The following is a 121896-nucleotide window of genomic DNA, read 5'->3' as shown; positions in this document are numbered from 1 at the left end:
TAAACATACACAAGTCTTTCATATACAACTTTTAAAGCCTTTTTAAATTAAATAATTTATTGTTTTTTGAGGCAAATTGCAACATTTTGATGGGGGACTTTATTTCCCTTATTTCATGAATCAGTGAAGTAATAGCGCTACTAAGGACTACTATATACAGGTTAATTATTACTATTAATAATGTATAATGTACAATATAATGGTAACCCATTGGTAATGAATCAAGTGTTAATACATCCTTCTAAATGAGTTACTAATTATTTGGATCAGTTTTCTAAAGTGAAGATCATGTAAACACACTAGTAATGAAGTGTTACCAAATCCATCAGAAGGAATTACTATATAATATCTTATGAAAATCTCAAAAGCTTACCATGACTTCAGTCAATATTAGGAAGTTATCAAGCTTTTCACTTTACAATACTGATCCAAATAATTACTAGTTCCTTTAGAAGGATGTAGTAACACTAACAAGTCATTACTAGTGGGTTACAGTTACATTTTATTATAAATTCTGCATTATTTATGTTAATTATGAACCTGTATATATTATCTGGGAGGTATGAAAATCTGAGTTTCTTGTTAGTTAGTAATAGTTACTAGAATGTTAATAGTGCATTACTCATTTGTTCCTGTTTAGTTATTCATTAATGGAGGAACAGTATTCTAAAGTGTTACCATAAAAACGATTTATGTATTTATGTTTCACTACAATAAAACTAAATTAATGTGATTTTCATCAAAACAACAACACACACACACTCTCTCTCTCTTTCTCACACACACACACACACACACACACACACACACACACACACACACACACACACACACACTCACACACACACACACACACACACACACACTCTCTCTCTCTCTCTCTCTCTCTCTCTCTCTCTCTTTCTCACACACACACACTCACACACACTAACACACAGACACACACACACACACACACACACACACACACACACACACACACACACTGTTCTTACTGACTACATGAGGATTTAGAGGGTTTTTTTCAATTGCTAACAAGCATTGTTCAAAACTGAAGCCACATTTTCAAAACTCTTCACACATTCTGCATTATCAAGATGAATCTTGGCCAAACAGTGAATCTCACCTCCAAAACTCACTCAGAACAACAAAACACTTCGTATATGTCTCAAAATAAACGTGTTAGTGATGGGCGATACTGCAAATTTCGGTATCGATCCGATACCAAGTAAATACAGGGCCAGTATCGCCGATATTGATACCGATACCAATAATTTTTCATTTTAAAAGCATGCACTTGAACTTGTATGCACTTTCCTGTGCTAGAGCAGTGTGTCATGATTTATGAGGTGAATGCATCATTAATATGCTAAATCTGAATACGTTTTCATGACTACTAAATATTTTGTGATTTGTGCCCTCAACTCGCCTGTAATTAGTCAGTGACTTTTACAAAACTACCCTAATTATAGTACTAGCCTACTACTAGCCTACTAGTACTAGCCTACTGTTCAAAAGTTTGGGGTCTGTAAGATTTTTAATTCTCTTCTGCATTTATCTGATCAAAAATACAGTAAAAACTGTAATATTACAAATTAACAAAGGCTATCTGTTTTCTATGCCATAGTAATCTGTAATTTATTCATGTGATCAAAGCTGAATTTTCGCCATCATTACTCCAGTCATGATGATATTTCATTTTAATATGCTGATTTGCTGCTCAGGAAACATTTCTTATTATTATCAATGTTGAAAACAGTTTCATATATTTGTGGAAACCATGATACATTTTATGCTGAATTATTTGATGAACAAAGTTGAAAGAACAATTTAGATTAACAGTGTAAAACCCTTGACTGTCACTTTTGATCAATTTAATGCATCGATCCTTGTTGAATAAAAATATTAATTTCATTAAAAAAATCTTACTGACGTCAACATTTTGAACCGTTACACTTTTGGTTTGTTTATTGTGAAATAACTCTGGATTGTTTCTCTGTCATCTAAGCAAGGCTTCGTTTCCCAAACGCACAGGGTCTGTGAGCTCAGCGAAGCACCAGCATCCAACGCTCTCTGTGATTGATTGGTTTCATCTTGTATCCAGATGACTAGGAGAAAAAGTTGTAACAATTATTCGCTAACATTCGCTTATTTTTCCACTTAGAAGCTTATTTTACGCACTGAATTGCGTGCTAAATTAATAAAAAATTACTGGTAAAAAAACACACATTTGGATCGATATTTTTATGTGAGGATCGATCCTTTTCGGTACCACGTCAGTATCAATTGGAAAAAAACTAATGCACACATTTATTCTGATGTGTTATTTCAGCAGCAGAAGTTCAGCTATATTAAAGAAAATTAAAATAAGAGTCTCTGTAACATCTCACTGTTACTGATTTATCAGCTCAAAGTATTCTGGGTAAAATCTCTCTACAGTCTATTCTGAAACATCAACACAGTTTCACTGATGATTTATAACAAACATAAAACCCAGGATAGAGCGTCTGAGTGAATGTGGTCTGGACTGTGTGGATGAGGCTCATTGTGTCAGAGACGCTGTAGAAGGACAGAGTTCCTGCACTGTGATCCACATACACTCCTATTCTTCTGCTGATGGACTTTACAGGGAGATCAGTCTCTATGCTATTGTGCCAGAATGTGTAACTGGAGGAAGAGCAGAACAAACTCCAGGACTGATCATTACGTCCAAATCCACACTTATTACCCCCTCCCTTCCTGCTGATGCTCTTATATGACACTGATATATACACACATCCACTGCACTCAATCTCCCAGTAACAGCGTCCACACACACTCTCTCTACACAACACCTGATGCCACTGATCAAATCTGTCTGGATGATCAGGATACGGCTGTTGTGTGTTAGTGTGAGTAATCACTCTGTTCCTCTCAGACAGACTGAGGTATTCATTCACTGTGTTCAGATCCAGAGTCAGCTGATGGGAATCTGATGGAGAGAAAACACATCAGAATCAGGAATTATGAATCTGTCTGATCTTTTAATGTATCTGAACAATGTATCATCAGTGTCTCAGTGCAGCTGATCAGATATCCTGTGCAAATCATCATTTACATGATCAATTATAAAACTCTTCTATCATGTTTATTTCTCCTTCTACAGGAAGAACATGAACACATTCAGTGAGTTTTTCTGCTTGTTTCTCAGTGACTTACATTGTAGGAAGTCGTTCCTGGTCTTGGGATTCATGTTGGTGAATGTGACTGTGGAAATAAACAGACATGAACAGTGTGAAGAGAAATGACAAGATAAAATACATCCATTTCTAAGACGTTTCTAATCTGATATTAGATGATGCAGGACTCATTTCTGAGAACAGAAGAATCTCCAGATGCCTCATATATAAAACACACGTATCAGATTCAATCCTAAATTTCAATGGATTTCAATTTAAATTCAAAGTATTTATTACTTCTAAACCATCAAGGGATGTTTGTGGCTGTTCTGTAGAGTTGATGCACTTGAATTAAAGATGAACTGTGATTTATAAAGTGGGATTTTATTTGTGCGCATGTTTTATAAATCATAGGAACATTTCAGAAACTGTTGTACGTTCATATTTCGGATCATTCTCCGCACGTCTGTATAAACGAGGCGCAGGACTTTACCTCTATCAGAGATCTTCTTGAGCTCCTCTTTGCAGAAATCCTCCAGTTTGTCTCTCAGCTGACGGACAGATTCTCTCACGCCATCAAAAGAGGAGAGAGAACTGAAGGAAACGTCGGGTTCGTCTGTAGATTCAGGAGGTGCTGAGAGAGACTGGAAACTCTACAGAAAACAGAAATCAAAACTCATCATCTCCACACTTCAGCCAATAACCTGCACTATATCAGATCTGAGCGGCTCTTGTTGACTTCACTTCTCTTCAGTGACTCGCTTCAATCCAGCACTTTCACACAATCAGCACATTCTTCTCATATTCATCATTTAATGCTACAAACTCTAGTATTTCACACTTACACTCCTTGTGAAACAGAAAGTACCGTACTTGTAACAGAAATAATATACTTTAAAAATATATAAGTGCAGATTGGCTGTAATGTTTTCAGAAACTTGATTGCATGTTATTTGCAGTTAAATGAATGTGGAATAGTTTGATGTTTTTATTAAATGCAAATAGCTGAGCTTTAGAGTGTTTTTTTGCCCTGCTTAAGTTAGTCTCATTCTGCTCTCATGAAATGTTTCTCTGTGAGTCTCTTGCTCAAGTCCACTATGATCCAGTTCTTCTAGATCTCTGTTACCTGCAGGAACTGGATGTGATGGTGTGTGTGTGAAAGCTGCTCCAGCTCAGCGTCTCTCCTCCTCAGATCATTGATCTCCTGCTCCAGTCGCTCCAGTCGTCCTTCAGCTCGACTCACTGCAGTCTTTTCCTGATCTCTGATCCGCTGTGTCGCCTCAGAGCGGCTTCTCTCAATGGAGCGGATGATCTCAGTGAAGATCTTCTCACTGTCCTCCACTGCTGTGTGTGCAGAGCGCTGTTACACACACACATCACAATCACACAGTGAGTTCAGTGAGTCCAAACTGAGACGTCTCACACTTCTCTTCTTCTCCAGACTCACCTTATGAGACTCCACAGCCTCTCTCAGCTGATGAAGATCTTTCTGTCTCTGCTGGATTCTCTGACGGATCTTCATCTGCGTCTCCTTCAGCTGTTTCTGGAGGACAAACCAATGACAGGAAATGGCACACAAAACTACTATCACACAATAAGGGTTAAAGATCTAGCATGGCAAGTTTATACTGTAGATTCAAACCACTGATTCATACTTTCATGAAATGAGATTATGAATGAATATGAAACTGAAATGTCAGCAGTATTTCATCAGTTTTATATGAATAATTCTGTCATAATTTACTCTCTCTCATGTCGTTCTAAACCTGTATGACTTTCTGTCTATTGTAAGGCACAACAGAAGATATTTAGAAGAATGTCTCAGCTGTTTACAGAGGCCAAATAAAATATGACGACACAATCTCATTGGTTCTTTCATGTCACATGACTAAACATCATGAAGTCATCACACAAGCATCAGTGAAGTTTGATGTTATTGACGTCATCATCTTCGATTTGGGCTCTGCCTACATGAGCTGATCAATGATTTGATTTGTGAATCAAAATTGGTCCTTTAAAAAATAAGTCATTTTAAAAGTAGCATTCCTTTAAAAAAGTGCATGTAAATAATATACTTTAAAAGAATATACTTCAGTGTGAACTGAATGTAATGTTCACAGACATGTAGTTGCATGTTAATTGCCATTATATGAAAATGTATTATAGTTTAAATGTATATTTAAAGCAATTAGCTGAACTCAACAGTGATTTTTAAGTACTTCTTCTTATGTAATTTCATAATAACTTATATTGTTTTTAAAACATAGTTAAAGTGTACTGTCATTTGTATCGACTAAAATATACTGTAATAATGTTGTACATTAAAAAAAATATTAACTTTAAATATATTGAACAACACACTACAGTTGTAATTATAATCAAGTACTTTGGTATGTCAGTCAGTACATCAAAATAAGTGCACTTCTTTAAAGCTGACAAAAGTACGGAAGCCCTAAGAGGCCATGGATTGTTATAATTTTCTATCTTGTTTTCTCGTGATCACGACTTAATTTTTTCAATGTATGATCTCGACATAAAACCGTTTTCTCACGACGTCACGTGTATCGCGATTCGCTATAAAATCTCGCTCCTCTGAATGTTGTGTATATCATGGTGTAGCCATGTGTGAGCTGGCGTCTTTAATTTTTAAATCGCCTTCATAAAAGCCCGCAGAAGAGATGGATTTTATCTCTGCGTTGAGAGAGAGGTGTGTCAGTGTCACACCTCTCTGTGTCACACCTCTCTGACCATTTCTCGGGTCAGCCGCAAACCATTTAATCTGCATCTTTCAAACATCATTCTGTAGCCATGCAGACGTCCCGGTCCCTGAAGTTGGCTGGCAATGAAACTGACTACACGTTCAGGGTCGCTATATTGTCTTCTACAATAAAGTTGCAGACCTGACAGCCTCCTTTTCAAGTGTCGGACACTAATGTGGAAGTCGTCAATCACTGACAGAGGGCTATTTCATTTTGAGCCTGTTATTCAAAGTAAAAGCGAATGCGATCATCCATGATGCTGCTTTATTCTGCTTTTGGTGCTTATACTGTTCTTGCCGACTACGCAGAAAAAAACAAGTCGTGATCACGAGAAAACAACTTTTGTTATCTCGAGATCATGAGAAAATTAAGTCGTGATCACGAGAAAACAACTTTTGTTATCTCGAGATCACGAGAAAATTAAATTGTTATCACGAGAAAACAACATAGAAAAAAATTATAATCCATGGCCTCTTAGGGCTTTCGTACAAAAGAGTCAAATTGAAATATTAAATATTATTAAAATGCACTTTAAAGTAAAACTTTTAATTTGACATTTTTACAAATTATATTAAGTTAAACAGTTGAAAATTTACTCTCTTTAAGTGCACTTAAATGGCCTTTCATTTTATTAAAATTATGTTATCTGCAAGTACAGTTTTTATTTTAAATATACTTTTAATTTGAAGTACACTACAAGTGCAGGTTAATACAATTAGTCGCACTTCTTTTTTAAACCACTAGTGGTTAAGATTAATTTTATGTTTTTTCTCCTTTATGGAGCTTTAAACTTTTGTACCCCATTGACTTTCAATGTATAGAGTAAAATAGAAGAGACATTCTTCAAAATAGCATTTTTACAATCTACAGAAGAAAGTGAGTCAAACCGGTTTGGGACAACATGAGTAAATGAGTGAGTAAATGAAGACACTTTCATTTCTGCGTGATCAATCCTTCTCAGTTCATACCTGTGTCTCTGTCCTCTGTGCTGCAGTTGATACAGTGTTGTGGTTTTTATGTTCATACTCTTTACACAGAACACAAATGCATTCTTGATCAGTGACACAGAACATTTCTAGCTCTTTATCATGTTTACGGCAGATCATGTCCTGCAGTCGTCCAGTGGCATCAATCACTTTGTGTGGTTTACGAGAGTGATATTCCTCATGACAGTCTAAATGAGTTTGACAGTAAGATTCCTGACACACCAGACAGGACTTGACGGCTTTGTATTTTCTTCCGGTACAGATGTCACACTCCATGTCTCCAGCTCCAGCGTAACAGTCAGCAGGAAGTTTAGTCTTCTTCAGTTTCTCCACCAGTTCAGCCAGAATGGTGTTTTTAGCTAAAGCAGGTCTTGGACTGAAGGTCTGTCTGCACTGAGGGCAGCTGTAGACTCTCTTCTCATCCTCCTGATCCCAGCAGTCTGTAATACAGATCTTACAGTAACTGTGTCCACAGGGAATAGCCACTGGTTCCTTCAGGAGATCCAGACACACTGGACACATGAACTCATCCTGAGAAATTCTGGCTTCTGCCATTTTACTGCATGAATACAGAGAGACACAAACACACAACAGCTCAACAATACTCCAGTTTCTGTTTCTCTGAACTGAGGAGTTGAAATAGTTTCCTGGTTCTGTGTTTGAGTGACGTGTGTAAAACAGGCGTGTCTGTAAAGTAGTTTAATTCCTCATTCCTGATCAAGGAGAGTCACTTTACTGTGTTTACTGTATGTGTCCTTCAAGTGGAGTTGAAAATATCATAATTACGAGTTCTGAGCTCATGAATGACAGAGCGAAGATTTAGGCTACTCACGAATGCATGTGTCTATATACTGTGTCAAAGTAATGTCAATATGTCAAAATGTACAGTTCTAAGATAATACAGATCATGCTAGCTAACATCATGTATTCATTTAGACAGAAACAATGAGCTCATTAACCCTTTCCCTGTCTTTAAAAAACTGCCAGCGTTTTTTTTTTTTTTTTTTTAATTTTCACAAAACTTTCATGGCCCGCAGAATATTTTGTTGAATGAATATCTGAACATACAATATATCAAAATAAATAACAGATCCTCTCTAGCTTTAGGCATTATTATTTTTATCCACACTTAAATGTCTGTAAGTTTCATAAAAACAACAACATTTTAAACAAAAGCTTAGAAAATTGTGTTTGTTTTCAAAGACTACAACGTGCATAAGTAATGCTTTTATCACTTGTTTTTGCTTCTTGTTTTGCCTGTGTTTTGATCATAGACAGTAAATAAAGGTTTTGATCAGGAGATTCTGTACTCTTTCAGAAGATGTGATAGCGCCCCCTACCGTATAACAGTGAAAACACGGAAAACTGGAAAATTCCATCAAATGCAGGGAAAGAGTTAAAGCAATTATTACAAGTTGTGATCATAATGATTACAATATACAGAAAATTTAGCAGTTTTGTATGTTGATTCAAAGTTGGCATCATCTGATGTCCTCGCAGGGGTTGGCGTCCTCTCTTCACAAGTGTTGGATCATCTGAAATCTTCATAAGAGGCTGGAACTGGAGCTGGCGTACTCAGGATCCCGAGGTAAAAACAGAAAAGCAAATGTAAAATAATCAGCGTAGCTGCTGTTCATAATATTTCAAGTAATAGATAATCATGTGCATTTGATCTGATATAACTGGAGTATAAGGTTATGAGGTCCATTATGTGAATGATTGGATAAAGAGAAGTGTCTTTAATCTAGACTTAAACTGGGAGAGAGAGTCTGAGCCCTGAACATTATCAGGAAGGCTATTCCAGAGTTTAGGAGCCAAATGTGAAAACGCTTTAGTGGACTTAGATAGGTACTACCAGAAGCCCTGAGTTTTGTGATCTTAAAGGGGCCGTTTACACCTGGCCACTTCATGCGTTTTCTCAGATCGGATAACTATCCGATCGTGAAAAGACCAGGTGTAAATGCCCTCCGAAACTCATTCGAGACGGATTTGAATCCGATCGCTCAAACCACTTCAGGAGGAGGTCTGGGCCGCATTCCAGACGAAACTGGACAAGTGTAAATGCATCTGGTTGTTGAAACCACATATGTAAATTGTACTCCTCCCAAAAATGCTAAAAAAAATAAACGTGTGAGAGCGTGTTATAGGCTATATGTAATGTTATAGCCACATATGACGACGCTACTGGAACACGCATCACCACAGATGAGCAGATGAGCAGCTGAGCTATTCATGCCAACGTGCAAACTATCGCAAATCAAAGTAAAATTAAGTCCCAGACGCTTATCACACAATCATCATCATTAAAAGTAAAGAAACGAAATGATCTTACCAGGGCTGTTGCTGCTCTCTCTTATTGCGGTCTTTGAAATTTTAGCTGATGATCAATAAAATGCAGCTCATATCTGTTGCTTTCGGTGACATGCACTCCATTAAATCTGCATATAGCGCGGGATTTGAAGATCGGATTTAAATCCGTTTCGCAAAAACACATTTATGTGACCAGGTGTAAATTGAATCGTTTTGATAAATCAGAAATCCGATCTGAGAAAACGCATGAAGTGGCCAGGTGTAAACAGCCCCAAAGAAAGTGATGGATTGTAGGGTGATAGAAGATCAGTTAAATACACAGGAGCTAAACCACTTAGGGCCTTATAGTTCAGTAGCAATACTTTTAATCTATACAAAACTTAATAGGTAACCAGTGTAGAGATGATTAAAAAAAAACAGATTACATGTTTCATAGCTTAGCAATGTTTCTGAGGTGGAAGAAGGCTGATTTTCGAAAGACAAGTTATCTAATATACAGTTGTGGTCAGAATTATTGGCACCCCTGGCAAATATGATCAAAGATGGCTGTAAAAATGAATCTGCATTGTTTATCCTTTTGATCTTTAGTTATTATTTTTTTGCAAAAATCTAACCTAAAATAATTAATATTAGGGGTAAAATCACATTATGAAATAAATGTTTTTCTCCAAAACAAGTTGGCCACAATTATTGGCACCCCTAGATTGTTTTAGGAGTAAAATGTCTCTGAAGTATATTCCCATTAATATTTTCATTTTTAGCACACCAGGGTGATGAGGAACATGAAATTGTCCACAATTGTAACACCCAGAACTTTAACTGTTGAGGATGAAGTAACAGTACATCCTTCTATATGCAAATTTTATTTATTTTATTTTAAGAGATTCTGTGTACAAAATTTTGGTCCAATAAGTAATACAGAATTTATTAGAAGAAAATTACTGGTATTCCAATATTTTGGATATCTTTAACACAGATCTGTCAAATTGGATAATTTATAGAGATTTCACCTGGTCGTGATGAAATATATAACTAAGTATCATCAGCATAACAGTGGAAACTAATTCCATGTTTTCTTATAATATTACAGAGTGTATTGAAAATAGTGTATTGAAAATAGCAGAGGGCCTAAAACAGACCCTTGTGGGCTGCGGCACTCCATATTTTACTGATGTTAACTTGGATATTTCCCCGTTTCAATAAACAAAATGGTAACATTCAGACAGGTACGATCTAAACCACTTTAATGCCTGTCCCTGAATACCAGTGTAATTTTGTTATCCATTGAAGAGTATGTCATGATCTAGTGTCGAACACAGCACTAAGATCAAGTAAAACTAGTATTGAGATGCAGCCTTGGTCAGAAGCTGAAAGTCAGTCATGATGGGGCCTGAATCCTGAATTAGATTTTTCATACAGATACATTTTTTAGCAAGAAGGATTTGACAATTCTTTTATGGTCCTCTGCCCTCCACAGATGATATACAGTAGGCTATACAATATTATACAGACATATATTTAGACTACTTAACTTAGTGATTGCTATCAGGATGTGAAGAGACTTCACAGAGAGGGAACAAATCACCTACCCTGCTTTCACATGATCGCTTTATGCAAATCTTTATATTTATTCACTAACATGAAGAATCTCGGGACAAATAATATATTGTATTATAGATGAAAGGATAAAACATGACTTCGATAAATGAATGTTGATAAATTAAACTCATTGTAAGCCTACTATTGAAATTGATTTCAGGACTCCTGTCCCACACACTTTTTAAAACGAACTTACGCCACAATTCACTATGAAACCTCTTAAGGGCCGAAATCGCTGCTGAACGGTGCTCTCACACACACACACACACACACACAGCTGCATCTCAGCCACCGCAAACACTGTTCATTCTCTTTTTAAATCACATCTTGCACATTTCAAGCAACGCATGTTTTCATCTGGTATCTAAATTTTACTGTCGATTAATAATTTGTTCTGTTTATCATTTTGAACGTTTGCTACATATTTCCACAAATATGTTAGTGAAAATGAAGTCACATACTCACCTGTTCACCTACTGTGATCCTTCGGAAAAGCCTTGGTTAATCATCCACCATGAACATTCTGACTGTGCTATTGCTTACCTGCATTGTCTTTTTCTGCTGCATGTCAAAAAAATAAATAAAATTAAATATTTTAAAAATGTTTTAACATTTGTTTCTTTAAAGGCGGGCGAATGGTTTGGGAATAAAGAGGGGGAAAAGAGCTGTAAACCTGACTTATGGGAAGATCTGTGTCATGATCCTGGCAAATTAAAATCAATCAACATGGGTAAGAAATGTAAATTATAAATGGATAACATCAATATCCTATACACATTAGTGAGCATAATTTCTGTGATGATGAAGACATTTCATGAAGATGTAATAATATTGGCTCATAGGGGAAATATTAATAATAATCCATAATTACCAATTATGATTAATTATTAATATTTGGGTCAGTTAATTAGATTAACTTTGAGGTAAGCCAAATTAATATTACAATCAATTAATCAGTTCCAACGAACTCTTTGATTATTCATTTATTCTAAGGAAAATGTATTGTTCATGGTCGCTGAAAAATAATTGCTGGGGTGCAGATTGTGGCCTGCACGCTCTGGTCCGGCAGGACACGAAGAGCACATGGTGAGAGTTGCGAGGGACTTCGTCCATGTTGAATGTAGTCACTGAACTCCTGAAGTTGTCCTTGATGCTGGAGTGAGCACATGTCCTGGATGCTTCAAAGCCTCCTGCCCTGGACTTTTGAGGCCACGCTGTACCGCACGGCATCCTTAAGGCAAGAGTTGTCCGTTTCCTTCTTGGTTGGCTTTAAGAAAGGCAGTCTGACTCTGCCTGCAGAGGCCTGCAGGGCCCAGTGGGGGGGGGGGGGGGGGAACAGGATTCACTTGGAGCTGCAGATTGTGGTCCGAGGACAAGAGCTAAGAGGGACGGATCTTGTGGTCAGTGACTTTTAAAGCTGGACAAAGGACAGCCCTATGCAGGCTGGTTCACCCAATGAGAAGGGTAGAATTTCTGGCGGGAGTTTCTTCTGTCACCAGGATTTACAAGCCTTTGTCTTAAGCGTGCTCACTCGGACTGGCATGCTGGATTGGTGTTTAATGACACTACTAAGGAAGATTCTTAGTAATTCTAATGTGTTGCACAGCTATTGGCATATCATGTACACAATCATTTCGATCTTCAAAGTACCAATTTATCGAGACCAAACATGGTATAAGTGGGGTTACATTGACAGTTGGTCCTGTAATAACTACATAGTATCAAAGAGATCATAGTATCAACAGAATTATTAAAAGACAAAACACACAACAGTAAATCATTCTCAAAATGTTCTGGAATGCCTGTTCATTTCATGTTAGTCAGTTCATCAATAAATTAATGCAGGAGAGTTTGTTCTGATATCTGTGGCAGAGTTAGTTACTTGTTAGCATTCCTGAGAGTCATAAAAACATCCTATCTGATCGCGGCCATGGCAACCAGGCCCCTTTCGCCCCGCCTGGGGGGTTGGGACCCTGCTCTCGGATGGAAGTTTTTAAAGATTTGTGTGGGCATATGGCAAATAATTGTGTCTGATTTGTCTCAGTCGCTACAGATTCCCCCCTTTCGGTCGTTGTTGTCCCTCTCAAGGACAACCACGAACGATGTTGAAAGTGCAGAAAGATCAGACACTGTCATACAAGGCTGGAAGGCCATGGTGGCCTCTGGTTGCTGGTGTTTCCTGGAGCGGTGGTCGTTCCACCAGGTGTTGTAGACAGTAGCCAAGTTCAGGTCTTTGAGTTGGTGCAGCAGGTGCCTTGACAGGGTGTCACCGGTCATTCTGAAGTCAATTAGTTTCGGGGCAGGTGTTTGCCTGTGGTTGCAGGAAGGGGTTAGGGCTGTATGTAGCATAGAGAGGTTTTCAGGCCGACCTAGTGCTGGTGGCAGGAGGTCAGAAGGTAGTCTGAAGAATTGACGTGTTGCTCCGTCCTTATGGCGGTGCTGATGTGAGCTTGCCTAAGCTGGGGTAGGCAAGGAGTCAGATGCTTGTACTTTACAGGACTCCTAGGGTGAGTCCTGTTCAGGGAGCTGGTTTGCGTGTGTCAGCAGCTCCTGTAGCTCTGAGTCAGGTGTATCCAGCTGTCGTTGTGGAGCCTCCGATTGACACCTGTGTGAATGGTGTGGAGGAGGATGTTGTCGTTGACAGCCTATGGTCATCCTGTGGTGTTTGCAGGTGGAGGGTGCTGTCCTCCATGGCTTCTCCAAGAGCTTGACTGTTACCTGGGTTGTTTCCATGGTGACAGTTCTGCGCTGGTGCTGGGCATGCTCAGTCCAGCTGCGTTGAATCTGGTTTGAAACTCAGTCTCTAGCTGGTGTGTGAGGCTTTGAGCACAGGTCCGCTCCTTGTGGGACGCTGTGATCTTTATAGAAGGTTGTGTACCTTCTGTTTCACACCCAAAAGGTGGGGTAAGGAGATGATACTCTTGATCAGCCTGGTGAGGCTATAACTCTGGCTTGGGTCATGGATCGTTGGTCCTCTTCTCTCAAGGTTCAGTCACGTTTGGCTCTGGTGCTGTAGGATGTCAGCCGCCTGGGTGGAACAGTGTTCCTTGTGAGGGCTTGTCAGTTCTTTCGTTCTCCTGTCTGGTTAGGGTCAGATTAAACAGAGGATCTGCGACATTTTTGACACCCTAGGGGTGAGAGGCTAATGCATGACCCTAAAGAGTTCAGAGCTAAGGTTTGATAGGTTAGCTAGGTATGTAGCATAAAGCTAGGTGTTTATGTGTAGCTTGTCAAGTGTGTCTTGTATCCTTATCATCTTAGCTGTGGGTGTTAGTAGGCTAAGACCTTTTTTTTGAAAAGGGCATAAGCCAAGAGGAAATAAATGACTTAAGATGGTTCTTATGGCTAAATTATTTCTCTGGACTTAACTGGTGGTTCACTACGGGCTTGACGACGTGAATGATAGGAGGAAAAGGACAGTTTTCCTATTCTGATTATGCTTATTATCAATCCTCAGGACTATAGTTATGCCCTAGTAATCGTTGAGATTACTTGTTTTGCAGGGTCATAAAAATGAGTGCACTTGTAAAGGTGCCACCACAAATAAAGGTGTCTCTGGTTCCTTTCTGGGCCCTATGGGGACTGGAACCACATTAGAACAAGAGTGGAAATGTAAATAAATCAAATAAATGAAAGAATAGACAAGTGAATAGCTGACGGCTATTATCAAAGTAAAATAAAATAAAAAGGGCTTAAATAAGTGATCAAAACAGCAGGAATGATCTGAAATTGGAAATAATCAATAGCATGAGTGGCTAAACCTTTGATGTGTTTGGACCAGACTCCATAGTGGGTCATAGCTGCTGTGTGTTCAAGACACACGATCCCTGTGTATGTGTCCTTACAAAAGTTTAGTCAACATGCTGGTGAAAATCCTCATGACTATAAGAATTCTTCTCTAGATACACAGTTTAAGTGTAATTAAATTTAGATTTAATTTACAAGGTAACTGCAAATTTAGCCGACAGCACTCAGCAAGGACTACTCCTAAACTAGTGGCGGTAAAATTCAGCTGGGAAGAATTGAAAGTAAGGAAAGAGAAAGTGAGAGATCAGAACCCTAACTGGGCTAGAGGCAAAGTATGTTAGATCACTTTGCACTGCGCACAGCACAAGCTGTAGTTAAAGGCTTCAAGTGAATGATGCTAACCGCTAACTATAGCAGTTATTATTTAGCTTGGTCTAAGCTGAACGGACGCTAGTTAGGTTAGCTTAGCCATCTAGACTGGTTTGTTTACAATATGACGTTACGCGTTTGCACTTCCTGTGACACGTCGTTGTCAAGGGAACCATGTCAGAGCAATTCAACGGTCTATGAAGAATGTCTGCACATTTTAAATGAGTTATACATGTTTAAACAAGTTAAAATGTGACAAGTCAAACAGACTTACGCTTTTAATGCTGGAATTACCGATACTAGTTAAAAATCTAAGACTTTTTCACTTTTAGTAGAGATGTCAATTTCAGCTATCATTTTATCTGCATTTAAACAAGCCAGTAACCAGTGATCAAGATGCGTATCGCATGTTGCGTCCTATTTGGATCGGAATGATCAAATGCGCACTTTAGGATAACAGTAGTTAAACGAAGGGACGCTAGGTTAGTTTATGCAGCTCATGTGGTTTGATTACTTTCTGGCGTCGGGGTGACGCATGCCCTATTTGAGGTTAGGATTTCCTGTAACGAGTCATTGTCATGTAAACTAATATGCAGCAGGGCCAATTTCAACCAGATGGTGGCAAATGTCTGTATGGTTCAAAAGCAGTGCATAGTCTGTTGGCGCGTTGGGCTTACGTATGCATTCAAGATTTTCTTTAAGTCAGTAAAATTCTAATTTTACTAATGCCGCTTCCTGCTTCTTTTGAGCACACATTTTCATCTACTTTAAAAGTCCTATGTCCTATGCTGACTATGAACTTTGTAGCAGCGGTTTGCATTATGGTCGGGCTGTGTGTCTTCTGGTTTTTGCAGTTCAGAGTCAGTGGGGTTTAGGAACCCTTTCTGAGGAGGCCTTGTGTGTTAAAGGCATTCTGCGTCAAGTCACACATCGTTGAGTGGGCATTGCATGAAGCTGCCAGAGATGGTGACTAACTGGTTTTGGAGGAAAAGGTTCTTGGAGCTGTTGTTTGACTCGGTCACAGGTTCGTTGCAAGTTCCAAGTTAAGCTCGTTCGGAGTCTGTGGTAGTAGCACAGGCACTTTTAGGTCTGTTTGGTGTCTGGGCAGTGCCCAGTCTGCATTCAGACTCTTAAGTCTGAGAATCCTTTTATGATGGCTTGTTCCGGATGTGATCCAGAGCAGATGGAGTCTGTCTTGGTGTGTCACACCGGTTGAAGACTGCAGGTGAAAATCAATGTCTCATAGATTGGCAGGGGTGTTTCTGACCATTCGCTTGAGATCTTGGAGTATCACTTCATGTGTCGTTTCAGGGTTTGTCTGAATTAAACCTTTTCCTCTGCGCCTGCAGAGGCTCTCAGGACACTGGCGGGTGACTGTCGAGCCAAGGGTTTGACTCCTCCCCCCTTTGTGCAGGGCTGGGGGAGCTTACGTGACTGATGTGAAGTTTAGCAGGATACATCATCCTTGCGGGGTCCGTTTGCAGGTGGTTGGACTGTTTCAGTTCTGTTCAGGACCACATTGCGTTTGTCTATAATGTTGCAGCATTGCTGAGTCAGTGTTTGGACTTCAGCTCTGGATGGACACTGATGGCTTTAGTGTCTCTCGTTGAGCTTGACCAGTTTTTTAAGTTCATTTACCTCCTGTTTGAGGCCTGAGGGAGTGTGGCCAAGGAGAAGATGATGCTGGTCAGCTCTTGGTGGCTCAGGCTGGGTGTCAGACGTCCGCTTTCGTTGTCGTCTAACGGTTCCCTTCTCTGCCTCGGCAGGTCGTTGTCTGCTTCAGGCTGGAGGATGTTGAGGACTTTGCTCTGCCGGTTTCCAGGTGGTTCTGGTGGGTGGCAGGGCTGGAAGTCTGAGGCCTGCTGGCATACTTGTGGGAACACAAGAGAGGAGTGACAAAGGCCAATGCAAGTTTCTAAAGAGGTGGTGAGCTCTGTGGGAGAACAGCTATGTGGGCCATTAAATTTAGTGTTGGTGAGCACACAACCAAAGGGGTTTGAGTATTCAAGTTGATGTGCTTTAAGCAGCATCGACCGATGACTGGCCTTTTACATGTCCTAGAACTATTACTCAAAACTGATGGTTCTTACATGGTTTACTACGAGAGTAGCAAATAGAGAGAAAAAAACAAAACAAAAACAAAATAGAAACAATAGAAATCCAAAAGGAAATGTAAGGAAAGGAGTGTTTTACCTATTTAAGTTTAGCTAGGAGACATAGGTAAACAGGTGTCACGTATGGGTTAAGCTGCTGTTAGACGAAGCTAGCAGGGACACATCAAACATCAGACAAAAAGGTCAAAAGAAGAAGAAACAGAGGAAAGTGTCTCCCGTTCTGTCTTGGGCCTACTGTGCGTTTACGTTAACTGTACTTCCTTAGGGGTTAGGATTCTAATGACCTGGGTCGTTACAGAAACAACAGTTACTAAAACTACTGTAATCCTATAGAGAGAGAGGGAAGATGTCGATAGGAAGTACCTAAGATAAGGTATAAGTAAAGGTAGAATATCCTTATAGCTCAAAACTAAAGGAAAGGAAAAAACAATTGATTTAGTTAAACTTCAAATTTAGTTAAACTTTATTTAGCTGAATATGGAAATTCAGGCTGAAATAAGGTAAGTAAATAAATTGAAATAAAATCAAAATCAAAAGTGAACAGGGATTGTCATCATAGCCCCGGTAACTAAAAGAGGGAAATTGAATAAGCAAATTGATTTAATTAAATTTCAAATTTAATTAAGTTCAACTTAACTGAATAGGAATATTCAGGCTCAACAGGTGTGAATACACAAAATAAAATAAGGGTAGAATTAAGTCGCAATAAATGAACCACCAAATAAAAAAAACAAACAAGGTATGGATTTCAATTAAAAGTGAAACCAAAAGAGAGGGGGTCGAGAGAGAAAGAGAGAGACAGAGAGAGAGAAGACGGAGTTTAAACCGCCTCTGAGACATGCTCCATGAAGCTCTGACACCAGTGTAAATCATTTGTCTCAAATCAGTGATTCTGATCGTGTATCAGACTGCTAAAGTCACGGGATTTCAGTAAACGGGCTTTGTTGCGTGTCATAGCTGTTGCGAAATCATTATAAATTTCAACGGTTCGTGAACCAGTGTGTATTTGATCTCTATGTGATTTTGTATCACTTTATAGATTCGTACACATTTAATGACGCATTTGATAAAAGGAAGAGGCGAATTTAATAGTCTCTTATTGGTCTGATTGACCAAGTTTTCATAAACAAGCCCTACAGTTTATTAAATTATTGTGCCTTGAAAGACACCTCAAAGTATTAGATAGTTTGTGCGTTGCTATAACATGCTTACACCTTTGATCAAACCTTTGCGATTGGTTTGTTAAAGGTGTTTCATTACGCTGAGTTCTCTACACTTACACTGTTCTGACCAACAGGGGTCGCCAAAGAGGGCGCTTCAAAACAAAGAATCATTTGTGACGCAATTGACTCCTTTGATTCAAAGCCTCGAGGAGCTTTGACTCTTCTGTTCAAATCACTACCCCTTTGTTTCAAGGGCCAAGGTTCAAAGTCTATAGTCTTTGGTTTAAAGGTTACACTTTACGCTCGCACGTGTCTAAGTTTTAGTCTGTGCTAAAACTACCACTCGAGGTAAAGGGGCTTTACTTGTATGCGCGTAGGGTTGCTAGCGAGCTGGCTTTGGCTACATGCATTCACTTGTTTACACAAGGGTCTGTGAGATTGGTGCTGTTCTCAGGTAAACCGAAGTGTCTGCTCACACTTCAGACCCACTGCCAACCAGCAACACAAGTCGAACGGAGCAGCGTTCGCATTGTGCTGAAGGTTTGCACTGAGTCAGAGATTGTCTAGTTTAGACACATGACGTTGCATGTAAGTGATTCTTTCACAAATCAAACAGCACCGTTCTTTCACAGACAATGGCAAATTCCTAGTTAGCTAGGCTAGAATTTATACCACTAAATCGACGCGATTGTTTCATATGTGCGGTTTAGCAGTTTAATATGAATACAATGACGTGACGAATAATAATAAGGCCTTAAATCGGTGAGGAGGAACATCGCTCAAACACCTTAAAAATTGCTGAAAATGGGGATTTCTTCGCCCATCTCAGACTAATTTGTTCTGGTACCATCTATACGTGCGGCTAATTTGAGATTTCTTCGTCAGAGAAGGCTTACGATCACTTTAGAACTGAAATTAGGGTTGCTTCGCTAATATCAGGAACCATTTATACGCACGGCTAATCTGAGATTTCTTCGTCAGAGAAGGCGTACGCACGATTTATATCTGAAATTAGGATTTCTTCGCTAAAATCAGAACTTTCTTTTTGTACGATTTAAACATGCATAATAGCATTGAGAAACTTTCTGCCATTCGTAGGAAGGCATATTCAAGATATAGTTTTGCTGATTTTATCAGAAACTTGTACGTGCATGTATGAGATGTTAATAAAAACTTATGGGACAACATATGATTGATTAATGTCTGCTTGCATACAATGTTTAATACAATGCCCGCATTCTCCACCATATGTAATAATATTGGCTCATAGGGGAAATATTAATAATAATCCATAATTACCAATTATGATTAATTATTAATATTTGGGTCAGTTAATTAGATTAACTTTGAGGTAAGCCAAATTAATATTACAATCAATTAATCAGTTCCAACGAACTCTTTGATTATTCATTTATTCTAAGGAAAATGTATTGTTCATGGTCGCTGAAAAATAATTATTCCTTATGTACAGCAATTAGCATGTAGCAAGATCAAAATCGTAAAAGGGACTTTGTATGCAAACAGAGGATCAGAAACCAAATTCATAATTGTGCACAAGTTTTATTAACTAAATCACAAACATAACTAACACTAAACAAACATAAATACATTCATACATCCATACATGCATAGGTAAAGGGGTGAGTTATGTGGAACCGGAAACAGGAAATAGAACTATGGAATAAGATCTATTTCAGTATGAAAAGAAATGAAAGAACCATCAGCTTATTTCAGAGCACCTCATTAAATGTATACCTTGCATGGTCAATTCTTGAAGTGGTTGAAGATTGAATTCGTCGCTGGGTCCTTGAGTGTCAAATGTCACTGTATGAGTTGATTGTATTGTCGTTGTTCTCATGGCTGGGGTGCAGATTGTGGCCTGCACGCTCTGGTCCGGCAGGACACGAAGAGCACATGGTGAGAGTTGCGAGGGACTTCGTTTCCCCTCCCCCCCCACAGGATTCACTTGGAGCTGCAGATTGTGGTCCGAGGACAAGAGCTAAGAGGGACGGATCTTGTGGTCAGTGACTTTTAAAGCTTGACAAAGGACAGCCCTATGCAGGCTGGTTCACCCAATGAGAAGGGTAGAATTTCTGGCGGGAGTTTCTTCTGTCACCAGGATTTACAAGCCTTTGTCTTAAGCGTGCTCACTTGGACTGGCATGCTGGATTGGTGTTTAATGACACTACTAAGGAAGATTCTTAGTAATTCTAATGTGTTGCACAGCTATTGGCATATCATGTACACAATCATTTCGATCTTCAAAGTACCAATTTATCGAGACCAAACATGGTATAAGTGGGGTTACATTGACAGTTGGTCCTGTAATAACTACATAGTATCAAAGAGATCATAGTATCAACAGAATTATTAAAAGACAAAACACAACAGTAAATCATTCTCAAAATGTTCTGGAATGCCTGTTCATTTCATGTTAGTCAGTTCATCAATAAATGAATGCAGGAGAGTTTGTTCTGATATCTGTGGCAGAGTTAGTTACTTGTTAGCATTCCTGAGAGTCATAAAAACATCCTATCTGATCGCGGCCATGGCAACCAGGCCCCTTTCGCCCCGCCTGGGGGGTTGGGACCCTGCTCTCGGATGGAAGTTTTTAAAGATTTGTGTGGGCATATGGCAAATAATTGTGTCTGATTTGTCTCAGTCGCTACAAAGACAATTCTTCTTTAATATTGCAGTGCCAGGAGAAGAAGCAGGAGAACAAAGTGCAACTCTGCAATCACCGCTAACAGTAATAATAGCACTGACAGTTGCCACAGTTGCAGTAATAGGTAGTTCAGTAACATCAGCAATAGTTGCAGCAGTAGTAGGGGCAGCAGCTGGAATAAGCATTTTACAATCACTATGAAGCAGAAGCCAGAAAAAGAACAGCATATATAGCAGTAGCAGGAGGCCTAGCAGGAACAGCAACAGCAATATTGCACTTATTGTTAGGAACACAATCACTGACAGGATCAGCAGTATCTGGAGCGCTGGCAGGAGCTGCAATGGTTGCAGCAGGAAGAACACAATTACAGTCTGCAATAAATACAATAGATTGGGTGATAGATAGCTTACAATGGGTGGTAGACCTAGTAAAAAGAGTAAAAGCAGCGGAAACATTAATTGGAGGATCAGGAATATAGCAACAATATTTAAAGAAGTATCACAGGCAAGAGCAGCAGCATCAGAATCACTAGCACCAGGAGCAGGATCATCAGCATCAGGAACAGGAGGAGCAGCAGGAGTAATCAGAGAATTACTGGGAGGTGGACTTGTGGCAGGAGCAGGAACAGGACTTAAAGGATCACAACAGAATGGAAAATCACAGACACAATCAGCTGTGAAGGTAAGAGTGCAGATTGGTGTGGCATCCTGTGCAATTTATGCCTAGGAGCCCAACTAATGGACACACTAATCACTGTTATGGTGACTTCAAATGAAACAGATTAGAGTTAAACCCCTGTTAATTCTCAATAAAAACTTCTGTAGACGTCTGACAGAAATAAAGTCAGTCTGGTTAGTAATAAGTGAAGCTGGTAATGCTGTTTGTGGAGTTATTTAATCCTCCTCTGCTGAGATCTTCACAGATTTAATGTCTTCTTTTATCTTCAGTTGATTTCATCTTAGACTGTGTCTGAAGTCAGTTGTAATTCTTGTGTTTCTGCTCGTCTCTTTTTCTGTTCTCTTCTTTCCTTCAGTGATTCTGCTTGTTAACAGGTTTATTAAGGCTGAGATGACTCCATATTGAATATACACAGACTTTGTGACTCAGATAAGGCCCAGTTGTGGTTTATTTCTTTGCTCTTGGCTGACATGTGGCATCACTATGGCCTGCTTGTGGCCCAGATCTGGCAAACAGGAGTGGTCCGGCCAAGTGCCATCCTTCCACGCTGCATGTGGGCCAGATCCGCATTCCACAAGTGCCAGATGTGGGCCGGCTCTGGGCCGAAACAATGTTGCTATCTGGGTTTCCTATTGATTTAGAGAGGGTCATGCTATTCATGTGAGGTGACAAATGAGTAAGAGGTTAGTGATGTAGGCCTATGTGAATATTAGCCATACAGAATATCAGTATATATTTGTAATAATTCGTCATCACTATATCAAATGTTCTGCTTATTTCAGTAATAAGATTTGTGGTTGCCACTGTTTTTCAAAGGACTTTAATCACTAAAGACAAAGTGTTCTCTACATGTCCAATACAAGACATTAGATGCACAACATTCAAGTTCATGTTCCTACTGAGCATAATTGTCATGATTCCTGTCTTGTGTTCCCCTTGTCTTGTGTGGACTTGTTATTTCCTGTTCTGTGCCATGTTTTGTATTTCTTGTTTATTAGTCTTCCCAGGTGTTTCTAATTAGCCACACCCCCTTGTTATCTTGTTTAGCTTGTTTGTCCCTGTGTATTTATAGCCCTTGTGTTTCACTTGTTACTTTGTCAGTTGTTGTATGTGTAATGGTTGCCTCTGTGATTCCCCTGGTTTTGTTCCTTTGATCTTTGAGTTCTGTGTTCCGTGTTTCTTGTTACTTTATAAAATAACCCTGCGTTTAGATCCTCGTCTTCGCCTGTCTTCCTCAGCATACAGAACAACTGACCACTATGGATCTAGCAGGTATTATCCGGAACCCAATGAGCAAAATTTGTTCAATTTATCAGCATGATCGCAGCATTGAAAATTATGTGGAGGAGTTCCTTTTTTATAGTCACCTCATTCCTGCTGACAATGCTATGCTAAAGGACTGTTTCTGGAGTGGACTAGAACAGGACATTAGCTTAAATTTACCAGAGGAAGACCCCAGCTGGACCCTGGCACAGTACATTGACTTTGTCCTGCAGTTTTGTGGGTCCCCCTTCCCTGTAGGAGAGATGGAGAAGGGTGTTATCACGTCTGCCGATCCAGGGACTGTTCATGTCACGTCTGCCAATCCAGAGACTAGTCACGTCACGTCTGCCGATCCAGAGACTGATTACGTCTCATCTGTTCCAGTGTCTCCGGACAAGATGGCCGCCGCCGAGCCAGTGTCTCCGGACAAGATGGCCGCCGAGCCAGTGTCTCCGGACAAGATGGCCGCCGAGCCAGTGTCTCCGGACAAGATGGCCGCCGCCGAGCCAGTGTCTCCGGACAAGATGGCCGGTAGGTCCCACGATGGGACCATGGAGGCCGCGCCGCCATGGTCTCCTGAACTGCCGGCTCCACCGTGGCCACCCGAAGGGTCTTCTCCGCCAGGGCCACTCAAGAGGTCGTCTCCGCCCTGGCCGCCTGCACTGCCTGCTCCGCCCTGGCCGCCTGCACTGCCTGCTCCGCCCTGGCCGCCTGCACTGCCTGCTCCGCCCTGGCCGCCTGCACTGCCTGCTCCGCCCTGGCCGCCTGCACTGCCTGCTCCGCCCTGGTCGCCTGCACTGCCTGCTCTGCCCTGGCCTCCCGTCTTGCCGCAGTCTGCAGGCCCTCTTCCATTCCACGGACCTGGCCCTCCATCCCTCCCCCGTTCCACCTCTGCTCCACCACCCTCCTTGAGCTTTTTTTTTTTTGTGTGTGGAGCGTCTGGAATCTGCTCCTTAAAGGGGGGGCTCTGTCATGATTCCTGTCTTGTGTTCCCCTTGTTTTATGTGGACTTATTTCCTGTTCTGTGCCATGTTTTGTAGTTCTTGTTTATTAGTCTTCCCAGGTGTTTCTAATTAGCCACACCCCCTTGTTATCTTGTTTAGCTTGTTTGTCCCTGTGTATTTATAGCCCTTGTGTTTCACTTGTTACTTTGTCAGTTGTTGTATGTGTAATGGTTGCCTCTGTGATTCCCCTGGTTTTGTTCCTTTGAGTTCTATGTTCCCTGTTTCTTGTTACTTTATAAAATAACCCTGCGTTTAGATCCTTGTCTTCGCCTGTCTTCCTCAGCATCGTTACAATAATGTACATTTACATTTGGCAGACGCTTTTATCCAAAGCGACTTACATTGCTTTTCAAGGTACACATTTCAAATTCTTATCAGTTCTTGCTTTCCCTGGGAATCGAACCCATGACCTTGGTGTTGCAAGCACCAACGCTCTACTGTTTGAGCTCTTTTGTTCTGAAAGAAGAGTCAAAATGAGTTTTTTTTTTTTTTATATATAAATCTGTTGAAAATGTTACAAGTTCATGAGATAATTAATTTCATGACCCTATATAGCTGCTTTATGTCCAGGGAAAAGGATACAGAGGTGTCAGAGCTAGTTGTACAAACGAAAAAATGATCTTAATATAATCAGTAGAGTAAAATAAGCTGATAAGTGTTTATATAAATTAATAGATCCATTATAAAATTAGGCTATATATGCAGATCTATAAATGCAACTTGTTGAAAAAATGTAAATTACTTTGCAATGTATGTTTCTTTTAGGTAGCCTAGCTAAAACTTAATGTACATCTGTTGTTATTTGTGATTAGAGCTCATGACAACACACTTAAGAAAATATGATACACTAATGTTGAGAAGAAAGTTCTTACATGTCTTCTGAAGTGCACGGACAAGTCTGTTCATCCAATGAAACCGAATGCCCCATATTAATGGTTTCTGAGTTTGACAAAGTATGTTAAACTTCTTTGAAATTGCGTCAAATACGCAGGAATATAGCCTACACTGCAAAAATAAAGCGCTTTATTCGCATACCAGTGTATACAACTGGTGAAATATTCGTTTTTAATCGGTGGTAAACCAAAAAAAGGGGCACTAAGGGGGTGGTTGCTTGTTAACACAAATTATCCAATTATTACAAAATATACAATTAAAAGAGAAGACAGAACACACTCAAATACATTTTAGACTTTATTGTAAATGTTTTGATAGAACATCACAATTACACATTAACATAAACTATTTGCTGTTTTACATTTTGGTATTTACCTGTTCCATTTACAGCAACACTTTTTTTATTTGGTACCATGTCCTGAAAGATCTTGATAACCTAATTTTTTATAATTCACAATTATACATTGGTGATAATAACAGAAGCTATGTACCGTTTTACATTTTGGTATTTACCTTTTCCTTTTACAGCAAAACCTTTCTCTTTGGTACCATGTCCTAAAATATCTTAAAGGTCCCATTGCATGGATTATTTTATTATTTTATAATGTTTCCTGGGGTGCCCTTATAATATTAGTATGTTTTTTAGATCAAAAGTTGTTATAATTTAGAAATAAAAGGCATATTTCCTAGCCTGATGTTAGCCTCTGATTTGAACGCTCTATTTGAAGGGGCGTGTCTGCTGTGAGACTTCAGTGTAAACGCTCACTGCTGTGATTGGCTGTGAGACTTCAGTGTAAACACCCACTGCTATGATTGACTGTAAGACTTCAGTGTAAACGCCCACTGCTGTGATTGGCTGTAAGACTTCAGTGTAAACGCTCACTGCTGTGATTGGCTGCTGTGAGACTTCAGTGTAAACGCTCACTGCTGTGATTGGCTGTGAGACTTCAGTGTAAACGCCCACTGCTGTGATTGACTGTAAGACTTCAGTGTAAACGCCCACTGCTGTGATTGGCTGTAAGACTTCAGTGTAAACGCCCACTGCTGTGATTGGCTGTAAGACTTCAGTGTAAATGCCCACTGCTGTGATTGGCTGTAAGACTTCAGTGTAAACGCCCACTGCTGTGATTGGCTGACATGCTTGCATATGAAATAGCTAGCATTACATGTGGAACTCTCTCGAATACTTTTACTATTACAGCTATTATACGTTTTTACTATTACAGCTATCGAGATTAACGAATCGTGAGAAGTTTTTTAAGTATTTAGATCTATTCCCAACACATAAAAGGTTGCAGGGATGAGCATTGAGCAGATGAAAGCCTGTTGATTGCGTGAATGAAGATCTTATCATTGCAACAGTTTCTGCACTCTCACTAATGATTTCACCAATGCAAACATGAGGTAAGTCCAGTAAGAGCTTCGTTGTGCAGCGTAATAGCGCCATTGATTTCATAACGAGTTTTGGCAAGTGTCCAGATAAACTTGCGCTGTGTGATTGACAGCTTGGGCGATTGGAAAGGTATTGTTCTTTGATCGCTTTCTGTTTATATATATTAATCACAGTTTAAGTAAGATTATTTTCATCCTACTAAGAGAAACGACATGAAGTTTATCGTTTAGTCACTGGCTTGATTTACTGATGCATAAGCAGTATTGAACGACTTTGAAAGTAAGATTATCTGTCTGAACTAAACATCAGAAATTCACATAACCCACTGGTTCTTCAGAGGCTCGGATGAAGGAACTAAAAAAATACTTTTGTGTATTACATTTGTACATCCAAACACTGATCAACTGCCATGCTTCGCTCGTTTGCAAGCCATGATGTCTCTCGAGGAAAAAACAATATTGCGCTCGCATAACTCATTTTCTCATGGGCTGGCCAAGACATAGAAGAGAAAGGGGAGGTGACCTTTCCCCTTATGACGACATAAGGGGAAGATTTCTAGATTCGCCCATCTGAGCTTTCATTTTCTCAAAAATACCCAGAGCTTGGTTTACCCAGTTTACCTTGTCTACAAAGTGTGCCAACAACAGAACTTTTTGTTATTAGTATTAGATCTGATCGAGAGTACAATAATTTGATTAGACAAGCAGCTAATTCTAAGAACATGGATATGTTGAACAAGTTGTTAGCACTAGTAGAAGACCAAGAGCAAAACATTACCGACATAAATACAAAAAAAAAAAAAAAAAAGACTAATTTTGCAGATTCAACCACTGTCTTGCATAGCCTACCTTTTACAGTTTTTCTCGATTGTTTACACACATTTTCTGGTACTTGAGACACAATGACCACAACATGTAACTCATTCACCAACCCCCTGAACCAATTCTGCTAAACTACAAGCACAATTCCTGTTTTACACTCAAATTACAGTTCTAAAACATACCTTTTTCAAAACACTACACACAATTCTCTGCTTTTGGCACAATTTTCATGCAGAAATTCTCTTGTTTTCACAAGGAACACACTGCCATTCAAATATGCACACTGACTCATCACATGGGCAAACACCCATCACACAGTTTTACAATTAGCAATCAGAGCTTTAACATAAAAGGGCAACAGGTGAGCTCTTCAATGGAGCAATGGATGGCAACATTGGATTTTTTTTTTTTTTTTTTTACTGTAACTGTATACAGTAAATTCTTCTGTTGTTTTGTATGTAGACCACTGTATGTACAACTTTGTGTTGGTTGGGATGTACACTGTGTACATTGTTTTTGTGGGAAAAATAAAATATATTTGTTACCATGTATTTGTGTGTTCTGAGTATAAAAACAATACTCTCAAATATTTTACAACACACTTATGTATGTACTGTCAGTAGTAAGTGTAACACTGAACAAAAAAAGGCCTAAGTCATTATGATGAATGGAGAAGAAGTGTTTTCCATTCATCATAGTGTTTTACATTGAGCACATCAGTGTTCAACTGGTTCTTATAAATGTATATTCATATGGTTTGTGTGTGTCATTTGAAAACAAAATACCATTTTGAGAAGAAATAACATTGTTTTGAATGTAAAGTTTCATTTTGCAGGAGAATTGAGGGGTTTTGCCCATTGTGTGTGTTTTTTTGGATTTGTGTGTAGAGTTCTGAGAATATGAGGCATGCTATCAGAAAATGTGTGTAAACAATCGAGAAAAACTGTAATGCGTAAGAGTGATGCTGCGGAGCGAGCGGGAAAACCTGGAGCGGATTAACGGAATCAGTGGAATGCTTAGAGCGGAGCGGCACCTCAGTCGATGAGGGCAGAGGGGCAGTGGCTCTACCACCGGGCCACCCCCCTGTGCACGGCTCTGATCCTGAACACTTAGAGTGACAGGGCAGGGGCACTTCAGGGGCCAATCAGGTTTCAAATGAGGCCAATGCCCCTCTGGCCCCAACCATTGGATCCGCCAATGTTTTTAAATCATGCTGAGTGTTTGTTGCCGCTGTTATCAGTGGCGAAGGGCAACAGTGTGTTCTTGGTGCTCGTGCTCTTCACACAGACTTCACTTAAATCTGTCGCTCAACCCCGTGGCAGAGACTCTCTATTCGTTCGGGGGAAATCTCAAAACAAATTACGTGTCCATGCTTTTGACAAACAATCACTGATGAACATCTTTGGTTTTAATGGGAAAAAAATATATATATGATCTATATATCTATAAATATGACTATATGATCTGACACCCTAGTCAACAAAAGATCTACCACCAGACCATTAAAGGTAGTGAAGGCAATTATCAGAGAGCTAGCAATAGCAAGTATAGCTTTGAAAGCATAAGATCCCATCCTCCCTTCAGAGCGTCTCCAAAGCCACGTCTCCTTCAAAACACACGAACTCACACAGCAGAGTCTGCAAAGCGTCACGAGATGAGAGACGGTGTTAAACTACCTGATGTCTCAAAGCACATAACATCACAGTAATAATGAACATAAACAACTTAAAGAGCTCTGACCTGTACCACTTGACTGCTGCAGATTCATTTCGCCGTTGATAGTCTTGCCATTGAAACAAACCACTCTGAGTATAACGTCACAGGTTTCCATCTCTTCCAAATTACAGTAGTTATGGCGTGAACGCAGAATAATCTCGCTGTTTTGGTTCAGGAGGAACTGTAAAAGGTGGCTGATGTTTGCGCGTGCAGGTGCACGGAGGTATGAAAATACACATGTTGACAGGCAGGTAGGACATTGTACAATCGTATGAAGAGCAACAAAATCTTGTGAATTTGTTAACATTAGAAAGAAATAGCCTACCAAAATATCAAAGCACTGAGTACTGGATCAGTTTTGCAAACAATGTTTGAGTTTCTGTTATTAACAGAGGTGGAAATGCCTGTATGAATGTTATGGTAGGTCAGCCAGAATACCCTAGCAACCAATACTGTAGCAACACCCCGGCAACTGCTTAATAAGAGCCTAGCAACCACCCAGCATATCCTAGCAACCATCTTGCAACACTTTAGCAAACACCCAGAACATCCATCTATTATGAACTAACTTCAAACTATTTTCCCTCATCCATCCATCATCCATCCATCATTCATCCATCATCCATCCATCATTCATCCATCATCCATCCATCATTCATCCATCATCCATCCATCCATCCATCCACCACATTTCAAAAGTTAAAACTTACAGATAATCAGATATACAGTAGTATATATTATAATGTGTCTTAAACAATAGTCAGTCAGCAAGTGTGTGAGAGATGTGCCGTGTTTGTGTTTCAATCATCATCTCATCACGTTTTTCTACAGTCTTGTAATTCAAGTGTGCAAAACCAAACTTTGCCCTCAGACATCACACACAAGCCCTCAAAATCACACACACTACAACATAGTCTAACACACTGGTGCAATAAATTCAAAACAACATTTCCAAAACTGGTAAGTTATGTTGCTTGTGGTTCCCCCCTCACAAACCTTTTCACATGATGAACACAAAAGACACAACCAATGGATACATTGGCACATTTTTATTCATTCATGTACTACACAGTACAACACACACACAACAAAACAAACATTTTTTTCCTGTTTTACTTTTTTTTTATTGTCTGCTCTAAAAAAATGTGTATATTTACTTACAGTAAGATGTGTGTGACCATCATATGACAGTAAAAGAGCACACACAAACCTTATTCTGATATGGAATTGTATTGGAATGGTAAAGAGTGTTGGGACGTGACAGGAGGGTCTCCACTCAAGGAGACAATATGATGAACACGTCTAAGAATGTTCCACATATGGCTGAAATACCATAATTTGCCTAGAAAGATAACATTCTGGGAGTCGAGACTATAAAGGAGAAAGGATGCCCTACCTTCACTGTCATACTCTGCAGCCACTCTGTGTGACTGTACGACTGCTGGCCTTTTCTTGCAAGAAAATAAACCTCATCAAATACTATTGGAAATGTTTGTCTCTTATTCAGTGATAGAATTTTGTTTGCCACCACACCTCCCTGAAGGTTCTCGAGGCGACGGTAAAGCGACTCAAATTTGGCCTTACTCGTAGCCCAGCCTCCCTCATAGTCACACCATTGACAAAGACATGGACAACTAGAGTGGCTTGAATTTCATCTGAGACCTTCTTGCCCTTTGTCTTCTTGCCCTTCCTCCTCCTCCTCCTTATCCCTCCTCAATCTCTTCCTTCATGTCTTTCTGGATCCATTGTTCCAAAACTCAATAAACTGATTTGGGCCCTTTTATCTATCTATTGAAGGATCTGATTGATGTGTGTTCAGTTTTGACTCTTAGTGTTTCCACTTGGGTAATTGTGTGCTAACTGAGCTGAAGCTGTGCTGACTTGAGTGAACAATATTGAGTGCTAGTGCTTTCTAAATGACAACATGGTCTAAGCAATGAGAAATGAAGGGATTTGTGTGTAGAGTTTTGCAGTGACAGTTCAGCGAATCTGACTCATGTGTCAAAACAGGGGAAAAGTGTTTATAGTTTAGGGAAATGGGTGCGCTTTTTGATAAATGGCATTATGGTTTTGAAATTTTAGTTCAAAAGCCTGGTTATAGTGTTTAAGCAAGCGAGAAAAACTGTGACCCGGCTCTCCACACACCCATTTAGAATCTTTCTGGAATCTGCTGGAATCTTTTCTTTTTATCCAGAACTTCAGAGCTCACTATATATTTTTATATATATATATTTCAACACAGATGCGCTGCACTATTACACTACGTGAACTAACTCGAGGCCAAGAGAGAAGGAAATGAATAGTGGAATAAAGTCGTTTTTTTTGTTGTTTTTTTTGCACACAAAAAGTATTCTCGTCGCTTGATAAACTTAAGATTGAGCCACTGTAGTCACTTGGACTATATTAACGATGTCTTTAATAACTTTTCTGGGCCAGCAAGTTTCAATCCCTTAGAAGCCTATGGAGCAGTGATCCAGCTCTCAGATTTAATCAAAAATATCTTAATATGTGTTCCGAAGATGAACGAAGGTCTTACGGGGTTGGAACAACATGAGGGTGAGTAATTACTGACAGAATTTTCATTTTTGGGTGAACTAACCCTTTAACTAGGGAGAAAATAGTTGCTTGATGCGTAAGTTTACATTTTAATTACTGTTATACAGTGATGAGTGTAATTAATTACCAAGTAATCTAAATACTGTAATTTAATTAAAGGGATTACTCTTAATTCTTCTGTAATTTAAAGTAAAATCTGATGAAATTGCATTAAATACTGCATACTACATTTTTAAAAGGTATATTTTAATGTAACCTTCTCCCTCTACACACTTTGGTCAATTCAATAATAATTCATGCAATTGTATATTGTTTATTTGAAAGCATTAAAAGTGCAGTTTCTTGTCTCTCCTTGTATTGTTCAAGTGGTTGAGGTCGATATGGGATTTAGTAATAAGTAGACCAATACTTTCTAAAGATAGTCATTATTACATTAATCTAATTACACTGTTGAAGATGTCATTTGTAGTTAGTAATTAATAACTATTTTAGAGTAACTTACCCATCTGTTATAATATCAGAGGTGAAACTGGAAGAACAGTATGTTATTCAACCTAATTTTAATTTTCATGTAGGTGCAATCCTGCAGGTATTACAAGAACATGGCAGCCGCTGAAAATGAAATATAAAAACATAATTCAATCAAGTAAGGCTTGAGCATATCATGGGTGTAGGCTACCTGACTTTACAAACATTTGACATAAGCATAGCAGTCACTCCCGAAGGTCCAAGGGCCTTCATAAAATGTAAGAGATTTAGATATATGTTATTTTTTTATATAGGCTATTTTTGATATTTCCATTTATTTTACTTTGGGTTGAGTTTTTTGTTGGTCCCAACAGATTCTGATGATAATATCTGTCTTTTGGAGCCTCCTGTCCCAACAGAACCCCAGGCATTAAGTCGCCTACTCAATACAATTATGACAAATAGTGTTATAAAGTGTACTCAGCCAAATGCTCATCTTCAAAGGACGATGGGGATAAAGAGTTTCTGCTGCCACAGAGAGGCCTACAGAGGTAATGTTAATATTATGTGTCTACACATCAAACAGTCTGTGTACACATTCTGATTATTTCACATTTTTATGTGGAGTAGCCTATAGAATCTAAGTTTAAATCTAAGTATAAATGGGTATTCTTATCTCTCCCCTGCGCCCCCAGAGTGTGGAAGAACAGCAGTAGGATGGTACATCAACTTCTGTCGCACAGATGAACAGTTCAGTGATTTTCAGTAAATGCCACAGTTTAATTCTGTAGAATTTGTTCAGAACTACATTATGTAACTCTAATCTACTACTGTATTTTCAGTGTTAAGGAGTTATATAGACTTCATCTTTGTAAAAAAATAGAAAAAAACAGCAGTAAAAATAACCTTATTTTATTTATTAATAAAAGATTAATTTTATTAATAAAAATGTACTGAATGAATGAATGAGGTGTTTAAACACTGCTTCCTCTTTAAAAAAAGGGGAGGAGATAGAAAGAAACTCTGGGTTTACTGAAGAAAACGTACTCGGTTACTAACGTAACCTCGGTTCTCTCTAGAAGAGGGAACGAGTACTGCGTTTTTACTAAAACGCTACGGGAAAAGTCTCTTTTCACGAAACACTGAAGCAAAAAATTATCCTTTAATTTTCATATATGTAAAACGCGTTGCAGCAGCAGTCAGCTATGGCGAGACGGCTTGCTCGCTCATTGGCTGCTCTGCGGCAACTGCATAAGCCTATCGAGCGAGGCCTGGGGTGACGTCAGGCCAATGAGGGCGCTTCGCGCCCTCCTCGCCACTTCCCGCCGAGACGGGCGTGGCTTACCTCTATAAAAGGAGCTCGAGAAGGCTGAATCACTTGATTTTGATCGCCGAAGCGAACCAGAGTGAACCATACGCACAGCAGAGAACGCAGTACTCGTTCCCTCTTCTAGAGAGAACCGAGGTTACGTTAGTAACCGAGTACGTTCTCTTACGAGAGTTCTCTCGTACTGCGTTTTTACTAAAACGCTACGGGAACCCCTTGTAAAACGCTGTGCGTGCTGGGATAAAAACACCGATCACCGGAAGCTATTTCAGGCATACAGTGCATAATCACCAGATAGACTCACACAGAGTCAGGGAATAAGGGAGGGGAGCCTTAATTCCCTATACTGTAGCGTCCGCAGGCTTAACGCGACCTCACAGGGAGAGTCTAAAGACAAGAGGGGATTCCCTCCGTCCTTATATAGACATGTCCACAGACGCGAATATGACATCACATAGACAGGGTAGGGAGCCTGAACTAATGTGGGAAATGTGGGTCTTACACAGTTCTGCCCAAGATAGTCGGTAGCGCATTGCGCCTGCGATTTCAGAGGTCTAGCTAGACAGCTGAATCGACTACACCGACAAAAGCTTAGCCTGTAAGGCGGGAACCTCTAGGTTATAAAACCTGATAAATGTAGACGGAGAGGCCCAGCCTGCCGCCGTACATATATCCTGTAGGGAAATCCCGCTAGACCAAGCCCACGAGGAGGCAACGCCTCTCGTAGAGTGCGCTCTAACTCCCAACGGGCATTGAATGCCCTTGACAGTATAAGCCAGCGCTATGGCGTCAACTATCCATCTGGATAGACTTTGTTTCGAAACAGCCATTCCTTTGGAACGTCCGCTGAACGAGACAAAGAGCTGCTCTGTCTGTCTGAAGACAGCAGAGCGGGACATATAAGCTCTTAAAGCCCTAACAGGGCAAAGAAAACTCGAGTCCCCCTCCTCACTCGATGCCGGCAGGGCAGACAGGGAAATAACCTGAGCCCGAAAAGGCGTGTTGAGGGATTTCGGCACATAGCCGTGCTTAGGTTTGAGTATGACTTTAGAGTCATTAGGACCAAACTCCAAGCATGCCGGGCTCACGGAGAGCGCGTGCAGATCGCCTATGCGCTTCACTGAAGCGAGAGCCATCAAAAACACTGTTTTGAAAGACAAATGTTTGAGGCTAATAGACTGGATAGGCTCGAAAGGGGCACCTTTCATGGCCGCCAAGACCGTAGAAAGGTCCCACATAGGGACTGAAGGAGGTCTGGGTGGATTCAGTCTCCTAGCTCCCCTGAGGAAGCGGATGACTAAATCGTTCCTTCCCAGTGACTGACCCAGCGTTGAACCGGAGAACGCTGAAATAGCCGCCACATATACTTTGAGCGTGGAAGGGGATCTGCCCTTATCCAACAGCTCTTGTAGGAAGGAGAGAACCTCCGTTACCTCACATTCGAGGGGTGATAGGCTCCGAGCTGTACACCAGCCGGAGAAAACCGACCACTTCGAAGCATAAAGCCGCCGAGTCGACGGTGCTCTAGCCTGAGTGATGGTATTCATGACTCCCTCTGCGAGACCAACGGATATCCGTTGAGCGCCCACACATGAAGGGACCACAGCTCCGGGTGTGGGTGCCAAATCGAGCCCCCGGCCTGCGAGAGGAGATCTCTCCTCAACGGCACTGGCCATGGAGCGATGTCTGCTAACTGCATCAGGACTGGGAACCATGCTTGGTTCTTCCAGAACGGTGCTACAAGCAGCACTGGGCATTTTGTTTCCCTGACCCGTTCCAACACCTGTGGCAGGAGGGAGACGGGGGGAAAAACGTATAGCGGGCAGCGTGGCCACCTTCGGGACAGCGCGCTATCGCTCTTTGAAAAGAACGCAGGGCAGTAGGCGTTTTCGTGGGACGCGAATAGGTCCACCTCCGCTCTGCCGAATCTCTCCCACAACAGCCGGACTGTTTGTGGGTGTAGAGACCACTCGCCCGGGGGAACGTTGTTCCTGGACAGTCTGTCTGGGCCCACATTCTGAAGCCCAGGTACATGCACTGCTCTCAGCGAGCGTAAGTTGTGCTGAGCCCATATTAGGAGGCGTTTCGCCAACCTGTACAGGGATGTGGATTTCAGACCGCCCTGGCGATTTATGTAGGACACCACAGCCATGATGTCCGAACGGACTATGACGTGTTGGTCCTTGATGTGGGGACAAAAACGCGTCAGCGCGTTGTGCACTGTCAGCATTTCTAAGTTTTTGTGTTGGAGCTTTTCTCGTTCCGACCATAGGCCGAAGAACGGTCTGCCCTCGAGCAGCGCTCCCCATCTCGAGGTGGATGCGTCTGTCGACACCATCCTCACTCCCGAGGAAGTCCCCAGGCTTACACCTGATCGGTACCAGTCGTCCGCCATCCAAGGCACCAGGGCTGTAACACAGTTCTGATCGACCTTGAGGCATAATCGACCGGACACCCGCGCTTTCAACCAGAACTGCAGCGGGCGCATGCGGAGCAAGCCCAGCCGGAGAACTGACGATGCTGAGGCCATAAGACCCAGCATCCTTTGAAACTTCCTGAGCGGGGTGAAAGCGCCGCGGCGGAAAGACTTCGCCGCGCGCTGAATGTGCAGCACGCGCTGTGGCAACAGCCGCGCTGTCATAGACTGCGAGTCCAGAACGATACCCAGAAACGAAATCGTTTGACTGGGGTTCAGTGAACTCTTCGCCCAATTGACCGTGATACCAAGATTCTCGAGGTGATCGAGTAAAATGGTTCTGTGCTCCACGAGCTGAGATCGTGATTGGGCTAGGATCAACCAGTCATCCAAATAGTTCAGCACTCGCATGCCTCTGAGTCTGAGAGGAGCGAGCGCTGCGTCCATGCATTTCGTAAATGTACGAGGTGCCAGGGACAAACCGAACGGCAGGACTGTATACTGGTATGTCTGACCCTCGAAGGCGAATCTCAAGTATCGCCTGTGATGTGACGCTATCTGTATTTGAAAATACGCGTCCTTCAGATCTATTGACATAAACCAGTCTCCTCGGCAAACATGCGCGAGGATTTTCCTGGTCGTGAGCATTTTGAAACTGCGTTTCACTAATGCTTTGTTCAGCCGTCTTAGATCCAGTATGGGTCTGATACCATCGTCCTTTTTGGGGACTAGAAAGTATCTGTTGTATAGCCCCCCTTCGCTTTGAGCTTGGGGCACACGCTCTATCGCCCCTTTGCTTATCAGTTTTGATATTTCGGCGCGAAGTAGGTGTGCTACTTCTGAAACCACCGTAGTTGGACGCGCGCTGTGAAGCGGGGAGGGCGTCGACAAAACTGTAGCGAGAAGCCTCTCTTTATAATGCCTAGCACCCAGTCCGAAACCCCTGGAAGCGCTGCCCATGCTTCTGCATGGTTGGCTAAGGGCTGGATGCGAAGCGCGCTCTGTTCGCCGTGCGACAGAGGCGCTTCGGGGCGCAATAACGTAGGCGTTATGCCTGTGGCATTCGAGGCGGGGGGCGCGCTTATTACAGCGGGCAGAGCGCTCGTCCTCGACCTTACTACAGCGCTTGACTGAGTGAGGGAGGGCTGAGCGGGTCCCGCGGGACTCATGTCTGCGAGTAAATGTGGGCGGGAAGCGGGCACATTCACTGCTTTGGGCGCGCTGTCTGACTGAGCAGAGCGAGCGCGCACAGGTCTCGTTTTTACAGAGAGCCTGTGGTCTGTGAGACATAGTGTTTGTGCGGGCACTTTCACTATGTTGGAAGCGCAATCGACCAGAGTCGATTTTATGTGCGCGAGCCCTAAGTGTAGGGCTGTGCTTGTGTGTAGAGATGGGCACTGAGGAGTGGGCATCGACACTACACTTATAGCACCATCAGCCGTGGCCGGGACACCAGAAAATACCGTGAGTAAGTGTGGGCTTCGGTAGAAGTCCGGCCATGTACCACGTGCTCGTGGGCTGCAAAAAACACGTCTGCAGTTGCCTCTCGGGAAACAAACAGAGTGATTGCATTCGGCGGCATAATATTTTCTGTTGGCAGGCCTGGGATTCGAACCTCGGATCCCCCGCGCGAAAGTCTAAGAATCTACCACTGGACCACAGTGAAGATACATAGACAAAGTCAGCGCGAGTATTATCCACACTGGCGTTTGCTTGCAGGCATATACCACGTGCTCGTGGGCAGCAAAAAACACGTCTGCAGTTGCCTCTCGGGGAACAAACAGAGTGATTTGCATTCGGCGGCATAAATATTTTCTGCCGGCAGGCCTGGGGTTCGAACCTCGGATCCCCCGCGCGCAAGTCTAAGAATCTACCACTGGACCACAGTGAAGATACAAAGATATAGTCAGCGCGAGTATTATCCACACTGGCGTTTGCTTGCAGGCATGTACCACGTGCTCGTGGGCAGCAAAAAACACGTCTGCAGTTGCCTCTCGGGGAACAGACAGAGTGATTTGCATTTTCAGACGCCTGCAAAATGCCAGAATGTGAGAAGAGTGGATATCGCCCAGTTTCAGCGGGGCTGAAAACACTCCATTCTCCTTTCGCCAGTGACGCACGGGAACCGTAGAAACGGTGTTCGGTTGCAGGCAAGCGGGTACTACGCGCTCGCTGGCTGCAAAATGCATCTCTGCAGTCGCCTTCAGGGGACTGACAGAGCAAAGCATTGGCGGCATAAATATATATGCCGCTAGACCGGGATACGAACCCCGGTCCCCCGTGTGGAAAACGTATAATTCCACCACTGAGCCACAGGGGGATACAGGCTTTTGAAAGCGTGTATACAGGCTTTTGAAACAACATGTATTCTTCGGCTTTTGCTGGCAGGCAAGCGTGTAACAGACTCACTTGCTGCAATAATATTTCCAGTTGCCGAACAGGGAACTGAGAAATGTGAGAGAAAAGAGGTCAGACCGACCAACGGTGGGACTAAGAACACTCTTTTCTCCTTCGCCGGTGAATGACGCGTGCAGAGGCAGGGTAGCTTTTCTTGTAACGTAAAGAAAAACTAATCCCGCCATCCGCTTCCAGGAAGGGCAGCCTCGGAAAGGATGCCCGGCGAGTCCTCAGAGTCACCGTAGGCAATTGGCTCGGAGTGAAGGCGTTTCGCCGTCAGCGAGCGCGAGCGCTGCATGAGAAAGCATCTTGAAAAAGACGCAGCTCTTTTAGAGGTGCGTGTTGCAAAGCGAACACACACACACATACACAAGAACAAAGAATGTAAAGGATATGGCGTCGGAAAGCGCAGCAGGTACGGCGGTAGAAGGCGGCGTTGGCCAGCGGCTTCAAGGGCTCGTCCCGCTGAAGTGCTTGCATCAGACGACGCGTGCTTCCTCGTGATCCAGCGATGCGTGCGCTTCGCTGAAGAGATTAAAATCAAGTGATTCAGCCTTCTCGAGCTCCTTTTATAGAGGTAAGCCACGCCCGTCTCGGCGGGAAATGGCGAGGAGGGCGCGAAGCGCCCTCATTGGCCTGACGTCACCCCAGGCCTCGCTCGATAGGCTTATGCAGTTGCCGCAGAGCAGCCAATGAGCGAGCAAGCCGTCTCGCCATAGCTGACTGCTGCTGCAACGCGTTTTACATATATGAAAATTAAAGGATAATTTTTTGCTTCAGTGTTTCGTGAAAAGAGACTTTTCCCGTAGCGTTTTAGTAAAAACGCAGTACGTGAGAACTCTCGTAAGAGAACCTGCTCCCGACCAGGTTAGGTTCACAGAGTAAGTTACCATGGTAACTGACTCTGAGTATAAGTTACCTCTATTTCAGAAACAGGCTTGACTTACTCTTTCTCAGGTTTGACATACCTCCCATTCTGAAACAGAAAACCGAGAGTTTCCCTCATTTCAGGGTTAACATACTCAGAGTTTTCACTTAACCTCCTTTCTGAAACAGGCCCCGGGTGAGATCTGGATTCCGTTTGCTGCTGTCGGGGAAGAAGATGGTGAGCTGATGGATCACGTAAGAGCCAGTGTGTTCGTATGTGCTCGCGGAGGATGAAGAGCTGCTGACCGTGGGGGTTGCTGACTGAGGAATTTTAGGTGATCTTGTTTTATTTTATTTGCTCAATAGAGTGAAGAGGCCATTTGTTGTTTCTAGGTCACAGCGAACTCTAGCAACGGTACAGGCCTGCAACGAGGGGTTGGGTGGTGACTTTTACATTGTGTGTGTGTGCGCGCATATACGAGTGATCACTCAAAAGGTACTTTTGTTTCACGTTTCATTTTTTGAAAAAGACAAAAATTGAGTGTTAAGAAGTGTTATTGCTGATTTATGTGAGGTAACTGAAAAGGTTATTCTGTTATTTGAACTTTTACTATACAGTGATTTAATTCACTTAAAGTGAAAGTAAATTGAGTGTTTAGTTACTTTCTGAAAGGTAAAACAATTAAAAAGAGACAAGTGTTGATTTACATTTGAAGTTTATTGATCATTTAATATTCAATACAAGTGTTTTCATTTATTTAATATTTACTTTATTGTGGTTGTAAATAAATATTATTGTTTTGGATATATTGTGTTGCTTGAAGTCAATTAGTAGAGACATATTTCTTGACTAGAAAGGGAAAGAATAGCAGTATTGCATAGTTGCAAGTAAAGAGAGACAAATTTTAAGAATCCGGAGCGTCGCTTGGGTTACACTCAGAGCATAGGGGGCGCTGCATTTACATATAGTCATTAACATGCAAAAAAATAAAAGTTGAAACAACAACAAAATCCTGAAGCAAAAACATAAAAAAGCATGTCTAGCACACTGTAATGGCGTATGTGCAGTATTGGAGTCCAGCTGTGTCCGGAGGCCTTTCTGTGTGGAGTTTGTGTGTTCTCTCTGTGTTGACGTTGGTTTCCTCTGGGATTCCCACACAATCCAAAGACATACAGGACAGGTGAAGTGGAGACTGTAAGTTTGCCCACAGGTGTGTGTGTGTGTGTGTGTGTGTGTGTGTGTGTGAGTGAATATGAATGTGTGTGTCTCATCCTGTGATGGACCGGCCATTCTGTCCAGGGTGTTTTCCTGCCTACGACCCGAGACGCTGGGAAAGACTCCAGCTTCTCCACGACCCTACAGGACAAGCTTCACTTCTGGAAAATGTATGGAATAGTCGGATGAATGTATGGATGTACAGTACAGTGAGGATTCTAGTCCTCCCTCTCTCTGCCACTCTTCTTTCCTCACCAATGTGTCTCCTTGATCCAAGTTTCCATGATCCAGACTAAAAATAGAACTGAAATTGCAATTAGTTGTGTTTGTAATAATTATTATTTAATTTCATTGTAAATATTCTGCTAATATTTTATATTTCAATATAATCCCTGCAGAAATGCACAGTTTGCCATAATTCTGATTTGAATGAGCTTTGATCAGTTTTGAAAGCAGTGGAAAAATCTTCTCCAAATATATAGTGTTTTGCAGAAGGTGAAATATGAATGACAAAAGTGTTCATAGATTTTGGGAAATGTGGTCATTGAATGCATTTTGTGTGAAAGCAATGAAAAAATATTCATAGTTTGGCATAGACTTCTGTTTCACTGAATGTGTGAAGAGTTTTGAAGATGCTTGTTAACAATTGAAAAAAAATAATGCACACATTTATTCTGATGTGTTATTTCAGTAGCAGAAGTTCAGCTATATTAATGAAAATTATAATAAGAGTCTCTGTAACATCTCACTGTTACTGATTTATCAGCTCAAAGTATTATGGGTAAAATCTCTCTACAGTCTATTCTGAAACATCAACACAGTTTCACTGATGAGTTATAACAAACATTAAACCCAGGATAGAGCGGCTGAGTGAATGTGGTCTGGACTGTGTGGATGAGGCTCATTGTGTCAGAGACGCTGTAGAAGGACAGAGTTCCTGCACTGTGATCCACATACACTCCTATTCTTCTGCTGATGGACTTTACAGGGAGAACAGTCTGTTTGTTATTGTGTATGAATGTGTAACTGGAGGAAGAGCAGAACAAACTCCAGGACTGATCATTAAATCCAAACACACACTCATCACCCGATCCCTTCCTGCTGATGCTCTTATATGACACTGATATAAACACACCACTATTCTCACTGCACTCAATCTCCCAATAACAGCGTCCACACACACTCTCTCTACACAACACCTGCAAATTGTTATCAAATCTGTCTGGATGATCAGGATACAACTGTTGTGTGTCAGTGACAGTAATCACTCTGTTCCTCTCAGACAGACTGAGGTATTCATTCACTGTGTTCAGATCCAGAGTCAGCTGATGGGAATCTGACGGAGAGAAAACACATCAGAATCAGGAATTATGAATCTGTCTGATCTTTTAATATATCTGAACAATGTATCATCAGTGTCTCAGTGCAGCTGATCAGACATCCTGTGCAAATCATCATTTACATGATCAATTATAAAACTCTTCTATCATGTTTATTTCTCCTTCTACAGGAAGAACATGAACACATTCAGTGAGTTTTTCTGCTTGTTTCTCAGTGACTTACATTGTAGGAAGTCGTTCCTGGTCTTGGGATTCATGTTGGTGAATGTGACTGTGGAAATAAACAGACATGAACAGTGTGAAGAGAAATGACAAGATAAAATACATCCATTTCTAAGACGTTTCTAATCTGATATTAGATGATCCAGGACTCATTTCTGAGAACAGAAGAATCTCCAGATGCCTCATATATAAAACACGCGTATCGGATTCAATCCTAAATTTCAATGGATTTCAATTTTAATATATACATAAGTATTTATTACTTCTAAACCATCAAGGGATGTTTGTGGCTGTTCTGTAGAGTTGATGCACTTGAATTAAAGATGAACTGTGATTTATAAAGTGGGATTTTATTTGTGCGCATGTTTTATAAATCATAGGAACATTTCAGAAACTGTTGTACGTTCACATTTCGGATCGTTCTCCGCACGTCTGTATAAACGAGGCGCAGGACTTTACCTCTATCAGAGATCTTCTCGAGCTCCTCTTTGCAGAAATCCTCCAGTTTGTCTCTCAGCTGATGGACAGATTCTCTCACGCCATCAAAAGAGGAGAGAGAACTGAAGGAAACGTCGGGTTCGTCTGTAGATTCAGGAGGTGCTGAGAGAGACTGGAAACTCTACAGAAAACAGAAATCAAAACTCATCATCTCCACACTTCAGCCAATAACCTGCACTATATCAGATCTGAGCGGCTCTTGTTGACTTCACTTCTCTTCAGTGACTCGCTTCAATCCAGCACTTTCACACAATCAGCACATTCTTCTCATATTCATCATTTAATGCTACAAACTCTAGTATTTCACACTTACACTCCTTGTGAAAAAGAAAGTAGCGTACTTGTAACAGAAATAATATACTTTAAAAATATATAAGTGCAGATTGGCTGTAATGTTTTCAGAAACTTGATTGCATGTTTTTTGCAGTTAAATAAATGTGGAATAGTTTAATGTTTTTATTAAATGCAAATAGCTGAGCTTTAGAGTGTTTTTTTGCCCTGCTTAAGTTAGTCTCATTCTGCTCTCATGAAATGTTTCTCTGTGAGTCTCTTGCTCAAGTCCACTATGATCCAGTTCTTCTAGATCTCTGTTACCTGCAGGAACTGGATGTGATGGTGTGTGTGTGAAAGCTGCTCCAGATCAGCGTCTCTCCTCCTCAGATCATTGATCTCCTGCTCCAGTCGCTCCAGTCGTCCTTCAGCTCGACTCACTGCAGTCTTTTCCTGATCTCTGATCCGCTGTGTCGCCTCAGAGCGGCTTCTCTCAATGGAGCGGATGATCTCAGTGAAGATCTTCTCACTGTCCTCCACTGCTGTGTGTGCAGAGCGCTGTTACACACACATCACAATCACACAGTGAGTTCAGTGAGTCCAAACTGAGACGTCTCACACTTCTCTTCTTCTCCAGACTCACCTTATGAGACTCCACAGCCTCTCTCAGCTGATGAAGATCTTTCTGTCTCTGCTGGATTCTCTGACGGATCTTCATCTGCGTCTCCTTCAGCTGTTTCTGGAGGACAAACCAATAACAGCAAATGACACATAAAACTACTGTCACACAATAAGGGTTAAAGATCTAGCATGGCAAGTTTATACTGAAGGTTCAAACCACAGATCAGTGAAGTTTGATGTTATTGACGTCATCATCTTTGATTTGGGCTCTGCGTACATGAGTTGATCAATGATTTGATTTTATTTGTGAATCAAAATTGGTCCTTAAAAAAAAAAACTTTTAAAAGTAGCATTCCTTTAAAAAAGTATATGTGAATAATATACTTTAAAAGAATATACTTAAGTGTGAACTGAATGTAATGTTTACAGACACGTAGTTGCATGTTAATTGCCATTAAATGAAAATGTATTATAGTTTAAATTTATATTTAAAGCAATTAGCTGAACTTGACAGTGATTTCTTAGTACTTCTTCAAATGTTATTTCATAATTCTATTCTTTTTAAAATACAGTTAAAGTGTACTGTCATCTGTACAGACAAGCATTTATGATAAACTAAAATATACTGTAATAATGAAGTTGTACATTACAAATAAATTAACATTAAATATATTGAATAACACACTACAGTTGTAATTATAATCAAGTACTTTACATGTGCTTTAGTATGTCAACACATCAAAATAAGTGCAGTTCTTTAAAGCACGGAGAAAAAGAGTCACATTGAAATATTAAAAATTATTTAAAGGTGCTTTGTTTTAACCTTTAATTTGACATTAGTGTATTTATTAAGTGAAACAGTCATGAACATTTACTCTCTTTAAATGTACACTATGTAATTTTTTTCGCCGCTAGGGGTCGCTAACCTCTTACAATAACAAAGGCGTAGTTTGATGACGTAACATTTGCTAAGAACTATGGATCTTGTCGTCAACGTCAAGCCGGCCTAGGGTTGCCAACCGTTCCGTATAATACGGAATCGTTCCGTATTTGACACATAAAAGTCTTGTTCTATATTGAACTGATACGGAACGCACTTTGTTCCGTAATTTTTGAGAATACATTCAGTGCAAATCCATGACAGACACATTATAGCTTCTAATATAGTCTATGTCAGACAGACTATATGAACGAAGACATTTGTATGCTAGGAAAAAAAAAAACCTACGGTGCGGTAACAGATAGGCTACTAATTTCTCCCCGTTTGTCTATGATCAGCGTAGTGTTTTTAACATCTTGGAACATCATCAGAGAATCCCCTTTTAATTGGTCGTTTCAGTCATTGTGAGTCACGTATCGTAGCAACGATGACGACAAGTGACAACAGCGGGAAATGTAAAAATGATAGCCTTTATATTTCACATCTATGTGGTTCAGTCTTGTATATTGATTAGGCCTACTTTGCTTTTCTATAAATATATAGGCCTAATAAGTTGTATTATAATATGCTATAATGTATGAAATATATTTATATAAATGTATCAATTAGTTTCCACAATATTCACCAGAAGTCATCATTTCAGGGGTTATTTTTCAAAATTTTCTTCCGTGGGGGCCAGGCACGGCGTTAGTTTTCGGCGCACCCAAAACTAAAAAAAAAAAAAAAAAAAAATCTTAATATATTCTAATTTTGTCAAGAATTATAAAAAATCGTCAATAAGCTCATCATTTGTACTAAAATAGTCTAAATGTTTAGTTTTTAAAAAGCTGGCTGTCTATTTTGATGTTTCTGCGCAAGTTCAGCAGACGGTGGTTCGGGTTCGATCAGAGCTCGTGAGTGGAGAGCGCATTTCTGAATATTCCGCTCCGCTCACTCATTCCGCAGGGTCGCTCGCTCAACCCAGAATGGCCTGCTGGATCGAAAATATGTGGAGGGCTGCCTCCGACTAATTTTTTTTTTTTTCTAGTGGACTAGTAGTTGTTCATTTAAGCCATTTGTGGACAAATCGCCCCTTTATATTAATTTAATTACTTAAATAGGCTGGTACAGGATAATAAGCGTTATGACCGCACGCATAAAGCTTGCCAACAAAGAACCTGTTAAAGTAATGATTATGAATGTGTCTAAATTAGCAAGGAGACATTTATTTGTTTAGTAATAAACTGGTGTTTTCTGTGTCGCTGCAGAGAGAAATGCACATTTCATATGGATAATCAGAGAGTAGCCTATTTATTTTGGTTTGAATATTTTCGTTTAAAAGTAGACATTTCAAGCTTTCTGTAATAGATAGCCTATATTTCTCAAATCTGTGAGGCACAAGCTGAGTTTCGGCACCCTCCAGTTCACGTGCAATGCAAGTTGTGCTGCTTGGCGCCTTATTACATTGCCTGCTATATATTTGCTTCTTATTTAATAAATACAGGCAATTTGTTGATAAAACATTGATAAAAATTAAGATACAATTTATACAAAACGAAAATCTTTTAAAAAGAGTTTTCTACAAAACAAAACTTAATGAAGTCGTCAAAATCATGTTTTACCAAAAACAGCGCCGTTGCTAGGAGGGCGCCAGCGCCTCTGCCTTTCAGCGCCTCTGCCTCGCGAGTGGATGATAGCCCTGAAGACGCCTAGCAATGGTATACCTTTAGTGGTAGTATACCTTCAGTTAAGTTATACCTACCTTAAGAGTCTTCGTAGTGCGCTTAAGAGACAACGTTATCGGAAACGCAGCCCAGGTATGATGCGTAATGGAGATTCCAAAGCGCTCTTCTTTGGTCAGAACCATGGAGAGCGATCGTGGATATAGGTCTGTCCTATGCACCGAAACTTTTAACAATGCAACAAAAATTTTAAAGCGCATCAAGCTATTAAAATCTATATTATGTATACGCACAGATAATATAACAGTAGGCTTTATTAGTCAATATTTTTTTATTAGGTTAAACAGTGATTGGATAACGTTTTTAATTTAACGTTTTTAATTTAAGGCCCACCCACTATTGGTCTGACCCATCCAAAACTGGAATCCTGGCGCCGTGCCAGGTGGTGGTGGTGGTGGTGGTGGTGGTTCACCCAACCCAAACCCCGCTCACTGTTCCGTATTTCTATTTCAGAAAGTTGGCAACCCTACGCCGGCCGATCTAATAATGTTTATGGATGACTGAATACATCGATGCTTTTATCATGACTGTGATATGAAGCAGTTCGGGATTGCTAAGAGACAGCTATCAGCTCCACACGCGACGTGACTCCCGCGGATATATGTAACCCTTTTCTCAACTAATTTAATTTGAAATTTCCCTAAATCAAGAAAACCCTGGATTACCGGCAGTTGAATGTTGAATTGGCCGGAGTTTTTTTCTCTTCTCAAACTAATAATAATGCACAGTGCCTCCACCAGGGAATAATAAAGCAAAAATAAATTTACTTATAATTTACTTCCCCAGAATTTTAAATTCTTGTTAGTTTTTCCCCCAATTAATTGAAATAATAAATCAATACAGCAATTCCAAATAAGGGAAAAAGAATAACAATGATTTATTATTTAAACACTAATATGAAACACTTTTTGTTGGAAAAAAATAAAATTAAAATAAAATAACAACTGGTGTTTCAAAGCGTAAAATAAGAAATGGAAAAAAAAAATTTGGTTTGTTCAGTTGTATAAAAGTTTTGCACTCCTTACACCATTAGGTACTCAATAGCCTCAATCTCTCTGAGTATTCTAAATTATCACCCTAAAAAAAACAATACACTCTCCCTTCTTATTTTAAGTGAAAAATAAAATACACCAGATAATTATTGAAAACTCACAATTACTCCTTTGAATCGATTTACACACTTCACAGAATTAACAAAATTAACTCCGTAACAACACAGTAGATTTAGTTTGGTCACAGTCTCTTATGGAAAAAAACACTATTTTGGCTAGCCGTTGGGGCCCAATCGTTGGTGCACTTTCAAGGGAAATGAATTAGAGTAAAACTCAGTACATCCAGAGAATTTGTCGAAACGATTTCACTTACATTCCATCCAGGGAAATGACGAAGCAATGAAAAGTGATCACTTACAGCACGAGCCGCGAATATAACACTCACGCAGTCACGCAGCCTCGGAGCGGGGTGAAAGTCCAGTCCAACCGCAACGACAAAGCAACGACAAAACGCGATGAATCTCGTCCCCCAGACACTATTACGAGTCGTCTGGAAGTGCTTCTTGTGACACCGATGATTCAGTTACCGTCCTTTTTATGTGAATTTCTCCGTCTCAATATCTCACAGTTAATGCACCAAGCAGATGACGCAACCCAACGGCAGAATGGGTTGAAATTATACTACAGTAAAATAAAAAATAACACTTGAAACAAACAAAATCGAGTAGATGAAAGTCCTATCTGTCACTTTGGGCCTGTACTATCAGTAATGAAGTCTCCAAGAATGACGCTCACTTTCAGTAACACGAGGACATGTGCTGCCGTTTCTTCGCCATGTGCAGTCTCTTCGCCATGTCGTCTCTATAACGTAACTTAACGCAACGTGCGTCCGTAAACTTTAAACAATCTCAATGCTGATTGGTCAACATTAATACACTTCAGTTCAACAGAACACCTCATTTGAGTAAAGGAAACAGTACAAATGATAAAGAAACAAAGAATGTTGGTACATTTTGTTACATCACATTATCAAATAAACAAAATATCAAAAGTATATATTTTAATACTCTGAAATTTTCAAAATAAGGCGTATTTTTAAGGCATATTTTAAGGGGTCCCTACACACTCCCCCCACCAAAAGTCCAGTATGCCCCCATGCTGGTCATAGACCATCTTAAGGGTGACCATGTTTTTAGACAGGGCTAAGACTAATTGGTACAAGTGTGGGCATATTTTTACACACATTGCATAATGCATCTGCATTGCACCACCAAGCATGTGAACTTTTATAGCCACTAGAAAAATACGACGCATTGATAGCTGATACATTAACACTACATCGCTTGGATGCAAAAGTCTCAATATGTGGCTCTCCTAATGTATCATATGTAAATCGGGTATTAAGCTTCCTCTCCCTACAGGATCTTCGTACTACAGGAGGTACCACATCTGACTGAACTTCAGTACCTTCACCACTAGTAGCTGGAGTCTGCATAGCATTGTCATGACCTACAGCCATTACATCGTCAGTCACATCAACCCTTTCAACATCAGGCTCATGCTGAACAGCAGAAGTTTCACTTTGACATGGAGCTATAAGTGCTTCGGAACTACTATGAGAATCACAAGACTCTGAGCATTCTACATCTCGTACAGGGGTTTCAATCTGGATCTCTGCCATTGGAGAAATATCTGTCATATCCTCAACATAAACCCAAACTCAGACTCTGAATCAGAAGAATGGCGTTCTTTTGGAACGGAATCAACTACAAAAGGAGAGTTTGCTAACTCAGCAGTTTTCCGCTTCTCCTTTGCTCTCCTACGCCTCAAAGCTCTAGGTGGTGGAGTAGGCATGATGTCTGCCTGTGTACGTAGCCTGACTTCCTGTCCCAAAGGCAGGATATGATTTCGATGCAGGACTTTGACTGGCCCCTTACCATCAACAGGCTTCAAACGATACACAGGAATGCCAGAGAATTGACCCTCCACTACATAAGGATTAGCACTCCACCTGTCTGCAAGCTTTTGTTTTCCCTTTAGGCCAAGGTTTCGAATCAGAACTCTGTCTCCAGCATTCAGACTATGGTAACGGACTTTCTGATCATACCGCTCTTTGTTACTCTGATTCATCTTTTGAGCAGTAGCTTGAGCTAACTGATGAGCTGCCTGTAATTCCTGCTTCATTTTGGCCACATACTTCAAATATGACACAGGCGAGGTGTTGTCAGGGGAAACTCCAAAGCATACATCAACGGGTAATCGGGCCTCCCTGCCGAACATAAGAAAATATGGTGAGAAACCAGTGGCCTCGTTGACAGTATAATTGTATGCATGGACAAGATGAGCTATATGCTGACTCCACTGGCACTTCTGACTAGGCTCAAGGGTACCCAGCATGTCCAACAAGGTCCGGTTGAACCTCTCCGGCTGAGGGTCACCTTGTGGATGATAAGGTGAAGTTCTTGACTTCTTCACACTCAGCATTGTAAACATGTCAGACACCAACCGGCTCTCAAAATCCCTGCCCTGGTCTGAGTGTATTTGAGTTGGAAGGCCATAATGGATGAAATACTTTTCCCAAAGAGTCTTTGCCACAGTAGAAGCTTTTTGGTCCCTAGTGGGAAAGGCTTGCGCATAACGGGTGCAATGGTCTGTGACCACCAAAACATTACACACATTGCGAGAATCTGCTTCGATGGTAAGAAAATCAATGCATACAAGATCCATAGGCCCTGAACTCTGCATGTGGGACAATGGAGCAGCTCTCTGAGGCAGCGTTTTCCTCTTTATGCAGCGGTCACATGTTTTACAGTAGGCCTCTACATCACGCTTCATGTGTGGCCAATAAAATCGGTCACGGACCAGACTGTAAGACTTATCAAAGCCTAGATGTCCTATCTCGTCATGCAAAGATTTCAACACCATGCTGTGGTACTGCTTGGGAAGAACAAGCTGTCGCTTTACTCTTTGGTCACTCAGCCTAATGGTTCTGTACAACAAGCCATTATCTATTGACAACTTCTCCCATTCTCGTTTCAGCAACTTCATCTCAGGTTGATTTTGATGGACACTACTTGCAGGTTTCTTATGACAGACAGCTTCCCACACCTCTCCCAGGCATGCATCATTTCTTTGGGCAGCTTGGAGCTCACTTGGACTAAGCTCAGGTAAGTGATCAGCAACCAATGTAGTAGCTTGACAATAAGCCTTAGGAACAGCAGACATATGGGCCCCTATCTGTTGCACAACACATGGATAAGATACACAACCTGCTCTTCTCTCCAGAGACATTTCCTGACAAAGAGCTCGGACACCCGCTGCTGGAATTTCCTGCCACTCATCATCAACACTTGGGTGAGTATGTGGACGTCTGGACAAGGCATCAGCGTCGACGTTCTTTCGGCCTGGCCTGTATTTCAGACTGAAATTGTAGGTGGTGAGGGCTGACAACCAACGATGACCAGTCGCATCAAGTTTTGCTGACTTCAGGATATAGGTTAGAGGGTTGTTGTCAGTTCTAACCTCAAACTGGACACCATAAAGATAGTCGGTCTACAATTGCCCACTTAAGAGCTAGAAATTCCAGTTTGTGCGCAGGATAATTTCTGTCTGAAGGAGAAAGACTTCGACTGATGAAAGCAACCGGGCGGAGACCTTTATCATGCTCCTGATACAACACCCCTCCAAGTCCATCCAGACTTGCGTCCACATGCAAGACGTAAGGCTTTTGTACATCAGCAAAGGCTAGCACTGGAGCTTGGGTCAGACAATTTTTGAGTGTTTGAAAGGCAGTGTCACACTGAGCAGTCCATCGGGAGCCAAAAGGTTCAGAGAATTTGTAGCACGGCTTGGCATTACAAACAGGTGAGTTATGTTTCTTTTTAGAAGATGGGTACCCCTGCAGCAGTTCATTTAGGGGCCGACACAACTTTGAGAAATCCTTCACGAAACGGCGGTAATATCCACAGAATCCCAAAAACGCTCGAAGCTCTGTCACTGTTTGTGGTTTGGGCCAAGATACCACAGCCTCGATCTTTGAAGGGTCAGTAGATATTCCATCCTGTGAAACGATATGTCCCACGTAGTTCACAGATGTCCTGCCGAATTGACACTTATCAAGGGAGATCTTCAACCCTTCATCCCTCAACCTATCCAGAACCTTCAACAGCCGCTGTTGGTGCTCTTCAAGAGTCCGCCCAAAAACAATTAGGTCATCTAAGTACACAAGCACCTCCAAGAAGTTCATGTCTCCTACTGTTCTCTCCATGACCCTCTGGAAAGTGGCAGGTGCTCCACAGATACCCTGGGGCATACGCTCAAATTCATAAAAACCCAAAGGGCAGATGAATGCGGTCTTTTCCTTGTCGGAGTCACTCATTGGTATTTGATAATATCCACTTCTCAGATCTAAAACAGTAAACCACTTACTCCCAGAAAGACTGTGAAGAGCATCTTCAATTCGGGGTACAGTATATTGATCTGGTATGGTCCGTTGGTTGAGCGTCCGATAGTCCACACACATTCTGACCTTCCCTGACTTTTTACGTACCACTACAATGGGCAGGGGCAGTAGGGGCTTCGGGACTCTGAAATGATGCCAGCATTCTTAAGTTCTTGTAGATGCTGCCTCACATCCTCCCAATCAGCTGGGGCGAGACGTCTAGATCTTTCTCTGAAAGGACGCGAATCATTCAGCCTAATCTCATGCATAGTACTTTTTGCACAGCCCACGTCCCACTCATGAAGGGAAAACACTTCTTTTCTCTTCATCATCTCCTCACACAAACTCCGTTTGGCTTCTTCCGGCATCGGAGAATCTCCAAAATCAAAGCATGTAGGTGACAAGTTACTTTGTTCCGACTGTTGGTTGGAGGAAAGTTGTGGCACCATGGTCACAGGAAATACATGAGCAAGAGGAGTTCCTCGCTTTATCCATACTTCTCTTGTAGACGTGTTCCTGACAGTCACCATGACCCGTCGGCTGGACACAATGGATGCAGAATGAACTTCAGGTCTCACTTGCAAGTCAACAGTAAAGGTATCATCAACTTCCGCTTTATCTACTAACAACAAAGATTCTGTCATCCGACTCGGTAATTTAGGTAGACCTGGGAGTTGCATAACCTGACCTGGCTTCAAGACAACAGGGGAATTCTTCACAAACCAAACTGTTCCGTGTTTGTTTGGATCACCCTGACACACGTCCGTCTGCTGAATAGACTCAAATGCTTCTCGTATTACAGGATGCATAGTCAACACGTTCAGGAACTTCTCTCCAGCCTGTTCACGACAAGACTCAAGCAGCTTCCTCACTAAGCTAGTGTTGGTCCCAACCAAAATGGCTATCCCCTCTCTTTTCAAAGGGTCTGGACACACGATTGCGAGAGTGTCAACCACCTGATGCACCCCAGCCACATTTTCAGTAAATTCAAGTCTGAGGGGTAAGTATCCATCATACGGATATTTATGCGAGCTAAGACCCCAGATCTCAAGATTTTCCACAGGTTGAAGAGGCAAGTGCTTCAGGTACGTGTCATAGAAACTCTGATACAATAGAGTGACCTGAGAGCCACTATCAAGAAGAGCTTTTGCGTAAATCCCTTCAATTTGAACAGGCACCTCAGAGACAGGCCCTACTAAACCTATAGGCAATTGTGGCTGGCCAACATCAAGCAGAAATGAAACATGAGTGGAACGTAGGTTATCTGGAACTCCGTGCCGTTCTGTCACTGAGCTCCACTGAAGTTTCCCTGTAAGCGGTGCATTTTCATCAGCTTCTGATTTACCTTCCTGAGATCCTCAGGTCCTTTGCACTCCCACTTCTTATGACCATCTTCACCACAGTTATAACAGAAGATAGCAGGCAGAGTTAACTTGGAAGTTTTGGGCTTGTAGGCACTGTCTCGGTTCATAGCTTCCTTTGTCTGACTGGGCATTTTCTGTGGGGCACAGTCAGAGGCAGGGGTCACAGTGGCCATGCTCAACAGTTGACTCACCTGAGTAGACAATTCTTTAACCTCCTTCTTCAGGCTTTGTAATTCAGGCGGCACAGGCACGTGGGGAGAGGCAACATTAGCAACAGAAGCTTTAACTTTCTCTCATGCAGCTACCCAGTGTTCTTCCTCTCGAACTTCCTTCATCAACTGTGAGAAAGAAGGGGGATCATGCAGAGTGTGAGTCATTCTCATTCGCAAAGCAACCATATCATTGGTCAGAGCCCCCTTAATCAGCTGCTCCATTCTGGCTCTATTTATACTGGCTGCCTCAATCCCACCCTTCAACAAGGCTCTGTGGAGAAGTTTATCTAGGCGGTACAAGAAAGCTGAAAGTTTCTCTCCACTTTCCTGGTAGGTATGGCGAAATCTAGCCATAAGGTCAGGCCCACTCTCAGTAGTTCCATATACAGTCTCAAGGGCAGCTAAGTACTCATTTGCAGTCGCTGATGGGCTACTCACTTTAAGAAACCCGACAATATCAGCCGCGGGACCTCGCAAACTCTCAACGATGCGTTGCTTCTTTGCAGATTCGGTGCATTGCTATTCACTTATCATTTGAGCGGCCTGCTCCATCCAGACTTCATACTCTTCCTCACCTGGAGGGACAGGTTTCAACCCTGAGAACAATCTCAATTTTCTGTAACTAGGACCATCACTAGACACCTGATTACACCGATCTACTAATTTGCCTATGGCATCAACTAGATCCACACTGATGTCAGATTTAGGAGGCTGATTTTCCACAATCATGGCCTTCACTTCATCCATAGACTTGCCCTCCTGCTGTAACAAGGCTTGCAGCTTGAACTGGAACGTATCACCTTCGGAGGCAGGACCATGGGCTACTAGACTACCCACTAAGTTCACACTCCAGGGTCTAGCTTCATTTTCTATACCTATCTCAGGAGGTATAACATCAGGATCTAAATCAGCACTGGTCTCCACTAAAATAAACAACCATCTGCCAGTTACATCACCACGGCGACCACGTATTCTAGTGCGACCAAAAACTTTTACTGTGTTTAACACTTTTCCAATAGTGTCATTACTGGCATCCAAAGGAACACTGCTCAAAACAATAGCACGTGAGACATCAACACTCTCTTCTCTGCTCCACTCGACAGTCTGCGACAGATCCATAATTTTGAAAGTAAATGCAAGTCACTAGTATTATGGCAAAAATTAAACAAATTGTTTTTCAGATCAGCCGTTACCACTACACTAAATTCTAGAAGAAAATATAGACGCGGGTAAAAAGGGAAAAAAAAATGATCCCAGCGGGGCCTCCAAAAATGTAACCCTTTTCTCAACTAATTTAATTTGAAATTTCCCTAATCAAGAAAACCCTGTATTCCCGGCAGTTGAATGTTGAATTGGCCGGAGTTTTTTTCTCTTCTCAAACTAATAATAATGCACGGTGCCTCCACCAGGGAATAATAAAGCAAAAATAAATTTACTTATAATTTACTTATAATTTACTTCCCCAGAATTTTAAATTCTTGTTAGTTTTTCCCCCAATTAATTGAAATAATAAATCAATACAGCAATTCCAAATAAGGGAAAAAGAATAACAATGATTTATTATTTAAACACTAATATGAAACACTTTTTGTTGGAAAAAAATAAATAAAATTAAAATAAAATAAAATAAAATAACAACTGGTGTTTCAAAGCGTAAAATAAGAAATGGAAAAAAAAAAAATTGGTTTGTTCAGTTGTATAAAAGTTTTTCACTCCTTACACCATTAGGTACTCAATAGCCTCAATCTCTCTGAGTATTCTAAATTATCACCCTCAAAAAAACAATACACTCTCCCTTCTTATTTTAAGTAAAAAATAAAATACACCAGATAATTATTGAAAACTCACAATTACTCCTTTGAATCGATTTACACACTTCACAGAATTAACACAAAATTAACTCCGTAACAACACAATAGATTTAGTTTGGTCACAGCCTCTTATGGAAAAAAAACACTATTTTGGCTAGCCGTTGGGGCCCAATCGTTGGTGCACTTTCAAGGGAAATGAATTAGAGTAAAACTCAGTACATCCAGAGAATTTGTCGAAACGATTTCACTTACATTCCATCCAGGGAAATGACGAAGCAATGAAAAGTGATCACTTACAGCACGAGCCGCGAATATAACACTCACGCAGTCACGCAGCCTCGGAGCGGGGTGAAAGTCCAGTCCAACCGCAACGACAAAGCAGCTCGCGATGAATCTCGTCCCCCAGACACTATTACGAGTCGTCTGGAAGTGCTTCTTGTGACACCGATGATTCAGTTACCGTTCTTGATGCGAATTTCTCCGTCTCAATATCTCACAGTTAATGCACCAAGCAGATGACGCAACCCAACGGCAGAATGGGTTGAAATTATACTACAGTAAAATAAAAAATAACACTTGAAACAAACAAAATCGAGTAGATGAAAGTCCTATCTGTCACTTTGGGCCTGTACTATAAGTAATGAAGTCTCCAAGAATGACGCTCACTTTCAGTAACACGAGGACATGTGCTGCCGTTTCTTCGCCATGTGCAGTCTCTTCGCCATGTCGTCTCTATAACGTAACTTAACGCAACGTGCGTCCGTAAACTTTAAACAATCTCAATGCTGATTGGTCAACATTAATACACTTCAGTTCAACAGAACACCTAATTTGAGTAAAGGAAAAACAGTACAAATGATAAAGAAACAAAGAATGTTGGTACATTTTGTTACATCACATTATCAAATAAACAAAAAACAAAATATCAAAAGTATATATTTTAATACTCTGAAATTTTCAAAATAAGGCGTATTTTAAAGGCATATTTTAAGGGGTCCCTACACATAAAAGGAATATGACATCTCATTCTACCGAACTACACGCAAAGCAGAATTACAACTCACAGCTCAGTTTATTAGACAAATTAAACTTGTGAGGTAACGCAGCGCTGTTTCACTTGGTCTAACGTTACACTATCACACTAAACTGCATTTAAATGTGTTGAAATGTAGGCCTGTGTTAGTTTGTCTGTATGAGACTAGCAGTAAGCTAGATCAACATTAGAATAACATACAGATCATATTATAACATTTTATCATTGTTGAACTATATAACATTGATTAGTTTTATGTAAATGTGCTCACCTGTTTAATAAAGTACATGTAGGAGCGGTCGAAGTCTCGGACGTGGAGCTCTCTGGATATAACTTACTGTCTATGGGAGCTCTTGGCATCTCGAAAACACCGCGCTGGTATTGATTCTCGTTTTAGTTCTCCTTTTTTATCCAAAGTCTGCTTGCCATGGTCCATAATGTTTGAACGAAACAAAGCTCATTATCATTTAAAGACACATGCACTCAAACAGCGTGCTGAAAACAGAGCTGTTTTTGACCAGGTAAAATTAGTGTTTTCTTACAATACTAATGAGAATTTTAATTAAAGTATATTACAAACTTTTAATTTAGACCCTAAAGAATCATATTAGCTTGTACAAAAATTACATTATATGACCCCTTTAAATAATCACTCGTTATTCAAATTTAGATATGTCGATAATACCTCAAGTGTATGGAACGTATGCTTATTTTGTGAAAATTTCTGTCACTGTCCATCTTTATTATGTGGGTTTAGGGGGCGCATAGATCTAGGATATGTACGGAACGTTTTTTTTAAGCTGAAAATGTATTACTTTCAAATATATGCATTTCTAGTGTGTATAGAAACAATTTATATGTTTTAAATACAATTATGATTAGGCCTACTGTAGGCTAATATATGTAGCAGGGCATTCAGTTACCTTTGAAAGGACAAAAATAAGGTGTCCGTGTATTTCATTAGACTTTAACTTTGCCAGCTATAAAAAAAATCTAGCATTTCCTCGCGTTTTACCACTGATATTTAGTGACAGTCGATATGCATGGGCCACTGGCGATGACAGTCCCCCTCCCCCTCCCCCTCCCCCTCCCCCTCCCCCTCCCCCTCCCTCTCCCTCTCCCTCCCTCTCCCTCCCTCTCCCTCCCTCTCCCTCCCTCTCCCTCTCCCTCCCCTCTCCCCTGCTGTGCCATACCACACCCACTCCCCCTCCCTTCTTATCACAGCCATCCACGCCCAATTAAGTTGCATTTTTCAAAAAGATTGTGAGCTAGACTTGAGCTGAAAGAGGGGGGTTTCATGACCCTTTAAGTGCACTTAAATGGCCTTTCATTTCAGTAATATTATATTATCAGTACAGTTTTATCTTTTAAATATACTTTTACTACAAGTGCACGTCAATACAATTAATCACACTTCGTTTTTAAACCTAGTGGTTAAGATTACTTCTATGTTTTTTATCCTTTTTAGAGCTTGAAACTTTTGAACCTCTTTGACTTTCAATGTATAGAGTAAAATAGACATTCTTCAAAATATCATCTTTACAATCTACAGAAGAAAGTGAGTCAAACCGGTTTGGGACAACATGAGTAAATGAGTGAGTAAATGAAGACACTTTCATTTCTGCGTGATCAATCCCTCTCAGTTCATACCTGTGTCTCTGTCCTCTGTGCTGCAGTTGATACAGTTTTGTGGGTTTTATGTTCACACTCTTTACACCGCAAACAAATGCATTCTTGATCAGTGACACAGAACATTTCTAGCTCTTTATCATGTTTACGGCAGATCATGTCCTGCAGTCGTCCAGTGGCATCAATCACTTTGTGTCGTTTACGAGAGTGAAATTCCTCATGACGGTCTAAATGAGTTTGACAGTAAGATTCCTGACACACCAGACAGGACTTGACGGCTTTGTATTTTCTTCCAGTACAGACGTCACACTGCACGTCTCCAGATCCAGCGTAACAGTCAGAAGGAAGTTTAGTCTTCTTCAGTTTCTCCACCAGTTCAGCCAGAATGGTGTTTTTAGCTAAAGCAGGTCTTGGACTGAAGGTCTGTCTGCACTGAGGGCAACTGTAGACTCTCTTCTCATCCTCCTGATCCCAGCAGTCTGTAATACAGATCTTACAGTAACTGTGTCCACAGGGAATAGCCACTGGTTCCTTCAGGAGATCCAGACACACTGCACACGTGAACTCATCCTGATCCACTGAAATTCTGGCTTCTGCCATTTTACTGCATGAATACAGAGAGACACAAACACACAACAGCTCAACAACACTTCAGTTTCTGTTTCTCTGAACTGAGGAGCTGTGTGTTCTGAGCTGTTCACGTGTGTGAAATAGGCGTGTCTGTAAAGCAGCTTCCTCATTCACACACACACTTTACTGCTGTGTTTACTGTATGTGTCCTTCAAGTGGAGTCGAAAATATCATAATTACGAGTCCCGAGCTCATGAATGACAGAGCAATGTTTACTTGATGAATAACATCAAGTCAAACTAGTATTGAGGAGCAGGTCAGAAGCTAGAAGCAAGTAATTTGTAATTATAACAAGCGAGTTTCGTTTTATTTTAAAGGGTTAGTTCACCCAAAAATGAAAATGCTGTCAGTAATTACTCACCCTCATGTTGTTCCAACCCCGTAAGACCTTCGTTCATCTTCGGAACACAAATTAAGATATTTTTGATTAAATCTGAGCGCTGTCTCACTCCTCCGTAGGCTTCTAAGGGATTGAAACTTGCTGGCCCAGAAAAGTTATTAAAGAGATCGTTAATATAGTCCAAGTGACTACAGTGGCTTAATCTTAAGTTTATCAAGCGACGAGAATACTTTTTGTGCGCAAAAAAACCCCAAAATAACGACTTTATTCCACTTTTAATTTCCTTCTCTCTGGGCCTCGAGTCTTTTCACGTAGTGTTTAAGTGTTTTAGTGGCCAATAGTGAGCCTACGTGGTGACGTGCAACACAGACGCGCCAATGTTTTTAAATCATGCTGAGTGTTTGTTGCCGCTGTTGTCAGTGGCGAAGGGCAACAGTGTTTTCTTGGCGCTCGTGCTCTTCACACAGACTTCACTTCAATCTGTCGCTCAACATCGTGGCGCAGACTCTCTATTCGTTCCAGTGAAATCTCAAAACAAATTACGTGTCCATGCTTTTGACAAGCAATCACTGATGAACATCTTTGGTTTTAATGGGAAAAAACAACAACTATATGATATGACACCCTTGTCAACAAAAGATCTACCACCAGACCATTAAAGGTAGTGAAGGCAATTATCAGAGAGCTAGCAATAGCAAGTATAGCTTTGAAAGCATAAGATCCCACCCTCCCTTCAGAGCGTCTCCAAAGCCACGTCTCCTTCAAAACACACAAACTCACACAGCAGAGTCTGCAAAGTGTCACAAGATGAGAGACGACGTTAAACTACCTGATGTCTCAAAGCACATAACATCACATTAATAATGAACATAAACACCTTAAAGAGCTCTGACCTGTACCACTTGACGCTGCAGATTCATTTCGCCGTTGATAGTCTTGCCATTGAAACGAACCACTCTGAGTATAACGTCACAGGTTTCTATCTCTTCAAAATTACAGTAGTTATGGCGTGAACGCAGAATAATCTCGCTGTTTTGGTTCAGGAGTAACTGTAAAAGGTGGCTGATGTTTGCGCGAGCAGGTGCGCGGAGGTATGAAAATACACATGTTGACAGACAGGTAGGACATTGTACAATCGTATAAAGAGCAACAAAATCTTGTGAATTTGTTAACATTAGAAAGAAATAGCCTACCAAAATATCAAAGCACTGAGTACTGGATCAGTTTTGCAAATGATGTTTGGGTTTCTTTTATTAACATAAGTGGAAATACCTGTATGAATGTTATGGAAGGTCAGCCAGAACACCCTAGCAACCATATACTGTAGCAACACCCCGGCAACTGCTTAACAAGAGCCTAGCAACCACCCAGCATATCCTAGCAACCATCTTGCAACACTTTAGCAAACACCCAGAACATCCATCTATTATGAACTAACTTCAAACTATTTTCCTCCATCCATCCATCCATCCATCCATCCATCCATCCATCCATCCATCCATCCACATTTCAAAAGTTCACACTTACAGATAATCAGATATAGTATATATTATAATGTGTCCTAAAGAATAGTCTGTCAGTGTAAGGAAGATGTAGGCTGAGTGGAATCCATAAGCGGATCTTTATTAAAGGATCTGAGCATAAAATCCAAACAATAGTCACAACTCGTAGTCAGGTCACAGGCCTTGGTCGAAGCACAGGTAAAACAATCAAATGGCAGACAAATCCAAAAAACAGCAATCCAAAAGCATGAGTCAAAAGGCAAAACAATGGTCATAACGGTAGTCATCAATAGAGAATGGTAGAACGCTTAGTAAGGCAGAGAACTGGCAATACTTCGCAATAAGGCAGTGATAGCACATGGCTTAAATACAGGGTGACAGAAAATGACAAGACATGAAATGATGTGGGAGGAACAGGAAGTAACAGAGTTCAATATTCAGGTGATGGCTCCCTCTGATGGACTGGTGCCTGATCAAACGTTACAGTCAGCAAGTGTGTGAGAGATGTGCCGTGTTTGTGTTTCAATCATCATCTCATCACGTTTGTCTACGGTCTCGTAATTCAAGTGTGCAAAACTAATTTATTCAATCAAATCATTTATTTCTTCTAGAGTTCATGTTTTTCATCCCTTGTGACCCAATATCTGAAACCTCAGGAAGTTCATCTTCATCACTCATCTTCTGCATCACAATTTTCCTCACATTTTGAACACTATTTTCTCCACTACTAATGTAGTTTTCTACATTTTCACTCCTTACATTGTTCACAACTGTTTTATTTCATTATTCAAAACCACACTATCCTCAATCTGTTCATTTTGTAATGAACCCTGTGTTTGATCATTTCATCTGAAAGGTACTTTTGATAGTATAAAAACGGTAACACTTTAGAATACTGTTCCTTCATTAATGAATAACTACACAGGAACAAATGAGTAATGCACTATTAGCATTCTAGTAACTACTATTTACTAACAAGAAACTCGGATTAATGAATTAGTAAGTCACTGATTCTTGAGATAAGGGACAAAAGTACTTTTGAAAAGTGACAAACAAAAAATCGATACTACATTAATTTGAATTGGATATCTTCATAAACACGGGTCTCATCTATCATACCATGAAAAGGAACAGGGTTTTTTATTTAACCACTTTTTATAAAAATTTACATTTACTCACTTAGTAACTAGACATTTGTCAACTCTCTGACACATGAAAATATGTTTTTTTTTTGTGTGTGTGTGTGTGTGTGTGTGTGTGTGTGTTTGATCAGTTCAACAACACTGTAAAATCTTTAAGTGTGTAGAAATGGTGTGCCTTAGCAAGGCTAACTGATAAATTGCATTATATACACTTTTAATATTATTTTACATTGTTTTGGAATTAGCCATTTTAAAGAGATAGTTCACCCAAAAATGAAAATTATGTCATCATTTACTCTCCCTCAAGTTGTTCCAAACCTGTATGATTTCCTTTCTTCTGCTAAACACAAAAGAAGATATTTTAAAGAAGGTTGGTAATTAAACAGTTGCTGGTCCCCACTGACATCCATAGTATTTTTTTTTCCTACTATGGAAGTCAATGGGGTCCATCAGTCGTTTGGTTACCGACTTTCTTCAAAATATCTGCTTTTGTGTATCCCTTTAAATTACCTTAATTTAGTTTACTAATTTTTTCATTTTTAATATATACAATCAGTGGTTTTGTGCACACAAGACACTGATGCATGTAGATAAGTTGGTGTTTTAAAGGACAAATCCAGTGAAAAATGAACCTGGGGTTAATTAACACATGGTTACCGAGTCGATCGTTCCCTGCGATGCGTTTTCATGAAAACCGAATGTAAAGAGTTTTATCTTTAAAAACATTTTAGCTCATAACACTAGTATATGGGGCACAGAGTAAGTAAAAATAAATCGCTAGTTAATACCACTAACAAGGCTCAAAATAGCCTCACACTAACACGGTAACATAATGAGGGTCCCTACATGCAAACCGAAGCATTGAGAACTTTGTAAGTGTACAGACAGTTTAATAAGAAGATACTTTATAAAGACAGTACATTACGCGTTGACATGCAGGATCCATCTTGGAAAACAGTCTCGACTAATCGAGCCACGAACGCCGTGCTACGTTAGATTTCACAAACGTAATTCCTATCGACCAGCTATCCTATCGACGGCGTTCGTGGCTTTTCCAAGATGGATCCTGCATGTAAACCCGTCAAAGGGGGTCCTCAGGGTTAAAGCTGACCAAAATATGTCTGATTTATTTCAAATTTGAAAAATATCTGACGGAGTTGACGTGAATTGATGACAGATTTTGAAAGGCTGTTGTTAATGTAAAAAATAATGCAATGTTCACTGTAAGTATTTTGTGATATTTTAATAAGCCATCCAATTAACCTCATATTCATATTTGTGCATTCTGGGCTTTTTTTTTTTTTTTTTTTTTTTTTTTTAGTTTGATACTGTTACCTCTACGGAGGACGAGTTCATTTGCATTGGCTTTCATAGTACAGTGCCGTTTTTTTAAATTAAATTACTATGAAATAATATAAATATATACAAAACTAAGGGTCTAAACATACACAAGTCTTTCACATCCAACTTTTAAAGCCTTTTTAAATGAAATAATTTATTGTTTTTAAGGCAAATTGCAACATTTTGATGGGGGGCATTATTATTTCCCTTATTTCAAGAATCAGTGAAGTAATAGCGCTCAGTTTAATGTGGTAGTTCACTATTAGCTAATCAATATTTTTCATACTCACTGAGGACTACTAAGAACTACTATATACAGGTTAATTATTACTATTAATAATGCATAATGTACAATATAATGGTAACCCATTAGTAATGAATCAAGTGTTAATACATCCTTCTAAATGAACTAGTAATTATTTGGATCAGTAATCTAAAGTGAAGATCATGGAAACACACTAGTAATGACTAAAGTGTTACCAAATACTTCAGAAGTAATTACTATTCAATATCTTATGAAAATCTCAAAAGCTTACCGTGACTTCAGTCAATATTAGGGAGTTATCAAGCTTTTCACTTTACAATACTGATCCAAATAATTACTAGTTCATTTAGAAGGACGTAGTAACACTAACAAGTCATTACTAGTGGGTTACAGTTACATTTTATTATAAATGATGCATTATTCATGTTAATTATGAACCTGTGTATAGTAGTTATCTGGGAGGTATGAAAATCAGAGTTTCTTGTTAGTTAATAATAGTTACTAGAATGTTAATAGTGCATTACTCATTTGTTCCTGTGTAGTTATTCATTAATGAAGGAACAGTATTCTAAAGTGTTTCCATAAAAACGATTTATGTATTTATGTTTCACTACAATAAAACTAAATTAATGTAATTTTCATCAAAACAAAGTGTTACATCTTTGGTTGAAGCAGAGGAGGAAGCAGGATCCACGTGCAGTAGTCTTTTATTAAATAACCTCAAAATTTAACATATACAAGCACAAACTCAGGACTAAGACTCGGGGAACAGAACAACCGCAATGGTGCAACAATAAACAAGAACTGACAAAGACTGAACTAAACACAGGGCTTAAATACACAGACAGACAAGCTAAACAAGATAACAAGGGGGCGTGGCTAATCAGAAACACCTGGGGAGACTAATCAACATATCAGGGAACTGATGAACACGGGACAGGACAGAGGAACACAGATATAAATCATTACATAACCCCCCCTCTATGGGCGGCTCCCGACGCCCATCAAAACAAAAACAATAGTTCAGGAGGGTGGTGGAGAGGAGGCGGACCTGGGGGCGGGATGGAGGGCCCGGCCCGTGGAGCGGCAGAAGACCTGGAGTCTGTGGCAGGACGGGAGGCCAGGACGGATCCGGCTGTGCAGGCGGCCAGGGCGGATCCGGCTGTGCAGGCAGCCAGGGCGGATCCGGCTGTGCAGGCGGCCAGGGCGGATCCGGCTGTGCAGGCGGCCAGGGCGGATCCGGCTGTGCAGGCGGCCAGGGCGGATCAGGCTGTGGAGGTGACCACGGCGGAGAGGACCCTTCGGGTGGCCACGGCGGAGAAGACCCTTCGGGTGGCCACGGCGGAGAGGACCCTTCGGGTGGCCACGGCGGTGAGGACCCTTCGGGTGGCCACGGCGGTGAGGACCCTTCGGGTGGCCATGGCGGTGAAGGCTTATTGCCCCCCCCAAAATTTTCTTGGGGAGGTTAACGGACTTGGGCTCCGGGTAGGAGGAGTCCAGTGGCGAAGGCGTGTCAGGGCTGGATGAGACAGGCGGTGAAGGCAGGTCAGGGCTGGACGAGGTCTGCGACGAGGGCAGGTCAGGACTGGACAGGACCAGCGATGAAGAGGGCTTTGAGCTGGGCAGGACCAGCGGCGAAGAGGGCTCTGAGCTGGGCAGGACCAGCGGCGAAGAGGGCTCTGAGCTGGACATGACCAGCGGCGAAGAGGGCTCTGAGCTGGACGGGACCAGCGGCGAAGAGGGCTCTGAGCGGGACAGGACCAGCGGCGAAGAGGGCTCTGAGCTGGGCAGGACCAGCGGCGAAGAGGGCTCTGAGCTGGGCGGGACCAGCGGCGAAGAGGGCTCTGAGCTGGACGGGACCAGCGGCGAAGGAAACTCTGGGATGGACGGGATCAGCGACGAAGGAAACTCTGGGCTGGACGGAACTAGCGGCGAAGGAAACTCTGGGCTGGACGGAACTAGCGGCGAAGGAAGCTCTGGCTCGGGGGGCATGACGCTCTCAGTCTCAGCGGGCATGACGCTCTCAGTCGCAGGCTCGGCGGGCATGACGCTCTCAGTCGCAGGCACGGCAGGCATGACACTCTCAGTCGCAGGCTCGGCGGGCATGACACTCTCAGTCGCAGGCTCGGCAGGACTGGCGTGAAGTGCAGGTTCGGCAGGACTGGCGTGAAGCTCTGGCTCTGGCTCTGGCTCGGCAGGACTGACGTGAAGCTCTGGCTCTGGCTCTGGCTCGGCAGGACTGACGTGAAGCTCTGGCTCTGGCTCGGCAGGACTGACGTGAAGCTCTGGCTCTGGCTCGGCAGGACTGACGTGAAGCTCTGGCTCTGGCTCGGCAGGACTGACGTGAAGCTCTGGCTCTGGCTCGGCAGAAGTGTTGTGAACCGTCTCTGGATCGGCAGAAGTGACGTGAACCATCTCTGGATCAGCAGAAATGACGTGAACCATCTCTGGATCGGCAGAAGTGTTGTGAACCGTCTCTGGATCGGCAGAAGTGACGTGAACCATCTCTGGATCAGCAGAAATGACGTGAAGAGGCTCAGGTTCGGCAGCGGCCATGACAGGATCTGGCGTGGATGCACTGGCGAGCGATGTGAGCACTGGAGTAGCCAATATTAACGTGGGCATGATGTGAATTGGCTCAGTGTTAGGTAATACTGTGAGCTTGCGTGGCTCCTCATTTGTAAAGCCCACAGTAACTGATGAACCGCTCCAAAAAAGGGCAAAGTTAATAAATCCAGCAAGCGAGCCTCGAGGACCATCATTAACAAGTTTTGACTGGTAATGTTTATTGAGCCCATAACAATAAAAGTCAATGAGTGCGTAATCTGGAAAGTCAATGAGGTGTAAAAGGTCTAGGAAATCTCGGGTGTGGTCCTCGAGTGGTCGGTTACCTTGACGGAGCTGAAGGATGCGTACTGCTGGATCCATTGTGTTGGTCAGTTCTTCTGTTACATCTTTGGTTGAAGCAGAGGAGGAAGCAGGATCCACATGCAGTAGTCTTTTATTAAATAACCTCAAAATTTAACATATACAAGCACAAACTCAGGACTAAGACTCGGGGAACAGAACAACCGCAATGGTGCAACAATAAACAAGAACTGACAAAGACTGAACTAAACACAGGGCTTAAATACACAGACAGACAAGCTAAACAAGATAACAAGGGGGCGTGGCTAATCAGAAACACCTGGGGAGACTAATCAACATAACAGGGAACTGATGAACACGGGACAGGACAGAGGAACACAGATATAAATCATTACACAAAGAGCTTGAGAAAAGAACAGATACACATTGTTACTTAACGAACACACACGCGCGCACTCTCTCTCTCTCTCACACACACACACACACACACACTGTTCTTACTGACTACATGAGGATTTAGAGGGTTTTTTTCAATTGCTAACAAGCATTGTTCAAAACTGAAGCCACATTTTCAAAACTCTTCACACATTCTGCATTATCAAGATGAATCTTGGCCAAACAGTGAATCTCACCTCCAAAACTCACTTCATATATGTCTCAAAATAAACTCGTTCCACCATAACACTGAACAATTCTGTAGCATAAACGACTCTGGGTAAATGCGAATTAGCTCAAGGATATAGGGAATTTTGGAAATATTAATAATCATAACTCATGGTCATAATTCATAAGTCGCATGTACATTTACTTTATCAATTATCGAGATTACCTTGTTCTGTAACTGGTCTGGTCATCAGTCATTCGTCCAGCGAATAAATGTAAGATTATTACAGTTAGGAAGGGGTATCTCTATTTACAAACTCCAAGAAAGTTTTATCTTCTGGCCACGAACATCAAACTTTCTGAGTTTATTAATTAAAACTACTCAGTGTAGTCTATAATATCGAGCTTGTAGCTTAATTAGATCTTTTAATTTCATTGACTTTATAAGGTGGGTTTTCAAACACAGAGACAGTGAAAAGTATAAATGGATTTTAATAAATGCAAAACTAGAGAGATTATATGAGCTACAAATATAAACGTACGTAAAAATGCAAACAATAAAAACAAACAAACATTTAACCAAACAAGAACATACGTGATCAGGATGAATGAATGAAAGAAAGAAAGGAAGAAGGATATAGAGAGAAGGGAAAAGCTAGTAATTATTACATACAGAAACCTAAGAGCCAGACACCTGAAATCAGCTTTAGAGAGATCAAAAGATACTTGCAAGTCTGTTCTCTGTTCGGGTGAGGCTGAGACAGGAAGGAAGCGCGGACGGTGTCCTGTTTCTGCTGCGTCTTCCGGTGTCACGGGAAGCTTAAAAGGCTCACTGAATGTAACGTTTACCGGAAAATAAGATTCATCTCCCGTGAAGGAAGAGGTAAAATATAACTTAGTTGCAAAGAACGGCAGCTTCTACATGACGCGAGGGTATGCGTCCCAGAGGAGAAGCCAAGGCAAGGCCTGGTCCAGCTGGTTCCGTTGGGAGGAGAAGCTTGGCGCGTGGAGAAGAGGAGGTCAGAGCAAGAGCAAGAGATGAGAGAGAGCGATAAGAGGAGGTCTCTTCTTTTTAAAAGACATCTGTTTACGCCCTCTTTTTGGACAACAGCAAATCAGGTCTTCTGATCTGAAGCGGGAAAAAGTTTCTTTGTGTGAAGAAGACACGCCTACTTTGACCATATGTCTTATGAGAGAAAGAATTCATATTTCCTCTTAAGATTGTACACACAGAACAATACATCTTACTGTAATCTCCTATGTGTGACTGGTTGAATTAAAACAGGACGGTCAGACAGATACCAATTATGACAGGTAAATATAGGGGAAACATAACGTTACATTTATATGCATAATTACACACAAATAAAGTTTGATTAAACACACAATAAAATTGTCAGTGTTTCCGTTATGGCAAGTGACGACACTTGAGAAACACAGGAATACATATCAACATTTAGTGGCTTGTTATGTGGGGATATCTGTTTCAAAGTCCAAAGTGTGTTTTGTGTGTGTGGTCTGGAATGTCACGAGGCTATAAAGTCACTAGGAGTTCACGCTGAGCTGGGGGGGAGTCCAGCCACACGGGCGCTGGTAAACTGCCCCGTGGGGAATAACTAACCAGCGCTGTCTTCCTAAGGACAAAGACGATGTGTTCGACACCCACATGATTCACTTAATGTGAAAAGCAGATGTCATTGTTGCTACAATTCTCATTCAGAAAACATACATTTCACTCATAACAGACTGACCTAAAATCACTAACAACAGGGAGCATTTCATAAATGTTGAACTTTTATTCATTTTCATTTCATTATATTCATTATATGATAAGAATAAGACCTTTTCATTTGATTGACTGTATTACAGCATAAAGAATGAATGAGAAATGCAGAAGTTTTTTTTTCCCTATATCTTTAAATATAGTCATTAACATGCAAAAAAATAAAAGTTGAAACAACAACAAAATCCTGAAGCAAAACAATCAAAAAGCATGTCTAGCACACTGTAATGGCGTATGTGCAGTATTGGAGTCCAGCTGTGTCCGGAGGCCTTTCTGTGTGGAGTTTGTGTGTTCTCTCCATGATGATGTTGGTTTCCTCTGGGATTCCCACACAATCCAAAGACATACAGGACAGGTGAAGTGGAGACTGTAAGTTTGCCCGCAGGTGTGTGTGTGTGTGTGTGTGTGTGTGTGTGTGTGTTGGTATATGTGGTTTACATGGACAACACGCCAGACATTTCACCTGGGCTCCACGGACCTAAGGGTAATACGGGGACTATGCCAAGGTCCTCGTAAATCAAAGAGTGTAACTGCATTTGTTAGTGTCTGAACAACATATATTGGCTGCGTTCGAAACCGCATACTCAATGAGTAGGTACTTAATTTCAATAAGTACTTACTTAACGAGCGCTAAAAGAGTAGGTACTTTATAGCCAGATCTCGTTGAGTATGAATGAGAACCGGACATCTGCCATGTTTACGTTATCATGTGACCTACGACGCGTTATCACAAGCGCAACAACTTAAAAGATTTGAACGACACGTTTAATTAATCTGTCTGTAAATATCATAATATTGATTAAACTTGCTCCTTTTGTGGACTTTTTGAAGAAACTGCTGCCCATTTATTTTGTGAGTACATTTAGGGTTGATTTAAGTTCTTATACCCTACAAATGTGACCCACCGTTTTATCCTTAACGATATTTATTTTTATTACGAAATCCCAAAATTGTCATCTCTTAAATGTTGTTAATTTCTTTATTTTATATCCATAAGCAAAAATGGGGCTTACTGCTTTATGTTTTCCTCTTTTTCTTGTTAAATTTAACTCTCGTTTCATCCCTCAGGCCTATAAATAACAGAAAATGCATTTTTTAAATGTATTATATAATTAATTATTTAAGAAAATATATATTTAGATATTCAACCTTATAGGTTTTTTCCTGTGTATAAAATCTCATGTTTGCAAACCCATGAATGATATATATATATATATACATATATATAGGCCTATAGATAGATAGATATATATACACATATACCTCATAACATCAGTAACTCGACAGCCCTACCTAGAACGGTTTTCCTCAGCGTTTGTAATGTCTGCACAAAGGGCTGCTGTGCGAAGATTGGAGAAAACTGTTGATTTTATACTCGAAAAATTTAAGTATCATTATTAAAAATTAATATTACCCCAGAACGAATTGCATTGCTATCCCACCCTAAAACATACAATAATAACAACGATAAATGCTGACCAATTAATTATATTACTTTTTACTGAAAATGATATAATTCAATAAAACAAACAAAATGTAATGTATGTCATTTGAAATAGCTATGCATGAATACACTCTAGATGTGTATATAGCGAACATACCTACATTTTCATTCAAACAATAAATAAAGCATGAATTAATTGTATTTTATTTACTGACAACAATGAGAAATATTAATAAATTAGTTAAAGAATGAATCAAAGTCACCATCACACAATAAACAAATGCATATACAAGTCAACACATGAAACAAAGCTTTATTCAAACTACAATCATGTATGTAGGCTACAGGCGCTGAACCCCACATCCTTCTCCCGTCTCAACACAGTGGTTCCCATTCTGCGGCTTTATTCTGATGAATCAGCTGACCGCCCGAGGTGAGCCGTTCCCTCGTGCCGGAGGTTGTTGCGTGATGTGTTGTGCTTCACAATCTGAGGCAATAAGGGCAGGTGGAGTGATGGAGGGTCTCATGAGGGCAGGTGGAGGGTCTCATGAGGGCAGGTGGAGGGTCTCGTAAGGGCAGGTGGAGGGTCTCATGAGGGCAGGTGGAGTGATGGAGGGTCTCATCCATGGCACCATCTCCAGGATTCAGCTCTGGGCTCCTCATCCTCAGTACTCACACCAGTCTGCTGACATTTCAGATGCTGCAAAAATGCACAAACATAACACAAAAGCAGTCATTATTTTTAGAAGACAAAAATGCTTTTTTTCCACAAATGCCGCCATCATCTTTCCTTGCAGGTCCTGCTCCACCACAACAGCTGTGCAGCAAATGCACAGAAATCAAGAATCAGAAAAGTGCTGTAGTAGCTCAGTTTGAAATTACAATAATTTAAATAAACTACAACTTAATATTTAAATAGTTGTGGTTATTCATTTCTGTAATGTCACAAAGCCTTTGATGGCAGCATTCAGCTTCATGAGACTCACATACCTCTGTGATTTATGAGCTCAACACTACATTTACATGTTGAGGTTGTTTTAACCTTTTATCCTACATAAATGTTCCTTAATTTATCAACAGTACTAATGGACAAATAAAATAGATAACTTATGTTTAGTTACTTTATAGATTGGTTCTACATAATAGCACACATCACTCAGATGCCTATTTCATGTCTATTAGACGTAGTAATCTGCAATTCTTATAGAAGAGTTTCTTGCCAGATATTAAATAGACATTTAGTAATTGTATTTAAGATGTATACGGTTTAAAATGTATGCAAATCCACTTTGGAGACGTATGTGTCCTTACTGGAGCTTCTCTGTTAGCTATATGTAAGCTGCTCATCCTATCCCATAATAAAATGTGATTTACAGCAAAATCACAAATATATAGCGTCTTTACACCTTCAACAATTCAACAGTTTACTGTACAGTAGTTCAACACATGCGATCATTTGATTTGTGAAACTCACATTTGAAAACAGTCTCGTCCGTCATCCTTTCCGTCACGTTCGAGTATGACCTATCCTTCTTCTTCTTTTTTATGACGTATCCTCTCGCGTGGCCTCCTGGGATAGAAGAGTATCCATCGGTTGAGCACTCAAAAATCTGTCCAGAATCAGTAAGCCATCCGGGAACTTCTCGCCTACTCTTTTATGAATATCGATGTTTCGAACGTACTGCTTCCTTCACGTACTGTTTTCGCCTACTATATAGTAGGAAAGTAGGCATATTCGAACGCACTTAAGTCCGAATCTCGCGATAATTAGTACGTCGCCCAGGTAATTCTCGCCTACTCTTTTGGATTCGTACATACTTTTTCGCTCGCCTACTCTTTTTCCCATACTAAATAGTAGGGAAGTATGCGGTTTCGAACGCAGCCATTCTCTTTTTCTTTGAAAGTCCTCATTTACCACTTGACCTGATTTTGAGTGTATCCCAGTGTATAGAACAGCGACCCCACAGCTGGGTTTTATATTGCAGTTTCATACACATTTCTGATACACACGGTGCATTTTGGCGGGCCGTCTTGTGATTGGCTGGTTTGCGCATGTGGGCGGTAACAAACGGAAGTCGACGGGAAGCTCCGCCCACAGCACATGGCCCAGCTGTCGCTAATTAAATACCTAATGGACCACACCTCGGAAGTGTCAGCTCGACGTCGTTGGATTTACTGGATTAAATACATACAGGTAATAATTATATTTATAAATATAGTTGCATTTTTGCATTAAGTGTTTCTTATTTGCAAGAAATTGTAACTTGTAACTTACAATTACTGTAAAATGCTATATATTTACCACAATGTTAGCTGAGCTAGCTTGAGTGGCTATCAACATATCCTGCTCATTAAGCCTCAGGCTAAAGAGGTGGAGGACAGCAGGTAGAGATGAGGACAGAAGTAACATTGCCAGCAAGTCAAATTTGGTAGTTTTGTTTTTAAAATGAAAGCTAGCTAGGTTAAGTTGAGCTTGTGGCTACCGCATGGCTTAATGAGCAAGGCGTAGCTAGTTAAAGCCTTAACTTTTATTACAGACATTGTGTTTGTTTTATAGAATTAAATACTTTCTTAGTAGCCCACATTATTTTTTTTAAATATGAAGTTGCAGTGACACAGGAAGGCTGTTATATCATTAATATGAGTACTTTCAGGCCATTAAATAAATGTAATGTGTTTATGATGTTCTGTTAGTGTACTAAACCTGTAAGATAAATTAATTGGTACCTAGTAACCAACCACAATGATCAATATACAAAACATGAGGGGCAACAGACCTGACAAGTATCTTGTGCAGTGTGTAGAGTGTTATATATATATATATATATATATAAGTTAAAAACAGTGTTTTTATCTTCTTGACTTCATTTAACTAACTTTGTGAAATTGTTAGTTCTCATATAAGAAATGCTTTAACCATAGAACATTTCACATACCAAAATACTGTACATTTTCCATCTAGCTTCAGGTGGAACATGATTTTTATAGCTTTTGTTAGCACCACCTAACCACACCATAGATGATACTGACCATTACAGAATGTTAGAACAAAAACAATGAAGTCATCAAATGCTGTGTTCATCAGAGTGTAGTTTTCATAATCCACAGTCTACTATAAATATATATATAATGTATAATATTATTATTATTATTATTATTATATATTTTTTCCTTTTTACAGGGCCTTGATGATGAAATGGCCCCAAAGATGTGTGGCACCACAAATCCCCCTTCCACAACTGAAGAGGTATGTCCTCACAAAAGATAGATTTTTATTAATATCTTGCACTTGATTGTTAATATCAAAGACGTTGTCAGTGAGTTTTAAAGCAAGGTTTTCCTCCGTCTTTCTGTCAACAGTAGAATGGTTTATTTTTTTACTCAGACGTCAAATGTCCTCTCTAGTATCACGCTCCCAGGACTTTCTCTTTATTGTCCTTTGTCTCTGTTTCATCTTCTACAGCTGACCACTGAGAGCAAGTGCACCCATACAGCCGCCAGCCACCCGAATCAGACTAGTCCAGAGCTCAGCCCACTCACCAAGGTTGGAGAGGTAAATTAAATCTCATGTACAACTTATTTGTGGCAAAATGTTAAATCTGCCAACCTATTTCAATGTGTGTGTGTGTGTGTGTGTGTGTGTGTGTGTGGTCGCCTGAGCAGAACATGCTTTATGTGGACAGTCGCCTGAGCAGAACATGCTTTATGTGGACAGAACATGCTTTATGTGGACAGTCGCCTGAGTAGAACATGCTTTATGTGGACAATGGAATGGAAGGACATTTGTCTAAATGTGCCTTTTCAAACTTCAGTCAGTATAATATCTGAGTGTATGTGTATCAAACACTGAACCCCACCCAAACATGACTTGGGAGGTCCATACAGTTTAGAGGGTCCCGTCCCCAGAGGCATCACTTTGGTTTTTAAGAACACTTGGACTGCCTGCATTGGATCTTTATGTTGGTTTAATGTGAATGCTAAGTCGTTTGGTTACATGTAATGGAAAGGCACCCATTCAACAGCACTGACGAAAATTCATGACAAGATGTCATTTAAAAGAATCATAGCAAATCTAAGAACTATAAAAGACTAACCCCTCACTCCATGTAAAAGCTTAGTCAATTATTCTAGAATTGCAATCATTCTACGAAGTTGGCTGACAATAGATAAACAACAAAGTAATCAAATGCTGTATTCATCAGAGTGTAGTTTTCATAGTCTACAGACTGTAGTCATGTGGCCTGTTCAGTGTCTAAAGAACCGTTTCAGAGACTACATGTTTTCCACAAAACACTCACTGAAATACAGCCATGATATCTTTTCACTGAATGCTACACAGGGAACATCTTGTCTTGAAGATATTTATTATAATTTATCTTTTTTTGTTGTTTTTTCCTTTTTACAGGGCCTTGATGATGAAATGGCCCCAAAGATGTGTGGCACCACAAATCCCCCATCCACAACTGATGACACTGAAGAGGTATGTCCTCACAAAAGATAGATTTTTATTAATATCTTGCTCTTGATTGTTAATATCAAAGACGTTGTCAGTGAGTTTTAAAGCAAGGTTTTCCTCCGTCTTTCTGTCAACAGTAGAATGGTTTATTTTTTTACTCAGACGTCAAATGTCCTCTCTAGTATCACGCTCCCAGGACTTTCTCTTTATTGTCCTTTGTCTCTGTTTCATCTTCTACAGCTGACCACTGAGAGCAAGTGCACCCATACAGCCGCCAGCCACCCGAATCAGACTAGTCCAGAGCTCAGCCCATGCACCAAGGTTGGAGAGGTAAATTAAATCTCATGTACAACTTATTTGTGGCAAAATGTTAAATCTGCCAACCTATTTCAATGTGTGTGTGTGTGTATGTGTGTGTGTAGTCGCCTGAGTAGAACATGCTTTACGTGGACAATCGCCTGAGTAGAACATGCTTTACGTGGACAATCGCCTGAGTAGAACATGCTTTATGTGGACAGTCGCCTGAGTAGAACGTGCTTTATGTGGACAATGGAATGGAAGGACATTTGTATAAATGTGCCTTTTCAAGCTTCAGTCAGTATAATATCTGAGTGTATGTGTATCAAACACTGAACCCCACCCAAACATGACTTGGGAGGTCCATGCAGTTTAGAGGGTCCCGTCCCCAGAGGCATCACTTTGGTTTTTAAGAACACTTGGACTGCCTGCATTGGATCTTTATGTTGGTTTAATGTGAATGCTAAGTCGTTTGGTTACATGTAATGGAAAGGCACCCTATTAGTTATACTGGGCTAGAAGAAGTCAGCTCCTGACACTGAGGCTAACCACAAATTCCCCATCTACAATTTAAAAATATGAAGAAGGTATATCTTCATATAGGATATGCTTTAAATAAGCTGCATTCAAACATTCAAAGGAAAAAAACAAAAACTCAGATAATATCTACAAGGGCTAATTTCTGTACAAACCTTCAATTTCAATCTCATCCAGTGACTTCCCCTGGATGCTACAAAGGTTTCCTTTCTCCATTTGACAAAAGCAGTTTGGAAATCTTAGCAAGTTGTGTTGTGGGAACTGGTAATCTGTAGAAGTCGCGGTGAACATGAATGTGTTCATCAGAGTGTAGTTTTCATAGTCTGTGGTCTACAATATTTTGTTTATTTGTTTTTTTCCTTTTTACAGGGCCTTGATCATGAAATGGCCCCAAAGATGTGTGGTACCACAAATCCCCCTCCCACAACTGATGACACTGAAGAGGTATGTCCTCACAAAAGATAGATTTTTATTAATATCTTGCACTTGATTGTTAATATCAAAGACGTTGTCATTGAGTTTTAAAGCAAGGTTTTCCTCCGTCTTTCTGTCAACAGTAGAATGGTTTATTTTTTTACTCAGACGTCAAATGTCCTCTCTAGTATCACGCTCCCAGGACTTTCTCTTTATTGTCCTTTGTCTCTGTTTCATCTTCTACAGCTGACCACTGAGAGCAAGTGCACCCATACAGCCGCCAGCCACCCGAATCAGACTAGTCCAGAGCTCAGCCCACTCACTGAGCGGTAAGGTTGGAGAGGTAAATTAAATCTCATGTACAACTTATTTGTGGCAAAATGTTAAATCTGCCAACCTATTTCAATGTGTGTGTGTGTGTATGTGTGTGTGTAGTCGCCTGAGTAGAACATGCTTTACGTGGACAATCGCCTGAGTAGAACATGCTTTATGTGGACAGTCGCCTGAGTAGAACGTGCTTTATGTGGACAATGGAATGGAAGGACATTTGTATAAATGTGCCTTTTCAAACTTCAGTCAGTATAATATCTGAGTGTATGTGTATCAAACACTGAACCCCACCCAAACATGACTTGGGAGGTCCATGCAGTTTAGAGGGTCCCGTCCCCAGAGGCATCGCTTTGGTTTTTAAGAACACTTGGACTGCCTGCATTGGATCTTTATGTTGGTTTAATGTGAATGCTAAGTCGTTTGGTTACATGTAATGGAAAGGCACCCTATTAGTTATACTGGGCTAGAAGAAGTCAGCTCCTGACACTGAGGCTAACCACAAATTCCCCATCTACAATTTAAAAATATGAAGAAGGTATATCTTCATATAGGAAATGCTTTAAATAAGCTGCATATAAATAAGATGCGCTATAAATAACAAAATACAATGCAATAAAAGGGTAATCATATGTATCAGGTAAATTAAATGTCACATTGGTATTGGATTTAAAATTAGATATCGACATGTTAATATGAAATATCTTTCTGTCCAAACTATGTGGCGTAAATATGAAATATCTTTGTCCAAACTAAGTGGCATAAGTAAACACTACAATAAAATTTTTTGCCAACAGTGTCAAAAACACCGCCTTGTGTGCGCAACAGTATCCTCCTTGGACAAGTGTGTTCGTTGTGTGGGACCCGTATCTTCCTTCAAGTGGCTTGGCTATCGATGCACAGGTTAGATATTTACTGAATTAGTATAGAGTGTGTTGTGCTCTAACCACTTAAATAGACCTGCAGTGTTAACATTATTTTACTCAAATGTGTTCCAGTTTGTTCAGGGGTCTGGCATAAATCCTGCCTCAAGCAAATTAAAAGAGATGACTTTAACAGCACAGCACAGGTGAGTATCTACTAAGTGAGTGTTGAACTTGAACTGTCTATAAGATTCAATCACCATGTAAAATAATTTGCTTTCTCACCAATTCAGGCGCAGCAGTCTCCTAAGGCTTCTGATGATGAACTGCTGTCAGTTCAGGACAAAGTTCCACATCCAGCATTGGACCAAATATCATCTGATGATGCTGAGGACATGTCTGACAAGGAATACATACCTGATTCGGAGTCAGAATATTCTTTGTCATTACTTGCTAGTAAAGGAAACCTTTGCAGCATCCAGGGGAAGTCACTGGATGAGATTGAAATTGAAGGTTTGTACAGAAATTAGCCCTTGTAGATATTATCTGAGTTTTTGTTTTTTTTAGATAAACATCTAGACTTGGCGTAGTTAGCATCCCTTTCCAAGAAAAAAAAAAATCACCTTTCATGTCCAAGTATGAGTCGAGGACTACTATTCAGAAATATAAACTTAAGTCTACAGTATGGCTGGACAGTAATTCAAAATTATGTTTGTGTAGGTGCAGTCAAATTACTTTAAATATTAACCTAATATCATATTGTGTAATCATTTATCTTATGTGCTCATGGACCACATTAAACATAAACGCAGGTATAATAGCTCAAAACTACTCAAGTAAAAATAGTTACTTTGCAAAAAGTACAAAACCAAGTACTATCTTTTCCTTATTTGATGTGGCTATTTCAACCACAGATTTTTATGTCCAGCTATTTATGAGAGTTTTACCAGAGCTGTAAACTATTTGAGTAAATGTAATTAGCAACTGTACTTGAGTATATTTTTGGCTACTTTGTAGTTGTACTGAGTATCAAAGATATTAGCTAATTTTACTCTACTTGACTACATTTTTGAAGAAGTAAATGTACTTTTTACTCCAATACATTTGTGATGAGTAATGCAATTACAAATTACATTTTGCATGGCACCTAACTTTTCTTTATGGCAAAAACAAACTGCTGCAGAAAGTGATATTTCCATCTAAGTGGCATTGACTGAACTATATCTTGTGCGTTTTGCCCTTAATCACCCAAACTTTTCAACAAGTCTACTTTACGCGAATGCGAGTGCATTAGTAGGTGCTAAATCGCAGACGTTTGATTTAGATCAGGACTGCAGCCAGTGATGAGTCCAAAACCAGCACATCCAGTGCAATTAGACTTTGACTATTTAATTTTACTTAACAATTTTTTTTATCCACATTATTGACAAGGCCTTTTTGAAGGATATTGGTTTACGTGTGGCCTTTTTGTGCACTTGAGCTTAACTGAGACTTGAGAGTTTGTAAACGCTTAAATAGATAGTTCACCCAAAAATGAAAATTGTCATCATTTACTCACCCTCAAGTTGTTCCAAACTTGTCTTTGTTCTGCTGTACTAGTCAATGGCTGGCAAAATCTACTTGGTTACAAAATATCTATCTTTGTGTACAGCAGAACAAAGAAATGTATACAGGTTTGGAACAACTTGAGGTTGACTACATGAAGACAGAATTTTCATTTTTGGGTGAACAATCCCTTTAAGAGGCTGTTGTGTCGACCCTGATTTATTAGACTATTGAGGTGTTCAGTTTTATTTAGATTTTAGAAAATAAACATGACTTCTCATTTTACAAATCAATTGTTTCTTATTTTCACCTGCCTGTCTCAGGTGTCAAGGACTAGTGCATCTTTGAGCCTAGATTTAGTATAAGTAATACTAAAGTATTGTTAATCACTTTTACTCGTATTGGTATTGGTGACTTGTAATCGAGTAATTTATGCTGCAAGGTATCTGTCTTTTTACTCAAGTATGGTTTTCAAGTACTCTTTCCACCTCTGAGTTTTACTAATGCCATTTTCCAGATGAGATTGCGTTAAGTGATGCTGAAGACAGTGGGAGTGAATCTGATGACAGCAACACAGATCTCACCGCATCAGAGCTTGGAACTGTGGAGCCTATGGATATTGACTCTACAACCACAGAGCAAGACCATGACATGGGAGACTTTGGTATGTTAACTCAATTCATAGTCTCTGCTGATAAAATGTATTTTTTCCTGTGACAAAAGTAACTTGTTAAATTATGTTTTCAACAGGATCAGTGTCATTTGTGTTGTCCACAGTAGGTGAGTGTACCTCCCTCTGAAGGTAAGATTCAGATTCAAGAGGTTTATTGTCTATGCACAGAAGAAACACACTGGTTTATACCCTACAATGAAATTCTTACTTTGCCCAACTCCCTTAAAGGGATACTTCACCATTTTTTCATATTAAACCATTATTCCCTTAACTAAGATGAGTTGATGCATACCTCTCTCGTCTCAGTGCGTGCACTTAATCGCTCTGGCGCGCGGCGACAGTTTGATAGCACTTAGCTTAGCCCAGTTCATTCATTAGGGACCAAACAGAGATGAAGCTAGAAGCGACCAAACACCTCCACATCCTAACCCTAACCCTTACAGTTACACGACCAAGTATGGTGACACAAAATAAAACGTGGCGCTTTTCTAAGCGGGTAAAAAGGATAACTATAATGTATGGCGAAATAGCACTTCGACTCGCGCAGTAAAAAGTCACGTTGGTTCTACTGACAGAAGTGAGAGGGAGAGGATTTTTCAAGTGTGACTTTTTACTGCGCCGAGTCGAAGTGCTATTGAGTCCCAAGTGCTATTCCGCCATACATTATAGGTATCCTTTTTACCCGCTTAGAAAAGCGCCACGTTTTATTTTGTCACCATACTTGGTTGTGTAACTACTCGACTTACTGTATTTAAATAGGGAAAACGTGGAGGTGTTTGGTCGCTTCTAGCTTCATCTCTGTTTGGTCCCTAATGAATGAACTGGGCTAAGCTAAGTGCTATCAAAGTGCTGCCGCGCGCCAGAGCGATTGAGTGCACGCACTGAGACGAGAGAGGTATGTATCAACTCGTCTTAGTTAAGGGAATAACAGTTTAATATGAAAAAACAGTGAAGTATCCCTTTAACAGAAGGATTATTATGCACGTCTTTGTGATGTTTTCAACTATCAAAATGCAAGAGTAATCTTAAAGAAAGAGATATGAATAAATAGCCCTAAATTTAACTGTACTGCATTTGTACAAGACATCTTGTCTGCAAGGGAGCATATACACTTACTTTATTATCAGGAAATGTATACTGAATTTGAGATAAAAGTAAAGTTACCTCCTTCTCTTCACATGTTCTCTTGATTGCCCATGAGTACGTTCTATTAATTCTCTTTTTGGCAAGTTGGTTAAAAGACTAAAAATAAATTGGTCTGGATGACTGAGACACAACATGCCACAAAATCTGGAAGATTAAGAGGTTAAAAGTAGTATTAAGCTGATTGTTACGTACAGTTTCAATTTCAAGACTAAACTTTCAGACCAAGTTCCAACACTATTTAGCTAACCTTATGAAATCAGATTTAAACTGAGAATCAGACCTTAAACCCCATAGTCTTGGTTTCATTTAAAATACAGTGTGTTGAAGTACAATGCCAAAATTACTTAAGACATGTTACTAATTGTAGTATTACTTACTGTTAATTTAGTTACGAATTAATTCAAATAGCAAAAGGTTTGGCCACATAAATAGATGAACAGCAAAGACATTCTAAAAATACACTCCATATTGTCCACACTCTAATGTGGGTTAATAAAGTTGGTGAAATCACATCGAGTGAGACACCAACTGATACCCAGAGTGAATTAAGAAAAGTAAACTGCAATTTCTTGTCAACTGTGGCATTAACTGAACTCATGTTTTGATGGCTTCAACTGGACAACACATTTTGTTTGTGATTTATATTCTTTTTTTGTTTGCCTATCTTCCAGGGAATTATGCTGATGAGGAACATGGATCCAGATGAGTGGCGAAGAAAGTGTGGTCTAAGGCTGAGGTCGCCGCAGTAATGCGACACTTCAAAGGTCATGTAAGCATGGGAAAACTGGCCACCTAAACTGAACGCAGTCACTGCAAACTGGTGGAAGACCCCGTGTTGGCACAAAGAACAGTGCAAAATATAAGGGACTTTGTACGAAATAGAGGAATAGCTGCACAGAGGCAGTCAGAAAAAAAAAGATTTAAATACACTGACAATTGTGGTGGTGTTTCTATGTTTGTGTTAAAGGAACACGCCAACCTTTTGGGACTTTAGCTTATTCACCGTATCCCCCAGAGTTAGATAAGTCCACACACACCCTTCTCATCTCCGCGCGGCCTGTAACTCTGTCTGACGCACCCACCGCTAGCCTAGCTTAGCACAAACGCTGGAGGTAAACGGCTCCAGCTAGCATACTGCTCCCAATAAGTGACAGAATAACGCCAACATTCTCCTATTTACATGTTGTGATTTGTATAGTCACTGTGTGTACGAATAACAAGGTCACATGATACACAGCCGTCTTCTAACCGTATACACACTGGGAACTATATTCTCATAGATTTTACTATATAGAAGGCGAAGCACTGCTGGCTGGAGTGATTAGCGCAACCCTCTGAGCGAACTCTCTGCTCCTCACCACGGGCTTCTCAGGTCCTGCGAGCAAATCCCTCCGCCCAAGTAGCAGTGCTTCGTCTTCTGAGAATATAGTTCCCAGTATGTATACGGTTAGAAGATGTCCATGTCTCATGTGACCTTGTTATTTGTACATGCTGTGACTATACAAATCACAACATGTCAATAGGAAAATGTTGGCGTTATTTTGTCACTTATTGGGAGCAGTATGCTAGCTGGAGCCGTTTACCTCCAGTCTTTGTGCTAAGCTAGGCTAGCGGTGGGTGCGTCAGACAGAGTTACGGCACACACCGAGATGAGAAGGGTGTGTGTGGACTTATCTAACTCTGGGGGATACGGCGAATAAGCTTAAGACCCAAAAGTCCAAAGTCACAAAAGCAAACTGTTAAACAGTTTTTAGTTTTTTTTATATTTTATTTATTTTTTGTTATGAGCAACCATGGGTATTTTGAAGTTGGGTAAGAATAACTTATTTGATTAAATAAACTTAACTTAATTTAATTTAATTAATCAATCAACAATTCTATTGATCAGCATTACCAAACGTGGACGTTTTACACTAGAAACAAACATTGATGTATTATTTTAATTGAATACTGTGAAGCTGCTTTGATACAATCTGTAATGTGAAAAGTGCTATATAAATAAAGTTGACTTGACTTTTTTCCTCAATTCTCATTGTCATGGCACTGGTGTTGTGTGACAATCTATTGTTTAGCTCTTACAGGCTGTTATCTGGCTGTTAGTCAGTGTCACCAACTAACAATGGTGATGTTAGAGTTGTGCAATGAAATAATAATTCAAGTCCCATTAATGCTTGGTGGTGTCAGGTTAATGTGTATTTATGTTAGTGTATTTATGTTAATGAGCAAGTGACGTCATTGTCCCTTTAAAGTCCCAATAATGTTTGTTTTGGTCCTTATAAGTCACATATTCTTCAAAAAGAGAAATGTCTCTATAAACCACAATAGGTTTAGGGTGGTGTGTATCACGCTCTGAAGGGTGTATCTGAAGTCTAAAGTGTCCTGAATTTTTTTCAATTTTTTTTGAGTGTTTTAATCGAATTCTCATAGCTCTAGGACCTCAGGAAAGGGTAGTCCATCTAAACCACCACCGGGCCTGTTTGGAGAAAAAGTCTGGCTAATCCACATAAACCAGTATGTGTGTGTGTGTGTGTGTGTGTGTGTGTGTGTGTGTGTGTGTGTGTGTGTGTGTGTGTGTGTGAATATGAATGTGTGTGTCTCATCCTGTGATGGACCGGCCATTCTGTCCAGGGTGTTTTCCTGCCTACGACCCGAGACGCTGGGAAAGACTCCAGCTTCTCCACGACCCTACAGGACAAGCTTCACTTCTGGAAAATGTATGGAATAGTCGGATGAATGTATGGATGTACAGAACAGTGAGGATTCTAGTCCTCCCTCTCTCTGCCACTCTTCTTTCCTCACCAATGTGTCACCTTGATCCAAGTTTCCATGATCCAGACTAAAAATAGGACTGAAATTAGTTGTTTGTAATAATTATTATTTAATTTCATTGTAAATATTCTGCTAATATTTTATATTTCAATATAATCCCTGCAGAAATGCACAGTTTGCCATAATTCTGATTTTGAATGAGTCTCTGTAACATCTCACTGTTACTGATTTATCAGCTCAATGTATTCTGGGTAAAATCTCTCTACAGTCTATTCTGAAACATCAACACAGTTTCACTGATGATCCAGAATAAACCCCAAACCCAGGATAGAGCGTCTGAGTGAATGTGGTCTGGACTGTGTGGATGAGGCTCATTGTGTCAGAGACGCTGTAGAAGGACAGAGTTCCTGCACTGTGATCCACATACACTCCTATTCTTCTGCTGATGGGCTTTACAGGGAGATCAGTCTCTATCTTATTGTGCCAGAATGTGTATCTGGAGGAAGAGTAGGACAAACTCCAGGACTGATCATTACATACAAACGCACACTCAATACCCGATCTCTTCCTGCTGATGCTCTTATATGACACTGATATACACACACAACTCCCAGTTCACTCAATCTCCCAGTAACAGCGTCCACACACACTCTCTCTACACAACACCTGCAAATTGTTATCAAATCTGTCTGGATGATCAGGATACGACTGTTGTGTGTCGGTGTAAGTAATCACTCTGTTCCTCTCAGACAGACGGAGGTGTTTATTCACTGTGTTCAGATCCAGAGTCAGCTGATGGGAATCTGATGGAGAGAAAACACATCAGAATCAGGAATTATGAATCTGTCTGATCTTTTAATGTATCTGAACAATGTATCATCAGTGTCTCAGTGCAGCTGATCAGATATCCTGTGCAAATCATCATTTACATGATCAATTATAAAACTCTTCTATCATGTTTATTTCTCCTTCTCCAGGAAGAACATGAACACATTCAGTGAGTTTTTCTGCTTGTTTCTCAGTGACTTACATTGTAGGAAGTCGTTCCTGGTCTTGGGATTCATGTTGGTGAATGTGACTGTGGAAATAAACAGACATGAACAGTGTGAAGAGAAATGACAAGATAAAATACATCCATTTCTAAGACGTTTCTAATCTGATATTAGATGATGCAGGACTCATTTCTGAGAACAGAAGAATCTCCAGATGCCTCATATATAAAACACACGTATCGGATTCAATCCTAAATTTCAATGGATTTCAATTTCAATATATATACATAAGTATTTATTACTTGTAAACCATCAAGGGATGTTTGTGGCTGTTCTGTAGAGTTGATGCACTTGAATTAAAGATGAACTGTGATTTATAAAGTGGGACTTTATTTGTGCGTATGTTTTATAAATCATAGGAACATTTCAGAAACTGTTGTACGTTCACATTTCGGATCATTCTCCGCACGTCTGTATAAACGAGGCGCAGGACTTTACCTCTATCAGAGATCTTCTTGAGCTCCTCTTTGCAGAAATCCTCCAGTTTGTCTCTCAGCTGACGGACAGATTCTCTCACGCCATCAAAAGAGGAGAGAGAACTGAAGGAAACGTCGGGTTCGTCTGTAGATTCAGGAGGTGCTGAGAGAGACTGGAAACTCTACAGAAAACAGAAATCAAAACTCATCATCTCCACACTTCAGCCAATAACCTGCACTATATCAGATCTGAGCGGCTCTTGTTGACTTCACTTCTCTTCAGTGACTCGCTTCAATCCAGCACTTTCACACAATCAGCACATTCTTCTCATATTCATCATTTAATGCTACAAACTCTAGTATTTCACACTTACACTCCTTGTGAAAAAGAAAGTACCGTACTTGTAACAGAAATAATATACTTTAAAAATATATAAGTGCAGATTGGCTGTAATGTTTTCAGAAACTTAATTGCATGTTATTTGCAGTTAAATGAATGTGGTTTAGTTTAATGTTTTTATTAAATACAAATAGCTGAGCTTTAGAGTGTTTTTTTTGCCCTGCTTAAGTTAGTCTCATTCTGCTCTCATGAAATGTTTCTCTGTGAGTCTCTTGCTCAAGTCCACTATGATCCAGTTCTTCTAGATCTCTGTTACCTGCAGGAACTGGATGTGATGGTGTGTGTGTGAAAGCTGCTCCAGCTCAGCGTCTCTCCTCCTCAGATCATTGATCTCCTGCTCCAGTCGCTCCAGTCGTCCTTCAGCTCGACTCACTGCAGTCTTTTCCTGATCTCTGATCCGCTGTGTGACCTCAGAGTGGCTTCTCTCAATGGAGCGGATGATCTCAGTGAAGATCTTCTCACTGTCCTCCACTGCTGTGTGTGCAGAGCGCTGTTACACACATCACAATCACACAGTGAGTTCAGTGAGTCCAAACTGAGACGTCTCAAACTTCTCTTCTTCTCCAGACTCACCTTATGAGACTCCACAGCCTCTCTCAGCTGATGAAGATCTTTCTGTCTCTGCTGGATTCTCTGACGGATCTTCATCTGCGTCTCCTTCAGCTGTTTCTGGAGGACAAACCAATGACAGCAAATTACATAAAACTACTATCACACAATAAGGGTTAAAGATCTAGCATTGTAAGTTTATACTGTAGGTTCAAACCACAGATCAGTGAAGTTTGATGTTATTGACGTCATCATCTTTGATTTGGGCTCTGCGTACATGAGTTGATCAATGATTTGATTTGTGAATCAAAATTGGTCCTTTAAAAAAAGAAGTACTTTTAAAAGAAGCATTCCTTTAAAAATGTGCATCTAAATAATATACTTTAAAAGAATATACTTACAGTGAGGAAAATAAGTATTTGAACACCCTGCTATTTTGCAAGTTCTCCCACTTGGAAATCATGGAGGGGTCTGAAATTGTCATCGTAGGTGCATGTCCACTGTGAGAGACATAATCTAAAAAAAAAAAATCCAGAAATCACAATATATGATTTTTTAACTATTTATTTGTATGATACAGCTGCAAATAAGTATTTGAACACCTGTCTATCAGCTAGAATTCTGACCTTCAAAGACCTGTTAGTCTGCCTTTAAAATGTCCACCTCCACTCCATTTATTATCCTAAATTAGATGCACCTGTTTGAGGTCGTTAGCTGCATAAAGACACCTGTCCACCCCATACAATCAGTAAGAATCCAACTACTAACATGGCCAAGACCAAAGAGCTGTCCAAAGACACTAGAGACAAAATTGTACAGCTCCACAAGGCTGGAAATGGCTACGGGGAAATTGCCAAGCAGCTTGGTGAAAAAAGGTCCACTGTTGGAGCAATCATTAGAAAATGGAAGAAGCTAAACATGACTGTCAATCTCCCTCGGACTGGGGCTCCATGCAAGATCTCACCTCGTGGGGTCTCAATGATCCTAAGAAAGATGATAAATCAGCCCAGAACTACACGGGAGGAGCTGGTCAATGACCTGAAAAGAGCTGGGACCACCGTTTCCAAGGTTACTGTTGGTAATAAACTAAGACGTCATGGTTTGAAATCATGCATGGCACGGAAGGTTCCCCTGCTTAAACCAGCACATGTCAAGGCCTGTCTTAAGTTTGCCAATGACCATTTGGATGATCCAGAGGAGTCATGGGAGAAAGTAATGTGGTCAGATGAGACCAAAATAGAACTTTTTGGTCATAATTCCACTAAACGTGTTTGGAGGAAGAAGAATGATGAGTACCATCCCAAGAACACCATCCCTACTGTGAAGCATGGGGGTGGTAGCATCATGCTTTGGGGGTGTTTTTCTGCACATGGGACAGGGCGACTGCACTGTATTAAAGGGTTACTTCAGGATTTAGCATTAAGCTTTGTATTAGTAGAAAACCTGTAGTATTTTCGAATTACCATGCTTTCCACCCTCATATCCCTCTGAGAGGAGAGATTTATGTATTTTTTGTCTGGAAAAAATCCTCCGATGACGCAAAAATCGTCATTTTGCGTCATCGGAGGATTTTCTGGCCAGAGGCTAAAGACTACAGCCAGTAGATGGCGTTGTTCCGCATGTTTTCAGCCCGCCCATAGAGGGTGGGATCTCACTCACAGAATGTACACACAGTCAGCCGTCTTTCTTTGGAAGCTAAGCTAGCAGGCTCTTGTTCTGTGGAGAATGCTGAATAGTTGGAGAAAGCTGAGTAAGTAGGGGTTATATCCTCCTTTTCCCGGACTTGTCCGGCGGGCGAGATCGTTCAAAATGTCCGGGATTCTGCTTTTGCTTTCTGCGGTTGCCATTCATTGTTTACATGCACACCTCTTGTTTCAATCTAACTGAATTCATTCCGACCGGTGAGTCTGAATGTAGTGTTTACATGAACGCTAATCAAGTGATCGGTTGATGTGCGTTTTAAACATTGCTAAGAAAATTCCTGCACCTCCGTTGCGAGACCGGCGCGTCTCAGTAATGACGCCACCGGCCTCGCGCCGTTCTCCCACGGCCGTCAGCCTCGTCCTGCTCGCCACAGTAAACATGATGAATGAATGGCGACTGTAGAACGCAAAAGCCGAATCCCGGACATTTTGGGCAATCCCGAAATCCCAGGCAGACTCGTCACGGAGACTCACTGGTAGCCTCATAGGGTAGCCTAACTTGTTTTCAACTGCGCTGTCTTACCGGTAGGCGTGGCCTCCTAGGGCAGTGAAGCAAGTGCATTCTGGGAGTTGTTGTCTTTCATCCACATAAGCCAAAAATACATTTTCTGGCTTTTCTCAGTCTAGAAAGCTCCAAATTAAAAAATTTCTTCACATTTCTTCTACATAAATGACCTATTTTAAATACACATTCATCTTCCCAGAGGTGAAGTATCCCTTTAAGGAGAGGATGACCGGGGCCATGTATTGCGAGATTTTGGGGAACAACCTCCTTCCCTCAGTTAATCAATCAATCAATCAATCAATTTATTTATATATAGCACACTTAAAAACAACCATGGTTGACCAAGGTGCTTCACAGGTTAAAACAACAACAAATTACTGCTCATACATTTATACAACAATAAAACATGTGTAATATACAGTATACGAGGTATAGTGAAAATTAAAATAAAATTAAAATTAAAATTACCAGGAAATTAACAGCCCTAACTCGAAAGAAAAGCCAAAGAAAAATAATGAGTTTTTAACAATGATTTAAAGCATTCCAGAGTTTGGCAGGTTCTGATATGGACTGGCAAGTTGTTCCACAATTGAGGGGCAGCTACACTGAATGCTCGATCACCTCTGGTTTTTAGCCTGCTTCTCGGTACATCCAAGAGGAGGAGATTAGCGGATCTTAGCGCTCTAGCCGGGATATGAGCGTGCAGAAGCTCTGTTAAATATAATGGAGCCAGGCCATTTAAGCATTTAAAAGTCAGTAGTAAAATTTTAAAATCGATCCTAAAATGAACAGGGAGCCAGTGGAGGTGACGCAACACAGGTGTGATATGGTCCCTCTTCCTCTTTCCTGTCAAGAGACGTGCAGCCGCATTCTGGACTAACTGCAGACGCTGAATCGATGACTTATCTAAGCCTATGTACAACGAGTTACAGTAGTCAAGGCGAGAGGTTATAAGGGCATTTATCACCCTTTCCAGATCTTTAGGATGGAGATATGCCTTTACCTTGGCTATAGTTCTCAACTGGAAAAAACATGATCTTACAGTGGCGGATATTTGTTTATCAAGCTTGAATGCACTATCTAACACAACACCAAGACTCCTCACAGTTGAACGACTGTTCGAAGCCAAGGGGCCAAGATAATTTAAATCAAGAGGTTTAGGGTTTCCAAATACTATAATCTCTGTCTTGTCTCCATTTAAATTTAAGAAGTTTAAATTCATCCATGTTTTAATGTCTTTCATACAATCAAACAGGGGCTGCAGATTTTTTACATTCAGGGGCAAATAAATTTGAATGTCGTCTGCATAACAGTGAAAGGAGACCTCGTACCTTTCAAAAATGGAGGCCAGGGGCAGCATATACAAAGAAAATAAAATGGGGCCTAAGACGGAACCTTGAGGGACACCGCAGGTAAATGGAGCCGTTTCAGATAAAAAATCACCGAGTTGGACAGAGAAGCTCCTGTCAGTTAGATAAGATTGAAACCACCTTAGTGCACTACCTTTGATTCCTACACAACTCTCCAAACGTGCCAGGAGAATTGAGTGGTCCACAGTGTCAAAGGCTGCAGTAAGGTCTAAAAGCACTAAGACAGCAGAGGCTCCTGAATCGACAGTTAAAATCAAATCATTAAAAACTCTCAACAATGCAGTTTCAGTACTATGACGGGATCTAAAGCCGGACTGGAACTTTTCATAAATATTATTACTAATTAAAAAAGTTTGCAGCTGCATAGAAACTACTTTCTCCACGACTTTAGATAGGAAGCACAGTTTTGAAATGGGCCTGAAGTTAGAAAGAATAGCGGGATTAAGATTTTCCTTTTTTAGCAGCGGTTGCACAAAAGCATGTTTAAAGGCGGACGGAACCTGACCAGAGACGAGACAAGTATTTATCAATAATAAAATACACGGTCCAACAGTATCAAAGACTTCTCTAATCAAACAAGAAGGGATGCTATCTGAGGGACAGTTTGTAGGCCGCAGTTTATGGACCACCTCAGATAGGGATAGGATTGATATGGGCTCAAACTGATCTAGTACCGCGAGGCATACAGGAGGAGCAGAGGGATCAGGATCACAGGATGTGGTTACAGAAGATCGAAGAACAGAAATCTTCTCAACAAAAAATTCTAAAAAAGAATTACAAAGGTCCAGTGTAGGTGTAACAGGAAAAGATTTGCGAGGATTTGTAATATTGTTAACCATATTGAACAGAACTTGTGGCTTGTGACGGTTATTTGCAACCAGTTTAGAAAAATAATCAGATTTTGCCAGTTTTACAGCCCTTTGATAATCAGATAGATATTGCTGTAAAATTTCATAAGACACTCTGAGTTTATCTTTCTTCCACCTTCGCTCAGCTTGCCGACATGCACGTCTGATCGCTCGGGTAGTGTCATTTAACCAAGGCTCTGAAAGCGGTTTAGTGCGTTTCGTCTTCAAAGGAGCTACAGAGTCTAAGATATTTGTGCAAGTTGAATTAAAAAGAGTTATGAGTCCATCAGCACCATTAACATCACCTCCATCCAATTTATAAAGCACAGAGTCTTTAAAAACAGCAGAGAACTGTGCCGGGGTTTGACTGTTAAATACACGGTGGCGCTGTGAAATAGGAGACTTAATTACAGAACATGGAACTGTAATCGTAAACAAGACCGGAAAGTGGTCCGAAATACATGCACTGCATATTTCATTTATATGAACACACAAACCATGAGACAGCACAAGATCTAATGTATGACCCTTTTCATGTGTCGGGCCGGACACTGACTGAGTGAGATTAAAAGCATTTAGAAGATTTAAGAAGTCTTTAACCATGGGTTTGTTTTCACAACACACATGTAAATTAAAATCACCACAAATTATAAAATGATCATAATTCAACCTTAGACCTGCTATAAAATCCGCAAAGTCTTGCATAAAAGTTTTGTTGAATTTTGGTGGGCGATACACAACTGCACACAGTATCGGAGAAGTGGCGTTTAGTTCAAATAACTGCAGCTCAAAGCTTGAGTAATTAACAGATACAGACAGCCGACACTGCAAGGTGGATTTAAACACAGTGGCAAGTCCTCCACCTTTACCAGTAGTCCGAGGAGTGTTAAAAAATGTACAGTTTGGAGGGAGAAGTTCAGAAAAGGATGCAGACTCACCAACATGAAGCCAAGTCTCAGTCAGCAGCATAAAATCCAATTTATGAGATGTAAAAAAGTAATTTAGTATAAAAGTTTTGTTGGCCATTGATCTGACATTAATCAATGCCATACAAAGAGTTAAATCCAAACTGTTTGGCTTTGGGGCTCGTTGCAGTGCACGCAGATTAGCCGTTCTCACACCAAGTCGACAGTCAAGCCGACATTTCCTTGCCGACACCGGGTTTCTCCGCCCGGTGTCAGCCCACAGTACATCATTTTCCAGGTTGGAGAGGGCCTCGACGGGCCGCAACGCAACTGCAATCTGGCAGGGGAAGACGGGGCGGATCCATCGCAGACGCGCGACCTCCGAGCACCAGCGCTGGCGACCGCAGCCCCCACCGCAGAGGAAACGGGGATCGGGCACATCCGAAGACCTCAGGTACGCCTTGAGGCGAACAAGCACTCCAGCACGCCTTCCTCGTCTCCTGTGGCGCTTTTTTCGGGGAAATTCCCACGGCAAACAGCGCAGGTGGTCTGGGATGTTATGCAACCATGGAGGTAGGCTTCCAGCCTGTTCTCCCAAGCGATCTCTCGAAAGCCCCAAAGCTTCACATGACGCTCGAATGTCAAACAAACTTTGGCGATCATATACGAGAAGGCTTGTTACATCCCGGCAGCAAAGACACAGAATTAAAATAGCAGCAAACAGATAATAAGCGCAGCGTGATGCTGTCAGACGGCTTGCCTTACACACTGGCGCCATCTTGACTCAAGCATTGACTCAAGCATCAGTTAGAGCATTGAAGATGGGTCGAGGCTGGGTCTTCCAACATGACAATGACCCGAAGCACACAGCCAGGATAACCAAGGAGTGGCTCTGTAAGAAGCATATCAAGGTTCTGGCGTGGCCTAGCCAGTCTCCAGACCTAAACCCAATAGAAAATCTTTGGAGGGAGCTCAAACTCCGTGTTTCTCAGCAACAGCCCAGAAACCTGACTGATCTAGAGACGATCTGTATGGAGGAGTGGGCCAAAATCCCTCCTGCAGTGTGTGCAAACCTGGTGAAAAACTACAGGAAACGTTTGACCTCTGTAATTGCAAACAAAGGCTACTGTACCAAATATTAACATTGATTTTCTCAGGTGTTCAAATACTTATTTGCAGCTGTATCATACAAATAAATAGTTAAAAAATCATACATTGTGATTTCTGGATTTTTTTTTTTAGATTATGTCTCACACAGTGGACATGCACCTACGATGACAATTTCAGACCCCTCCATGATTTCTAAGTGGGAGAACTTGCAAAATAGCAGGGTGTTCAAATACTTATTTTCCTCACTGTAAGTGTGAACTGAATGTAATGTTTACAGACACGTAGTTGCATGTTAATTGCCATTAAATGAACATCTATTATATTTATATTTAAAGCAATTAGCTGAACTTATTAGTGATTTCTAAGAACTTCTTCAAATGTTATTTCATAATTCTATTCTTTTTAAAAAATAGTTAAAGTGTACTGTCATCTGTACAGACAAGCATTTATGATAAACTAAAATATACTGTAATAATGAAGTTGTACATTAAAAACATATTAACTTTAAATATATCGAATAACACACTAACGCTTATAATCAGGTACTTTGGTATGTCAATCAACACATCAAAATAAGTGCACTTCTTTATAGCGTGACAAAAGAGTCACATTGAAATATTAAATTAATATTAAATATTATTTAATATTAAATATTAAAATGCACTTTAAAGTAAAACTTTTAATTTGACATTCTTTCATATTGTATTTATTAAGTGAAACCGTCATGAACATTTACTCTCTTTAAGTGCACTTAAATGGCCTTTTATTTCATTAATATAATATTTTCTGCATGTACAGTTTTTATTTTAAATATACTTTTAATTTGAAGTACACTACAAGTGCACGTTAATACAATTAATCACACTTCGTTTTTAAACCACTAGTGGTTAAGATTAATTTTATGTTTTTTATCCTTTTTGGAGCTTGAAACTTTTGTACCCCATTGACTTTCAATGTATAGAGTAAAATAGACATTCTTCAAAATATCATCTTTACAATCTACAGAAGAAAGTGAGTCAAACCGGTTTGGGACAACATGAGTAAATGAGTGAGTAAATGAAGACACTTTCATTTCTGCGTGATCAATCCCTCTCAGTTCATACCTGTTTCTCTGTCCTATATAGTAAGAGTATGTCAAAGTCAGTTACAAAATGTTTTGTATAATGGTGATAATAGCATGCTTCATGACTCAGCTAAGTGTTGCTAGCATGTTTAGTATGTTTCTAGCATGCTTAGTACACAATAATTATGTGGTTAGTACTGCATTACTGTGTTAAACCATGCCAGTTTCTGTTGCCAGTAGGTGGGGCTATGTCTATTTACCTTTCATATCTGCATATATATTCATATATATTTCATATCACTGCGTGATCAATCCCTCTCAGTTCATACCTGTTTCTCTGTCCTCTGTGCTGCAGTTGATACAGTTTTGTGGTTTTTATGTTCATACTCTTTACACCGGAAACAAATGCATTCTTGATCAGTGACACAGAACATTTCTAGCTCTTTATCATGTTTCCGGCAGATCATGTCCTGCAGTCGTCCAGTGGCATCAATCACTTTGTGTGGTTTACGAGAGTGATATTCCTCATGACGGTCTAAATGAGTTTGACAGTAAGATTCCTGACACACCAGACAGGACTTGACGGCTTTGTATTTTCTTCCAGTACAGACGTCACACTCCACGTCTCCAGTTCCAGCGTAACAGTCAGCAGGAAGTTTAGTCTTCTTCAGTTTCTCCACCAGTTCAGCCAGAATGGTGTTTTTAGCTAAAGCAGGTCTTGGACTGAAGGTCTGTCTGCACTGAGGGCAGCTGTAGACTCTCTTCTCATCCTCCTGATCCCAGCAGTCTGTAATACAGATCTTACAGTAACTGTGTCCACAGAGGATAGTCACTGGATCCTTCAGGAGATCCAGACACACTGGACACGTGAACTCATCCTGAGAAAATCTGGCTTCAGCCATTTTACTGCATGAATACAGAGAGACACAAACACACAACAGCTCAACAACACTTCAGTTTCTGTTTCTCTGAACTGAGGAGCTGAAATAGTTTCCTGGTTCTGTGTTTGAGTGACTTGTGTAAAACAGGAGTGTCTGTAAAGCAGTTTAATTCCTCATTCCTGATCAAGGAGAGTCACTTTACTGCTGTGTTTACTGTATGTGTCGTTCAAGTGGAGTTGAAAATATCATAATTACGAGTTCTGAGCTCATGAATGACTGAGCGAAGATTTAGGCTACTCACGAATGCATGTGTCTATATACTGTGTCAAAGTAATGTCAATATGTCAAAATGTACAGTTCTAAGATAATACAGATCATGCTAGCTAACATCATGTATTCATTTAGGCAGAAACAACAAGCTCATTAACCCTTTCCTTATGAGTCTTTAAAAAAAATTGCAACTGCCAGCGTTTTTTTATTTTTTTATAATTTTCACAAAACTTTCATGGCCCCAGAATATTTTGTTGAATGAATATCTGAACATACAATATGTAAGCAATAAGGTACGAGAGGCTGTGCTGTATCGTGAATAAGTAACGGCTGAAGGGCGTTGTTAGGCACGACGCAAAGCGGAGTTAAGCCGTTACTTATTCACGATACAGCACTTGCCTCGAGTACCTTATTGCTTTTATAAAACGGTTACCACACAATATTAAAGTAAAAAAAAAAAAAAAAAATGTATTAGTGCAACTTTCATGAAGTTAAATCAATAAAAGCATTCCTTCGGCTAGAAAAAAATAGTCCCTGACCGTGAACAACAACGTTCCAATGTGTAATATGCATGAAAGCTCAAATAAAAACAACAAACCGTTCTCAAACTTTGTCTCATTCTTTTTATTTTTTACAACACAATATTTGTGAAATTTCCTCGTACACAAATAGGCATAGCTTATCTCTCAGCATGAGAAAACTTTTATTTTTTTGTTTATTCCGTTATTTTCTCTCTGCACTAAACTAAATATTTACATAGCCTAAATAAAAACACAAGGGCACATATTTTGATAGATAACAGTTAGGTCTTTAATCTATTTTATTAATGTTATTAATTTAGTTGCTAAAATGCTGCCTAACAAGAGATACTTTTTTTACTGTTGTTTATTTAAATTTATTTGAACATCTCCGTTTATTGTGCACGCATTAAATATTTGTCTCATTTCAATCGGCTCCACTGATATTTAACGCGGTTCTCTTTAGTTGGGGCTCGGCACTGTCAGCAGTGTTTTCTGTTGCAGCAAGAATGTCGCTCCAGTGCTTTCTTTAAGTTTGGCCTCCAGTAGCTCTGTAGTGAACTTTCACACTTATGTCCACTCACAGACGTAATTTCCCTCGATTCGAGACCAGCATCGGACAACCATGGCCCTGCGAAGGCAGTGATTTGTGTAAGCCTTGGAGGTGCTGCTGCTTTACAAATTCTCGGCAACATTGTTGCGAGGTAGTTCACACCCATAGGCTCTCTTGTGTACCTGCAACAGTCAAAAACGAGAAAAAACTTGAACACAACAAGATTTAACACAAATTATAAATAGCTAATATGATTTATGTGCCGCTGCGTGATCTACGTACCAAACACATTTAGAGAGGTTTTGCTTTTTGGGGTGAAGGTAAAAAGCAGGGGGGTTAGATAGCAGAAGAGAAAAGTACTTCTCTAGAGAGGCAACGGGACAAAGCGGGTTCCCAGTTTGTTGGAACATGAAGCCACGCCTGCTCTCCTTATTTCTGTCATGTGGGTCCTTATGGTTTTTTGTGTCTTCATTGAAGCTCATGACATACTTTAGACCATTTTCGTTTGTTAAAATGTGGAATGAGTCTGGAATGAGTTCTCGGTTCCCCTCTTTTCCTCTACATCCGAAGTGTAACTGCACGTCAAACCATACTTTGTTTACGAGTCCTTCAGGTGTGTTGGGATTAAGCGCATCGGACAGTTTTACGGTGCTGAAATCTTTAGTAGAAATCGGTGTGTGATGCTCCGTTTTATCACGACCCTCTCTTCTCATTGTCTTTACGACTCCAACCAAAACATTATTGGATGAGGTGAATTCGCTGTCTCTCATCAGACACCAGGACAAACTCAAAGGTGGATCATTCAGGAATCTGTTCAGACCCGCACGTAACGCTACATAGCTAACTTACTGATCCCATATTTTTCGCCTTTGGAGCTTCTGACTGTTCCGTAGAAGTCACGGAGAAGTGCGTTGAGTTCCGTCTTGGTGATTTGTTTAAAATCAATGCTGCAACCCTTTCACCAAAGCATTTCACTGCCCATTGGGTTTGCTGCACGGTATTATTTTCATTACGCGTCTCATTACGCGTTTCATTATGAGTCTTCTCGAATGTACGTGTTCATACGTGTGGTTGCTAAGGGTGTCGCTAAGGGCGCAGTGATAAATAGAACTGTTGGGTGAAGCGGTCATAGCCGTGTTTAATCGTGACTAAAGCACAGCTATTGACCAATCAGAATCAAGGATTGGAACTAACCGTTTTATAAATCAAAATAAATAACAGATCCTCTGTAGCTTTAGGCATTCTTTTTTATCAACACTTAAATGTGGGTAAGTTTCATAAAAACAACAACATTTTAAATAAAAGCTGAGAAAATTGTGTTTGTTTTCAAAGATTACAACGTGTTGATTTTATCGCTTGTTTCTGCTTCTTGTTTTGCCTGTGTTTTGATCATAGACTGTAAAATAAAGGTTTTGATCAGGAGATTCTGTACTCTTTCAGAAGATGTGTGATAGCGCCCCCTACCGTATAACAGTGAAAACACGGAAAACTGGAAAATTCTGTCAATGGAAAGGGTTAAAGCAATTATTACAAGTTGTGATCATAATGATAACAGTATATAGAAGATTTGGCAGTTTTGTATGTTGTTTCAGAGTTGGCATCATCTGATGTCCTCGCAGGGGTTGGCGTCCTCTCTTCACAAGTGTTGGATCATCTGAAATCTTCATAAGAGGCTGGATCCAAACTGGAGCTGGCGTACTCAGGATCCAGAGGTAAAAACAGAAAAGCAAATTAAAAATAATCAGCGGAGCTGCTGTTTCAAGTAATAGATAATCATGTGCTTTTGATCTGATATAACTAGAGTATAAGGTTTTGAGGTGCATTATGTGAATGATTGGATAAAGAGAAGTGTCTTTAATCTAGATTTAAACTGGGAGAGTGAGTCTGAGTCCTGAACATTATCAGGAAGGCTATTCCAGAGTTTAGGAGCCAAATGTGAAAACGCTCTCCCTCCTTTAGTGGACTTAGAAACCCTATAGGTACTATCAGAAGCCCAGAGTTTTGTGATATTAAAGAAAGTGATGGATTGTAGGGTGATAGAAGACCAGTTAAATACACAGGAGCTAAACCACTTAGGGCCTTATAGGTCAGTAGCAATACTTTCAATTTATACAGAACTTAATAGGTAACCAGTGTAGAGATGATAAAATTGGGGTTATATGATCATATTTTCTTGACCTGGTAAGAAATCTAGCAGCTGCATTTTGGACTAACTGTTGCTTGTTTATTAAGGATGCAGGACAACCAGCTAGTAATGCATTACAGTAATCCAGTCTAAAGGTCATGAATGCATGAACTAACTTTTCTGCATCAGAAACATATTACATGTTGCATAGCTTAGTGATGTTTCTGAGGTGGAAGAAGGCTTTTGTAACATGAAATATGATTTGCGAAAGACAAGTTATCTAATATACAGTTGTGGTCAGAATTATTGGCACCCCTGGTAAATATGATCAAAGATGGCTGTAAAAATTAATCTGCATTGTTTATCCTTTTGATCTTTCATTATTATTTTTTTGCAAAAATCTAACCTAAAATAATTAAAAGTAGGGGTAAAATCACATTATGAAATAAATGTTTTTCTCCACAACAAGGCCACAATTATTGGCACCCCTAGATTTGTTTAAGAGTAAAATGTCTCTGAAGTATATTTCCATTAATATTTTCATTTTTAGCACACCAGGGTGACTAGGAACATGAAATTGTCCACAACTGTAACACCCAGAACTTTAACTGTTGAGGATGAAGTAACTAAGAGATTCTGTGTACAAAATTTTGGTCCAATAAGTAATACAGAATTTATTAGAAGAAAATTACTGGTCATCCAATATTTTATATCTTTAACACAGATCTGTCAAACAGGATAATTTATAGAGTTTTCACCTGGTCGTGATGAAATATATAACTAAGTATCATCAGCATAACAGTGGAAACTAATTCCATATTTTCATATAATATTACAGAGGGGCAGCATGTGTATTGAAAACAGCAGAGGGCCTAAAACAGACCCTTGCGGCACTCCATGTTTTACTGATGTTAACTCGGATATTTCCCCGTTTCAATAAACAAAATTCAGACAGGTACGATCTAAACCACTTTAATGCCTGTCCCTGAATACCAGTGTAATTGTGTTATCCATTTAAGAGTATGTCATGATCTACAGTATTTATAGTGTCGAACGCAGCACTAAGATCAAGTAAAACTAGTATTGAGATGCAGCCTTGGTCAGAAGCTAAAAGTAAGTCATGATGGGGCCTGAATCCTGAATTAGATTTGATAATCATTTTATGGTCCTCTGCCTTCCACAGATGATATACAGTAGGCTATACAATAATATATAGACGTTTAGACTACTTAACTTAGTGATTGCTATCAGGATGTGAAGAGACTTCACAGAGAGGGAACAAATAACCTACCCTGCTTTCACATGATCGCTTTATGCAAATATTTTTATTTATTTACTAACGTGAAGAATCTCGGGACAAACAATATATTGTATTTTAGATGAAAGGATAAAACATTACTTCGATAAATGAATGTTGATAAATTAAACTCATTGTAAGCCTACTATTGAAATTGATTTCAGGACTTTCCCACCCACTTTTTAAAACAAAGTTACGCCACAATTCACTATGAAACCTCTCAAGGGCCGAAATCGCTGCTCAGCGGTGCTCGTGAACTTCATTTCCCTGACGACTCACACACACACACACACACACACACAGAGCTGCATCTCAGCCACCGCAAACACCGTTCATTCTCACAATTAGATTTTTCCTGGATCCTACAGTAGATTTAATGTTTGACCTCACTAAACGAGGAATAGACACAGTTTCAATATAATGTTCTACATTGGTACTTATATCAATTAAGTTTGGACAGCAAAGAGTGTGATTTGGACTTTGACTTACTAGTCATATGGTGTGTAATGTCTTGGAGATGTTGTCTGACAGAAGAGCCGCTCTGATTCTGCTGGGGTGAAGGCCATCAGCACGGAAGAGCCTAGGTCGCTCCCAGAACAGATTCCAATTATTTACAAAGAGCAGTCTCTGTTCATTACACAATCATCATCACTGCATAAGAGACACCAATAATCGTTTGGTGTATTTTGTATTTGTATTTTAAAAGATATTTATTCTCTTCCATGAGGCTTAGTCACAAGATCACAGCAGCTACCCCGTGACGTGAGCAAGACCTGACACCCAGCAGAGGAAATTCCCTTCTTATACTCCTTTTTCAAGGTCTTTCAAGAATAGAATGACCCCTCTTGGCTAAATTATCTTCCATACCTAAAGAGTTAACGGTTCTTAATCATTTGTCTTACTGTGTGTGTCTTGCTTACGCCAGGTGCACAAACATACATAATCCTGTTCACATTCCACAATATAGACATGTGACACATTACTTTGCAATATATGTTGAAGATCAATGGAAATCAAATTTTTTCCATTACACAAGCAACGCATGTTTTCATGTCCAGAATCCAGAATCGGTCTGTCTTCGCCGGCCAAAAGTGGTCAGCGCAGACCACAACGATCTGCCCAGGTCTGTCGGTCCTGGGCAAGCCTCATCCAATTGTGTCCCAGATCTTGTCGTAGTGAGTCGCGCCATCGTGTTGCAGGGCGTCCACGTGGCCGCTTGATGTCGATCGGCAACCAGACGGTGACTTCGCGCGTCCATCTTTCGTCCGTCAGCCGCATCAGGTGCCCGGCCCAGCGCTTCTTGGCCTTGTTGGCCCGGTCCACCGCGTCGTCCACCCTGGTCATGGCCCGCAACTGCTCGTTGCGGACGTGGTTGGTCTGTTTGACCCCGATCATGCGGCGCTCGATTGCGCGTTCAGTCACGGCCAGCTTTAGCCGGTCGGCCGCCGTCATTGTCCAGGTCTCAGCCCCATAGAGCATGGCCGGCAGGACGGTGCTGTTGAATAGGGCAGCCCTGATGTCCGGGTCAATGGCTCTGTTGTTGGCCGTCTCGGCAATTGAGCCGAAGCTGACCCAGGCTGCTCGGCGTCATCGTGCCAGTTCTCGGCCAATCTTGTGGTCGATGGTCAGCTCCTGGCCCAAGTAGATATAGCTATCTACTTGCTGGAGCTGATGCTGGTCGACATGGAGGGTGGTGTCGGCCACCTGGTCGTTGCGCATCCACTTAGTTTTGGCCAGATTGATTTTGAGGCCGAACCGGGCACCAGCCTGGTTGAGCTGGTCAAGTCGCTGCTGTACATCGACCGCCGAACAGCCTATCAGCACGATGTCATCGGCAAAGCGCAGGTGATTGAGCCAGCGGCCGTTGATCTTGATGCCGACCTCGTCCCAGTCGAGCTGCCGGAATATTTGCTCGAGACAGGCGGTGAAAAGCTTGGGCGAGATGGTGTCTCCCTGCTTGACCCCGCGGCCGACCTTGATATTAAGCGGCCGGTCGAACAGGGTGATGGTGGTGGCGCAGTTGCTGTTCAGCTCCTGCAGCAGGGCCACGTGCTTGTCACCGATGCCTTGTTGTTGGAGGGCGAGCAACACGGCGTTAATCTCGACCGAGTCGAAGGCCTTCTCGTAGTCGACGAAAGCCAGGACCAGTGGCATCTTGTACTCCCTGGTCCGCTCGAGCAGCTGGTTCAGCACCTGCACATGATCCATGGTGCTAAAGCCAGATCTAAATCCGGCCTGCTCGACGGGTTGTTGTTCGTCTAGCTGCTTGGCCAACCGATTGAGCAGCACCTTAGTGAAGATCTTGTACACGGCCGACAACAATGTGATCGGCCGGTAGTTGCTGAGCAGCTCGCGGTTGCCCTTCTTGAACAGCAGTACAGTCTTGGCCGTCTTCCACTGTTTGGGGGTTTGACATTGTGCCATGTAGCGGCTGAATCGGGCCGCCATGGCCATCCAAAGTGAGTGGCCGCCGGCTTTGAGTAGCTCGATCTCAACGCCGTCCAGGCCAGGCGCCCGGTCTGCCTGTGCCTGTTCGACTGCATGTCGGACCTCACTTTCCAGTACTGGCAAAAAGGACAGCAGCTGGTCGAGCTGAAGGTTAGGTGGAGGGATGGAGACCTTGCTGGCGAATAAGTCACTATAAAAGCGCCTGCACTCGGCCTCAATACCGGACCGAGTCCTGATCGTCCGCCCGTCTACAGTCTTCAGTGCTGGTATTTGGCCGCGCTGCTGTTGCATTGCCCGCCTACACTTTTTCAGGCTCTTGCGGTCCTCGGCTGTTACCAGCAGGCGCCTCTGTCTATATTGATCGAGGTCGGTCTTGAGCTGCTGCCGGATCTGCTTGCACAGCAGGCCGTACTCGACGTGTGTGGGTCCGTCAGCGCGCATCTGCCGCCGCCTCTGCATCAGGGCCTTGGTGGCATCCGAAATTCGGCTGGTCCGGCTGTTGGTCGGCACTGCGGCTGCATCGCGGCTTGACTTGAGCAGGCCAATGAAATGGTCGTAATCCTGGTCGATGTCCGTTTCAAGCTGGGCCCAGTTAGTGTGGTCAATCAGAGTGTGGAAAACGGCCGGATCAGTGGTGACCGGCTGCTTTGCCCGGTTGCTGGCTGCCAGTGCACGCTTTTCGGTCCTGCCGTTGATGACCAGCTTGGCCCTTACCGGCCGATGGTCGCTGCCCGTGTCAAAGAACTTGCGGCCGATGACAGTGACGTCCTGCAGGATGCGGCGGTGGCCGCAGAGGACATAGTCGATCTCGTTGGTTGTCTCGCCATTGGGGGACATCCATGTCCATCGGCGACCAGGGCGCTTTTTGAACAGACTGTTGCCGATGAACAGCCGGTTGGTCTCGGCCATTGCAACCAGTCGCTCACCCGGTCCGTTCCTGTTGCCGCAGCCGAACGGGCCGACAAAGCGTGAAAAAATGTTTTCATGTGGTATCTAAATTTTACTGTCGAATAATAATTTGTTCTGTTTATCATTTTGAACGTTTGCTTCATATTTCCACAAATATGTTAGCGAAAATGAAGTCACATACTCACCTGTTCACCTGTGATCCTTCGGAAAAGACTTGGTTAATCATCCAACATGAACATTCTGACTGTGCTATTGCTTAAATACCTACATTGACTTTTTCTGCTGCATGTCAAAAAAATAAATAAAATATTTTAAAAATGTTTTAACATTTGTTTCTTTAAAGGCGGGCGAATGGTTTGGGAATAAAGAGGGGGAAAGGAGCTGTAAACCTGACAAGGATACTTATGGGAAGATCTGTGTCATGATCCTGGCAAATTAAAATCAATCAACATGGGTAAGAAATGTACATTATAAATGGATAACATCAATATCCTATACACATTAGTGAGTCAAGTCATCTTCATTTATATAGCGCTTTTAACAATGTAGATTGTTTCAAAGCAGCTTTACAGAGATAAACGTATAATTTATGGTAACAGAGATTGTTTTGGCTTTATAGCGGTTCTTTAATAAAGTTATTTTCCAGCTAAAGTTAGTTTTGATTGATTCACTTCCGTCGCAACGATCATTTGTTATTAAATTAGGGGCCACTAAGACGACACCATTCTCTCTACACCGACTTTAAACGCGAACCTGTGATAAACGCTGATGGCGTTCACATGCGCATTAAGAATTGTGTGCGTTTGAATATATGTGTGCAGGTTTGTAATTCCCTACAGACCAAGCCTAAACAAAGTACTGGTCTTTCCTTTCCATTATGATACAGAATTTTATTTTATTTTGTCACTTCGGGGTAGATACGCGAAACGTCTCGGTTACGGATGTAACCCTCGTTCCCTGAGTAGGGAACGGAGACGTTACGTCGGATGACGACGATTGGGGTTTCGCTTAGAAGCCTATCACCTTCGAATATATAAAACGAGCCAATGGCAATGAAATGCCATGGGTCTGCGGAATTTGCATAGCGTATCTCCGCCCACCGCAGGGGGTATATAAGGAAGTACGCTGCAACATGCAGATATGTTTTCGCTGAGGAGTCGAGACTGGACCCAGGCGTTTTTCAGCGAACAGCGGAAGTGGCAGGAAGACGTAACGTCTCCGTTCCCTACTCAGGGAACGAGGGTTACATCCGTAACCGAGACGTTCCCTTTCGTGGTCACTCCGAGTTACGTCGGATGACGACGATTCGGGTTCCAGTCTAATCACGCCACTTCGGCTGTCATCCAGTGCCCTGCGTAAGTCTGAGCTCCCTGTCGTGAGACTAGCACGGACGAAGGAGTCCTACTTAACACAGGAATACCAAGGTACACTGGGAAGCATATCTCCGAGGAAATATGCAATTATGCCCAACCCGAAGGGGGGGACTTGAGAGACACATATGACCCAGAGGGATGCATATGGAGTATCACTGAGGTGTCCAGCCGCAGGTGGAATATTTAAACCCCAGGGGTGGGAAGGTGGCTTGCCAAGGGAAAGACACACGCTCAAAAGAGAGGTCCCAAGAGGGTACGAGGGGAGGACGAGGAGGATTCAGTCTTCTCGCTCCCCTCAGGAACCTGACGATCAGGTCGTGCTTTCCCAGAGACTTACCATCAACTGCGTCGTGATGTGCGGCAATGGCGGCAACATACACTTTCAGGGTGGAGGGAGACAGCCTTCGCTCCAACCCTTCTTGCAGGAAGGAAAGCACGACACTGATGGGGCATTTCGTGGGTTCTTGATGTTTAGAAGAACACCAGTTGACGAAGAGGTTCCACTTCAACGCATAGGCATGTCTCGTGGACGATGCTCTAGCGGAAGTGATGGTAGCCACCACCGCTGGTGGTAGGGTACTCAAACCTGCCTCGTCCCGTCCAGGAGCCACACGTGGAGGTTCCAAAGATCGGGACGAGGGTGCCAAAGGGTGCCCCGTCCCTGAGAAAGAAGGTCCCTCCTCAGAGGAATTGGCCAGGGAGGTGCTGTCGCGAGGAGTACTAGTTCGGAGAACCAGGTCCGGTTGTGCCAATACGGGGCAACCAAAATGACCTGCTCCTCGTCCTCCCTGATCTTGCGCAAGGTCTGCGCAAGAAGGCTCACTGGGGGAAACGCATACTTGCGTAGGCCCCGCGGCCAGCTGTGCGCCAGTGCATCCGTGCCGAGCGTGCCCTCGGTCAGGGAATAATACAGGTCGCAGTGGGACGAGTCGTGGGAGGCAAACAGATCTACCTGTGCGTCGCCGAACTGATCCCAAATCAGCTGGACCGTCTGGGGATGGAGTCGCCATTCTCCAGCGAGAGGCCGAACTCGAGACAGCTCGTCGGCCGCCTGGTTCAGGTGTCCCGGGATATAAATGGCTCGAAGCGACCTCAGATGCTTCTGACTCCATATGAGGAGGTGGCGAGCGAGTTGCGACATACGGCGGGAGCGTAGACCACCCTGATGGTTGATGTACGCTACTGTCGCGGTATTGTCTGATCGGACTAGTACGTGCTGACCCCTGAGCAGCGCATGGAAGCGGTGCAGGGCGAGACGTACAGCCAGCAACTCGAGGCAATTGACATGCCAGAGGCGCTGGGGTCCTGTCCATTGCACATGGCGCCCCAGCCCGTGGTGGAGGCATCTGTTGATACAACAACATGCCGGGAAACTCGTTCTAGGGGCACTCCGGCCCGTAGAAACTTGAGGTTCGTCCACGGGGTGAAGGTCTGACGGCAGGCTGAAGTCACTGGGACTTGGAGCGTGCCGTGTTGCCATGCCCACCTCGGGACTCGATCGCGAAGCCAAAGCTGAAGCGGTCTCATATGAAGCAATCCCAGCGGCGTTACTGCGGCTGCGGATGCCATATGCCCCAGGAGCCTCTGAAATAATTTCAGTGGAACCGCACTCTTGCCCTCGAATTGGCGAAGACAAGTCAGCAGTGACTGCGCGCGCTCGCTCGTAAGCTGCGCGCACATGGCGACCGAGTCAATCTCCATACCGAGAAAAGAGATCCTCTGCACGGGGCAGAGTTTGCTCTTCTCCCAGTTGACCCGAAGGCCCAGACGAGCTAGGTGCCGGAGCACTAGGTCCCTGTGTTCGCAAACCTGATCTCGAGAGTGAGCTAGGATCAGCCAGTCGTCGAGATAGTTCAGGATGCGAACCCCGTGTTCTCGGAGGGGAACAAGGGCTGCCTCGACGACCTTCGTAAAGACGCGAGGAGACAGGGCTAGCCCGAAAGGGAGAACCGCGTACTGGTATGCCTGCCCCTCGAAAGCAAACCGTAGAAACGGTCTGTGTCGAGGTAAAATGGAGACATGGAAGTAGGCGTCCTTCAGGTCGATCGCTGCAAACCAATCCTGCGGCCGCACACACTGGAGGATGTGTTTGGCCGTTAGCATCTTGAACGGCAGCCTGTGAAGGGAGCGGTTCAAGACGCGCAGGTCGAGGATTGGCCGTAACCCACCGGACTTCTTGGGTACAATGAAGTAAGGGCTGTAGAAGCCGGACTTCATCTCGGCTGGAGGGACAATCTCGATCGCACCCTTCGCCAGTAGGGTGTCGACCTCCGCTCTCATGACAGGGGCATTGCCACCGACCATAGTGAAGCGGACTCCCCTGAAGCGGGGAGGAGATCGCGCGAACTGAATCGCGTAGCCAAGCCTGATGGTTCTCGCGACCCAGCGGGACAGTCTGGGAAGCTCTAGCCAGGCTTCCAGAAAGTGCACCAGCGGGGTCATACGAACCACAGACGTACCGTCGGTGGGGCAGCGAGGCGGAATGACCGGCACCGGCGAGGGTGGCATCGCGGCCCTGTGCGGGGGCACGGTCATTAGCCGCGTCCTGCCAGAGGAGGCCAGGGGAGGGCGCGCGTCCCACGGGGGCGTGCTCTGGCAGGGGTCTGGCGACAGAGGGGGATGAGAGGAGCGTGGCCCGTGGGCGGCGCGTGCTGTCATCCCGCACCTCTGGAACAGAGGAGGGCGGCAGTGGCGGGACCCGAGGGTGGCGCGCACTGCGGCCCTCGGGCTCTGTGGGCTCAGGATTGGGGAATTCGATTCTGTCTTTAACCACATTAGGGTACTGCTCGTCGTTGGACGAGCAGCGGGGAGTGGAGAACAAAAGATTCTCCCCCGGCCCTCCACCGGGGGAAGGAGTGGCCCTGCTACCAGCTCCTGAACAGAAGGGAAAGCCAATCCTGAGCGGCCCGTCTCAGGAGCGCCGCTTAGCCTGGCGTTTAGCGGGCTGCGGGGCTGGAGAGGGCTGTGGCGCCTTCCTGCGGCTTCCTCCACGACGCGGCCCAGATGAAGGCTGCTGCTGGGGCCGTGCGGGAGGGGCGGGAGCCGCGGGAGGGCGCCCTCGGCGGCGAGCAGGCTGAGGATTCTGTGCCGACGGCTGAGCAGCGGAGCGTCGGGGCAGAATGTGCTTAATCGCCTCAGTCTGCTTCTGGGCGGTCGAGAACTGTTGGGCGAAATCCTCGACCGCACCGCCGAAAAGGCCGGCCTGGGATATGGGAGCGTCGAGCAGACGAGTCCGCTCGGGCTCACGCATATCAGCCAGGTTCAGCCAGAGATGTCGCTCCTGGACCACAGCTGTGGACATCACCAGACCCAGGGAGCGCGCGGTCACCTTCGTCGCCCGGAGAGCGAGGTCGGTGGCGGCGCGCAGCTCATCGAAGAGCCCTGGGTCTGTCCTACCCTCGTGCATGTCACGGAGCACCTTGGCCTGGTAGACCTGTAAGATGGCCATGGCATGCAAAGAGGCAGCTGCCTGTCCCGCCGCTCTGTAAGACTTCGCCACCATGGTGGACGAGAATCTACAGGCTTTGGACGGGTGCTTAGGATCACCGCGTGAAGAAGCACTTGTCGGACACAGCTGCATCGCGACAGAACGTTCAACCGTGGGAATCCCAGTGTACCCACAAGCATCAGCCTTATCGAGGGGAGGAAAGGCGGAGAAAGCCGACGAACGATCACGTGAAGACATGGGAGCCTTCCAGGACCGCGTGACTTCCTCATGCACTTCCGGGAAGAATGGTATTGGGGTTGGGCGGCGACGAGTGTCAGCGGCCGCTCCCAAAAACCAATCATCCAGCCGCGAGCGCACTGGATCGGGTGGCGGGGACCACTCGAGCCCAATGGCCGCGGCTGCCCGGGAAAGCATGGCAGTCAGCTCGGGATCAGACTCGGACAATGCTGGCGCGCCCGAGGGCGGCAACACAGCCGAATCCTCACTTCCCGAGGACTCACGCCCACCTTGTGATGCAGCGATCGACATCGTATCTTCCTCTGGAGCGCCAAACGAAACCCGCGGGGCCTCCGTAGAGGGACCAGCGGCCTCAGTTTGGACACTCGCGGGTCCTGCTGCTGAAGAGGGGTGTGTGGACCGTGGACGTGTCGGCGGTATGTCCCACACAGTTACCCTCAGGTCACCCTGGCCACCAGCCGAAGTACAGCCTCGCGGGGAGACCGTAGATCGGGGTGTGGATGAGGGGACTCTCACTCTAACGAGCTCATTGAGTTTTGACCGCAGCATGGAGATGGTCATGTTCCCGCAGTGAGAACATGAGTCATCCACAAACGCTGCTCTAGCGTGATCAACACCCAAACACGCTAAGCAGAGATCGTGCCCATCAGAGAAAAATATGTCGCGACCGCAGCCAGAAGTGCACGGGCGAGGCATCTTTAAAAAGACGTGCCACGTGCAATGCTCTTTTTGTGAGAGGAAAACTCTGCGGATGCTGAAGCGAACAGGGAGAAATCACACTATCTGTCAGATCACTGAACAGATCAGCAGGGTAGTGAGCACTCGCTGAAATCGCCGTCACACCAACACCGGAGAGTTCGCTCGTCTCGAAGGGATGAGAAGACTAACTCAGAATTTTTGGCTTGCAGGAGTGGAGAAGTTCTCGGCTCCGAAGCGAAAACATATCTGCATGTTGCAGCGTACTTCCTTATATACCCCCTGCGGTGGGCGGAGATACGCTATGCAAATTCCGCAGACCCATGGCATTTCATTGCCATTGGCTCGTTTTATATACTCGAAGGTGATAGGCTTCTAAGCGAAACCCCAATCGTCGTCATCCGACGTAACTCGGAGTGACCACGAAAGGGAACTAATTTTCCTGACAACGCTTTATCTGTAGAGTGGTAAAGGGATCCTCCATAGGGAGAGACTATTTGGCACTTCAGCACTGCGTTGACATGAGCATAATTGAAGGTGTTTGTATTTCTGTGATGATGACATTTCATGAAGACAATTCTTCTTTAATATTGCAGTGCCAGGAGAAGAAGCAGGAGAACAAAGGGCAACTCTACAATCACCACTAATAGTAATACTAGCACTGACAGTTGCCACAGTTGCAGTAATAGGTGATTCAGTAACATCAGCAATAGTTGCAGCAGCAGCAGAATAAGCATTTTACAATCACTATGAAGCAGAAGCCAGAAAAAGAACAGCAGATATAGCAGTAACAGCAGGAGTAATCAGAGAATTACTGGGAGGTGGACTTGCGGCAGGAGCAGGAACAGGACTTAAAGGATCACAACAGAATGGAAAAATCACAGACACATTCAGCTGTGAAGGTAAGAGTGCAGATTGGTGTGGCATCCTGTGCAATTTATGCCTAGGAGCCCAACTAATGGACACACTAATCACTGTTATGGTGACTTCAAATGAAACATGTTAGAGTTAAACTCCTGTTAATTCTCAATAAAAACTTCTGACAGATGTCTGACAGAAATAAAGTCAGTCTGGTTAGTAATAAGTGAAGCTGGTAATGCTGTTTGTGGAGTTGTTTAATCCTCCTCTGCTGAGATCTTCACAGATTTAAAGGGGTGGTTCAGGATTTTGGACATCGGACCTCATTTCCAAGTTAGCCTGGGTGTTATTTATCAGTGGAGACAGTTTTCAAAAAATGTCATCCAGTCCTTCCAGTTGCATAGTTCGCCGGTGCTAGGCTAGCGCGAGTCAACGGTAACTGCTAGCCTGCCATTAAAAATAGTTTTACCCACTCCACAGTACACCAAAATCAAATAAATCATAACGGCAGACTATCGATGTAAATGTCTGTTGAGAGAATAATGTTAGAAATAAAACTACTCTTGCATCTCAATGATCGCATTACATTTACAGGAACTAGTTTCTCAGCAGAGGCGGAATTTTACTTTGCTCCGGTTAGTAGTACTGCGCCGAAAAGTAAACACAGAACAGAAGCGCACTACAGTCGGGACGTCTAGCTAGCTAGTAGTAGTCTCGGTTGCCTAGGTAACTTAGGTCACTGCTTCCTTCAATGAAAACATGATATGAGTCTTTTTGGTATTAAAGCCGGTAAACGTTTGAAACTTCAGCACCAAGTAAAAAAGACTTCTCTTCACTGCTGTGTACCGCTATGTAAGTTAACAATTCATCGCGGTATAATTCCGTCCTGAGTTTCCATCGTTTCCCTGCGGATGAGGAGGTGAACTCTGTGTGGAAAGCAAAGATTCGGCGGGAGAACTTCTCCCCGACTAACGGTACTCGAGCTTGTAGTGTTCATTTTCTACCTGGGGATTTTGAGGGACCGAGACGTTTAAAGAAGGGTGCACTCCCATGTCTGTTCGCCTGGAACAGTTTTTCTCTTCCGGCACCCAGGCTCAATGTCTGGCAACGTCGCCCGAGACCTCCGACCCCAGAGTTACTGCCGGCGGACATGTCTGAAGAAGAGGACAGCGTTCAGCCTATGGAAGTCACCGTTGCCGACCATGATTACTGTGTCACTCCCAACACCTCCGTGGTCATTTATGAGCTGATGAGGGAAAACGAAAAACTCAGGGGGAGGGTTGAGGAGCTTGAACACCAGCTAGAATCTGTGCAGCTGCGGTCTACTTTTGGAATCCAACGCATCGCCGACGAGGATATTCGCTTTTATACAAGGTATGTTTATTATACTGATTGCCCCCTGTGTGTGTGTGTCCACAGATCTGTTAATGTTCATTTCTGTTTATTATTATCATTGTTTATTATAAGCCAAATGGGTTAAGGTCTTCTTGTTATTCAATTTTATTTCAGATTTGCATCTTACAAATCTTTCCTGGCCTTTTGGAAACAAGTGGAGCCAGCTGCAAACACAAAATTTGTCAGAATCTCCTCAGCAAATGCTGCCTCCCCTTACGAAAAAAAAGTATACTTCAAGTTCATTTTATGAAGTATACTTGAGTAATGTTCAAGTATATTTTTAAGTATACTTTATGTAGTAAGTATACTAATGTCAATATGTACTAGTAGTAAACTTGTAAGTGTACTATTTTAATACCGCTTGGGACTAAATTGGCCCACTTGAAGTATATAAAAGTATATGTTTAAGTGTACTATTTCTCTTCCTGCTCAGCTACTGTTCGGACGCTCTCGCTTACTGCTCCGCGCTTTGCTCTATCGCTTTTACATTTTATCTCCTATTTTCTTATATTTTATTTCCTTTATTTTATTTCCTTTTATCACCTAATTTTAACTTCAGCAAATCAGCACAGTGCTCAGACGACAAAGTTTGGATTACTACAAAAACTGAGAATTCTTTTACCCGACCAGCTTACATTCCGGGAAAGGAAAACACAACTGCCTACAAGGATAAGAGAAAATGCCTCTTCTGAAATCTACTTGCTGCACCAACTGCCACAGACTTTTACAAAGGATTGCAGTTCTTGAAACAAAGTTACTTACGGGACCACCAAACCAGACGGAGCACACAACAGAGCTTCATCATGGACACCCTCAGCATACCGGTGAGTCCCATGAAACTAGTGCTCCTCGACAGGTAGAGAAACAAGCCGATCGACTTACTAATCGATGGCACAAACAGGGAGGGAGACCCAAAGACACTCGAGACATCAGATTGTCACGAGCATCACATATTGCCGCAGTAGCATCCTCTACCCCAGATACAGCTCTGACAAGGATTGCAAACACTGGTCTCAAACCACCACCTATACATCTTGAGAACAGATTTGAAGTGCTAATGAATGTAAATGAGGAATCCCCAAATGTGATGAATGTGATCGAACACAGACTGAATGGGCCAGTGGCTAACACTGATGCTAACTGGTGCTCAAGGTCGAGCAGACAGCGGCACTCAGCTCAGAGCGCAGCCGAGCCCAGGACTCTGATAGTGGGGGACTCCATAATCAGAAACATTAGCGGCAGGGATACAACTACATGCTGCCTTCCACAAGCAACAACTTCTGATATAAACAGGGAACTTCAGAACATTCTGATGAAACATAAGACTGCAAATCGACTCATCATTCATGTGGGGAAGAATGATATTCATAAAGAGCAGTCAGAACAGATTTCAATGAACTTTTTGAAACACTTAAAAGACTGAAAGTGCAAACATTCATCAGTGGACCACTCCCAGCAAGAGGAACAAACCGGTTTTCACGGTTGCTTGGGCTTAATACGTGGCTGCAAAAAACCTGCAATATAAAAGGAGTAAACTTCATTGACAATTTCAATCTTTTCTGGAGTCAGAGACAACTTTTTCATCGGGATGGCCATCACCCAAACAAACTTGGTTCAAGAGTGTTAAAGGACAATATCTACTTCTCCCTCAATCATCCTTCTGCAGTGTGTGCCAATCCACTCAATCTGAACGGCACACACACATCTGGATACAGCATGAATGACCACGGGACTTCACTTCAACAGCAAAATGGACATGATAACACCACTCCGCCACAACAACCTCTGCTCACGGACACAATATCAGCTGAGCCCTGTCCACACAGCTCACCACAGACAGACATATCAGAACTGCTCCAAGATTCACCACCCAAGGACGACTTCCTGGAAAACAGCCAGGGAATCCAGGACAGCATATCACAACCTCCGATAACACCAGAGCAACAGCCCCTTTCACCAGACACTTTCTCCCTCTCCCCAGCAACTCCACTCCTGTGCTTCTCACAGAAAATGGAAGAACTGGTGTATGCTGGAACCAGACTATCCCACTCTTTTGCTGCAAGCCCCCAAATACCAACCAAAAAAAGACAGGCACCATTACCACCAAAGCCTGCGGGCCCAGCTCGCCCTCCCCCTCCTGTGAGAGCTCTTCGGCCTCTGCCACAACGCCAGGGCCCACACCCTCCTCCATCTGCTCGAGGTGAACCGAAAACAACTGATACCAGCTCTCAGTGATATGTGTTGGGTCCCCGTTTTGATAACAGTAACTTTCTCAAATGTTTACAGAACAAACGGGAACCCAGTGTGTAACGACAAACTGATAGGAAACAAGTGCGAGTGCACAATAAGTTTATTTTGTAATAAACACTCAGGGTAAATGACAGATACAGTATTCTTCTTGATGAGATCGTCAGTGCACAGCCAACAGGAGATCGCCAGGAACACAGCAAACAGGAGAGCGTGACACAGGGGCTGAGACAGGCGATCCTCAGTGAGTGGGTGAGTGAAGAATCCGTAGTGAGATCGACCGTGAAGAATCCGTGGTGACATCGACAATGAAGAATCCGTGGTGAGATCGACAATGAAGAATCCGTGGTGAGATCAGCAGTGAGGAATCCAATCCAGCACAGAGCAGGCGAAACACGAGGAAAACAAACAGGAGCAGGCACGCAGACGGGGATTCATCAACAACGATCTGACAAACATGGGACGAAAGACAGGGCATTAAATAGGCTGTGATAATTACAATCAGCTGTCGCAGATCAGGATGATCGGGAGATCAGTGACAACGCCCACATGAAACAATGAATGAACTGAGACACACCCACACACTCACACACACACACGTAAACACACAGACTAGAATGAGACAGCGGATCTACCAACCGTGACAGTACCCTCTCCCCTAGGAACGCCTCCTGGCGTTCCCAGACAACCCTACCTGTCGATTGAAATCATCGATGAGGGAGTGATCCAGGATGTCTCGAGCAGGTACCCAACTCCTCTCCTCCGGACCGTAACCCTCCCAGTCCACCAAGTACTGAAACCCGCGTCCCCTCCGTCTCGAGTCCAGGATACGATGTACCGAATAAGTAGGTTCCCCATCTACGAGTCGCGGCGGGGGAGGAACCGGGGCAGGCGGATTAAGATGAGAACGAAACACGGGTTTTATTTTGGATACATGAAAGGCGGGATGAATTCTCCTGTACGCTGGAGGAAGTTTGAGGCGGACTGTCACCGGACTAATAATCTTGGTGACAGTGAACGGGCCAATGAATTTGGGGGCAAGCTTATTAGACACGGAGCGGAGAGGAATGTTCTTAGTAGAAAGCCACACTTTTTGACCAGCGACGTATACGGGTGGCTTACACCGGTGGCGATCGGCTTTAGCCTTGGTGCGCGCCCCCACATGGAGCAGAGTCTCACGGGCTCTAGTCCATGTGCGGTGACACCTCTGGACGAAGGCGTGAGCGGAGGGGACCGCGACTTCGGGTTCCAGACTCGGAAAGATAGGTGGCTGGTATCCTAAGCTACACTTAAACGGAGAAAGGCCCGTGGATGACACTGGCAACGAGTTATGTGCGTACTCAACCATAGAGAGTTGTTGGCTCCAGGACGAAGGATTCTTATAGACCAAACATCGCAACATTCTCTCCAGGTCTTGGTTGGCTCGCTCAGATTGACCATTGCTCTGGGGATGATAACCCGAAGACAGACTGACTGTGGCCCCTAATAATCTACAAAACTCTCGCCAGAATTTGGACACAAACTGGGAACCTCTGTCAGAAACCACGTCCATCGGGAGGCCATGTAACCGAAAGACGTGATCAATGACCGTGACCGCTGTCTCCTTGGCTGATGGTAGTTTGGGCAAGGGAATGAAATGTGCCGCCTTCGAGAACCGGTCCACTACGGTTAAAACAACCGTCATGCCATTAGAGGGCGGGAGGGCGGTGACAAAATCTAGCGCTATGTGGGACCAGGGTCTAGAAGGGACAGACAGCGGTCGAAGTAACCCATCAGGAGGTCGGTTAGACGTCTTAGCAGTGGCACAAACTGAACAAGCCAAAACAAAATCGTGAATGTCGCGAGCCATTAATGGCCACCAGAATCGTTGCTTTATTAAGTAGCTAGTACGACTTACTCCTGGATGACAAGCCACGTTGGAGCAATGACCCCATCGAATAACGTCGGACCGCGACCCCTCCGGCACAAACAAACGATTCGGTGGGCAACCGGGCGGAGGCGTTACCCCTTCTAAGGCCGTCTTGACCTTCGACTCGACCTCCCATACGAGTGTGGAGATAACTACTTTCTCGGGTAAAATACACTCGGGAGTAACCGGGCGTTCGGATGGATCAAAAATACGAGATAATGAATCGGGTTTGATGTTCTTGGAACCCGGGCGGTACGAGAGAGTAAAGTCAAAACGTCCGAAAAAAAGTGCCCACCGAGCCTGTCTGGAGTTGAGTCTTTTGGCAGATCTAATATATTCAAGGTTCTTATGATCGGTCCAAACGATAAAAGGTACCCCCGACCCCTCTAACCAATGACGCCACTCCTCCAACGCTAACTTGACGGCCAACAACTCTCTGTTACCAATGTCATAGTTACGTTCGGCAGGTGATAAACGATGGGAGAAAAACGCGCAAGGATGCATCTTGTCATCTGAGGACGCGCGCTGGGATAGAACTGCTCCTACCCCCACCTCTGACGCGTCGACCTCCACCACGAACTGACGTGTGGAATCAGGGGCGACGAGGATGGGAGCCGAAACGAAGCGACTCTTGAGGTTGGAGAACACCGCCTCAGCTGTGTCTGACCACCTGAACGTCGTTCTGGGGGAGGTCAAGGCAGTCAGAGGCGCGGCTAGCTGGCTGAAATTGCGAATGAAACGCCGATAGAAATTGGCGAACCCCAGAAACCGCTGTAGGGCCTTACGGGAATCTGGACTTGGCCAATCCATCACAGCCTTAACCTTGTCAGGATCCATGCGCATTCCCTCAGAAGAGACGATGTATCCTAAAAAAGAGACAGACTGTGCATGAAATTCGCATTTCTCCGCCTTGACAAAAAGCCCATTCTCTAGCAGCCTCTGAAGCACTCGTCTGACGTGCTGAACGTGTTCCTGGAGAGACGAAGAAAAAATCAATATGTCATCCAGGTAGACATATATGAACTGATCAACCATGTCTCTCAACACGTCATTGACGAGTGCCTGGAAAACCGCTGGGGAGTTGGAAAGCCCAAAAGGCATAACCAAATATTCAAAGTGTCCCCTGGGGGTATTGAAAGCGGTTTTCCATTCATCCCCCTTCCTGATGCGAACCAAATGATAGGCATTACGTAAATCCAATTTTGTGAAAATGGATGCTCCCTGCAACCTCTCGAAAGCTGAAGACATCAACGGCAAAGGATAAGTATTCTTTACCGTGATGTTATTCAGCTCCCGGTAATCAATACAAGGCCGCAGAGAACCATCCTTCTTACCCACAAAAAAGAATCCCGCCCCCGCGGGAGAAGAGGAAGGTCGGATGAATCCGGCTGCTAAAGAATCAGAAATATATTTCTCCATGGCCTCCCTCTCAGGAACCGAAAGAGAGTAAAGTTTGCCCTTAGACGGAGACTTACCTGACACTAGATCTATTGCACAGTCATAGGGACGATGCGGAGGGAGAGAAGCAGCCCGAGACTTACTGAACACTTCCTTCAGGTCCAGATACTCCGCAGGCACGTTTGATACATCCGCCGCCTTCTCCTGTAACACAGAAACAGACACAGACGGACAGGCAGAAACAAGACAGGACTCATGACAGGACACGCTCCACATAGAAATAGTGTTGGAGCCCCAATCCACACGAGGATTGTGTCTGACGAGCCAAGGGTGACCCAACACCACCGGGGCGACAGGAGAGTCCATAAGGAGGAAGGGAATAGTCTCAACGTGGTTGCCAGAGGTGATGAGGGTTATGGGACCAGTGGAGAGAGAGATGTTGGTCCAGCTGGTTGATGCGGGCATCCACCCGCAGAGCCAGGTCGATGAGCCCGTTGAGCCGAGGAGGCAGGTCCAGCAGGTAGATCTCGCGTTGAACACGGTCGGACAGCCCATGCAGGAACATATCCCACTGTGCCTCCTCGTTCCACTTGCACTCCGCCGCCAGGGTCCGAAACTCAATCGAGTAATCCGCCACCGAAGAGCCTCCCTGTTTCAGGTCGGCTAGTCTTCTGGCCGCCTCCCGGCCGGCCACCGCGCGGTCGAAGACCCTCTTCATCTCTGTGGAGAGTGCGTGGAACGAGGCGCAGCATTGGTCCTGGTTCTCCCACACCGCTGTTCCCCACAACGCTGCTCTCCCCCTCAGCAACGTTAGGACGAAGGCCACCTTGGAATTCTCAGTCTCAAACGTCTTCGGCTGTAGAGCAAAATGCATAGAACACTTTGTGAGAAACGCTCTGCAAAAGTTTGGCTCACCAGCATAGCTCTCAGGAACAGGTAGTCGTGGTTCTGGACGATCTCTGACGTCTGGCACGACGGGGGGAACAGGCGGTGTGGGCGGCACAGTGGGAGGGCTCAGCAGTTGGATTTGCTGAGTGAGCCCGGACACCTGTGCCACGAGCGCTTGAACCGCGCGTCCGGTGTTAGAAATACTCTCCTGTTGCTGATCCATCCTGGCGATACTGTGGTCCACAAAATCCTTGAAGGACTCCGCGCTCGCTGCTTCCATGGGGGTCAGATCGTTCTGTAACGACAAACTGATAGGAAACAAGTGCGAGTGCACAATAAGTTTATTTTGTAATAAACACTCAGGGTAAATGACAGATACAGTATTCTTCTTGATGAGATCGTCAGTGCACAGCCAACAGGAGATCGCCAGGAACACAGCAAACAGGAGAGCGTGACACAGGGGCTGAGACAGGCGATCCTCAGTGAGTGGGTGAGTGAAGAATCCGTAGTGAGATCGACCGTGAAGAATCCGTGGTGACATCGACAATGAAGAATCCGTGGTGAGATCGACAATGAAGAATCCGTGGTGAGATCAGCAGTGAGGAATCCAATCCAGCACAGAGCAGGCGAAACACGAGGAAAACAAACAGGAGCAGGCACGCAGACGGGGATTCATCAACAACGATCTGACAAACATGGGACGAAAGACAGGGCATTAAATAGGCTGTGATAATTACAATCAGCTGTCGCAGATCAGGATGATCGGGAGATCAGTGACAACGCCCACATGAAACAATGAATGAACTGAGACACACCCACACACTCACACACACACACGTAAACACACAGACTAGAATGAGACAGCGGATCTACCAACCGTGACACAGTGTGCCTGTATCTTCCTCTATTGCTGTTCTATTACAAGATAGAAAGTCTAAGGCCTTCAATAGCCGTACAGCAAACCTAACTAATCTGGTGCCTCTTACACGTCAAACTAATATTGCTGTGGGGAAAAGTAAGTCTGTTAAGTTAGCAATCCTTAACATTCGCTCACTTAAAAATAAATCACTTCTAGTCAACGACTTAATAACCACAAACAATCTGGATTTTATGCTTCTAAATGAAACCTGGCTAGAAGACAGCTGCAGTGCAACAATCCTCAATGAAGCAGCCCCCCCGAACTTTACTTTTATGAGTGTCTGCAGAGCTGTTAAGAGAGGTGGGGGTCTAGCTGCTCTTTTTAAAGATATCTATCAATGTAAGCAAAAATCATTTGGGAATTACTTGTCTTTCGAATATCTGGGTATTGTGTTAAAAGGTGCTCCACGCATTTTACTTATCATTATTTACAGGCCTCCAAAATACTCTCCAGCCTTTGCTGAGGACTTTACAGAAATGTTATCAACAATTACATCAGAGTTTGACTGTTTTGCCATTGCTGGAGATTTAAACATCCACATAGATAATGCAGAAACCAATATGGCAAAAGAAATCAATACTGTTTTAAAAACTTTTGATCTGACTCAGCATGTTCATGGACCCACACACAATCGTGGACACACTCTAGATTTACTTATCAGTAAGGGTCTAAACATTTCATCGATTGTTATTAAGGATGTAGCACTGTCTGATCATTTCTGTATTTTCTTTGATATATTGATCTCTCCTGCCACTGAAGCTAGATCTGTGTCTGTCAAGAAGAGATGCTTAAATGAGAACACTAGTGTACTATTTATGAAGGCTATATCCTTAACACCAAGCATATCTGCAGACTCTGTTGATTTTCTCCTTGATTCCTTTAACTCAAAAGTTAAAAGTGTAATTGATGATATTGCTCCTGTTAAAGTCAGGAAGAAGAGTGGCAGACAAAAAGCACCTTGGAGAAACTCAACAGCAGTGCAAAATATGAAAAGACAATGCAGAAAAGCAGAGCGCATGTGGCGGAAGACAAAACTTGTAGTCCATTATAACATCTACAAAGACAGCATCCATGCTTTTAATATGGAACTAGGCAAAGCTAGACAGACTTTCTTCTCAAATATTATAAACAGTAATTTAAACAACACACGCACTCTTTTTGCTACTGTAGAGAGACTGACAAACTCCCCAAGCCAGATTCCCAGTGAAATGCTCTCAGACAACAAGTGCAGTGAGTTTGCCTCTTTCTTCTCTGAGAAAATCAATAATATCAGAAAGGCGATCAGCACATCTTTGAGTTGCCCTGGGGTTAGACAGACCATCAAACCACCTGAGAAAGTAGTTACTATGTCTGACTTCAAAGAAATTGATGGCAAAATTTTGGAAGAAACCGTACAGCACCTTAAAACATCAACCTGTGCTCTTGACACACTTCCCACATCATTTTTCAAAAGTGTGTTAAACAGTTTAGAAGCAGATCTTCTAGAAGTGGTAAATGCCTCACTTCTCTCTGGGAGTTTTCCAAACTCCCTGAAAACTGCAGTTGTCAAGCCCCTCCTGAAAAAGAACAATATGGATAAGACCATATTAAGCAACTATAGGCCGATCTCAAATCTTCCTTTCATAGGCAAGATCATTGAAAAAGTTGTCTTCAATCAGCTGAACAAATTCTTATGCTCGAATGGATACTTTGACAATTTTCAATCTGGTTTCCGACCACATCACAGCACAGAGACAGCGCTCATAAAGATAATAAACGATATTCGCTTAAATACTGATTCAGGCAAATTATCAGTGCTGGTACTACTCGACCTCAGTGCTGCATTTGACACTGTTGATCATAACATACTTCTTGACAGGCTGGAAAACTGGGTGGGGCTTTCTGGGAAAGTCCTAAAATGGTTCAGGTCATACTTAGATGGGAGAGGTTATTATGTGAGTATAGGAGATCATAAGTCTGAGTGGACATCTATGACATGCGGAGTCCCTCAAGGCTCAATTCTTGCGCCACTCCTGTTCAACCTGTATATGCTCCCAATGAGCCAAATAATGAGAAAGAACCAAATTGCTTACCACAGCTATGCAGACGACACACAGATCTACTTAGCCCTATCGCCTAACGATTACAGCCCCATTGACTCCCTGTGCCAATGCATTGATGAAGTCAACAGTTGGATGTGTCAAAACTTTCTTCAGTTAAACAAAGACAAAACTGAAGTCATTGCATTTGGAAACAAAGATGAAGTTCTCAAGGTGAACGCATACCTTCACTCTAGGGGTCAAACAACTAAACATCAAGTCAGGAATCTTGGTGTGACACTAGAGTCAGACCTTAGTTTCAGTAGTCATGTCAAAGCAATAACTAAATCAGCATACTATCATCTAAAAAATATTGCAAGAATTAGATACTTTGTTTCCAGACAAGACTTAGAGAAACTTGTTCATGCTTTCATCACCAGCAGGGTGGATTATTGTAATGGACTCCTCACTGGCCTTCCCAAAAAGACCATAAGACAGTTGCAGCTCATACAGAACGCTGCCGCCAGGATTCTGAGCAGAACCAGAAAATATGAACATATCACACCAGTCCTCAGGTCTTTACACTGGCTCCCAGTTAAATTTAGGATTGATTTTAAAGTATTATTACTGGTATATAAATCATTTAATGGCCTAGGACCTCAATACATTGCAGATATGCTCACTGAATATAAACCCAACAGATCACTCAGATCACTAGGATCATATCAGCTAGAAATACCAAGGGTTCACTCTAAGCATGGCGAGTCTGCTTTTAGCTATTATGCCAGCCGCAGCTGGAACCAGCTTCCAGAAGAGATCAGATGTGCTCCTACAGTAGTCACTTTCAAATCCAGACTCAAAACACTTCTGTTTAGCTATGCATTTAATGAATGAGCACTGTGCCAATGTTCGTCCGACTGTTTGTACTGTACTGTATTTTATTTTTTATTTTTCTAAACTGTTTTAATTATTCTTATTTCTTTTTATTATTTTAATTTCTTCTATGTAAAGCACTTTGAATTGCCACTGTGTATGAAAAGTGCTATATAAATAAACTTGCCTTGCCTTGCCTTGCCTTGCCTTGCCTTGCCTTGCCTTACTATAAGTGTAACAGTAGTAAACTTTAAGTGCACAACTAGTTCATAATTATGATTCTCATTTGTACTGCAAGTGAACTTATGAGTATACTAGTAGTTTACTATTTTAATACTTGTAGCAACTTTGAAGTATACTCTCAGTAAACTACTAGTTTAGTAGTTTTATACTACAAGTTTTCTTTTAATGTACTCTCAGTAAACTACTAGTTTAGTAGTTTTATACTACAAGTTTTCTTTAAGTGAACTTAACATCATACTTATAGTTTACCATTTATATATTATTTTTACTCTTTTAGTGTACTCTCAGTAAACTACTAGTTTAGTAGTTTTATTCTACAAGTTTTCTTTAAGTGAACTTAACATCATACTTATAGTTTACCATTTATATATTATTTTTACTCTTTTAGTGTACTCTCAGTAAACTACTAGTTTAGTAGTTTTATTCTACAAGTTTTCTTTAAGTGAACTTAACATCATACTTATAGTTTACCATTTATATATTATTTTTACTCTTTTAGTGTACTCTCAGTAAACTACTAGTTTAGTAGTTTTATTCTACAAGTTTTCTTTAAGTGAACTTAACATCATACTTATAGTTTACCATTTATATATTATTTTTACTCTTTTAGTGTACTCTCAGTAAACTACTAGTTTAGTAGTTTTATTCTACAAGTTTTCTTTAAGTGAACTTAACATCATACTTATAGTTTACCATTTATATATTATTTTTACTCTTTTAGTGTACTCTCAGTAAACTACTAGTTTAGTAGTTTTATTCTACAAGTTTTCTTTAAGTGAACTTAACATCATACTTATAGTTTACCATTTATATATTATTTTTACTCTTTTAGTGTACTCTCAGTAAACTACTAGTTTAGTAGTTTTATTCTACAAGTTTTCTTTAAGTGAACTTAACATCATACTTATAGTTTACCATTTATATATTATTTTTACTCTTTTAGTGTACTCTCAGTAAACTACTAGTTTAGTAGTTTTATTCTACAAGTTTTCTTTAAGTGAACTTAACATCATACTTATAGTTTACCATTTATATATTATTTTTACTCTTTTAGTGTACTCTCAGTAAACTACTAGTTTAGTAGTTTTATTCTACAAGTTTTCTTTAAGTGAACTTAACATCATACTTATAGTTTACCATTTATATATTATTTTTACTCTTTTAGTGTACTCTCAGTAAACTACTAGTTTAGTAGTTTTATTCTACAAGTTTTCTTTAAGTGAACTTAACATTATACTTATAGTTTACTATTTATATACAAATTTTGCAGTTGCAGTAGGCCTATACTACTATGTTCAAATGTTATTTTTTATACTTGAAAAATACCTTTAACTCTACTTTAATTTTAAAAACATTTTATTAGCTTCATGCATCCTTTTTATCAACACTTGAATGTCAGTAAGTTTCATAAAAAAAGGCAACATTTTAAACAAAATAGTTGAGAAAATCACATTTTTGTCAAAGACTACGCCTTGATCAGATCCAGAACGATGATCAAAACACAGGTGGAGTAGATCGAGTCCAACACCTCCAAAGCTTCACAGTCGTTTTCTCTTCATGGGTTAGGCCTACGCTTCATTTCATTTGGAAACATTAAGCAGTTTTGATTTACAAGCTGTTTAATGTTTGATATCACATTATTTTACATTTGAGTGAGCAATCTTCTATCACTTGTTTCAGCTTCTTCTCCTGTGTTTTGATCCGGGGAATCTGTACTAGAAGATGTGTCATAGCGCCCCCTACCGTATAACAGTGAAAACATGGATAGCTGGAAAATTCAGTCAATGGTGGGGAAAAGTTTAATTAAAGTAAATATGTACACTACCAGTGGACTAGCCTACACAAAAATTCAGATACGCAGAATTAGAAACATATCTGTTTTATATCAATATTTTAATCAATATTTTCAAACAAAGTTTCATAAAACTGTATATGAAAAACGATGTTAAAAATGTATATTTAATAGGCTACTCAATCAAAAGAGTTAACACAACTACAAGCCAAGTATACTTTGAATAATTAAAATTTTAAGTATATCTCGATCAAAAGATTGAGTACAAGTATAGGCCAAATATACTTGGACTTTTCTCTCAGTATAAGTCAAGTACACTTAAGTGTAATTAAGTATATTTTTGAGAAGTATATAAAATGTAGACTGAAAGTATGCTTTCTTCTTTTTAGTTGAAAAGAAGTATAATAGAACACTTGAATAAACTTATTTTCCATGCTTATTTTATTTACTCTATATTAAGCTATTCCACCCGAAAGTTTGTTACTATATAAAGCTGAACATGTTAGTTTATAAGACGGTGTGTAATATTATGTTTTTAAAAAAGTATTTAATAAGCTACTCAATCAAAATAGTAAACACAAGTACAAGCCAAGAATACTTAGAATACTTAATTATACTTTTAAGTATATCTCGATCAACAAGTATAGGCTAAATATACTTAGACGTTTCTGTCAGTATAAGTCAAGTATACTTAAGTGCAATTTGAAGTATATTTCTGAGAAGTACATAAAGTATATTTCTGAGAAGTACATAAA

At 41.8% G+C, this 121896-nt stretch overlaps 3 protein-coding genes and 1 pseudogene across 5 annotated transcripts; 1 reads left to right on the top strand and 3 right to left on the bottom strand.

Annotated features, from left to right (window-relative positions):
* Positions 1 to 1655: 1655 nt before the first annotated feature.
* Positions 1656 to 57645, bottom strand: LOC311086704 (tripartite motif-containing protein 16-like protein). The gene is made up of 7 exons (XM_084119706.1): positions 57586 to 57645; positions 6886 to 7462; positions 4606 to 4701; positions 4285 to 4518; positions 3652 to 3811; positions 3199 to 3246; positions 1656 to 2971 (listed from the first exon to the last, which is right to left on the bottom strand). Exons 1-7 carry the CDS (start codon positions 57588 to 57590, stop codon positions 2454 to 2456), a joined length of 1638 nt encoding a protein of 545 aa, XP_083975832.1. The 5' UTR covers positions 57591 to 57645; the 3' UTR covers positions 1656 to 2453.
* LOC311086653 (tripartite motif-containing protein 16-like) lies at positions 39370 to 57648 on the bottom strand. The gene is made up of 6 exons (XM_084119639.1): positions 57002 to 57648; positions 42860 to 42955; positions 42541 to 42774; positions 41908 to 42067; positions 41450 to 41497; positions 39370 to 41222 (listed from the first exon to the last, which is right to left on the bottom strand). Exons 1-6 carry the CDS (start codon positions 57578 to 57580, stop codon positions 40699 to 40701), a joined length of 1641 nt encoding a protein of 546 aa, XP_083975765.1. The 5' UTR covers positions 57581 to 57648; the 3' UTR covers positions 39370 to 40698.
* A 13167-nt stretch (positions 57649 to 70815) lies between these two features.
* Positions 70816 to 80178, top strand: LOC311086804 (uncharacterized protein). Of its 2 annotated transcripts, XM_084119910.1 has the most exons (10): positions 70816 to 71092; positions 72080 to 72145; positions 72362 to 72451; positions 73304 to 73378; positions 73595 to 73684; positions 75727 to 75832; positions 75928 to 75998; positions 76086 to 76305; positions 77855 to 78001; positions 79828 to 80178. In XM_084119910.1, exons 1-10 carry the CDS (start codon positions 71000 to 71002, stop codon positions 79860 to 79862), a joined length of 993 nt encoding a protein of 330 aa, XP_083976036.1. In that variant the 5' UTR covers positions 70816 to 70999; the 3' UTR covers positions 79863 to 80178. The 2 variants fall into 2 exon arrangements, with proteins under 2 accessions (XP_083976036.1, XP_083976037.1); XM_084119911.1 differs by lacking the exons at positions 73304 to 73378; positions 73595 to 73684.
* A 568-nt stretch (positions 80179 to 80746) lies between these two features.
* Positions 80747 to 92809, bottom strand: LOC311086831 (tripartite motif-containing protein 16-like protein; annotated as a pseudogene). The gene is made up of 6 exons: positions 92176 to 92809; positions 84367 to 84462; positions 84050 to 84283; positions 83366 to 83575; positions 82956 to 83003; positions 80747 to 82728 (listed from the first exon to the last, which is right to left on the bottom strand). The product of its transcript is annotated as a tripartite motif-containing protein 16-like protein (transcript).
* Between the last annotated feature and the right edge of the window lie 29087 nt (positions 92810 to 121896).

Source organism: Abramis brama (assembly GCF_963993115.1).
Source record: "Abramis brama genome assembly, chromosome: 1".
NCBI lineage: Eukaryota > Metazoa > Chordata > Actinopteri > Cypriniformes > Leuciscidae > Abramis > Abramis brama.
Note: the sequence above shows the minus strand (reverse complement) of the source record. Positions and strands in the feature narration are given on the sequence as shown.

Bases quoted from the DNA above. Each gene is read 5' to 3' on its own strand.
- LOC311086653 (XM_084119639.1), bottom strand. From the start codon at position 57,580: ATGGCAGAAGCCAGAATTTCAGTGGATCAGGATGAGTTCACGTGTGCA. The intron at 42,068-42,540 runs GTAACAGAGATC...TGTTTTCTGTAG, and splicing joins ATCACATCCAGTTCCTGCAG to AGTTTCCAGTCTCTCTCAGC. The intron at 41,498-41,907 runs GTAAAGTCCTGC...TTATTTCCACAG, and splicing joins CGAGAAGATCTCTGATAGAG to TCACATTCACCAACATGAAT.
- LOC311086704 (XM_084119706.1), bottom strand. The intron at 4,702-6,885 runs GTATGAACTGAG...TTTGTCCTCCAG, and splicing joins CACAGAGGACAGAGACACAG to AAACAGCTGAAGGAGACGCA. The intron at 3,247-3,651 runs GTAAAGTCCTGC...TTATTTCCACAG, and splicing joins CAAGAAGATCTCTGATAGAG to TCACATTCACCAACATGAAT.
- LOC311086804 (XM_084119910.1), top strand. From the start codon at position 71,000: ATGGCCCAGCTGTCGCTAATTAAATACCTAATGGACCACACCTCGGAA. The intron at 75,833-75,927 runs GTTAGATATTTA...AATGTGTTCCAG, and splicing joins GCTTGGCTATCGATGCACAG to TTTGTTCAGGGGTCTGGCAT. The intron at 78,002-79,827 runs GTATGTTAACTC...CCTATCTTCCAG, and splicing joins CCATGACATGGGAGACTTTG to GGAATTATGCTGATGAGGAA.